The sequence below is a fragment of the Oncorhynchus mykiss genome, chromosome 6 (genome assembly GCF_013265735.2).
Source record: "Oncorhynchus mykiss isolate Arlee chromosome 6, USDA_OmykA_1.1, whole genome shotgun sequence".
Taxonomy (NCBI): Eukaryota; Metazoa; Chordata; class Actinopteri; order Salmoniformes; family Salmonidae; genus Oncorhynchus; species Oncorhynchus mykiss.
Genome location: NC_048570.1, coordinates 4,835,046 through 4,979,224, shown reverse-complemented (window position 1 = coordinate 4,979,224; position 144,179 = coordinate 4,835,046). Strand labels below are relative to the sequence as shown.

General features: G+C 45.1%; 1 protein-coding gene and 1 long non-coding RNA gene across 3 annotated transcripts; both read right to left on the bottom strand.

The window, feature by feature from the left end:
- Positions 1 to 43,775: 43,775 nt before the first annotated feature.
- Positions 43,776 to 136,350, bottom strand: bmp2k (BMP2 inducible kinase). Of its 2 annotated transcripts, none has more exons than XM_036979244.1 (16): positions 135,328 to 136,350; positions 105,457 to 105,575; positions 103,850 to 103,955; positions 103,064 to 103,206; positions 99,148 to 99,269; positions 97,106 to 97,187; positions 95,778 to 95,910; positions 75,124 to 75,227; positions 73,616 to 73,695; positions 73,226 to 73,452; positions 65,533 to 65,672; positions 56,036 to 56,170; positions 52,653 to 52,810; positions 52,208 to 52,377; positions 50,680 to 50,781; positions 43,776 to 47,033 (listed from the first exon to the last, which is right to left on the bottom strand). In XM_036979244.1, the coding sequence occupies exons 1-16, from the start codon at positions 135,467 to 135,469 to the stop codon at positions 45,487 to 45,489; spliced, it is 3,510 nt and encodes a 1,169-aa protein (XP_036835139.1). In that variant the 5' UTR covers positions 135,470 to 136,350; the 3' UTR covers positions 43,776 to 45,486. The 2 variants fall into 2 exon arrangements, with proteins under 2 accessions (XP_036835139.1, XP_036835140.1); XM_036979245.1 differs by having other exon boundaries at positions 52,208 to 52,374; positions 135,328 to 136,349.
- Positions 61,134 to 64,359, bottom strand: LOC118964809. Its single transcript, XR_005051987.1, has 3 exons — positions 64,279 to 64,359; positions 64,027 to 64,224; positions 61,134 to 61,197 (listed from the first exon to the last, which is right to left on the bottom strand). It is a non-coding gene; the product is annotated as an uncharacterized LOC118964809 (long non-coding RNA).
- Positions 136,351 to 144,179: the final 7,829 nt, after the last annotated feature.

The following is a 144,179-nucleotide window of genomic DNA, read 5'->3' as shown; positions in this document are numbered from 1 at the left end:
ATGTCTCTCCCAGGGCCTCCTCCTCTCGACTCCTTTATAATGTCTCTCCCAGGGCCTCCTCCTCTCTACTCCTTTATAATATCTCTCCCAGGGCCTCCTCTCTACTACTTTACAATGTCTCTCCCAGGGCCTCCTCTCTACTCCTTTACAATGTCTCTCCCAGGGCCTCCTCCTCTCTACTCCTTTATAATGTCTCTCCCAGGGCCTCCTCTCTACTCCTTTATAATGTCTCTCCCAGGGCCTCCTCTTTACTCCTTTATAATGTCTCTCCCAGGGCCTCCTCTCTACTCCTTTACAATGTCTCTCCCAGGGCCTCCTCCTCTCTACTCCTTTATAATGTCTCTCCCAGGGCCTCCTCCTCTCTACTCATTTATAATGTCTCTCGGAGGGCCACCTCCTCTCTACTCCTTTATAATGTCTCTCGGAGGGCCACCTCCTCTCTACTCCTTTATAATGTCTCTCCCAGGGCCTCCTCCTCTCCACTCCTTTATAATGTCTCTCCCAGGGCCTCCTCTCTACTCCTTTACAATGTCTCTCCCAGGGCCGCCTCCTCTCTACTCCTTTATAATGTCTCTCCCAGGGCCTCCTCCTCTCTACTCCTTTATAATGTCTCTCCCAGGGCCTCCTCTCTACTCCTTTACAATGTCTCTCCCAGGGCCTCCTCCTCTCTACTCCTTTATCTCTAAATGTCTCTACCAGTGCCACTCATTTACATAGAGCAGATAACCACACACACACACACACAGACACACACACACACATTTACATTTCAACAGATAACCCGGTAGGATAAAACATTTCCATTAGACAAAGGTGAAATGGATCAATTTCCTCTGCCAAGATAAATCTCACGTTTTACACCGACAGGGTCATTACGCCGGGGCACATTTCAGAAATAATGTATTTAAAAATCGGGCCGACAGCGGAGACTGTTTCCCCCACTCTCCAATTACCTTTAAAGAAAAGCTTATCCTGTGGACAATAAAGCACATTACGGCACAATATGAAACAGTCCATAAAGATCCTGGTGTTTGATGAGGGGTTTAGAGAAAGCTCAGCATATTTAGGAAGAGATGACACTATACTGTAGTTATCACTGACACCTCCCTCAGCACCTCATGCAAATCTCCCATTACATCCCAGTCCAGAGATTAACAGGCCTTCAAGGTGGTGGGATTGGCAGGCCTGCAAGGTGGTGGGATTGGCAGGCCTGCAAGGTGGTGGGATTAGCAGGCCTGCAAGGTGGTGGGATTGGCAGGCCTGCAAGGTGGTGGGATTAACAGTTCTCCAAAGTGGTGGGATTAACAGTTCTCCAAGGTGGTGGGATTAACAGACCTGCAAGGTGGTGGGATTAACAGTTCTCCAAGGTGGTGGGATTAACAGTTCTCCAAGGTGGTGGGATTAACAGTTCTCCAAGGTGGTGGGATTAACAGTTCTCCAAGGTGGTGGGATTAACAGTTCTCCAAGGTGGTGGGATTAACAGTTCTCCAAGGTGGTGGGATTAACAGTTCTCCAAGGTGGTGGGATTAACAGTTCTCCAAGGTGGTGGGATTAACAGTTCTCCAAGGTGGTGGGATTAACAGTTCTCCAAGGTGGTGGGATTAACAGTTCTCCAAGGTGGTGGGATTAACAGTTCTCCAAGGTGGTGGGATTAACAGTTCTCCAAGGTGGTGGGATTAACAGACCTGCAAGGTGGTGGGATTAACAGTTCTCCAAGGTGGTGGGATTAACAGTTCTCCAAAGTGGTGGGATTAACAGTTCTCCAAGGTGGTGGGATTAACAGACCTGCAAGGTGGTGGGATTAACAGTTCTCCAAGGTGGTGGGATTAACAGTTCTCCAAAGTGGTGGAATTAACAGTTCTCCGAGGTGGTGGGATTAACAGACCTGCAAGGTGGTGGGATTAACAGTTCTCCGAGGTGGTGGGATTAACAGACCTGCAAGGTGGTGGGATTAACAGATCTGCAAGGTGGTGGGATTAACAGACCTGCAAGGTGGTGGGATTAACAGACCTGCAAGGTGGTGGGATTAACAGTTCTCCAAGGTGGTGGGATTAACAGTTCTCCAAAGTGGTGGAATTAACAGTTCTCCGAGGTGGTGGGATTAACAGTTCTCCGAGGTGGTGGGATTAACAGACCTGCAAGGTGGTGGGATTAACAGATCTGCAAGGTGGTGGGATTAACAGACCTGCAAGGTGGTGGGATTAACAGACCTGCAAGGTGGTGGGATTAACAGGCCGCAAAGTGGTGGGATTAACAGGCCGCAAAGTGGTGGGATTAACAGGCCTCAAAGGTGGTTGGATTAACAGTTCTCCAAGGTGGTGGTGATAATAAATAAATAAATAATAATCGGAGCTCTTCCACCCCAATCCATGGCTCCCACATTGACCTTGAGTCTCCCCTTACAACTGCTTCCCTCTCTCCCTCCTTCCCTCCCTCCCTCCCTCCCTCCCTCCCTCCCTCCCTCCCTCCCTCCCTCCCTCCCTCCCTCTCTATTCTCTCCTCTTTTAGGTGGACCAAGAGCCCAGGGGCCTTATTCTCATCCCTCCCTCCCTCCTTCCCTCCCTCCCTCCTTCCCTCTCTCTTCTCTCCTCTTTTAGGTGGACCAAGAGCCCAGGGGCCTTATTCTCATCCCTCCCTCCCTCCCTCCCTCCTCTTTTAGGTGGACCAAGAGCCCAGGGGCCTTATTCTCATCCCTCCCTCCCCCCTTCCCTCTCTCTTCTCTCTTTTAGATTGACCAAGAGCCCAGGGGCCTTATTCTCATCCCTCCCTCCCTCCTTCCCTCTCTCTTCTCTCCTCTTTTAGGTGGACCAAGAGCCCAGGGGCCTTATTCTCATCCCTCCCTCCCTCCCTCCTTCCCTCTCTCTTCTCTCCTCTTTTAGGTGGACCAAGAGCCCAGGGGCCTTATTCTCATCCCTCCCTCTCTCTTCCCTCTCCTGTTAGTTGAACCAGGGTCCTCTCTGGTTCAATTGGGTCCTCTCTGAGCTGAGCGATGTGTTGACGTGTGGGGTGGCGAGAGGAGAGGTGAGGAGTGAGGCGTCGGAATTAGTGGCAATCCCGCAGACAGCTAGCTCGGGGACAAGGCATTCCTGGGGCGAAGGGTTATGGGCCACTTCCCTCCTTTCGCTCTGTCTCTGTCTGTCTCTCTCTCCCTCTTTCTTTCTTTCTCTCTCTCTCTCTCTCTCTCTCTCTCTTTCTCACTCTCTCTCTCTCTCTCTCTCTCTCTCTCTCTTTCTCACTCTCTCTCTCTCTCTCTCTCTCTCTCCCTCTCTCTCTCCCTCCCCCTCTCTCTCTCTCTCTCTCCCTCTCACTCGAACGCATCCCACCTTATGCGCACACACACACACACACACACACACACACACACACACATTTTTGTAACAACTAAGTGAGCTGTTATTTTCCCTGGCAGACAGACAGACAGACAGACAGACAGACAGACAGACAGACAGACAGACAGACAGACAGACAGACAGACAGACAGACAGACAGACAGACAGACAGACAGACAGACAGGCAGGCAGACAGACAGGCAGACAGACAGACAGACAGACAGACAGACAGACAGACAGACAGACAGACAGACAGACAGACAGACAGACAGACAGGCAGGCAGACAGACAGACAGACAGACAGACAGACAGACAGACAGACAGACAGACAGACAGACAGACAGACAGACAGACAGACAGACAGACAGACAGACAGACAGACAGCCATTGCGTTCATCAGATTGGGCAGGATCTTTATTTTAGTTCTGGAATGCATAACATATAATAATGATTTTCAAAACAGTATTCCCATCACTAAGTAGATTTTTTTTCACCCGTGAGAAAATCCACTTTGCATTAGGTTTACAGCTGAAACATTATCAATATGTAATTCCACCTCTGACTAACGGGTAACAAAATCCCAATCTGCTTTGTTAAAATATGGGTGTCTTCACAAGTTGAAATCCATCTATCTATTTTTCATAGTCAATCCAGTGGACCAGGGTCCCAGTCCTGTCAATCTCTTCATCACAACACGTATCATCGTGGCTTTGTAATGGACTCGCTGTTAAATTAATCATATGAGATAGAAACATCACTGTAGCAGGGCTTCACTTGACAAAAGAGATGTGGATCTCAACGTGACTATCCTGTGGTTTCATTTAAACTGATTTAAAAAAATAATAATTTTAAAAAAAGGATAATCAGTGGGGATTTCTAAAAATAAAAAAAGAAGAGGGATAATGGGGGTGGATCATTGCTTTCCTTTGAGAATGACACGTTATAGTACTCTAGTCCATCCAGAAGACAGTGGCGTGGTGACCGGTTTGTCACTGTGTTAGAACTGTAAAAAAAAAAAAGCGCCACCTAGTGGTCAATACACCCAACTGCGGCATGTGACCGGGGTTGTTTGTTAGATGTTCTCTGTAGAGACAGAGTGACACCTACAGGATGCTAGAACAACTGCAGCCTGACGCACGGCCAGGCGGCTGATGCAACTAGAAACTGGGAAGGATCTCACTAATATTATTACAATCGAGTGGTAAATCCAGAGTTTTTATTTTTATTATTAGTATTGTTATTATTATTATGATCTATCCTGATGCCTAGCCACTTTACCCTGCCTCCATGTCCATATCTACCTCAAATACCTTATTATTATCTATCCTGATGCCTAGTCACTTTACCCTGCCTTCATGTACATATCTACCTCAAATACCTTATTATTATCTATCCTGATGTCTAGTCACTTTACCCTGCCTTCATGAACATATCTACCTCAAATACCTTATTATTATCTATCCTGATATCTAGCCACTTTACCCTGCCTTCATGTACATATCTACCTCAACTAACCTGTACTACTGTTTATTATCTAAATGATAGTCACTTTAACCCCACCTACATGTACATATCTACCTCAACTAACCTGTACTACTGTTTATTATCTAAATCATAGTCACTTTAACCCCACCTACATGTACATATCTACCTCAACTAAGGGGCGGCAGGTAACATAAATGTTGCTGATTCAAATCCCCAAGGTGGAAAAAAATATATCTTCTGTGCTACCCTTGAGCAGTTAAGTCCCAACAACTTCTCCCCGGGTGCTGATAACGTCCGTTATGGCAGCCCCCCCCCCCCCCCCCCCCCCCCCCACATTTCAGTTGAATGCATTCGGTTGTATTAACTGACTAGGGTATCCCCGCTCCCTGTCTACACCGGTGGTATAAATACTATTTGACGGAGGTAGAAGTATAATAATTAACTGATGACAGAAGAAGGTCTACATCCGTGTTTGAAAATGTGTCGTATTCATTTATCTTTAACGAATATATTAAATGTATAGGAGAGGAGAGGTTGAGGTAGGAGAGTCTTGATTTGAGACCTGTGGATTTCTAGAAAGCAATAATGCAATTTGCATGAATAAAGCTGAGAACATCTTAATCCCATGGATTTAAGGTTATTGACCATCATTATTTTAATTAGTTATTAACTAAATATTAACCTTCAGGTTGACTATGGTATATATATGACGTGGATAAAACTCATAATTGTCTAATTTTTTTTTTCAAAAGCAAATAGTACTTCAGCCGTTTGGACAACAATAGTATGGTGCTTTTTAAAAATACGATTATGCTTTTCACCAGATTATATTATAGATTATATTATTTATCTTTAAAGTGAATTTATTATTGTTCTTTCAAACATATTTTTGATATCAGGGCATTTTAAAAAACAAAAACTGTTATTTTATGTAAATCTCATTTGAAAACACTGGAAAAATCTACTTTTCACGTTCATTCATTTTCCCCAAACAGATCAATATGTACATGCAGTATCATCTAAAATCAGTTTTATAGTAAAGTGCTTATTTTGGGTTTGTAAAATAGTAAAATAGTGTTTGCAGCAGAACAGAACCAGTCAGAAAATTGGACACATCTACTCATTCAAGGGTTTTTAAACAACAAGATTCTTCCAAGTCGCCACCCTTTCTTTGCTTTGATGGTAGCTTTGATGGTAGCCTTGATGGTAGCCTTGATGGTAGCTTTGATGGTAGCCTTGATGGTAGCTTTGATGGTAGCTTTGATGGTAGCTTTGATGGTAGCCTTGATGGTAGCTTTGATGGTAGCTTTGATGGTAGCTTTGATGGTAGCCTTGATGGTAGCTTTGATGGTAGCTTTGATGGTAGCCTTGATGGTAGCTTTGATGGTAGCCTTGATGGTAGCTTTGATGGTAGCCTTGATGGTAGCTTTGATGGTAGCCTTGATGGTAGCTTTGATGGTAGCCTTGATGGTAGCTTTGATGGTAGCCTTGATGGTAGCCTTGATGGTAGCTTTGATGGTAGCCTTGATGGTAGCCTTGATGGTAGCCTTGATGGTAGCCTTAATGGTAGCCTTGATGGTAGCCTTGATGGAGGTATATCACAATCTGCATCCATCATAATATTTTAAACTGTCCATAAAGCACTCAGGACGGCCCCCACTGATAGAGGGCCGTAGTAGGGTACTCCCATAGCGGGCATTAATATTAGAACGATAAATGCATTTAGAACCGTATGCTTTGCACACTCTTGGTAGCCTTGATGGTAGCCTTGATGGTAGCTTTGATGGTAGCCTTGATGGTAGCTTTGATGGTAGCCTTGATGGTAGCCTTGATGGTAGCCTTGATGGTAGCCTTGATGGTAGCCTTGATGGTAGCTTTGCACACTCTTGGCATTCTCCTTGTGGCAAAAAGCTTAGAATGGCTGTATTTTCCGTCAGCGACATGAGTGGGTATATCATTTGATGTCTTGAGGACACACACACACACACTGAGGTTTAGCCCTGTAGGCAGCAAAAGTGACACACACAACAATCCATTGTATGATTTTAGAGGATATTAGTGGTACAAAAGTCATCTGTGTTCTCAGATAGGAATTTATTCTGAAAAGCCATAGATATTTGTCAAAATAAAATGTATTCTCTTGGTTACTCTTTTCAGGAACTAGTAAACAAAGGAATTGTTTTGCCCTTTCTCTCTCTCTCTCTCTCTCTCTACTACCCTCTCTCTCTGTCTCTCTCTCTCTGTCTCTCTCTCTCTCTCTCTCTCTCTCTCTACTCCCCTCTCTCTCTCTCTACTCCCCTCTCTCTCTCTCTCTTCCTCTCTCATTCACTCTCTCTCTCTCTCTCTCTCTCTCTCTTCCTCTCTTCCTCTCTCGTTCACTCTCTCTCTTTCTGTATATCTCTCTCTTTCTCACTCTCTTTCTCACTCTCTCTCTGTCTCTCTCACTCTCTCTCTCTCTCACTTCATCCCAGCTTTGTGAGGAGAGAAAACACCTGTCCCTACTGTTTTTTGTAAAAGCAAGCAGTGGGTTAGAGCGAAAGAGCGAGACATCCTACTGCTGTGGAGAGAGAAGGAGAAGGAGAGAGAGAGAACCAGAGAGAGAGAAGACAGACCCGCCATGCCACATCAGACGGCTGCAGAGGCAGAGCTGCACTCAACAATAGGTACATTCAGCAGCGTCCAGACTGCTGATGTCACAAGTAACACTAACTCTTGCTAACGTAGAGACTACCATTATGTCTTATATTATCAGCATGTCTTATTATTGTACTTATCAGCCTGTTTATTATTGTACTTATCAGCCTGTTTATTATTGTACTTATCAGCCTGTTTATTATTGTACTTATCAGCCTGTTTATTATTGTACTTATCAGCCTGTTTATTATTGTACTTATCAGTGTGTTTATTATTGTACTCATCAGCCTGTTTATTATTGTACTTATCAGCCTGTTTATTATTGTACTTATCAGTGTGTCTTATTATTTTACTGTGGGCCAGTGATACTGCCTTGCCATGCTGTCCGGCAGTCTGGTTGGACGGGGAATGTTAGAATGTTAGATATACTGCCATGCTGTCCGGCAGTCTGGTTGGACGGGGCATGTTAGATATACTGCTCTGCAGCCTGGCAGTCTGGTTGGATGGGGCATGTTAGATATACTGCCATGCTGTCCGGCAGTCTGGTTGGATGGGGCATGTTAGATATACTGCCATGCAGTCTGGCAGTCTGGTTGGACGGGGCATGTTAGATATACTGCCCTGCAGCCTGGCAGTCTGGTTGGACGGGGCATGTTAGATATACTGCCATGCAGCCTGGCAGTATGGTTGGACGGGGCATGTTAGATATACTGCCATGCAGCCTGGCAGTCTGGTTGGATGGGGCATGTTAGATATACTGCCCTGCCATGCAGCCCTGGCAGTCTGGTTGGACAGGGCATGTTATATATACTGCCATGCAGCCAGGCTGTCTGGTTGGACAGGGCATGTTAGATATACTGCCCTGCAGCCTGGCAGTCTGGTTGTACGGGGCATGTTAGATATACTGCCATGCAGCCTGGCTGTCTGGTTGGATGGGGCATGTTAGATATACTGCCATGCAGCCTGGCTGTCTGGTTGGACGGGGCATGTTAGATATACTGCCCTGCAGCCTGGCAGTCTGGTTGTACGGGGCATGTTAGATATACTGCCATGCAGCCTGGCTGTCTGGTTGGACGGGGCATGTTAGATATACTGCCCTGCAGCCTGGCAGTCTGGTTGTACGGGGCATGTTAGATATACTGCCATGCAGCCTGGCAGTATGGTTGGACAGGGCATGTTAGATATACTGCCATGCAGCCTGGCAATCTGGTTGGACGGGGCATGTTAGATATACTGCCATGCAGCCTGGCAGTCTGGTTGGACGGGGCATGTTAGATATACTGCCATGCAGCCTGGCAGTCTGGTTGGATGGGGCATGTTAGATATACTGCCCTGCTATGCAGCCCTGGCAGTCTGGTTGGACAGGGCATGTTAGATATACTGCCATGCAGCCTGGCTGTCTGGTTGGACGGGGCATGTTAGATATACTGCCCTGCAGCCTGGCAGTCTGGTTGTACGGGGCATGTTAGATATACTGCCATGCAGCCTGGCTGTCTGGTTGGACGGGGCATGTTAGATATACTGCCCTGCAGCCTGGCAGTCTGGTTGTACGGGGCATGTTAGATATACTGCCATGCAGCCTGGCAGTCTGGTTGGATGGGGCATGTTAGATATACTGCCCTGCCATGCAGCCCTGGCAGTCTGGTTGGACAGGGCATGTTATATATACTGCCATGCAGCCAGGCTGTCTGGTTGGACAGGGCATGTTAGATATACTGCCATGCAGCCTGGCAGTCTGGTTGTACGGGGCATGTTAGATATACTGCCATGCAGCCTGGCAGTCTGGTTGGACGGGGCATGTTAGATATACTGCCATGCAGCCTGGCAGTCTGGTTGGACGGGGCATGTTAGATATACTGCCATGCAGCCTGGCAGTCTGATTGGATGGGGCATGTAAGATATACTGCCATGCAGCCTGGCAGTCTGGTTGGATGGGGCATGTTAGAAATTCTGCTATACATGTTAGTTACATGTTAGTTACATGTTAGTTACATGTTAGTTACATGTTAGTTACATGTTAGTTACATGTTAGTTACATGTTAGTTACATGTTAGTTACATTTTAGTTACATGTTAGTTACATGTTAGTTACATGTTAGTTACATGTTAGTCATACTGCCGTACAACGTTGGGCAGTAAGACAGGCTCCAGACTGGGGGCCTCCTCCTCTTGTAATTGGCCACAGCGAATGAGGGTCCAAAGTAGTGGGTGGGACTTGAGAGTAAAATAAAGGCCACACATCTGTCTCTAGACCTACTTCCCCTGTACACTGTAATATCTACGGGGCTTGTCCTTGCGTTGCGTTATTATCTTGGCATAGCACTTGACAGTTAGTGGAAGTGGAGACGCTGAGAGGTACATTAGCAGTGCTAATGAAGACACACTCCCACAAAGCAATGAACTGACTCGGTGTTAAAATACAATAGGTGTGAAAGAGGGAGGGAGGGGGGGGGGGGGGGGAGGCAGGGAAGACTACAATGTGTGATTCTACGCCTGAGGGGGTGCTACCGTACAGCAGAGGTGCAGCAGCTCACACCTGAAATGTCTACGGAGAATGAAGACATCTTGATGGAAATGTGTGTCGACTACAGCATGTTGACGCCCACTAATATCCAAGAAAGATCACAAACTCAGTGAACTCACACAACCACAAATTAAGTTAAAGAATGTCGCCTGTAAGGTCATGATTTCATTGTACATCATATCACATCATATTTCTTCATAGTTTAGATATTTTTTTAATATTTTATCGTAGGCTATAATAATAGTTGCATGCATCATCAATCAACATTTTGGCAATGACTAGATCATTGAATTCAGATAAAAACTGAATTATAGGTTCTCTTTTATTCTATTCTATAATAATTGAAAGCCATTTAATGAGAATAACAACTATTATCGGTTTTATCTTGTGGAAAGATAGGCTACCATGACCATGTTCTCTCAGCCTTATGTTCCCTCAGCTCTATGGTCTCTCAGCTCTATATTCTCTCAGCTCTATGTTCGCTCAGCTCTATGTTCCCTCAGCTCTATGTTCTCTTAGCTCTATGTTCTCTCAGCTCTATGTTCCCTCAGCTCTATGTTCTCTCAGGTCTATGTTCCCTCAGCTCTATGTTTTCTCAGCTCTATGTTCCCTCAGCTCTATGTTCCCTCAGCTCTATGTTCTCTCAGCTCTATGTTCCCTCAGCTCTATGTTCCCTCAGCTCTATGTTCCCTCAGCTCTATGTTCCTTCAGCTCTATGTTCCCTCAGCCCTATGTTCCCTCATCTCTATGTTCCCTCAGCCCTATATTCCCTCAGCTCTATATTCCCTCAGCCCTATATTCCCTCAACTCTATGTTCCCTCAGCCCTATGTTCCCTCAGCTCTATATTCCCTCAGCCCTATGTTCCCTCAGCTCTATATTCCCTCAGCTCTATAATCCCTCAGCCCTATATTCCCTCAGCTCTATATTCCCTCAGCCCTATATTCCCTCAGCTCTATGTTCCCTCAGCCCTATATTCCCTCAGCTCTATATTCCCTCAGCCCTATATTCCCTCAGCTCTATGTTCCCTCAGCCCTATATTCCCTCAGCTCTATCTTCTAAACCAGGGATCGGCAACACTAAATAGAACCCTGTTTGAGAGTCAGGAAATGGAAAAGAGGAGATTATAGACAAAAACTGGATTTTATGTGATGACAAATATTTAACATACCGTATATTTTTCACACCCTTTGATGTGCACAGGTCTTTTGGTGAGTTGATCCACTGTTGCATGAATGAATGAATGAATGAATAAGGACCATCAATAACAGACCAGACGCATGTTTATTGTTACACGTAATTGTTCAATAAATGTGATGGTCAGGCCATATATAATACAGTTAGGGCATTACCTCCAATGAACATTTCCTGTCCCTGTGACCTTGACCTTCTGCCAAGTACATATTCTTAAGAAATGTTTTGTCTGTCCAATTGGCATTGCTAATTTGTGCCAAATATGATTGAAATAGCTTCTGTAAATGGCGAAATTAATAACCACTTAATTCACTTGATCAACTCAGAAATGTGTTTTTCCGGTCACCAGTGATGAAATAGTTCAGTAGGTCCTAGGCCACATAATTGTACATATTTAAGCCAATCGTTATAAAAATGTATTGAGTAGATGTTGAGATAAACATTTAAGAAAACCCAGAAAATGCTATATTGGGGTGCTGGAATACTGACAAATGGTCAAAGTGATCTAACATATTCAGAAGATCCCGCATTTGTATTTATTATGGATAGACATTAGTTCCTGCCAAGCAGCTACTCTTCCTGGTGTTTATTATGGATGGACATTAGTTCCCTCCAAGCAGCTACTCTTCCTGGTGTTTATTATGGATGGACATTAGTTCCTGCCAAGCAGCTACTCTTCCTGGGGTTTATTAGTATTATATACAACACACAATCCAGGTGTACGTGTGTGTATAGTGTGTATGTTGTGTGTGTTTTGCATGTGTGTGTTTGTTTGTGCCTGTGTGTGTGACTCTTCACAGTCCCTGCTGTTCCATAAGGTGTATTTGTATCTGTTTTTTAAATCTGCTTCTACTGCTTGCATCAGTTACCTGATGTGGAATAGAGTTCCATGTAGTCATGGCTCTATGTAGTACTGTGTGCCTCCCATAGTCTGTTCTGGACTTGGGGACTGTGAAGAGACCTCTGGTGACATGTCTTGTGTGGTATGCATGGGGTGCCCGAGCTGTGTGCTAGTAGTTTAAACAGGTGCATTCAGCATGTCAACACTTCTTACAAAAGCAATATACTGATGAAGTCAACCTCTCCTCCACTTTGAGCCATGAGAGATTGACATGCATGTTATTGATGTTAGCTCTCTGTGCACATTTAAGGGCCAGCCGTGCTGCTCTGTTCTGGGCCAACTGTAATTTGCCTATGTCCCTCTTTGTGGCACTTGACCACACGACTGGACAGTAGTGTGCTTAGGGTCATTGTCCTGTTGAAAGGTACACTTTTCTTCCCCAGTCTGAGGTCCTGAGCGCTGTAGAGCAGCTATTCATCAAGGATCTCTCTGTTCTTTGCTCCGTTCATCTTTCCCCTCGGGCCAAAAGAGTTCAATCTTGGTTTCCATCAGAGCAGAGAATCTTGTTTGTCATGGTCTGAGAGTCCTTTAGGTGCCGTTTGGTAAACTCCAAGTGGGCTGTCATGTGCCTTTTACTGAGGAGTGGCTTCCGTCTGGCCACTCTACCATAAAGGCCTGATTGGTGGAGTGCTGCAGAGATGGTTGTCTTTCTGAAAGATTCTCCCAAAGATGGAACAATGAACCAGATATTTCACTGGATGTATAAATGTGAAGCATCCGGTTGGCGTTTTCCACTCACTACCAAATATGGTAGTGAGAGAAAGCCCAGTGACCGGCAGCGGGAGAGGACGGAGCTAGATGGATTTCGGCCGACATTTTGCAAATTTTCTCATCAAGAAAACATTTGATCTCCATACAGCTTTCTGTTTCCAAAACTATAATCTATAACAAACAGAGTGCACTAAGTTTGATAGACTTTGACTTACCTAATTGTTTATAGAGATGACTTTGTTTAGGACGAGTACACTAGATAGTGGGCGTTTTCCTAATGAGTGTCATGCATATTCACTAAGGCACAAATGGTCTTCATCCTCTTCTTGGCGCTAGCTAGCTGGCTTGTCTCAAGTAGATTTCTAGCTATCTAGCTTGTCTCAAGTAGATATCTAGCTAGCTAGCTTGTCTCAAGTAGATATCTAGCTAGCTAGCTTGTCTCAAGTAGATATCTAGCTGGCTAGCTTGTCAAAAGTAGATATCTAGCTGGCTAGCTTGTCTCAAGTAGATTTCTAGCTAGCTAGCTAATTCATAACTATTTTTTTTAAATGTACTTGGCTTAAATAGCTAGAAATTGAATAGAAATCTTTACAAGTTTTGCCGCTACTAGAACTCCTTCTGTGAAACAACCTTTTTTTCACTATAAGAAACCTACGTCATCAATAAATAACTGGTTTCCTGTAAAAAAAGATCTGTGATTTTGTTCAGGGGGAGAGGAAGCAAAATATATTTTTAAACAACAAATCATTAAAGCTAATTTCCCGCTTGATTATGAAATTGTTGAGCTGGAATGTCATGTGTTTGTCAAAGACACTGATAACTGCAATCATTACGAAGATACAAAGATGAGGCTATGTGCAGCAATCAGCTGCAATACTGTCCAGAGGAAGGGAGGAAAATCCTTGTTCCAGTTTCCGACAGACGTTGAAAGGTACAGTTGAAGTTGGAAATGTACATACACCTTAGCCAAATACATATACATTCAGTTTTTCACAATTCCTGACATTTAATCCTAGTCAAAATTCCCTGTCTTAGGTCAGTTAGGATCGCCACTTTATTATCAGAATGTGAAATGTCAGAATAAATAAGAGGAGAGAGAATGATTTATTTCAGATTTTATTTATTTCCTCACATTCCCAGTGAGTCAGAAGTTTACATGCACTCAACTAGTATTTGGTAGCAATGCCTTTAAACGATTTAACTTGGGTCAAACATTTTGGGTAGCCTTCCACAAGCTTCCCACAATAAGTTGGGTGAATTTTGGCCCATTCCTGCTGACAGAGCTGGTGTAACTGAGTCAGGTTTGTAGGCCTCCTTGCTTGCACTCGCTTTTTCAGTTCTGCCCACAAATGTTCTATAGGATTGGGGTCAGGGCTTTGTGATGGCCACTCCAATACCTTGACTTTGTTGTCCTTAAGCCATTTTGCCACAACTTTGGAAGTATGCTGGGGGTCATTGTCCATTTGAAAGACCCATTTGCGACCAAGCTTTAACTTCCTGACTGATGTCTTGGGATGTTGCTTCAATATATCTGCATAATTTTCCTCCCTCATGAAGCCATCTATTTTGTGATGTGCACCAGTCCCTCCTGCAGCAAAGCACCCCCACAACATGATGCTGCCACCCCCGTGCTTTACTGTTGGGATGGTGTACTTTGGCTTGCAAGCCTCCCCCTTTTTCCTCCAAACATAACGATGGTCATTATGGCCAAACAGTTCTATTTGTGTTTCATCAGACCAGAGGACATTTCTCCAAAAAGTACGATCTTTGTCACCATGTGCAGATGCTTATATGATAGATAGATAATTATATGATAATTATATGCATCATCAGAAAATAGAACAAAAAAAACCTCAAAAGGTTTGTACATTTATTAAATGCCTGTTAACATGCTGCAAAACATAGAACATATCAGAACCCATAAAAGTAGAACATTTGATCACAACCTGGAAGAACACATTACCCATGCATCCCCACAATAAGGGGCAGGGCAGCAGGGTAGCCTAGTGGTTAGAGCATTGGACTAGTAACCGAAAGGTTGCTGGATCGAATCTCCGAGCTGAGGTTGCTGGATCAAATCCCTGAGCTGACGAGGTAAAAAAAAATATGTCATTCTGCCCCTGAACAAGGCAGTTAACCCACTGTTCCTAGGCCATCATTGAAAATAAGAATTTGTTCTTAACTGACTTGCCTAGTTAAATAACGATGAAAAAAACAGAAAGACATACATCACGTGTAGCATTAGAGAATAACGCATATGTTGACTTCTAATAGACAGCATTAGGATTGCCTGCACCATTACATGGTGGTTTCATCACGTATCTATACTCTTTTATCATTTGTAGAACAAAACAAGATCCAATGTTGGAGGCCGTGTTCAAACTACAGTGATGGAGGTCGTGGAGTAACTACCTCCACATCTAAAGGACTTCTTCAAACCACAGTGTTGGAGGCCGTGGAGTCACTAGCTCCACATCTAAAGGACTTCTTCAAACCACATTGTTGGAGGCCGTGGAGTCACTAGCTCCACATCTAAAGGACTTCTTCAAACTATAGGAACTCCCGGTCCAAAATATGAGAACAGAAAAAAATGTGTCCCTAATGTCTGATGAAACGGCAATTAAAAACCATCTAGATTACAACTGCGAAAAGGGACGCTTAAATTTAACCATCAAGGGGGATGTTGGCTAATCAAGCAGTGGTTGTTATGGTTAGGAGTGTCACATCAAAGTGGAAACAGGAAATGATGTGACTGAGCTATCAGACGACTACATCACTATTTGTTTAACTTTCCTAAAATTCCACTCCATAAAAAGACACTTAATTCACCTACCCCTGCCTTGTTTACATTTCCCCACGCAGGCATATGGCTATTCCCTAGCTAAATTGGCAACGCCAGCCCAAGAGGCTGCTGATATTGCGGCTGAGGCAATAAAGAGACTAAAAAGCATAGGACTAACTAGGTAACAATGTCTATATACATGCAACAGTTCAGTTCCATCACTACTATATATTTGTAATTTACAGTAATGACTTTAAATGTGACAGGTCATCAATGTAATCACCCTGTAATATGAAAATCCTTGGAACAAGTCTAAATGCTGATGACGACACTGACGGAACGCACTGCATCACCGTTGACGACCACAGAATCCCCATCGTCTATGATGTTCCTCACTAGGAACACTAGGAACTTGCCTCACAGGATAATGAGAAGGGTGTACTTGAAAGGATGCACATAACTCTGCAATGTTGGGTTGTATTAGAGAGAGTCTCAGTCTTAAATCATTTTCCACACACAGTCTGTGCCTGTATTTAGTTGTCATGTTAGTGAGGGCCGAGAATCCACTCTCACATAGTACGTGGTTGCAAAGGGCATCAGTCTTAACAGCGTGATTTGCCAAGGCAAGAAACTCTGAGCGCAGCCCTATCCAAAAATCTGTCAGTGGCTTCTGATTAAATTCAATTTTCACAGACCGCTTGTTGCAATTTTGAGGCTCTCTTGTTCAGATAACGGTAAGTGGACTGGAGGCAGGGCATGAAAGGGATAACGAATCCAGTTGTTTGTGTCGTCCGTTTCGGGAAAGCACCTGTGTAAATTGCGCATCCAACTCACTCAGGTGCTTCACTATATCACATTTGACATTGCCCGTAAGCTTGAGTTCATTTGCGCACAAAAAAATCATACAATGATGGAATGACCTGTGTGTTGTCCTTGTTAAGGCAGACAGAGAAGAGCTCCAACATCTTATTCATAGCCTCAGTTTTGTCCCGCACATTGAATATAGTTGCAGAGTCCCTGTAATCCTAGATTCAGATCATTCAGGTGAGAAAAAATATCACCCAGATAGGCCAGTCGTGTGAGAAACTCGTCATCATGCAAGCGGTCAGACAAGTGAAAATTATGGTCAGTAAATATACATTTTTCTCTCAAGTAAAAAATGTGTAAATAATTTGCCTCTTGATAACCAGCGTACTTCTGTATGTTGTAAAAGCGTTACATGGTCGCTGCCCATATCATTGCATAATGCAGAAAATACACAAGAGTTCAGGGGCCTTGCTTTAACAAAGTTAACCATTTTCACTGTAGTGTCCAAAACGTCTTTCAAGCTGTCAGGCATTCCCTTGGCAGCAAGAGCCTCTTGGTGGATGCTGCAGTGACCGAAGAGCCTCTCGTGGATTCTGCAGTGGATGCTGCAGTGTACCCAAGTGAAGTCGGGAGCAAATGCTTGCACGCTGTGCCAGGCCTGTTGACTCATCCAGCTGTAACAGACATATACCAGGAGCTGTGCCAGGCCTGTTGACTCATCCAGCTGTAACAGATATATACCAGGAGCTGTGCCACGTCTGTTGACTCATCCAGCTGTAACAGACACATACCAGGAGCTGTGCCAGGCCTGTTGACTCATCCAGCTGTAACAGACATATACCAGGAGCTGTGCCAGGCCTGTTGACTCATCCAGCTGTAACAGACATATACCAGGAGCTGTGCCAGGCCTGTTGACTCATCCAGCTGTAACAGACACATACCAGGAGCTGTGCCAGGCCTGTTGACTCATCCAGCTGTAACAGACATATACCAGGAGCTGTGCCACGTCTGTTGACTCATCCAGCTGTAACAGACATATACCAGGAGCTGTGTCAGGCCTGTTGACTCATCCAGCTGTAACAGACACATACCAGGAGCTGTGCCAGGCCTGTTGACTCATCCAGCTGTAACAGACACATACCAGGAGCTGTACCAGGCCTGTTGACTCATCTAGCTGTAACAGACATATACCAGGAGCTGTGTCAGGCCTGTTGACTCATCCAGCTGTAACAGACATATACCAGGAGCTGTGCCAGGCCTGTTGACTCATCCAGCTGTAACAGACACATACCAGGAGCTGTGCCAGGCCTGTTGACTCATCCAGCTGTAACAGACACATACCAGGAGCTGTATCAGGCCATGTCTGGTGACTCATCCAGCTGTAACAGACATATACCAGGAGCTGTGCCAGGCCACGTCTGTTGACTCATCCAGTTGTAACAGACATATACCAGGAGCTGTGCCAGACCTGTTGACTCATCCAGCTGTAACAGACATATACCAGGAGCTGTGTCAGGCCTGTTGACTCATCCAGCTGTAACAGACACATACCAGGAGCTGTGCCAGGCCTGTTGACTCATCCAGCTGTAACAGATATATACCAGGAGCTGTGCCAGGCCTGTTGACTCATCCAGTTGTAACAGACATATACCAGGAGCTGTGCCAGGCCTGTTGACTCATCCAGCTGTAACAGACATATACCAGGAGCTGTGCCAGGCCTGTTGACTCATCCAGCTGTAACAGACACATACCAGGAGCTGTGCCAGGCCTGTTGACTCATCCAGCTGTAACAGACATATACCAGGAGCTGTGCCAGGCCTGTTGACTCATCCAGCTGTAACAGACATATACCAGGAGCTGTGCCAGGCCTGTTAACTCATCCAGCTGTAACAGACACATACCAGGAGCTGTGCCAGGCCTGTTGACTCATCCAGCTGTAACAGACACATAAAAGGAGCTGTGCCAGGCCTGTTGACATATCCAGCTGTAACAGACACATACCAGGAGCTGTGCCAGGCCTGTTGACTCATCCAGCTGTAACAGACACATAAAAGGAGCTGTGCCAGGCCTGTTGACATATCCAGCTGTAACAGACACATACCAGGAGCTGTGCCAGGCCTGTTGACTCATCCAGCTGTAACAGACATATACCAGGAGCTGTGCCAGGCCTGTTGACTCATCCAGCTGTAACAGACATATACCAGGAGCTGTGCCAGGCCTGTTGACTCATCCAGCTGTAACAGATATATACCAGGAGCTGTGCCACGTCTGTTGACTCATCCAGCTGTAACAGACACATACCAGGAGCTGTGCCAGGCCTGTTGACTCATCCAGCTGTAACAGACATATACCAGGAGCTGTGCCAGGCCTGTTGACTCATCCAGCTGTAACAGACACATACCAGGAGCTGTGCCAGGCCTGTTGACTCATCCAGCTGTAACAGACACATACCAGGAGCTGTGCCAGGCCTGTTGACTCATCCAGCTGTAACAGACATATACCAGGAGCTGTGCCACGTCTGTTGACTCATCCAGCTGTAACAGACATATACCAGGAGCTGTGTCAGGCCTGTTGACTCATCCAGCTGTAACATAAATATACCAGGAGCTGTGCCAGGCCTGTTGACTCATCCAGCTGTAACAGACACATACCAGGAGCTGTGCCAGGCCTGTTGACTCATCCAGCTGTAACAGACACATACCAGGAGCTGTGTCAGGCCTGTTGACTCATCCAGCTGTAACAGACACATACCAGGAGCTGTGCCAGGCCTGTTGACTCATCCAGCTGTAACAGACACATACCAGGAGCTGTACCAGGCCTGTTGACTCATCTAGCTGTAACAGACATATACCAGGAGCTGTGTCAGGCCTGTTGACTCATCCAGCTGTAACAGACATATACCAGGAGCTGTGCCAGGCCTGTTGACTCATCCAGCTGTAACAGACACATACCAGGAGCTGTGCCAGGCCTGTTGACTCATCCAGCTGTAACAGACACATACCAGGAGCTGTATCAGGCCATGTCTGGTGACTCATCCAGCTGTAACAGACATATACCAGGAGCTGTGCCAGGCCACGTCTGTTGACTCATCCAGTTGTAACAGACATATACCAGGAGCTGTGCCAGACCTGTTGACTCATCCAGCTGTAACAGACATATACCAGGAGCTGTGTCAGGCCTGTTGACTCATCCAGCTGTAACAGACACATACCAGGAGCTGTGCCAGGCCTGTTGACTCATCCAGCTGTAACAGATATATACCAGGAGCTGTGCCAGGCCTGTTGACTCATCCAGTTGTAACAGACATATACCAGGAGCTGTGCCAGGCCTGTTGACTCATCCAGCTGTAACAGACATATACCAGGAGCTGTGCCAGGCCTGTTGACTCATCCAGCTGTAACAGACACATACCAGGAGCTGTGCCAGGCCTGTTGACTCATCCAGCTGTAACAGACATATACCAGGAGCTGTGCCAGGCCTGTTGACTCATCCAGCTGTAACAGACACATAAAAGGAGCTGTGCCAGGCCTGTTGACATATCCAGCTGTAACAGACACATACCAGGAGCTGTGCCAGGCCTGTTGACTCATCCAGCTGTAACAGACATATACCAGGAGCTGTGCCAGGCCTGTTAACTCATCCAGCTGTAACAGACACATACCAGGAGCTGTGCCAGGCCTGTTGACTCATCCAGCTGTAACAGACACATAAAAGGAGCTGTGCCAGGCCTGTTGACATATCCAGCTGTAACAGACACATACCAGGAGCTGTGCCAGGCCTGTTAACTCATCCTGTCGCCGTCGGAACGTAACTATGATGTGGGAAACCGCGAACTGCTCGCCATCCGCTTAGCCCTAGGCGAATGGCGACAGTGGTTGGAGGGGGCGACCGTTCCTTTTGTCGTTTGGACTGACCATAGGAACCTTGAGTACATCCGTTCTGCCAAACGACTTAATGCGCGTCAGGCGCGCTGGGCGCTGTTTTTTGCTCGTTTCGAGTTCGTGATTTCTTATCGTCCGGGCTCTAAGAACACCAAGCCTGATGCTTTATCTCGTCTCTTCAGTTCTTCAGTAGCCTCCACTGACCCCGAGGGGATTCTCCCTGAGGGGCGTGTTGTCGGGTTGACTGTCTGGGGAATTGAGAGGCAGGTAAAGCAAGCACTCACTCACACTCCGTCGCCGCGCGCTTGTCCTAGGAACCTTCTTTTCGTTCCCGTTCCTACTCGTCTGGCCGTTCTTCAGTGGGCTCACTCTGCCAAGTTAGCCGGCCACCCTGGCGTTCGGGGTACGCTTGCTTCCATTCGCCAGCGTTTTTGGTGGCCCACCCGGGAGCATGACACGCGTCGTTTTGTGGCTGCTTGTTCGGTCTGCGCGCAGACTAAGTCCGGTAACTCCCCTCCTGCCGGCCGTCTCAGGCCGCTTCCCATTCCCTCTCGACCGTGGTCTCACATCGCCTTAGATTTTGTCACCGGACTGCCTTCGTCAGCGGGGAAGACTGTTATTCTTACGGTTGTCGATAGGTTCTCTAAGGCGGCTCATTTTATTCCCCTTGCTAAGCTTCCTTCTGCTAAAGAGACGGCACAAATCATCATCGAGAATGTTTTCAGAATTCATGGCCTTCCGTCAGACGTCGTTTCGGACAGAGGTCCGCAATTCACGTCTCAATTTTGGAGGGAGTTTTGCCGTTTGATTGGGGCTTCCGTCAGTCTCTCTTCCGGCTTTCACCCCCAGTCTAACGGTCAAGCAGAACGGGCCAATCAGACTATTGGTCGCATCTTACGCAGTCTTTCTTTTCGCAACCCTGCGTCTTGGTCAGAACAGCTCCCCTGGGCAGAATACGCCCACAACTCGCTTCCTTCGTCTGCGACCGGGCTATCTCCTTTTCAGAGTAGCCTCGGGTACCAGCCTCCGCTGTTCTCATCTCAGTTCGCCGAGTCCAGCGTCCCCTCCGCTCAGGCTTTTGTCCAACGTTGCGAGCGCACCTGGAAGAGGGTCAGGTCTGCACTTTGCCGTTATAGGGCGCAGACTGTGAGAGCTGCTAATAAGCGTAGAACTAAGAGTCCTAGATATTGTCGCGGTCAGAGAGTTTGGCTCTCCACTCAGAACCTTCCCCTTAAGACAGCTTCTCGCAAGTTGACCCCGCGGTTCATTGGTCCGTTCCGTATTTCTCTGATTATTAATCCTGTCGCAGTGCGACTTCTTCTTCCGCGATATCTTCGTCGCGTCCACCCGGTCTTCCATGTCTCCTGTGTTAAGCCCGTTCTTCGCGCCCCCGCTCGTCTTCCCCCCCCCCCCCATCCTTGTCGAGGGCGCACCTATCTACAGGGTCCGTAAGATTTTGGACATGCGTCCTCGGGGCCGTGGTCACCAGTACCTAGTGGATTGGGAGGGGTACGGTCCTGAGGAAAGGAGTTGGGTTCCCTCTCGGGACGTGCTGGACCGTTCGCTGATCGATGATTTCCTCCGTTGCCGCCAGGTTTCCTCCTCGAGTGCGCCAGGAGGCGCTCGGTGAGTGGGGGGGTACTGTCATGTATTGTCATGTATTGTCCTGTTCCTGTTCTTTCTCTTCACCCTGTCTCCCTCTGCTGGTCGTATTAGGTTACCTTTTCTTCCCCTCTTTCCCCCAGCTGTTCCTTGTCTTCTCTAACTACCTCGTTCACCCCTTTTCCCACCTGTTCCCTTTTTCCCTCTGATTAGGTCCCTATATCTCTCTCTGTTTCTGCTTCTGTCTTTGTCGGATTCTCGTTTGTGTTACTCATGCCTGAACCAGACTATCGTCGTGTTTGCTGCAACCTTGTCCTGTCCTGTCGGAATCTGCCTGTTCATGTAACCTTGTCCTGTCCTGTCGGAATCTGCCTGTCCATCTGAGCCTACGTGTGTTTCGTCATTAAAGAAACTCTGTTTTGTTAATTCGCTTTTGGGCCCTCATTCACGCACCTGACACTCGATCAAAAGCCTGCACACCAGGTGGCCTAGCTCTCCCATTGCAGAGTTGACCACGTGTTTTATACAGTAACAGTGCTGTCTATTTGACTTCAAGGCATTCTTCCACGGTGGTATTATTATTATTATGGTATTGACTCATTATACTAAGCTGGTATTGTTAGCGAATACAAAATGCTGAACACTTAAGGGTTTGTGATCTAGCTAATGACTAGCCCATTGGGTTAGACTAAACAAATGGCCATCTATAGCCTAGCCGCTACGCTACTACATCCATTAACCATCTATAGCCTAGCCACCATGCTACTACATCCATTAGCCATCTATAGCCTAGCCACTATGCTACTACATCCATTAGAATGCTAATTGCTAAAATAGCACATGTGCCTGATAATACGAGCCATGTGGATTTTGGTGAAAGAGCCAAAATACAACTTTTTGCCAATGTGGACTAATTTCTGGGGAGGAACATTAGCAGGAGTGTGGTATGTGCAGATCCCAACATTTGTATTAAATTGTATTACAAGTGGCATTAAAAAAGGTCTTAAAAAAATCTTAAATTCAACTTCATGGAACCTGCAGATACCCCAAACAGGCTACACAATAGGCCTTGTAACTATATTTGAGAAGTAACATTTAAGAATAGCGTAATTTTAACCGACAAAAACCAGCAGTGTGCGGCACACTGAAGATTCAGTCCAGCACCTTGGGCTCCTGTTTTTACCAAATCATGAGAGCAAACCACAACACAAGTCAGAGTTAGTTATCAAAGTCCATCTTTAATTATATGAGCTCTCAGACCAATTCAGTGTCTATCAATGAATTCTCTGAGAGACCCTTACACATTGCAACTGAGATCCTTTATAGCAGGTACACACATATCCAGACAGCATAGGCCAGAATTTATCGTTCAGCTTTGTCTCCTAAACTGTTATTTTCTCAAACTCGGAACCATAAACCAATCCTCCATATCAACAGGCATATATCAAATCCATCCTATCTTGACAAGATCACAGAGACACACTGACTGGCACACAGACATTGTGGAGCCAAGAGATACACGCTTGACCTCTCCCCTCTCTCCGGCCCAAACAACTTAGTCTTAACAGAGAACAGATACTGCAACCCCGCCACAGTATTATACAAAAATAACATTCTGATGAGAAGTAACTTACAAACATATGATGAATATAAAACATCTTACCTATGTTACCAACTAATTCTGATTATTCCCCAACACACTTCACCTGTCAAGCATTTAAAACCTGTCAATGTTTTAGCAACTAGAAAAACAAAGTAGGTTATCTTATTGTTTTCAAGTGGCATGTGTGACGAACCTCCCACTCTGTCTGCTGTATTCTGTCTTTGTTCTTGTTTCCTTATTAGGATGCCGGTGGGCGGAGTTGGGAGGGTCGTCAGCTTCATGGGAAACACCTTGGCCAGGTGTCTCCCAGGATAAATAGACCTCTTCCACATTCATGGTGGGAGACTCTCTCCATGCAGACACCTTTGTAGATTGTGGTGTTGTTCTTGGTGGCCTTTTGTTTGTTTGCTTTGGCACCTTTCAACACCCTGCATTATCACATCCATGCATACAAAACACTCACTTACACTACTGATTACTGATTACACACACCATTGTATATTTTCCTTAGTTGCTTTAGTTAATAAATATATATTTTGTTACGCCTTATCTCCACGTTGTCTCCCTTTTGTTACGGGCTTTGAGCCGGTTCGTGACACATGTCATATTGTCAAACTATGGTAAGCAAAACCCGATGTTGGCAAAGTTTGCATTCTGCTTATTTTTTTGGGGGGCGTCATCATTTTACTACTTGTTGTAGTAAGGAGGTCTAATAACAGTATCAAGTAGTGCCCATATGTACCGGTAAATAAGGATTTGGCTACAATTAGGCTCTTGTGCGTGTGGTGTCTGCCAAAAAAACTAAATCAGGCAGATACACTAGAACCGTTAAAGCAGTCATTTAAACTGCTCATTAAAATTTAAAAACAATATTACTCTGCCATTTAAAAAAAATAATAATAATGCACCCCCCCACCCTCCTCCTTCCTTGACTTGTCCTAAACAAGTCTATAAAGCACAGTGTCATTGTTAGAATCTTAATATCACAAACAGAACTGGAATTATAAGCAGTTTTAGGAGGGTGTGTAATTTTTGGTGAGTGGTTATCCAATCAAATCAATCAAATTTATTTTATATAGCCCTTCGTACATCAGCTGATATCTCAAAGTGCTGTACAGAAACCCAGCCTAAAACCCCAAACAGCAAGCAATGCAGGTGAAGAAGCACGGTGGCTAGGAAAAACTCCCTAGAAAGGCCAAAACCTAGGAAGAAACCTAGAGAGGAACCAGGCTATGTGGGGTGGCCAGTCCTCTTCTGGCTGTGCCGGGTGGAGATTATAACAAAACATGGTCAAGATGTTCAAATGTTCATAAATGACCAGCATGGTCGAATAATAATAAGGCAGAATAGTTGAAACTGGAGCAGCAGCACAGTCAGGTGGACTGGGGACAGCAAGGAGTCATCATGTCAGGTATTCCTGGGGCATGGTCCTAGGGCTCAGGTCCTCCGAGAGAGAGAAAGAAAGAGAGAATTAGAGAGAGCATATGTGGGATGGCCAGTCCTCTTCTGGCTGTGCCGGGTGGAGATTATAACAGAACATGGCCAAGATGTTCAAATGTTCATAAATGATCAGCATGGTCGAATAATAATAAGGCAGAACAGTTGAAACTGGAGCAGCAGCACAGCCAGGTGGACTGGGGACAGCAAGGAGTCATCATGTCAGGTAGTCCTGGGGCATGGTCCTAGGGCTCAGGTCCTCCTCAGGTCCTCCCCCCCCGTTGCCCCTCCTTCTTCTCCAGACAGTGATAATCATCCTGATAATTGCCTTTGAAACTGAACCTAAACTAGACCGAAACTACATCAAACAAAAAAATATACTTGCAACAATTTAAAAGATTTGATCGAGTTGCAGTTAATGTAAGGAAACCAGTCAATGTAAATACATTAATAAGGCCCTAATCTATGGATTTCACATGTGTGGGAGGGCGCAGCCAATCAGAGATTTCCCCCACAAAAGGGCTTTATTACAGTTGACATACTGTAATAAGACATACTGGTTACGCATGGTTACGCGTGGTTACACATGGTTACCCGTGGTAACGCGTGGTTACACGTGGTCTGCGGTTGTGAGGCCGGTTGGATGTACAGTACTGCCAAATTTTCGAAAATGACATTAACAGAAAATTCTCAGGCAACAACACTGGTGGACCTTCCTGCAGTCAGCATGCCAATTTGCACGCTCCCTCAAAACTTGAGACATCTGTGTCATTGTGTTGTGTGACAAAACTGCCAATTTTAGAGTGACCTTTTACTGTCCCCAGCACAAGGTGCACCTGTGTAATGATCATGTTGTTTAAACAGCTTCTTGATATGCCACACCTGTCAGGTGGATGGATTATCTTGGCATAGTAGAAATGCTCCTTAACAGGGATGTAAACACATGTATGTACATTTTAGAGAAATACGCTTTATGTGCTTATTTAAAGTATCTGTTGTGATTTTTTTTTTCAACTCATGAAACATGGGACCAACACTTTTACATGTTGCGTTTATATTTCTGTTCGGTGTAATTTCACACATAACAGATAAAAACCAATGAAGTAGAAGTATGATGAGTGAGGGGAAGTAAACAATGTATATTTATGTAATCACCAATTGTGAATGAAGAACAAGGCAGATCGTTCTATTGTATCGATCTATTCAAATTATAATATCAAAATAGTGTGTACCCTATATCAGTCCACCGAATCCAAGTAGTTTTATCAGTGTACTTCTGGCTTACTGGTAGTGCACAGTGAGAGCGTGCGTAATTTACAATGGCAAGAAACCCAAGACTAATGGATGCACGTGCTGCTACAACATCTGAATGAAAATGACTCCGATGGAAGAGGGAAGAAATGAATCATGACATCTCTGATGATTATTCTTCTGATTCTGATTCTGAGCCTCAGCTTTGAACGTCCTAAACGCACAAAAAAAAAAAAAAAAAGAAACGTGCGCAATGAGCAGCTGCTCGTGCCACCAACAACAGTGTTGGGGAGTTCCCGATGACATGTAATCCGTAAAATATAAGGGATTACAAAAAAAAAAAAAAACGGTAACTGTAATCCGTTACATTACCAGCAAAAATATTGTGTTCAGATTACAGATACTTTTGAAAAACTAGATGTTTACTTCAATGATTGCTTTTAAATTCAGAAAGGATGTTTGCGACTCTAAAAACGTTGACACTTCTCTGTTTTCTCAATGACATTGAAATCAGCATTGAAAAAAAAGGCCACTGTGATGACACACCAAATGTGTTTGCTGGATCGCGGCAAAAGAGCAGGAATATACTTTTTTTTTAGGCTACAGTCCAAGCTATGTTTTCCAATGGTGCGACTGCTGTCTGCATCAAAGATGATCCAATTTGAATAAACGCTTGGGAGGTAATGTACTGTGCATTGCGCATCTACATAGCGCATTGATGTGAATCACACTGCTGTCTCTCATCTAGCTATTTGCGCCTTACGGATTGTGGTTGTTGTGGATGGCTGTCCACAAATATAAATGTGTATTTGAACCCAATAATGGTTGAATTCAATAAGTTTAAACTGCGTATCAATCATTGTTTTTGAAACCAGTGGACAGCCAGTGAACAAAAAAAATGGCTCTTGCAAAAATTGCACAGTGCAGATCCCAGTCTATGGAACAACAGCTGTATAGTGCGGATCCCAGTCTATGGAACAACAGCTGCATAGTGCAGATCCCAGTCTATGGAACAACAGCTGTATAGTGTGGATCCCAGTCTATGGAACAACAGCTGTATAGTGTGGATCCCAGTCTATGGAACAACAGCTGCATAGTGCAGATCCCAGTCTATGGAACAACAGCTGTATAGTGTGGATCCCAGTCTATGGAACAACAGCTGCATAGTGCAGATCCCAGTCTATGGAATAACAGCTGCATAGTGCAGATCCCAGTCTATGGAACAACAGCTGCATAGTGCAGATCCCAGTCTATGGAACAACAGCTGCATAGTGCAGATCCCAGCCTATGGAACAACAGCTGCATAGTGCAGATCCCAGTCTATGGAACAACAGCTGCATAGTGCAGATCCCAGCCTATGGAACAACAGCTGCATAGTGCAGATCCCAGTCTATGGAACAACAGCTGCATAGTGCAGATCCCAGCCTATGGAACAACAGCTGCATAGTGCAGATCCCAGCCTATGGAACAACAGCTGCATAGTGCAGATCCCAGCCTATAGAATAAAAGTGGGGGTTTTATTGCTCAATCTAATTCATGCTGATAAAACAAATACATCCATAGACCTAATGGACACATGTTCAAACTCGCACACTTTTGATAGACTTAATAAACCAGGCAAGTCAATTAAGAACACATTCTCATTTACGTTGCCGGCCTACACCGGCCAAGCCCGGACGACGCCGGGCCAATTGTGCGCCGGCCTATGGGACTCCCAATCACGGCCGGTTGTGATACAGGCTGGATTCAACGCAGGGTGTCTGTAGTGTCTCTAATACTGAGATGCAGTGCCTTAGACCGCTGCGCCATTCGGGAGTCCATCCACAGAGGAAACAATAACAACACGCCTCTGTTTTGGTTTAAAAAAAAGCTGAGCTGAGGGATGGGCCAGAGCTATGGATGCAAGGATGTTGATCCATGATGTCAACATTATAGTTATAACCATGTTATGAGGCTATACAGGACTGACCATCCATGATATCAACATTATAGTTGTAACCATGTTATGAGGCTATACAGGACTGACCATCCATGATATCAACATGATAGTTATAACCATGTTATGAGGATATACAGGACTGACCATTCATGATATCAACATTATAGTTTTAACCATGTTACTAGGCTATACAGGACTGACCATCCATGATATCAACATTATAGTTATAACCATGTTATGAGGCTATACAGGACTGACCATCCATGATATCAACATTATAGTTATAACCATGTTATGAGGCTATACAGGACTGACCATTCATGATGTCAACATTATAGTTATAACCATGTTATGAGGCTATACAGGACTGACCATCCATGATATCAACATTATAGTTATAACCATGTTATGAGGCTATACAGGACTGAGCGTCCATGATATCAACATTATAGTTTTAACCATGTTATGAGGCTATACAGGACTGACCATCCATGATATCAACATTATAGTTTTAACCATGTTATGAGGCTATACAGGACTGACCATCCATGATATCAACATTATAGTTTTAACCATGTTATGAGGCTATACAGGACTGACCATCCATGATATCAACATTATAGTTTTAACCATGTTATGAGGCTATACAGGACTGACCATCCATGATATCAACATTATAGTTTTAACCATGTTATGAGGCTATACAGGACTGACCATCCATGATATCAACATTATAGTTTTAACCATGTTATGAGGCTATACAGGACTGACCATCCATGATATCAACATTATAGTTTTAACCATGTTATGAGGATATACAGGACTGACCATCCATGATATCAACATTATAGTTATAACCATGTTATGAGGCTATACAGGACTGACCATCCATGATATCAACATTATAGTTTTAACCATGTTATGAGGCTATACAGGGCTGACCATCCATGATATCAACATTATAGTTATAACCATGTTATGAGGCTGTACGGTGTTATGACAGTTGAACTAAACTCATGAGGGATTTATAAGTTATATTCATCAATAATAAATGGATATATATATATATATATACAGTGCCTTGCGAAAGTATTCGGCCCCCTTGAACTTTGTGACCTTTTGCCACATTTCAGGCTTCAAACATAAAGGTATAAAACTGTATTTTTTTGTGAAGAATCAACAACAAGTGGGACACAATCATGAAGTGGAACGACATTTATTGGATATTTCAAACTTTTTTAACAAAACAAAAACTGAAAAATTGGGCGTGCAAAATTATTCAGCCCCCTTAAGGTAATACTTTGTAGCGCCACCTTTTGCTGTGATTACAGCTGTAAGTCGCTTGGGGTATGTCTCTATCAGTTTTGCACATCGAGAGACTGAAATTTTTTCCCCATTCCTCCTTGCAAAACAGCTCGAGCTCAGTGTGGTTGGATGGAGAGCATTTGTGAACAGCAGTTTTCAGGTCTTTCCACAGATTCTCGATTGGATTCAGGTCTGGACTTTGACTTGGCCATTCTAAAACCTGGATATGTTTATTTTTTAACCATTCCATTGTAGATTTTGCTTTATGTTTTGGTTCATTGTCTTGTTGGAAGACAAATCTCCGTCCCAGTCTCAGGTCTTTTGCAGACCCCATCAGGTTTTCTTCCAGAATGATCCTGTATTTGGCTCCATCCATCTTCCCATCAATTTTAACCATCTTCCCTGTCCCTGCTGAAGAAAAGCAGGCCCAAACCATGATGCTGCCACCACCATGTTTGACAGTGGGGATGGTGTGTTCAGCTGTGTTGCTTTTAGGGTTAGGGTAACGTTTTGCATTATTGCCAAAAAGTTCAATTTTGGTTTCATCTGACCAGAGCACCTTCTTCCACATGTTTGGTGTGTCTCCCAGGTGGCTTGTGGCAAACTTTAAACAACACTTTTTATGGATATCTTTAAGAAATGGCTTTCTTCTTGCCACTCTTCCATAAAGACCAGATTTGTGCAATATACGACTGATTGTTGTCCCATGGACAGAGTCTCCCACCTCAGCTGTAGATCTATGCAGTTCATCCAGAGTGATCATGGGCCTCTTGGCTGCATCTCTGATCAGTCTTCTCCTTGTATGAGCTGAAAGTTTAGAGGGACGGCCAGGTCTTGGTAGATTTGCAGTGGTCTGATACTCCTTCCATTTCAATATTATCGCTTGCACAGTGCTCCTTGGGATGTTTAAAGCTTGGGAAATATTTTTGTATCCAAATCCGGCTTTAAACTTCTTCACAACAGTATCTCGGACCTGCCTGGTGCTTTCCTTGTTCTTCATGATGCTCTCTGCGCTTTTAACGGACCTCTGAGGCTATCACAGTGCAGGTGCCTTTTTACGGAGACTTGATTCCACACAGGTGGATTGTATTTATCATCATTAGTCATTTAGGTCAACATTTAGATCATTCAGAGATCCTCACTGAACTTCTGGAGAGAGTTTGCTGCACTGAAAGTAAAGGGGCTGAATAATTTTGCACGCCCAGTTTTTCAGTTTTTGATTTGTTAAAAAAGTTTGAATTATCCAATAAATGTCGTTCCACTTCATGATTGTGTCCCACTTGTTGTTGATTCTTCACAAAAAAATACAGTTTTATATCTTCATGTTTGAAGCCTGAAATGTGGCAAAAGGTCGCAAAGTTCAAGGGGGCCGAATACTTTCGCAAGGCACTGTATATATAAATTCAAACATGGATTCAGCAACTACAGATTGCCCCTTTAATAAAGATTGAATTACAAATAACACATGTAAATAGTTTAATATTATCAAGATATGAAAGTGTAAACAATAGACCTATAGCAAATGCGGCATATGGCATTCATTTATCACACGTAAATATCACTTTTCAGTAGGGCTCAAAGCAGCATTTATTTTTCAACTGGAATCAATGAGCCCAAATCATTCTCCATGACAACAAAATCATAAACAACAGATCACGGCTGGTTCTGGGGTCATGCTCAGGTCAAATAATTTGGCAAATTTTTCACTTCCATATTTCCAAGTCCTATTCTTGGGGGGATAACATTTAATGGAATGACTGGAATTAGGTTAGACTTTTGGTTTTTAAATGTAAAGATATAATAAATCATACGATTAAATTGTATGTAGTAGAAAACGATGGGTTAGAAGAAGCCTACATATCCAACCCATTAAGTAAAATGTAACATCCATATATGACCACCTATGTAAACATTAACATTGATTCATCCTGCAATAGATGTCGTTCAATTTGGTAACATACATTTTTTTGTCTTCTTCTAATGCCTCTTAATTAAGGGGAAAGTCATCTAAAAGTAACTGAATGTAATCAGATTACGTTACTGAGTTCGGGGGAAAATCCAAAAGTTACGTTACTGATTAAAACGTTGGACAGGTAACTAGTTAACGGTTTACATTTAGAAAGTAACCTACCCGACGCTGACCACCAAACCGAAACGATGAAACAGTAACGAGGAAGTGACGGCACAGTTTTTAGATAGAACAAGCCGGTGACAATAATACAGGCCGATTATCAAAATGTCTTCGCTGAGAGAGCAGGTCGTCAAGCAAAAACGGACTCGCCAGCTTCCGTTGTTATGTAACATGGACATGATCCAAATGATGACATTGTGTGAAGACGCACACCATGTGAGCACAAGCTGACATAATTATTATTATTTTTTTTTGTTGTTGACTGCAGTCATATCAATACTTATATATATATATATATTTTAATGCCGTTATTTATCAAGCACACTTGGTGCGTATAATGATGTTTAGGCTAATGATGTTTTAATTTTTTTTTACCGTGTGTTTTACTGGTTGGTATTTTTTTAATAAATATATATATAAGACAAAGCTGTTACTGTGTTCCAACACACATGCTTTCTCTGTCATAGTCGTAACAAAGGAACTCCCACGAATACAATTGATTGAACACTTAATTTACATTTTTTTTTGTACATATAGCCTACAGTAACAAACTAATTAAAACGCTATTGTTATTATTTAAAAATATATTTGTATTCTGTTAATCTAAGACCTTCATAAACAGACAAATTATAATTTTCTTTTGCGATAACATATACGAAATGTATGAATTCCACTGTTAGAATGATTGCTCATTAGCATGAAGGGGGATTGTAATAACAAATATAATTCAGAATTGTTTTTACATAATAACCGTATACAATTTCAGTAGCACAGACAGGTGTCACGTGCCATCATTTATTTTATTTTTAAATATATAATATACATACATACACACATTTGCAACTTTATCAATCAATTTGCTTGTTTATGGGTTGTTGTTGAGTGTATGTGTGTGTGTGTGTGTGTGTAAGGGTTGGATGTGTGTAGAGTCAGTGCAAACGGTCTCTAAGGGGAAGGTCTGTGCAGGGAGACAACCAGGTTAGCTGTTCAGCAGTCTGATGGCCTGGTGGTAGAAGCTGTCTTGGAGCCTATTGGTCCAAAACCTGACGCTCCGGGTACCAGATGGTAAGACAGTGAACAGCCCATGGGCTCGGTGAGGGCATGGCGCTCGTCCCTAATGATGTATTGGGCCGTCCGCATCACCCTCAGTAGAGCATTTGCGGTTGAACCAGGGAGGTCGGTCAAGATGCTCTCGATGGTGCAGCTGTAGAACTTCTTGAGGATCTTAGGGGCCCCATGCCAAATTTCTTCAGTTGCCTGATGTTGAAGCGGCGCCGTCCATGTCAGGTCCTCTATGATGTGCACGAAGAGGAACTTAAAAACTGTCTAGTAGGCTAAGCAAACTTCTACCCATGCAGACGTTATTTACCCTGCCATACTTAACATTGCATGAAATCACACTTTAGGGACAGCTTGACATGTGAAGGGTTTTGTGTGCGAGGTGTAGGAATGAATCTCTTCCTTCGGATCAGTTCTGTCTGAAATTTCCCAAGGACTCTAGGTTAATAGCGGAGACTGCTTTTTCTGTTCTGCAATTTTGACATGGATGGCCCATGGAGATAATTGAAATTCTCTTGATAAATTCATTATTCCTAGAAAAATAAATACGATGTGAGTTTCATTTCATTTGCTGCTCTGTTACTGAAGGAAAACAATTTGGACTTTGATGTTTTGCCCAAGCAAATCCGTCCGTTCCTTCCCTCTTTCCAGTTACCTCCCACTCACTCGTTTCTGTCCTGTGGGTGCTTTGCGGCGGTATGTCTGTCTCTCAGAATTTTTGGCGGTGGCACCAGTAAGCAGTTTCCCCCCCGCATATTGGAAGTGCTGGGTTATTGTGCCCCCAGAACGCAGCTGAAATCTGCTCCAGTCAGAACCAGATGGCTGCGTTCACAGAACGGTCCATCACTCCTGTTACCCACCATATGACATTCACACATAGGGGAGCCAGAACCATCTCCACTACTCCCCCATGCCTGCCAAGACTGGGGCGCCTCCACTTTGGGTGACTACTCAATCAGCCAAGTCCCCAAAGAGAAAAGGGCTTCAACAAGAAAAATAAAACAAAAATGTATTATTTTGAGTAGTATAAATCAAATACAATAGAAAGGCGAGTTTTGTGGAATGTAAAAAACTTTGCCAAATGTACAAGGTGTATATTCCAGAAAACCTAAATTATGCTCGTGTTTGTGTGGGCACATTTCTCGACGTGAAAATTAATTCACTGTGAAAACTGAAATTCCACCCAAATTGGCAAGCAAGTGTGTATCTGGATTTTGTTTGGTGCAGATGCCTTGAGAAAGTACACTTGTATTTTTAAGAAATCTTTTAATTTAATATATTTCTTAAAAAAACTTTTAAAAAAACTTTAAAAAAAAACAAGAGAGGGTGTTGGGTGGATTGGGATAAAGGGAAAAGATGTGTCTCTGTGACAATTAAGTCATCTTCTTCTACTTTTCCACAGTACTGGCGTCAGGTGTACTTTGTTTCAGTGCTAGCCGTGATCCTGGCAGTGTTCTTTACCCAGATCCACCCCACCCCTCACTAACTCAGTAAGCAGTGGCAGCAATTCCGCGTCATCTCCTGCAGCGTGGACAGCTATGGCCTCATCCCCACTGTACATTGGAACTGGCGCTTCAGAACGCGTTCAAGTCTGGGTAACTTTCGACCAAAATCCCTTTTTTTTTTTATCCCCCTTCCAGACATCCCAGTTGAAGGATAAATTAAATTAGGAGGGAATCCTCTAGTTGGAGTCCTCCGACGTGGGTTTATTTTTGGTCTACGTTAATAAAGCTTGAAGATACAGGCCCGGAAATGTAGACGGGAAGACTGAGGACAGGGATACAGCAATAAAAAGTGAAACGGGGAATCAAACCGCCGACTTCTGGGACACGTGTGTTCCGAGGGCGGCGGCAGTAACCAACCAGGTTTCTGGGAAAACCAGACATTCTTGGGAAAGTTACCGGTGGTTCATTGACCTAATTTAACGTGTGCTAGAGCTGGATTGTCTTATATTCCTCATGTTCTGGGGATGTATGCGATCGTTGCCTTAGCCTTTGTCCTGTACGTCTCTAAGGTTCCCGAGTGCTACTTCCCAGGTAAGCTGTTTGAGTTAACCCCTTTCTCAATAAAACATTTTTTTTTCCCCTTGAATTTCTTGCATCCCTCTCTCCTCACCTTCTTTAAATACATTTGGAGAAGGTGTGAGGGGACTTTTGGCAAGCGAGTAGACGGGATGCAAGGAAATCACAGAAAAACAAATTGAGATAGAGCCTAAAATTTCATTTCGGGTTCCCTCGTTGTCATGGTGATGAACCTGGTTTGGAGACCATACATTCTCGGTTTGTCTTTGTAAACCCATTCCCTATTACCATAAGTTCTGGTATTGCACACCTAGGACTGCCCAGTCCTGCACACCTAGGACTACCCAGTCCTGCACACCTAGGACTGTTCAGTATTGCACACCTAGGACTACCCAGTCCTGCACACCTAGGACTGTCCAGTATTGCACACCTAGACCTGCCCAGTCCTTTACACCTAGGACTGTCCAGCCCGGAACACCTAGGACTGCCCAGCCCGGAAGACCTAGGACTGTCCAGTATTGCACACCTAGGACTGCCCAGTATTGCACACGTAGGACTACCCAGTCCTGCACACCTAGGACTGTCCAGTATTGCACACCTAGGACTGCCCAGTCCAGGATACATGCATCACACCTAGGACTGACCAGCTCAGAATACCTGCAGCACACCTACGACTGTCCAGCCCGGAACACCTAGGACTGCCCAGCCCAGGATACCTGCGGAGCACCTTGGACTGTCCAGAATACCTGCAGCACACCTAGGACTGTCCAGCCCAGAATACCTGCAGCACACCTAGGACTGACCAGCCCAGAATACCTGCAGCACACCTAGGACTGACCAGCCCAGAATACCTGCAGCACACCTAGGACTGCCCAGCCCAGAATACCTGCGGAACACCTAGGACTGTCCAGAATACCTGCGGAACACCTAGGACTGCCCAGCCCAGGATACCTGCAGCACACCTACGACTGTCCAGCCCGGAACACCTAGGACTGCCCAGCCCAGAATACTTGCGGAACACCTAGGACTGTCCAGCCCGGAACACCTAGGACTACCCTGCCCAGTCCTTGACACCTAGGACTGCCCAGTCCTTGACACCTAGGACTGCCCAGTCCTGCACACCCAGGGCTGCCCAGCCCGGAACACCTAGGACTGTCCAGAATACCTGCGGAACACCTAGGACGGCCCAGTCTAGAACACCTAGGACTGCCCAGCCCGGAACACCTAGGACTGTCCAGAATACCTGCGGAACATCTAGGACGGCCCAGCCCGGAACACCTGCGGAGCACCTAGGACTGTCCAGAATACCTGCGGAACACCTGGGACTGTCCAGAATACCTGCAGCACACCTAGGACGGCCCATTCCAGAACACCTAGGGCTGCCCAGCCCAGAACACCTAGGACTGTCCAGAATACCTGCGGAACAGCTAGGACGGCCCAGCCCAGAACACCTAGGACTGTCCGGAATACCTGCGGAACACCTAGGACGGCCCAGCCTGGAACTCCTAAGACTGTCCGGAATACCTGCGGAACAGCTAGGACGGCCCAGCCCGGAACTCCTAGGACTGTCCGGAATACCTGTGGAACACCTAGGACAGCCAAGCCCGGAAGACCTAGGACTGCGCAGCCCTGCACATCTGCAGCACACCTAGGACTGTCCAGCCCTGCACGCCTGCAGCACACCTAGGACTGTCCAGCATTAAGACGTCCTTTCACTGGAACTAAGGGGCCTAGTACGAACCATGAAAAACAGCCCCAGACCATGATTCCTTCTCCACCAAATTGTACAGTTGGCACAACGCAAATGGGGCAGGTAGCGTTCTCCTGGCATCCGCCAAAACCAGATTCATCTGTCGGACTGCCAGATGGTGAAGCATTATTCATCACTCCAAAGAACGTGTTTACACTGCTCCAGAGTCCAATGGCGGTGAACTTTACACCACTCCAGCTGACGCTTGGCATTGCGCATGGTGATTTTAGGCTTGTGTGCGTTCGGCCACGGAAAGCTCCCAACAAACTTTTATTGTGCTGACATTGCTTCCAAAGGCAGTTTGGAACTTGGTAGTGAGTGTTGAAACCGAGGACAGAGTATACTTATGCGCGAGGCGCTTCAGCACTCGGCTGTCCTGCTCTGTGAGCTTGTGTGGCCTACCACTTCGCGGCTGAGCCGTTGTTGCTCCTAGACGTTTCCACTTCACAATAACATCAGTGCCACGTTGAAAGTCACTGAATTCTACTGCCAATGTTTGTTTATGGAGATTGCATGGCTGTGTGCTCGATTTTAAACACCGGCCAGCAACAGGTGTGACTGTTTCTGAAAGCATGTCCACATATTTTTGTATAGACAGTACCAGTCAAAAGTTTGGACACATACTCATTCAACAGTTTTTCTTAGTTTTTACTATTTTCTACATGGTAGAATAATAGAGAAGACATCAAAACTATGAAATACCATATGTAATCATGTAGTAACCAAAAAAATTGTTAAGCTAACCAAAATATATTTTATATTCTTCAAAGTCGCCACCCTTTTGCCTTGACAGCTTTACACAATCTTGACATTCTCTCAACCAGCTTCACCTGGAATGCTTTTCAGGTTCCCACATTTTCTGAGCACTTGTTGGCTGCTTTTCCTTCACTCTGTGGTCCAACTCATCCCAAACCATCTCAATTAAGGTGGAGCTCGGGTGATTGTGGAGGCCAGGTCATCTGATACAGCACTCCATCACTCTCCTTGGTCAAATAGCAACCAAGGGGTGTGTTGGGTCATTGTCCTGTTGAAAAACAAATGATAATCCTACTAAGAGCAAACCAGATGGGATGGCATATCGCCGCAGAATGCTGTGGTAGCCATGGTGGTTAAATGTGCCTTGAATATTATTATTTTTATTTTTTTTAAACAACTGAGTGTCAACAGCAAAGCACCCCCACACCATCACACCTCTTCCATGCTTCACGGTGGGAAACACACATGCCGAGATCATCCGTTCACCTACTCTGCATCTCACAAAAACACAACGGTTGGAACCAAAAAAAGCACACCTGTTAATTGAAATGTATTCCAGGTACCTACCTCATGAAGCTGGTTGAGAGAATGCCATGATTGTGCAAAGTTGTTATCAAAGCAAAGGGTGGCTACTTTGAAGAATCTCAAATATAAAATATGTTCATTTGTTTAACACTTTTTTTGGTTACTACATGATCCCATAGGTGTTATTTCATAGTTTTGACATCTTCACTATTTATTTTTTTTACAATGGAGACAGTAAAAGTAAAGAAATACCCTTGAATGGGAAGGTGTGTTCAAACTTATACACACACAAACACGAGACGTGTGGCAGGGTCTACAGTCAATCACAAAAAGAAAACCAGTCGCGGACATTGATGTCTTGCTTCCAGACAAATTAGACAACTTCTTTGCTCGCTGAGGACAATGCAGTGCCACTGACACCGCCCCCTACTAAAGCCTGTGGGCTCTCCTTCACCGTGGCCAACTTGAGTAAAACATTTAAACGTGTTAAACACTCACAGGGCTGCCGGCCCAGACGTGCATCCCTAGCCGTGTCCTCAGAGCATGCGCAGACCAGCTGGCTGGTGTGTTTATGGACATATTCAATCTCTCCCTATCCCAGTCTGCTGTCTCCTCATGCTTCAAGATGTCCAACATTGTTCCTGCTCCCAAGAAGGCAAAGGTGACTGAACTAAATGACTATCTCCCTGTAGCACTCACTTCTGTCATCATGAAGTGCTTTGAGAGACTAGTCAAGTATCATATCACCTGTTACCATAGACCCACTCGAATTTGCTAACCGCCCCAATAGGTCCACTGACGATACAATCTCAACCACACTGCACACTGCCCTAACCCATCTGGACAAGAGGAATACCTATGTGAGAATGCTGTTCATTGACTACAGCTCAGCATTTAATACCATAGTACCCTCCAAACTCGTTATTAAGCTCGAGACCCTGGGTCTCGACCCCGCCCTTTGTAACTGGGTCCTGGACATTTGACGGGCCGCCCCCAGGTGGTGAGGGTAGGTAACAACATCTCCACCCCGCTGATCCTCAACACTGGGGCCACACAAGGGTGCGTTCTCAGCCCTCTCCTGTACTCCCTGTTCACCCATGACTGCGTGGCCATGCACACTTCCAACTCAATCATCAAGTTTGCAGACGACACTACAGTGGTAGTGAGGGCCCACAGAGTATGGTGTCAGGAAAATAACCTCTTACTCAAACAAAACAATCCACATCGACAGGACAGTAGTGGAGAAGGTGGAAAGTTAAGATCCTCTGCGTACACATGACGGACAAACTGAAATGGTCCACCCACACAGTGTGGTGAAGAACGCGCAACAGCACCTCTTCAACCTCAGGAGGCTGAAGAAATTTGGCTTGTCACCGAAAACTTTTACAGATACACAATCGAGAGCATCCTGTCGGGCTGTAACACCACCTGGTACGGAAACTGCACCGCCCTCAACTGCAAGGCTCTCCAGAGGGTAGTGAGGTCTGCACAACTCATCACTGGGGGGCAAACTCCCTGGCCTCCAGGACACCTACAGAACCCGATGTCACAGGAAGAATCAAGGACAACAACCACCCGAGCTACTGCCTGTTCACCCGCTATCATCCAGAAGGCGAAGTCGGTACAGGTGCATCAAAGCTGGGACCGAGAGACTGAAAAACAGCTTCTATCTCAAGGCCATCAGACTGTTATAAACAGCTGTCACTAACATAGAGTGGCTGCTGCCAACATACTGACTCAAATTTTTGCTACTTTAATAAATGGATTTAATAACTATGCCACTTTGTTTACATACCCTACCCTTACCCCTACCCATACCCTTACTCATCTCATATGTATATACTGTTCTATACCATCTACTGCATCTTGCCTATGCCGTTCGGCCATCACTCATCCATATATTTATATGTACATATTCTTATTCATCCCTTACATTTTGTGTGTATAAGGTAGGTGTTCTGAATTTGTTAGATTACTTGTTAGATATTACTGCACTGTCGGAACTAGAAGCACAAGCATTTCTCTACACTCGCATTAACATCTGCAAACCATGTGTATGTGACCGAATAACATCTGCTAACCATGTGTATGTGACCGAATAACATCTGCTAACCATGTGTATGTGACCATTAACATCTGCTAACCATGTGACCAATAACATCTGCTAACCATGTGTATGTGACCGAATAACATCTGCTAACCATGTGTATGTGACCATTAACATCTGCTAACCATGTGACCAATAACATCTGCTAACCATGTGACCAATAACATCTGCTAACCATGTGACCAATAACATCCATGTGTATGTGACCATTAACATCTGCTAACCATGTGTATGTGACCATTAACATCTGCTAACCATGTGTATGTGACCATTAACATCTGCTAACCATGTGACCAATAACATCTGCTAACCATGTGACCAATAACATCTGCTAACCATGTGTATGTGACCGAATAACATCTGCTAACCATGTGTATGTGACCATTAACATCTGCTAACCATGTGACCAATAACATCTGCTAACCATGTGACCAATAACATCTGCTAACCATGTGACCAATAACATCTGCTAACCATGTGACCAATAACATCTGCTAACCATGTGTATGTGACCGAATAACATCTGCTAACCATGTGTGACCATTAACATCTGCTAACCATGTGTAGGTAACCATTAACATCTGCTAACCATGTGTATGTAACCATTAACATCTGCTAACCATGTGTATGTGACCATTAACATCTGCTAACCATGTGTATGTGACCATTAACATCTGCTAACCATGTGTATGTGACCATTAACATCTGCTAACCATGTGTATGTGACCATTAACATCTGCTAACCGTGTGTATGTGACCGAATAACATCTACTAACCGTGTGTATGTGACCAATAACATCTACTAACCATGTGTATGTGACCAATAACATCTACTAACCATGTGACCAGTAACATCTGCTAACCATGTGTTTGTGACAAATAAAATGTGATTTGATTCAACTTCAGAGCCTTCGGAAAGTATTACGACCCCTTGAAACTTTCTAAAATATATATTTTTTTAAATCCTCAATCTACACACAATACCCCATTATAACAAAGCAAAAACAGGTTTAGAGATGTTTGCCAATTTATTAAAAATAGGAAAAGGAGAAATACCATATTTACATAAGTATTCAGACCCTTCGCTATCAGACTCGAACTTGAGCTCAGGTGCATCCTGTTTCCATTGATAATCCATGAGATGTTACTACAATTTGATTGGACATGATTTGGGAAGGCACACACCTGTCTATATAAAGGTCCCACAGTTGACAGTGCATGTCAGAGCAAAAACCAAGTAATGAGGTTAAAGGAATTGTCCGTGGAGCTCCGAGACAGGATTCTCTCGAGGCACAGACTTGGGGAAGGGTAAAAAAAACAATTCCGCAGCATTGAAGGTACCGAAGAACACAGTGGCCTCCATAATTCTTAAATGTAAGAAGTTTGGAACTACCAAGATTCTACCTAGAGCTGGCAGCTAGGCAAAACTGAGCAATCCCCGGGAGGCCGGTCAGGGAGGTGACCAAGAACCCAATGGTCACTGACAGAGCTCCATACTTTCACTGTGGAGATGGGAGAACCTTCCAGAAGGACAACCATGTTTGCAGCACTCCACCAATTAGGCCTTTATGGTAGAGTGGTCAGACAGAAGCCACTCCTCAGTAAAAAGCACATGACAGCCCGCTTGGAGTTTCCCAAAAGGCACCAAGAGACGAAGACCGTGAGAAACAAGATTCTCTGGTCTGATGAAACCAAGATTGAACTCTTTGGCCTGAATGCCAATAATCACTTTTGGAGGAAACCTGGCACCAACCCTATGGTGTAGCATGGTGGTGGCGGAATCATGCTGTGGGGATGTTTATCAGCGGCTGGGACTGAGAGACTAGTCAGGTTTGAGGAAAAAAAATGAACAGAGCAAAATACAGAGATCCTTGATGAAAACCTGCTCCAGAGCACTCAGGACCTCAGACTGGGGCGAAGGTACACCTTCCAACAGGACAACGACCCTAAGCACTCAGGATCTCAGACTGGGGCGAAGGTTCACCTTCCAACAGGACAACGACCCTAAGCACTCAGCCAAAGGCTACGCAGTAAAGTCTCTGAATGCCCAGCCAGATCCAGGACTTGAACCCGATCGCACATCACGACTGTCTTGGTGTGTTCGGACCATGATAGTTTGTTGGTCATGTGGTGTGCGTCACCAAGGAACTTGAAGCTCTCGACCCGCTCCACTTCACCCCCGTCGTTGTGAATGGGGGTGTGTTAGGCCATCCTTTTCATGTAGTCCACGATCATCTCCTTTGTCTTGCTCATGTTGAGGTTGTTGTCCTAGCGCCACACTGCCAGGTCTCTGACCACCTCCCCATAGGCTGTCTAATCATTGGTAATCAGGCCTATCACCATTGTGTTGTCAGCAAACTTGTGTGGGAATACAGTCGTGGGGAAACACGGAGTACAGTAGGGGACTAAGCACGCAGGGGCCCCCGTGTTTAGGATCAGCGTGGCAGATGTGTTGTTACCTACCCTTACTACCTGGGGGCAACCCGTCAGGAAGTCCAGGATCCAGTTGCAGAGGGAGGTGTTTAGTCCTAGGGTCCTTAGCTTAATGATGAGCTTTGTGGGCACTATGTGATTGAACGCTGAGCTGTAGTCAATGAACAGCATTCTCACATAGGTGTTCCTTTTGTTCAGGTGTGAAAGGGCAGTGTGGAGTGTGATTGAGATTGCATCATCTGTGGATCTGTTGGGGTGGTCTAGGGTTTCTGGCATGACAGTGTTGATGACCAGCCTTTCAAAGCACTCCATGGCTATCAATGTGAGTGCTACTTGGCGGTAGTCATTTAGGAAGGTTACCTTTACTTTCTTGGGCACAGGTACTATGGTGGTCTGCTTGAAACATGTTGGTATTACAGAATCAGGCAGGGATAGGTTGAACATGTCAGTGAAGACACTTGCCAGATGGTCAGCACATGCTCGGAGTACACGTCCTGATAATCCGTATGGCCCTGCGACCTTGGGAATGTTGACCTGTTTAAAAGGTCTTGTTCACATCAGCTTACAGAGAGTGATCACACAGTTGTCCGGAACAGCTGGTGCTCTCATGCATGCTTCAGTGTTGCTTGCATCGAAGCGAGTATAAAAAGACATTTAGCTCATCTGGTAGGCTTGCGTTACTGGGCAGCTCACGGCTGGGTTTTCTTTTGTTGTCCGTAATTGTTTGCAAGCCCTGCCACATTTGATGAGCGTCAGAGCCAGTGTAGTAGGATACAATCTTAGTCCTGTATTGTCACTTTGCCTGTTTGATAGTTTGTCTGAGGGTATAGTATATCTCTTCATAAGCCTCCGGATTTGTGTCCCGCTCCTTGAAAGCGGCAGCTCTAGCCTTTAGCTTGGTGCGGATGTTGCCTGTAATCCATGGCTTCTGGTTGGGATATGTACGGTCACTGTGGGGGATGATGTCGGCGATGCACATACTCAATGCCATTGGATGAATCCCGGAACATATTCCAGTCTGTGCTAGCAACAGTCCTCTAGCATCGCATCTGTGTCATCTGACCACTTCCGGATCGCTGATATGTCCTGCTTAATTTTTTTTGTAAGCAGGAATCAGGATGAAATTATGGTCAGATATTACAAAATGGAGGGCGAGCTTTGTATGTGTCTCTGCGTGTGGAGTGAAGGTGGTCTAGAGTTTTAGCGCCCCTTGTATTTCCCTTTCTTCATGCGAATGAAGGGGATTTGGGCCTCGTCTGGGAGCAACATTATCTCCTTCCTGTCAGACTCATTAAAGAAAAAAAAAAAAAGAAAAAAAATTGTCCAGGTGGAGATGAGTAAATCGCTGGTCTGATGTCCAGAAGCTCTTTTCAGTCATGAGAGACAGTAGCATCAACATTATGTACAATTAATAAGTTAAAAACAATGCTAAAAACAAATAAAACACAAAATTGAACAATTGGTCAGGAGTAAAACCCCTCCGACGCCATTCTTTTTTTTTTTACATGTGGACTTTTATTGCTCATGAGTTATGAATAAAAAAAATCAATATAGCTAGCAGAGGGCTCAAAAAAAAAAGTGCTTTACATGACTTTTCCAAGGACGACAACGCACATTTAAATCAAACTTGTTTATTGCATTATTGGACAGCAGTATAGCATGATAAACACAAAACAAGATTAACCTTAAATAAAAATGAAACATAAACATGTTAAACCACAGGGTTCCATAGGCTAGGCGAATAAGGCAGCTACGAGCTTTTTTTCAGTCAAAGTTAATGTGCCAAAGGTTGGTACATATCGTCACTGTCTGAGAATCATCTCATCTCCTAAACAAACTTTTCAGGAAATTCAACAAAAAAAAAAAAAAATATATATATATATATATATATATATATATATATATATATTTTTTTTTTTTTATCCATATTTTTCTGCTTAATGAACATACAATTATGCAACTTCCATTTTGAATAGCTTCTTGATCCGAGTCATGAAATGTTCAGAGTAGATTGAGAGTTACTGCTTTCAATAGAATGAAAACAAATAATAATAATAATAATAATAATAATAATAATAATAATAGTGTTACGGGGTTATCAGACAGCGACATGTTTGTCCTTTCTGTAGCCTCAGATTCATAACTAGCCAATGGAAGAGTCGACGCTGAAAGTGCATTAATTTAAACAATTTGGACACATGACCTGATTCTAATTAGACTACAAGTAAATGGTAGTAGATTTGGCATGGTTTATGTTACCAAAGACAGAAGACTGTCTCAAGAGGTGGAAGTAGTCAGATATATTATATTCAATATCGCCATGTAGGAAAAATGGGTTGTGTTTTTCCCCTTATTCAAAAAATGATAATGATTTTTATTTTTTATTGTTTTGAGGTAAAAGATCACATTAAAACAGTACTTATTGACAAGTTCAAAGTCTGGAATTAAACCTAAAATGAAAAATCCTAAATAATAAAAAAAGAGTCATCTTTAAAAAGAAATTAAACAAACCCGAATCCCTTTCATTCTAGTGAATATATTGCAATGAAAAATCCCAACAAACTAAATTAGCTGTTATCTACTACTGTAAGTAGACTAAATGGAAAAAATTATATATATATATATATATAAAATACATAGAAATGAAAGGGTCTAAGAAGGGTGAAATGACAAAGTGATAAAGGCTCTGAAACGAATCACTCCGTTGACACAAAAGGCAATGTTAACCATTTGGCTAAGGAAATGGCTTCCGAGGTACTGTGCAGCAAGGCGGAGTCATGTTTATAAGGCTTTATGGTGCTAAATTAAATCTTATTGGTAGATCATGGAGGCCACAATCTTTACAAAAAAAAAAGTGTTGTTTTTGCAGCAACTCAAGTGATCTGAAAACTGAGCAATCTTGTTGTTTGTTTGACACAGTATGATCTTGAGTGAAACCAAAAATCGATCTCCATGTCTCAGACACGTATTGCGACGCAGCATAAAAGGCTTGTCAGCTAACAGGTACAGGCGAAGGAACTTCATACAGAACCTGAAATAAAATTCAGCCACAGGTTTATGTTGGTTTTGTTAATCCCAAAATCCAGGTATTCATGTATTAAAAAAATCATTTTGGGGGGGGGGGCATTGGAAAAACATTAGCGCAGTTGCCGATCGCGGTTAAATTTGGCTGGAAATAGAATCAACTACCACACCACCAAGCTAGTTGACATCCCTTGGAAGGGAATATCTCCCCGGGACTCCATAGGCTTGGTGTAACACAGCAGTGTGTGTGTGATTGAGAAAGACGAGAGTGTGTGTGGCGGGAAGACTAGCAAGACATTCACTGTTTGGAGGGGAACGGTGCAGCCCCGAAAGGATCCAGCTCTACTGGCTGTGACGGCTGTTGTTCAGGCCCAGGGTGCTCCACCAGTTCTGTGAAGGGTACCGCTCCAAAGTCATCCATGATGTTCCCATCCCCAAACGCATCATGGAGGGAGCTAGTCCGAGGCCTGCCATTGGCCGAACCCATGTCTGCCCTGCTGTCCCCCAGAAGACCTTGGTACTGGTTAAGTCGGCTGCCATCCTGAGGACCAAAGGGATTGGCTCCGAAGGGGTCGACCTCATGAGGAAGGCTAGGCAGGGAAGCCCCTTTGTCTTTGTCGGTGTCTGCTATCGTTACGCCGCAGACGCCGATGTTCTCCTTGGAGTCTGAGGTGCTGAGGAACTCGTTGGAGCTCTGGGAGTCCCTCCTGCCGACCTTCTTGTGCCGGCGGATGCGCTCGGGGGTTCGGAAGCTGGGCTTGTTGTTCTTGCGACCGCCAGTGGGCGTGCCGTGGTGGCGCTTGCCATTGCTGCCACCGCTGGTGCCACCAGAGAACTTCCTCTGACGTGAGGACAACTTCTGGAGGCTACGCTGCTTCAGCCTCTGCTGCTGGGGGCTGAGAGAATTCTCGAAGGCTGGACGGAAGATGTCCTCGGCACTCCTGGAGGTGGTTGGTGGCAGACCCGTGGGGCCGGGCTGGAAGGGAGAGAAGCCGAACGGGTCGATGCTTTCAGGGGACACCGGCGGAGTCCGACCCATAGAGAAGTCGCTGCTTCCAGTCTTGCCAGATTTGGAGAGGTTCCGGCTGAACGGAGCCTTAGTGAAGACGTCTAACTCGTCCACGGTCTGGCTGGGCTGGTTGACTATGGCCTCCTGGCTCACCTGTCTGAAGGGAGCCGCGGAGAAGATGTCTGCTGTTGGAGCTGCCGCTGGAGGAAAGAAGGGCACAGCACCAAACACATCCTCACCAAACACGTCCACAATGCCACCGACACAAGGGGATGCTCTAACAGCCACCACACCAGGTGACTCGGGAGGCGTAATCGTGATTAGTGTGTCTTCTGACTCCAATCTCGGACTTCCCTCATGGGTGGCAGTAGCCACGCCTCCTTTTAGCTTCCTAGTAAGTCCTTCCTTAACCTTCCTGGGTTCATAGTCTGAGTCGGAGCTGTGTTTGTCGTACTCTTCCTCAGCCTCTGAGTCCATCAGCAGAGGCCTATGTCCCAGCATCTCCGTTTCCTCCAAATCTTCCAGTTCGTTGAAGAACTCTCTGTGCTCGTTGTTCAGACCTTCGTCGTCCTCCGGGTCGTCTTCCTCCTCGCTGCTCTTAGGGGAAGGAGGATCTGACTCAAAGTCACTGTCTGATTCGTCACCACCTGGTTTGCGAGTCGTTTGTGAACCGCCAATAGGAGAGTTTCTCCTCCTACTTGGTTTGTGCTCCTTTGCCACCGGAGGTTGCAGCACTTCCTCAAGGGCTGGCTGGCCCACAGGAACAGGTACGGGGGCACCGACTGGGTTACTGAGCTCTTCAATAGGCTGATCAGTTATCACCACCACACTAGAACCTGTTGGATTGAAGCAGACAAGAGAATGTTGTTAAAAGTAAATTACCGGTACCAAGAAGCCTATACACCTATTCAATGTCAGTAAGCAAATATTGCAAAAGTAGTCATCACCCTTGGTGTTTTTCCTATTTTGTTGCATTACAACCTGTAATTGAAATTGATTTTTATTTGGATTTCATGTAATGGACAAACACAAAATAGTCCAAATTGGTGAAGTCCAAAAAAATGGTTTCAAGAAAAAAATTAAAATAAGTGAAAAGTGGTACGTATGTACAGTATGTATTCACCCCCTTCGCTATGAAGCCCCTAAATAAGATCTGGTGCCACCAATTACCTTCAGAAGTCACATAATTAGTTCAATAACGTCCACCGGTGTGCAATCTAAGTGTCACATGATCTCAGTATATACACACACACACACACACACCTGTTCTGAAAGGCCCCAGAGTCTGCAACACCACCAAGCAAGCGGCACCATGAAAACCAAGGAACTCTTCAAACAGGTCAGGGACAAAGTTGTGGAGAAGTACAGATCAGGGTTGGGTTATAAAAAATATCTGAAACTTTGAACATTCGACAGAGCACCATTAAATCCATTATTATTAAAAAATGGAAAGAATATGGCCCCACAACAAACCCGCCCACAAACTCACAGACCAGGCAAAGAGGGCATTAATCAGAGAGGCAACAAAGAGACACAAGATAACCCTGAAGGAGCTGTGTCGTGGAAATTTCCTCTATTTACCAAATCATGAGAGCAAACCACACACAAGTCAGAGTTAGTTATCACAAAGTCCATCTTTAATTATATGAGCTCTATCACAACCCTGTGACTCTCAGATCAATTCAGTGTCTATCAATGAATTCTCTGAGAGTCCCTCACACATTTCAACTGAGATCCTTTATAGCAAAAGACACATAGTGAGACAGCATAGGCATAATTTATCGTTCAGCTTTGTCTCCTAAACTATGTTATTTTCTCAAACTCGGAACCATAAACCAATCCTCCATATCAACAGGCATATATTAAATCCATCCTATCTTGACAAGATCACGGAGACACACTGACTGGCACACAGACATTGTGGAGCCAAGAGATACACGCTTGACCTCTCCCCTCTCTCCGGCCCAAGCAACTTAGTCTTGACAGAGAACAGATGACTGCAACCCCGCCACAGTATTATACAAAAATAACATTCTGATGAGAAGTAACTTACAAACATATGAGGAATATAAAACATCTTACCTATGTTACCAACCAATACTGATTATTCCCCAACAGCTGCAAAGCTCCACAGCATAAATTGGAGTATCTGCCCATAAGACCACATTAAGCCATAACACTCCACAGAGCTGGGCTTTACAGAAGAGTGGCCAGAAAAAAGCCACTGCACTGCTTCAAGAAAAAAATTTGCAAACACATTTGGTGAGAGACTCCCCAAACATTTGGAAAGTGGTACTCTGGTCAGATGAGACTAAAACAGAGCTTTTTGGCCATCAAGGAAAACACTGTCTGGCACAAACCCAACACCTCTCATCACCCCGAGAATACCATCCCCACATTGAAGCATGGTGGTGGCAGCATCATGCTGTGGGGATGTTTTTCATTGGCAGGGACTGGGAAACTGGTCGGAATTGAAGGAATGATGGCGCTAAATACAGGGAAATTATTGAGGGAAACCTGTTTCAGTCTTCCAGAGATTTAAGACTGGGACGGAGGTTCACCTTCCAGCAGGACAATGACCCTAAGCATACTGGTAAAGCAACACTCGAGTGGTTTAAGGGGACACATTTAAATGTCTTGGAATGGCCTAGTCAAAGCCCAGACCTCAATCCAATTGAGAATCTGTGGTATGACTTAAAGACTGCTGTACACCAGCAGAACCCATCCAACTTGAAGGAGCTGGAGAAGTTTTGCCTTGAAGAATGGGCAAAAATCCCAGTGGCTAGATGTGCGAAGCTTATAGAGACACACCCCAAGAGACTTGCAGCTGTAATTTGCTCTACAAAGTATTGACTTCGGGGGGTGGGGTGAATAGTTATACACACAAGATGTTTGTCTTATTTCTTGTTTTTTTTCACAATTAAAAATATTTTGCATCTTCAAAGTGTAAATTGTGTAAATCAAATGATACAATCCCAGAAAAAAATAAGTCAGGCAACAAAATAGAAATTGGGGATTGACTTTCGCAAGTCACTAAACTCATATTGTCTACGTTTTCTGTAACATTTTATTTGGTGCATGGATTTAAGATACATTTGGAAAAAATTGAATTATTCATAACAGTTTATTTCAATTGACTGAAATCCTTCCCAGAAGAGTGGAGGCTGTTATATCTAATTAAGTTTTTCCAAGGAGGAATGGGAAAAAAATTCAGTCTCTCGATGTGCAAAACTGATAGAGACATACCCCAAGCGACTTACAGCTGTAATCGCAGCAAAAGGTGGCGCTACAAAGTATTAACTTAAGGGGGCTGAATAATTTTGCACGCCCAATTTTTCAGTTTTTGATTTGTTAAAAAAGTTTGAAATATCCAATAAATGTCGTTCCACTTCATGATTGTGTCCCACTTGTTGTTGATTCTTCACAAAAAAAATACAGTTTTATATCTTTATGTTTGAAGCCTGAAATGTGGCAAAAGGTCGCAAAGTTCAAGGGGGCCGAATACTTTCGCAAGGCACTGTATATATAAATAAAAGTATACACAAAAGTATCTTAAATAACTAATCTAGATTGTTTGTTAGAATGACTCATAACCAATTCACATTTACAGAGCAGGAAGTGACTCCATAATAGATAGGGGTCTTTCCACTGCCACCAAACCAAATGTAGCTGTCCGTAGCTAATGAAGAGAAATACTCGCACGAGTTACGAGTTACATTCGCACGATAAAATTACCACTTACCATACTATTAGGAGAAACATCGTGTAACATTCTACCGATCATTTGTAAGAGATATTTTAGTTATACAATTCATTTTTGGGGGGGGGTTGGGCTGTAGCTAGAATACACCTCTGTAGTAAAAGTCCAACCACAAAATAATAAAACACATTTGAGGCAAATCTCCTTAATTAACAGGGCTTTTGAGACTGAAGGCCACTGAAAACTAAATCAACATGGCGAGTTTCAAATGAGTTTAATTAAGATAAATATAATTACAAAATGTCAACAACAACCAAATATATATATCAACGGTCACACATTTAGCAGTTCTCACTGCTAGTTTGTGACAACAAAAAAAAACATCACTACTTTTACCATCCTCTTCATCAACAAGATGTGTTACACACCAACTGTCCGGCTCTAACTTGCTAACAATTATATAATCCATCTGACCATTGAAATCCTCTGTTGTTGCAGCAAAAGACTGCAGTTACGCAACACGGCCTGTATTCACAAAGCATCTAAGACTAGGTTGTGCTGATCTAGGATCAGTTTTGCCTTTTAGATCATAATGAATAATCCTTTATTGTCGGGGGGGGAAGAGGTGTGTGAACCTGATCTTAGATCAGCACTGCTGCTCAGATTTCACAACCTCTTGGGTTTATTAGGGTTTTATGTGGGACAGAACAGTGTGGTTTGGACTACAGAAGAGAGGGTACCCCCATACTAAGGTGTTGGAGCAGGACAGGAAGGGGACTTGCCTGCACTAGACAGGAAGGGGGAGGAGCCAAACAAGTCTTCAGGGGTGATTGGCTGCAGCGGTCGGTCTGCCTCCTGGCTACTGGTTCTCTCCAGAGGTTTACCTGTTAAGACAGAGAGGGGAGAGAGAGGTGGCCGTTAGAGAGGGGAGAGAGAGGTGGCCGTTAGAGAGGGGAGAGAGAGGTGGCCGTTAGAGAGGGGAGAGAGAGGTGGCCGTTAGAGAGGGGAGAGAGAGGTGGCCGTTAGAGAGGGGAGAGAGAGGTGGCCGTTAGAGAGGGGAGAGAGAGGTGGCCGTTAGAGAGGGGAGAGAGAGGTGGCCGTTAGAGAGGGGAGAGAGAGGTGGCCGTTAGAGAGGGGAGAGAGAGGTGGCCGTTAGAGAGGGGAGAGAGAGGTGGCCGTTAGAGAGGGGAGAGAGAGGTGGCCGTTAGAGAGGGGAGAGAGAGGTGGCCGTTAGAGAGGGGAGAGAGAGGTGGCCGTTAGAGAGGGGAGAGAGAGGTGGCCGTTAGAGAGGGGAGCGAGAGGTGGCCGTTAGAGAGGGGAGCGAGAGGTGGCCGTTAGAGAGGGGAGCGAGAGGTGGCCGTTAGAGAGGGGAGCGAGAGGTGGCCGTTAGAGAGGGGAGCGAGAGGTGGCCGTTAGAGAGGGGAGCGAGAGGTGGCCGTTAGAGAGGGGAGCGAGAGGTGGCCGTTAGAGAGGGGAGCGAGAGGTGGCCGTTAGAGAGGGGAGCGAGAGGTGGCCGTTAGAGAGGGGAGCGAGAGGTGGCCGTTAGAGAGGGGAGAGAGAGGTGGCCGTTAGAGAGGGGAGAGAGAGGTGGCCGTTAGAGAGGGGAGAGAGAGGTGGCCGTTAGAGAGGGGAGAGAGAGGTGGCCGTTAGAGAGGGGAGAGAGAGGTGGCCGTTAGAGAGGGGAGAGAGAGGTGGCCGTTAGAGAGGGGAGAGAGAGGTGGCCGTTAGAGAGGGGAGAGAGAGGTGGCCGTTAGAGAGGGGAGAGAGAGGTGGCCGTTAGAGAGGGGAGAGAGAGGTGGCCGTTAGAGAGGGGAGAGAGAGGTGGCCGTTAGAGAGGGGAGAGAGAGGTGGCCGTTAGAGAGGGGAGAGAGAGGTGGCCGTTAGAGAGGGGAGAGAGAGGTGGCCGTTAGAGAGGGGAGAGAGAGGTGGCCGTTAGAGAGGGGAGAGAGAGGTGGCCGTTAGAGAGGGGAGAGAGAGGTGGCCGTTAGAGAGGGGAGAGAGAGGTGGCCGTTAGAGAGGGGAGAGAGAGGTGGCCGTTAGAGAGGGGAGAGAGAGGTGGCCGTTAGAGAGGGGAGAGAGAGGTGGCCGTTAGAGAGGGGAGAGAGAGGTGGCCGTTAGAGAGGGGAGAGAGAGGTGGCCGTTAGAGAGGGGAGAGAGAGGTGGCCGTTAGAGAGGGGAGAGAGAGGTGGCCGTTAGAGAGGGGAGAGAGAGGTGGCCGTTACTAGTTGAAGATCTATCTAAAAAAAAGCAGTGTCAGAGATGGAATAGTAGAGGTGGGGGGGGGGGGGAGGTAAAAGACGGGACACTTGCTTGCTCTGAGGAGGTCGAACTCTCGGTCCAGCAGCTCCTCCTCTGTCAGTTTGGAGAAGTTGTCCTCTCCGAAGGGGTTCCATCGGGACATGTCAGGAGGGTGGCTCTGGGGGGTGACCAGGCTCTGGGGAGGAGGGGTGGTCACCTTGAAGTCCACCAGAGGGCTTCTACTGGGGTACAAGGGGCAGGGAGAGGAGAGGAGAGGAGAGGAGAGGAAGAAAGAGAAAGAGAAAGAGAAAGAGAAAGAGAAAGAGAAAGAGAAAGAGAAAGAGAAAGAGAAAGAGAAAGAGAGAGAGAGAGAGAGAGAGAGAGAAAGAGCGCAAGGGAGGAGGGAGAGAGTGGGAGAGAGAGAGAGAATTACTTGTGGTGTCTGTTACTAACCGACACATTACATAGATATTGCAGTAAAAACCCAGTGGAGGTTAAGTAGGTCGAGGGATGTTACCTGGTGTTAGTGGCTGGAGGCTCCACGGGGGACATAGTCCCAGGCACAGGCCCAGCAAGGTTATAGGAGCCCGGAGGAAGCTGACACTCCAGAGGATAGGGCTGCTGGGTGGGGTGTTGATGCTGTTGCTGTGCAAAAGCCCGTTGGTACTGGTGCATCTGCCAGGGAGAAGGGAAGGCGGAAACTAACGGTGACAGACGATCATAGACACATTTCATTTGATCAATAGGAGTCTAAATCAAAATGGGAGAACTACCACTGGGAGGTATCAGCAGCAAAATGGTTTTTAGATACTATAATTAAAAAGTTGAAAAACTGCAAGTGATTGACCTGGAATATGCAATGTTGTTGTTGTGGAATGCAACGACACAGTTTTTAACAGGGCAGGGGGCCAAGATAGTAAACGGTTTCATGACATGTCCAAGATGCCCTTAAAAAAAAAAACAGCACAGAAACAAGACTCTCTGCCAAGCTTTCAAAACAGAAGTGTTACTTCATAGTAAACTTCACACCCCCCACAATCCTGTTGAGTTACCCTCTGTGGCCAAACACCAGCCCTCCACAAACATACTTGTTAAGACAGAGGTACTTTTAGCTTGTTTTCCACTCATCGGTTACCATCGGTTACCATCGGTTACCATCTGCTTCATTTCAGCAGGAATCTGCTCCGTCCACACAGTCAAGAGAGGGTGAACTCCACTGTGTGTGTGTGTGTGTGTGTGTGTGTGTGTCGCCGTGTTCAATGAAATTATACCAAGACCAGGCTGTGTTTGTCTGTTATACTGACCACTGAGTGTTTAAGAAACATTAGAAAATATGTTATTTATATATAAATGTTGGAGCATACTAACCTGACAGTTAAAATGTTACTTTTTATAAATATATATGTTATTTATATATAAATGTTGGAGCATACTAACCTGACAGTTAAAATGTTACTTTTTATAAATATATATGTTATTTATATATAAATGTTGGAGCATACTAACCCACGAGGGTGACTGAAAGATGAACGAGGTTCACACTCCAGTCCAGTCTTGCGTGATGTATCGTTGTGTTGTCTCTACCTTCGTGCCCTTGTTGCTGTTGTCTGTGGCCATTAATGGTTGTACCCTGTTTTGTGTTGCTACAATGTTGTTATGTTGTGTTGCTCCCATGCGGTGTCGTCTTAGGTCTCTATTTATGTAGTGTTGCTACCATGCTGTGTTGTTGTAGGTCTCTCTCTATGTAGTGTTGCTACCATGCTGTGTTGTTGTAGGTCTCTATGTAGTGTTAGTACCATGCTGTGTTGTTGTAGGTCTCTATGTAGTGTTGCTACCATGCTGTGTTGTTGTAGGTCTCTATGTAGTGTTAGTACCATGCTGTGTTGTTGTAGGTCTCTATGTAGTGTTGCTACCATGCTGTGTTGTTGTAGGTCTCTATGTAGTGTTGGTACCATGCTGTGTTGTTGTAGGTCTCTCTCTATGTAGTGTTGTTACCATGCTGTGTTGTTGTAGGTCTCTATGTAGTGTTGCTACCATGCTGTGTTGTTGTAGGTCTCCATGTAGTGTTGTTACCATGCTGTGTTGTTGTAGGTCTCTCTCTATGTAGTGTTGTTACCATGCTGTGTTGTTGTAGGTCTCTATGTAGTGTTGCTACCATGCTGTGTTGTTGTAGGTCTCTATGTAGTGTTGCTACCATGCTGTGTTGTTGTAGGTCTCTATGTAGTGTTGTTACCATGCTGTGTTGTTGTAGGTCTCTATGTAGTGTTGGTACCATGCTGTGTTGTTGTAGGTCTCTCTCTATGTAGTGTTGCTACCATGCTGTGTTGTTGTAGGTCTCTATGTAGTGTTGGTACCATGCTGTGTTGTTGTAGGTCTCTCTCTATGTAGTGTTAGTACCATGCTGTGTTGTTGTAGGTCTCTCTCTATGTAGTGTTGTTACCATGCTGTGTTGTTGTAGGTCTCTCTCTATGTAGTGTTGTTACCATGCTGTGTTGTTGTAGGTCTCTCTCTATGTAGTGTTGTTACCATGCTGTGTTGTTGTAGGTCTCTCTCTATGTAGTGTTAGTACCATGCTGTGTTGTTGTAGGTCTCTATGTATTGTTGCTACCATGCTGTGTTGTTGTAGGTCTCTCTCTATGTAGTGTTGGTACCATGCTGTGTTGTTGTAGGTCTCTCTCTATGTAGTGTTAGTACCATGCTGTGTTGTTGTAGGTCTCTTTCTATGTAGTGTTGTTACCATGCCTGTGTTGTTGTAGGTCTCTTTCTATGTAGTGTTGTTACCATGCTGTGTTGTTGTAGGTCTCTCTCTATGTAGTGTTGTTACCATGCTGTGTTGTTGTAGGTCTCTTTCTATGTAGTGTTGTTACCATGCTGTGTTGTTGTAGGTCTCTTTCTATGTAGTGTTGTTACCATGCTGTGTTGTTGTAGGTCTCTCTCTATGTAGTGTTGTTACCATGCTGTGTTGTTGTAGGTCTCTTTCTATGTAGTGTTGTTACCATGCTGTGTTGTTGTAGGTCTCTTTCTATGTAGTGTTGTTACCATGCTGTGTTGTTGTAGGTCTCTCTCTATGTAGTGTTGTTACCATGCTGTGTTGTTGTAGGTCTCTATGTAGTGTTGTTACCATGCTGTGTTGTTGTAGGTCTCTATGTATTGTTGCTACCATGCTGTGTTGTTGTAGGTCTCTCTCTATGTAGTGTTGTTACCATGCTGTGTTGTTGTAGGTCTCTCTCTATGTAGTGTTGTTACCATGCTGTGTTGTTGTAGGTCTCTATGTAGTGTTGTTACCATGCTGTGTTGTTGTAGGTCTCTCTCTATGTAGTGTTGGTACCATGCTGTGTTGTCGTATTATGTCTCTCTATGTTGTGTTGCTGCCATGCTGTGTTGTCGTCGTCGTAAATAAGAATTTGTTCTTAACTGGCTTGCCTAGTTAAATAAAAGTTGGTTGCCAATTGCCATTTAAAATCCACAGAAGAATGCCACGCGGTGTTGACAGAAAACTAACTGAACACTAAGTTCCCTCTTCAATCTGTGGATTTAATTGTCGGCAATAGAGATCAAAACGATTCTGTGACTACAAAAAACAGGTCAAAATACTGGAAAAGATCCACACACAACAAAAACAACACTAAGCACATTTCAGGTAAAATTACAACCACCCGATGTTTATCTCCCAGCAACAGCTAGCTAGCTAGCTAAAATGTCCATGAATGTTTGTTTTCGACCTGTCCCCAAATGAAAACGTGACCCGAAAACGTGACCTGCGTGTCACGAATGTGTCTGGTGGGGATTCGACCAACAACATGGAGGCAGTTCGATCAGCATTTGAAAGTTGAGAAGACCCACAAAAAGGCTGAATTTCCTTTATAAAAAGCCAAATTAGACAATGGACGTGGCTCTTACCATGGCTGCGTAGTGAGTCTGTTGTTGCTGATTCATGGGCTGCAACATCATCGGTTGTTGGAGCAGGGCCTGCTGCTGCTGCTGCTGTTGGAGTAGCTGTTGGAGCTGGATCGACTGCTGAAGGGCCTGCTGGTACTGTTGAAGGTACAGAGATAGATATAGATCTATCTAGAGAAATCTAAACTATATATATATATATCTATATCTATATCTATATCTATATCTATATCTATATCTATACATATATATATATCTATATATATATATATATATATATCTATATCTATCTATATATATATATATATATATATATCTTGTTAGATCATGTGGCTCTCTGTACAGTTCAGGACAACCCAGGGACAGCCCGTCACCTTGAAGGGCGGTGTTAGTAGTAGTGGGTGGAGCAGCTTTGACACCGATTTTGTGTTATGTTGCAAAACGTTTTTTGGGGGGTTTGTTGGCTGCTACAGTGTCATCGTGTGAGGGTGACTCAGTAGTACCTGAAGGTATTGGAGCTGCTGTGGATGGACAGGGTGACTCAGTAGTACCTGAGGGTATTGGAGTTGCTGTGGATGGACAGGGTGACTCAGTAGTACCTGAGGGTATTGGAGCTGCTGTGGATGGACAGGGTGACTCAGTAGTACCTGAAGGTATTGGAGCTGCTGTGGATGGACAGGGTGACTCAGTAGTACCTGAAGGTATTGGAGCTGCTGTGGATGGACAGGGTGACTCAGTAGTACCTGAGGGTATTGGAGCTGCTGTGGATGGACAGGGTGACTCAGTAGTACCTGAAGGTATTGGAGCTGCTGTGGATGGACAGGGTGACTCAGTAGTACCTGAAGGTATTGGAGCTGCTGTGGATGGACAGGGTGACTCAGTAGTACCTGAGGGTATTGGAGTTGCTGTGGATGGACAGGGTGACTCAGTAGTACCTGAAGGTATTGGAGCTGCTGTGGATGGACAGGGTGACTCAGTAGTACCTGAAGGTATTGGAGCTGCTGTGGATGGACAGGGTGACTCAGTAGTACCTGAAGGTATTGAAGCTGCTGTGGATGGACAGGGTGACTCAGTAGTACCTGAGGGTATTGGAGCTGCTGTGGATGGACAGGGTGACTCAGTAGTACCTGAAGGTATTGGAGCTGCTGTGGATGGACAGGGTGACTCGGTAGTACCTGAAGGTATTGGAGCTGCTGTGGATGGACAGGGTGACTCAGTAGTACCTGAAGGTATAGGAGCTGCTGTGGATGGACAGGGTGACTCAGTAGTACCTGAAGGTATTGGAGCTGCTGTGGATGGACAGGGTGACTCAGTAGTACCTGAGGGTATTGGAGCTGCTGTGGTTGGACAGGGTGACTCAGTAGTACCTGAGGGTATTGGAGCTGCTGTGGATGGACAGGGTGACTCAGTAGTACCTGAGGGTATTGGAGCTGCTGTGGATGGACAGGGTGACTCAGTAGTACCTGAGGGTATTGGAGCTGCTGTGGATGGACAGGGTGACTCAGTAGTACCTGAGGGTATAGGAGCTGCTGTGGATGGACAGGGTGACTCAGTAGTACCTGAAGGTATTGGAGCTGCTGTGGATGGACAGGGTGACTCAGTAGTACCTGAGGGTATTGGAGCTGCTGTGGATGGACAGGGTGACTCAGTAGTACCTGAAGGTATTGGAGCTGCTGTGGATGGACAGGGTGACTCAGTAGTACCTGAGGGTATTGGAGCTGCTGTTGATGGACAGGGTGACTCAGTAGTACCTGAGGGTATTGAAGCTGCTGTGGATGGACAGGGTGACTCAGTAGTACCTGAGGGTATTGGAGCTGCTGTGGATGGACAGGGTGACTCAGTAGTACCTGAAGGTATTGGAGCTGCTGTGGATGGACAGGGTGACTCAGTAGTACCTGAGGGTATAGGAGCTGCTACAGTGTCATGGTGTGAGGGTGACTCAGTAGTACCTGAAGGTATTGGAGCTGCTGTGGATGGACAGGGTGACTCAGTAGTACCTGAAGGTATTGGAGCTGCTGTGGATGGACAGGGTGACTCAGTAGTACCTGAAGGTATTGGAGCTGCTGTGGATGGACAGGGTGACTCAGTAGTACCTGAAGGTATTGGAGCTGCTGTGGATGGACAGGGTGACTCAGTAGTACCTGAAGGTATTGGAGCTGCTGTGGATGGACAGGGTGACTCAGTAGTACCTGAAGGTATTGGAGCTGCTGTGGATGGACAGGGTGACTCAGTAGTACCTGAGGGTATAGGAGCTGCTACAGTGTCATGGTGTGAGGGTGACTCAGTAGTACCTGAAGGTATTGGAGCTGCTGTGGATGGACAGGGTGACTCAGTAGTACCTGAGGGTATTGGAGCTGCTGTGGATGGACAGGGTGACTCAGTAGTACCTGAAGGTATTGGAGCTGCTGTGGATGGACAGGGTGACTCAGTAGTACCTGAGGGTATTGGAGCTGCTGTGGATGGACAGGGTGACTCAGTAGTACCTGAGGGTATTGGAGCTGCTGTGGATGGACAGGGTGACTCAGTAGTACCTGAAGGTATTGGAGCTGCTGTGGATGGACAGGGTGACTCAGTAGTACCTGAAAGTATTGGAGCTGCTGTGGATGGACAGGGTGACTCAGTAGTACCTGAAGGTATTGGAGCTGCTGTGGATGGACAGGGTGACTCAGTAGTACCTGAGGGTATAAGAGCTGCTACAGTGTCATGGTGTGAGGGTGACTCAGTAGTACCTGAAGGTATTGGAGCTGCTGTGGATGGACAGGGTGACTCAGTAGTACCTGAGGGTATAGGAGCTGCTACAGTGTCATGGTGTGAGGGTGACTCAGTAGTACCTGAAGGTATTGGAGCTGCTGTGGATGGACAGGGTGACTCAGTAGTACCTGAGGGTATAGGAGCTGCTACAGTGTCATGGTGTGAGGGTGACTCAGTAGTACCTGAAGGTATTGGAGCTGCTGTGGATGGACAGGGTGACTCAGTAGTACCTGAGGGTATTGGAGCTGCTGTGGATGGACAGGGTGACTCAGTAGTACCGGAGGGTATTGGAGCTGCTGTGGATGGACAGGGTGACTCAGTAGTACCTGAAGGTATTGGAGCTGCTGTGGATGGACAGGGTGACTCAGTAGTACCTGAGGGTATAGGAGCTGCTACAGTGTCATGGTGTGAGGGTGACTCAGTAGTACCTGAAGGTATTGGAGCTGCTGTGGATGGACAGGGTGACTCAGTAGTACCTGAAGGTATTGGAGCTGCTGTGGATGGACAGGGTGACTCAGTAGTACCTGAAAGTATTGGAGCTGCTGTGGATGGACAGGGTGACTCAGTAGTACCTGAAGGTATTGGAGCTGCTGTGGATGGACAGGGTGACTCAGTAGTACCTGAAGGTATTGGAGCTGCTGTGGATGGACAGGGTGACTCAGTAGTACCTGAAGGTATTGGAGCTGCTGTGGATGGACAGGGTGACTCAGTAGTACCTGAGGGTATAGGAGCTGCTACAGTGTCATCGTGTGAGGGTGACTCAGTAGTACCTGAGGGTATTGGAGCTGCTGTGGATGGACAGGGTGACTCAGTAGTACCTGAAGGTATTGGAGCTGCTGTGGATGGACAGGGTGACTCAGTAGTACCTGAAGGTATTGGAGCTGCTGTGGATGGACAGGGTGACTCAGTAGTACCTGAGGGTATTGGAGCTGCTGTGGATGGACAGGGTGACTCAGTAGTACCTGAGGGTATTGGAGCTGCTGTGGATGGACAGGGTGACTCAGTAGTACCTGAAGGTATTGGAGCTGCTGTGGATGGACAGGGTGACTCAGTAGTACCTGAGGGTATTGGAGCTGCTGTGGATGGACAGGGTGACTCAGTAGTACCTGAAGGTATTGGAGCTGCTGTGGATGGACAGGGTGACTCAGTAGTACCTGAGGGTATTGGAGCTGCTGTGGATGGACAGGGTGACTCAGTAGTACCTGAAGGTATTGGAGCTGCTGTGGATGGACAGGGTGACTCAGTAGTACCTGAGGGTATTGGAGCTGCTGTGGATGGACAGGGTGACTCAGTAGTACCTGAGGGTATTGGAGCTGCTGTGGATGGACAGGGTGACTCAATAGTACCTGAAGGTATTGGAGCTGCTGTGGATGGACAGGGTGACTCAGTAGTACCTGAGGGTATTGGAGCTGCTGTGGATGGACAGGGTGACTCAGTAGTACCTGAGGGTATTGGAGCTGCTGTGGATGGACAGGGTGACTCAGTAGTACCTGAAGGTATTGGAGCTGCTGTGGATGGACAGGGTGACTCAGTAGTACCTGAGGGTATAGGAGCTGCTGTGGATGGACAGGGTGACTCAGTAGTACCTGAAAGTATTGGAGCTGCTGTGGATGGACAGGGTGACTCAGTAGTACCTGAAGGTATTAGAGCTGCTGTGGATGGACAGGGTAACTCAGTAGTACCTGAGGGTATAGGAGCTGCTACAGTGTCATCGTGTGAGGGTGACTCAGTAGTACCTGAGGGTATTGGAGCTGCTGTGGATGGACAGGGTGACTCAGTAGTACCTGAAGGTATTGGAGCTGCTGTGGATGGACAGGGTGACTCAGTAGTACCTGAAGGTATTGGAGCTGCTGTGGATGGACAGGGTGACTCAGTAGTACCTGAAGGTATTGGAGCTGCTGTGGATGGACAGGGTGACTCAGTAGTACCTGAAGGTATTGGAGCTGCTGTGGATGGACAGGGTGACTCAGTAGTACCTGAAGGTATTGGAGCTGCTGTGGATGGACAGGGTGACTCAGTAGTACCTGAAGGTATTGGAGCTGCTGTGGATGGACAGGGTGACTCAGTAGTACCTGAGGGTATAGGAGCTGCTACAGTGTCATGGTGTGAGGGTGACTCAGTAGTACCTGAAGGTATTGGAGCTGCTGTGGATGGACAGGGTGACTCAGTAGTACCTGAAAGTATTGGAGCTGCTGTGGATGGACAGGGTGACTCAGTAGTACCTGAAGGTATTGGAGCTGCTGTGGATGGACAGGGTGACTCAGTAGTACCTGAGGGTATTGGAGCTGCTGTGGATGGACAGGGTGACTCAGTAGTACCTGAAGGTATTGGAGCTGCTGTGGATGGACAGGGTGACTCAGTAGTACCTGAAGGTATTGGAGCTGCTGTGGATGGACAGGGTGACTCAGTAGTACCTGAGGGTATTGGAGCTGCTGTGGATTGACAGGGTGACTCAGTACCTGAGGGTATAAGAGCTGCTGTGGATGGACAGGGTGACTCAGTAGTACCTGAGGGTATTGGAGCTGCTGTGGATGGACAGGGTGACTCAGTAGTACCTGAAGGTATTGGAGCTGCTGTGGATGGACAGGGTGACTCAGTAGTACCTGAAGGTATTGGAGCTGCTGTGGATGGACAGGGTGACTCAGTAGTACCTGAGGGTATAGGAGCTGCTGTGGATGGACAGGGTGACTCAGTAGTACCTGAAAGTATTGGAGCTGCTGTGGATGGACAGGGTGACTCAGTAGTACCTGAAGGTATTAGAGCTGCTGTGGATGGACAGGGTGACTCAGTAGTACCTGAGGGTATAGGAGCTGCTACAGTGTCATCGTGTGAGGGTGACTCAGTAGTACCTGAGGGTATTGGAGCTGCTGTGGATGGACAGGGTGACTCAGTAGTACCTGAAGGTATTGGAGCTGCTGTGGATGGACAGGGTGACTCAGTAGTACCTGAAGGTATTGGAGCTGCTGTGGATGGACAGGGTGACTCAGTAGTACCTGAAGGTATTGGAGCTGCTGTGGATGGACAGGGTGACTCAGTAGTACCTGAAGGTATTGGAGCTGCTGTGGATGGACAGGGTGACTCAGTAGTACCTGAAGGTATTGGAGCTGCTGTGGATGGACAGGGTGACTCAGTAGTACCTGAGGGTATAAGAGCTGCTACAGTGTCATGGTGTGAGGGTGACTCTGTAGTACCTGAAGGTATTGGAGCTGCTGTGGATGGACAGGGTGACTCAGTAGTACCTGAGGGTATAGGAGCTGCTACAGTGTCATGGTGTGAGGGTGACTTAGTAGTACCTGAAGGTATTGGAGCTGCTGTGGATGGACAGGGTGACTCAGTAGTACCTGAGGGTATTGGAGCTGCTGTGGATGGACAGGGTGACTCAGTAGTACCGGAGGGTATTGGAGCTGCTGTGGATGGACAGGGTGACTCAGTAGTACCTGAAGGTATTGGAGCTGCTGTGGATGGACAGGGTGACTCAGTAGTACCTGAGGGTATAGGAGCTGCTACAGTGTCATGGTGTGAGGGTGACTCAGTAGTACCTGAAGGTATTGGAGCTGCTGTGGATGGACAGGGTGACTAAGTAGTACCTGAAGGTATTGGAGCTGCTGTGGATGGACAGGGTGACTCAGTAGTACCTGAAGGTATTGGAGCTGCTGTGGATGGACAGGGTGACTCAGTAGTACCTGAAAGTATTGGAGCTGCTGTGGATGGACAGGGTGACTCAGTAGTACCTGAAGGTATTGGAGCTGCTGTGGATGGACAGGGTGACTCAGTAGTACCTGAAGGTATTGGAGCTGCTGTGGATGGACAGGGTGACTCAGTAGTACCTGAGGGTATAGGAGCTGCTACAGTGTCATCGTGTGAGGGTGACTCAGTAGTACCTGAAGGTATTGGAGCTGCTGTGGATGGACAGGGTGACTCAGTAGTACCTGAAGGTATTGGAGCTGCTGTGGATGGACAGGGTGACTCAGTAGTACCTGAAGGTATTGGAGCTGCTGTGGATGGACAGGGTGACTCAGTAGTACCTGAAGGTATTGGAGCTGCTGTGGATGGACAGGGTGACTCAGTAGTACCTGAAGGTATTGGAGCTGCTGTGGATGGACAGGGTGACTCAGTAGTACCTGAGGGTATAGGAGCTGCTACAGTGTCATGGTGTGAGGGTGACTCAGTAGTACCTGAAGGTATTGGAGCTGCTGTGGATGGACAGGGTGACTCAGTAGTACCTGAGGGTATTGGAGCTTCTGTGGATGGACAGGGTGACTCAGTAGTACCTGAAGGTACTGGAGCTGCTGTGGATGGACAGGGTGACTCAGTAGTACCTGAGGGTATAAGAGCTGCTACAGTGTCATGGTGTGAGGGTGACTCAGTAGTACCTGAAGGTATTGGAGCTGCTGTGGATGGACAGGGTGACTCAGTAGTACCTGAAGGTATTGGAGCTGCTGTGGATGGACAGGGTGACTCAGTAGTACCTGAAGGTATTGGAGCTGCTGTGGATGGACAGGGTGACTCAGTAGTACCTGAAGGTATTGGAGCTGCTGTGGATGGACAGGGTGACTCAGTAGTACCTGAGGGTATTGGAGCTGCTGTGGATGGACAGGGTGACTCAGTAGTACCTGAAGGTATTGGAGCTGCTGTGGATGGACAGGGTGACTCAGTAGTACCTGAAGGTATTGGAGCTGCTGTGGATGGACAGGGTGACTCAGTAGTACCTGAGGGTATTGGAGCTGCTGTGGATGGACAGGGTGACTCAGTAGTACCTGAAGGTATTGGAGCTGCTGTGGATGGACAGGGTGACTCAGTAGTACCTGAAGGTATTGGAGCTGCTGTGGATGGACAGGGTGACTCAGTAGTACCTGAAGGTATTGGAGCTGCTGTGGATGGACAGGGTGACTCAGTAGTACCTGAAGGTATTGGAGCTGCTGTGGATGGACAGGGTGACTCAGTAGTACCTGAAGGTATTGGAGCTGCTGTGGATGGACAGGGTGACTCAGTAGTACCTGAGGGTATTGGAGCTGCTGTGGATGGACAGGGTGACTCAGTAGTACCTGAAGGTATTGGAGCTGCTGTGGATGGACAGGGTGACTCAGTAGTACCTGAGGGTATTGGAGCTTCTGTGGATGGACAGGGTGACTCAGTAGTACCTGAAGGTACTGGAGCTGCTGTGGATGGACAGGGTGACTCAGTAGTACCTGAGGGTATAAGAGCTGCTACAGTGTCATGGTGTGAGGGTGACTCAGTAGTACCTGAAGGTATTGGAGCTGCTGTGGATGGACAGGGTGACTCAGTAGTACCTGAAGGTATTGGAGCTGCTGTGGATGGACAGGGTGACTCAGTAGTACCTGAGGGTATAAGAGCTGCTACAGTGTCATGGTGTGAGGGTGACTCAGTAGTACCTGAAGGTATTGGAGCTGCTGTGGATGGACAGGGTGACTCAGTAGTACCTGAGGGTATAGGAGCTGCTACAGTGTCATGGTGTGAGGGTGACTTAGTAGTACCTGAAGGTTTTGGAGCTGCTGTGGATGGACAGGGTGACTCAGTAGTACCTGAAGGTATTGGAGCTGCTGTGGATGGACAGGGTGACTCAGTAGTACCTGAAAGTATTGGAGCTGCTGTGGATGGACAGGGTGACTCAGTAGTACCTGAAGGTATTGGAGCTGCTGTGGATGGACAGGGTGACTCAGTAGTACCTGAAGGTATTGGAGCTGCTGTGGATGGACAGGGTGACTCAGTAGTACCTGAAGGTATTGGAGCTGCTGTGGATGGACAGGGTGACTCAGTAGTACCTGAGGGTATAGGAGCTGCTACAGTGTCATCGTGTGAGGGTGACTCAGTAGTACCTGAGGGTATTGGAGCTGCTGTGGATGGACAGGGTGACTCAGTAGTACCTGAAGGTATTGGAGCTGCTGTGGATGGACAGGGTGACTCAGTAGTACCTGAAGGTATTGGAGCTGCTGTGGATGGACAGGGTGACTCAGTAGTACCTGAAGGTATTGGAGCTGCTGTGGATGGACAGGGTGACTCAGTAGTACCTGAAGGTATTGGAGCTGCTGTGGATGGACAGGGTGACTCAGTAGTACCTGAAGGTATTGGAGCTGCTGTGGATGGACAGGGTGACTCAGTAGTACCTGAAGGTATTGGAGCTGCTGTGGATGGACAGGGTGACTCAGTAGTACCTGAAAGTATTGGAGCTGCTGTGGATGGACAGGGTGACTCAGTAGTACCTGAAGGTATTGGAGCTGCTGTGGATGGACAGGGTGACTCAGTAGTACCTGAGGGTATTGGAGCTGCTGTGGATGGACAGGGTGACTCAGTAGTACCTGAAGGTATTGGAGCTGCTGTGGATGGACAGGGTGACTCAGTAGTACCTGAAGGTATTGGAGCTGCTGTGGATGGACAGGGTGACTCAGTAGTACCTGAGGGTATTGGAGCTGCTGTGGATGGACAGGGTGACTCAGTAGTACCTGAAGGTATTGGAGCTGCTGTGGATGGACAGGGTGACTCAGTAGTACCTGAAGGTATTGGAGCTGCTGTGGATGGATAGGGTGACTCAGTAGTACCTGAAGGTATTGGAGCTGCTGTGGATGGACAGGGTGACTCAGTAGTACCTGAAGGTATTGGAGCTGCTGTGGATGGACAGGGTGACTCAGTAGTACCTGAAGGTATTGGAGCTGCTGTGGATGGACAGGGTGACTCAGTAGTACCTGAGGGTATTGGAGCTGCTGTGGATGGACAGGGTGACTCAGTAGTACCTGAAGGTATTGGAGCTGCTGTGGATGGACAGGGTGAAGTGGATCCTGTTGTTGCAGACGCAGGTCCCCAGGCTGCAGCTGCTGGAGGACCCTGTTGGCTGTCTGTGGCGCCACCGGCTGCCCACTCCCTGGGGTGGTCGCTATGATAAAAGCGCAGAGATATTTCATTGTTCATTTTGTAATAAAAATAAAAAAAAACAGAACATTTGTCTCCTTTTCTGACGACCTAGTATCGCAAAAAGCCGCCTGATGCCGGAAGCTTACAGTCATCGGTGCACAGATATTTTAAAGTAAATCAAATGTTCATTGGTCGAGTACACATATTTTCACGTTTCCGTAGGAGCAGCGAAATGCTTGTGTTTCTAGCTCCAACAGTAATACCTAGCTAAATTCTTGTTTCTCTAGCTCCAACAGTAATACCTAGCTAACTGCTTGTTTCTCTAGCTCCAACAGTAATACCTAGCTAACTGCTTGTGTTTCTAGCTCCAACAGTAATACCTAGCTAAATGCTTGTGTTTCTAGCTCCAACAGTAATACCTAGCTAACTGCTTGTGTTTCTAGCTCCAACAGTAATACCTAGCTAACTGCTTGTGTTTCTAGCTCTAACAGTAATACCTAGCTAAATGCTTGTGTTTCTAGCTCCAACAGTAATACCTAGCTAACTGCTTGTTTCTCTAGCTCCAACAGTAATACCTAGCTAACTGCTTGTGTTTCTAGCTCTAACAGTAATACCTAGCTAACTGCTTGTGTTTCTAGCTCTAACAGTAATACCTAGCTAAATGCTTGTGTTTCTAGCTCCAACAGTAATACCTAGCTAAATGCTTGTGTTTCTAGCTCCAACAGTAATACCTAGCTAACTGCTTGTGTTTCTAGCTCCAACAGTAATACCTAGCTAACTGCTTGTGTTTCTAGCTCTAACAGTAATACCTAGCTAAATGCTTGTGTTTCTAGCTCCAACAGTAATACCTAGCTAACTGCTTGTTTCTCTAGCTCCAACAGTAATACCTAGCTAACTGCTTGTGTTTCTAGCTCTAACAGTAATACCTAGCTAACTGCTTGTGTTTCTAGCTCTAACAGTAATACCTAGCTAAATGCTTGTGTTTCTAGCTCCAACTGTAATACCTAGCTAACTGCTTGTTTCTCTAGCTCCAACAGTAATACCTAGCTAACTGCTTGTGTTTCTAGCTCTAACAGTAATACCTAGCTAACTGCTTGTGTTTCTAGCTCTAACAGTAATACCTAGCTAACTGCTTGTGTCTCTAGCTCCAACAGTAATACCTAGCTAACTGCTTGTGTTTCTAGCTCTAACAGTAATACCTAGCTAACTGCTTGTGTTTCTAGCTCTAACAGTAATACCTAGCTAACTGCTTGTGTCTCTAGCTCCAACAGTAATACCTAGCTAACTGCTTGTTTCTCTAGCTCCAACAGTAATACCTAGCTAAATGCTTGTCTCTAGCTCCAACAGTAATACCTAGCTAACTACTTGTGTCTCTAGCTCCAACAGTAATACCTAGCTAACTACTTCATGTCTAGCTCCAACAGTAATACCTAGCTAAATGCTTGTGTTTCTAGCTCCAACAGTAATACCTAGCTAACTGCTTGTTTCTCTAGCTCCAACAGTAATACCTAGCTAACTGCTTGTTTCTCTAGCTCCAACAGTAATACCTAGCTAACTGCTTGATTCTCTAGCTCCAACAGTAATACCTAGCTAAATTCTTGTATTTCTAGCTCCAACAGTAATACCTGGCTAACTGCTTGTTTCTCTAGCTCCAACAGTAATACCTAGCTAACTGCTTGATTCTCTAGCTCCAACAGTAATACCTAGCTAACTGCTTGTGTTTCTAGCTCCAACAGTAATACCTAGCTAACTGCTTGTGTTTCTAGCTCTAACAGTAATACCTAGCTAACTGCTTGTGTCTCTAGCTCCAACAGTAATACCTAGCTAACTGCTTGTGTTTCTAGCTCTAACAGTAATACCTAGCTAACTGCTTGTGTTTCTAGCTCTAACAGTAATACCTAGCTAACTGCTTGTGTCTCTAGCTCCAACAGTAATACCTAGCTAACTGCTTGTTTCTCTAGCTCCAACAGTAATACCTAGCTAAATGCTTGTCTCTAGCTCCAACAGTAATACCTAGCTAACTACTTGTGTCTCTAGCTCCAACAGTAATACCTAGCTAACTACTTCATGTCTAGCTCCAACAGTAATACCTAGCTAAATGCTTGTGTTTCTAGCTCCAACAGTAATACCTAGCTAACTGCTTGTTTCTCTAGCTCCAACAGTAATACCTAGCTAACTGCTTGTTTCTCTAGCTCCAACAGTAATACCTAGCTAACTGCTTGATTCTCTAGCTCCAACAGTAATACCTAGCTAAATTCTTGTATTTCTAGCTCCAACAGTAATACCTGGCTAACTGCTTGTTTCTCTAGCTCCAACAGTAATACCTAGCTAACTGCTTGATTCTCTAGCTCCAACAGTAATACCTAGCTAACTGCTTGTGTTTCTAGCTCCAACAGTAATACCTAGCTAAATGCTTGTCTCTAGCTCCAACAGTAATACCTAGCTAACTACTTGTGTCTCTAGCTCCAACAGTAATACCTAGCTAACTACTTCATGTCTAGCTCCAACAGTAATACCTAGCTAAATGCTTGTGTTTCTAGCTCCAACAGTAATACCTAGCTAACTGCTTGTTTCTCTAGCTCCAACAGTAATACCTAGCTAACTGCTTGTTTCTCTAGCTCCAACAGTAATACCTAGCTAACTGCTTGATTCTCTAGCTCCAACAGTAATACCTAGCTAAATTCTTGTATTTCTAGCTCCAACAGTAATACCTGGCTAACTGCTTGTTTCTCTAGCTCCAACAGTAATACCTAGCTAACTGCTTGATTCTCTAGCTCCAACAGTAATACCTAGCTAAATGCTTGTGTCTCTAGCTCCCAACAGTAATACCTAGCTAAATGCTTGTGTCTCTAGCTCCAACAGTAATACCTAGCTAACTACTTGTGTCTCTAGCTCCAACAGTAATACCTAGCTAACTGCTTGTGTCTCTAGCTCCAACAGTAATACCTAGCTAACTGCTTGTGTTTCTAGCTCCAACAGTAATACCTAGCTAACTGCTTGTGTCTCTAGCTCCAACAGTAATACCTAGCTAACTGCTTGTGTTTCTAGCTCCAACAGTAATACCTAGCTAACTGCTTGTGTCTCTAGCTCCAACAGTAATACCTAGCTAACTGCTTGTGTCTCTAGCTCCAACAGTAATACCTAGCTAACTGCTTGTGTTTCTAGCTCCAACAGTAATACCTAGCTAACTGCTTGTGTCTCTAGCTCCAACAGTAATACCTAGCTACCTGCTTGTGTTTCTAGCTCCAACAGTAATACCTAGCTAACTGCTTGTGTTTCTAGCTCCAACAGTAATACCTAGCTAACTGCTTGTGTCTCTAGCTCTAACAGTGCAGTAGTAATAATATAGACATTATATTATATATAGTTATATAGGATGGTGTGTATAGACAGTATAGACAGTAGTTATATAGGATGGTGTGTATAGACAGTAGTTATATAGGATGGTGTGTATAGACAGTAGTTATATAGGATGGTGTGTATAGACAGTAGTTATATATAGGATGGTGTATATAGACAGTATAGACAGTAGTTATATAGGATGGTGTATATAGACAGTATAGACAGTAGTTATATAGGATGGTGTGTATAGACAGTAGTTATATAGGATGGTGTGTATAGACAGTAGTTATATAGGATGGTGTGTATAGACAGTAGTTATATAGGATGGTGTGTATAGACAGTAGTTATATAGGATGGTGTGTATAGACAGTAGTTATATAGGATGGTGTGTATAGACAATAGTTATATAGGATGGTGTGTATAGACAGTAGTTATATAGGATGGTGTGTATAGACAGTAGTTATATAGGATGGTGTCTATAGACAGTAGTTATAATAGGATGGTGTGTATAGACAGTATAGACAGTAGTTATATAGGATGATGTGTATAGACAGTAGTTATATAGGATGGTGTGTATAGACAGTAGTTATATAGGATGGTGTGTATAGACAGTATAGACAGTAGTTATATAGGATGGTGTGTATAGACAGTAGTTATATAGGATGGTGTGTATAGACAGTAGTTATATAGGATGGTGTATATAGACAGTATAGACAGTAGTTATATAGGATGGTGTGTATAGACAGTAGTTATATAGGATGGTGTGTATAGACAGTAGTTATATAGGATGGTGTGTATAGACAGTAGTTATATAGGATGGTGTGTATAGACAGTAGTTATATAGGATGGTGTGTATAGACAGTAGTTATATAGGATGGTGTATATAGACAGTATAGACAGTAGTTATATAGGATGGTGTGTATAGACAGTAGTTATATAGGATGGTGTGTATAGACAGTAGTTATATAGGATGGTGTGTATAGACAGTAGTTATATAGGATGGTGTGTATAGACAGTAGTTATATAGGATGGTGTGTATAGACAGTAGTTATAGAGGATGGTGTGTATAGACAGTAGTTATATACGATGGTGTGTATAGACAGTAGTTATATAGGATGGTGTGTATAGACAGTAGTTATATAGGAAGGTGTGTATAGACAGTAGTTATATAGGATGGTGTGTATAGACAGTATAGACAGTAGTTATATAGGATGATGTGTATAGACAGTAGTTATATAGGATGGTGTGTATAGACAGTAGTTATATAGGATGGTGTGTATAGACAGTATAGACAGTAGTTATATAGGATGGTGTGTATAGACAGTATAGACAGTAGTTGTAGAGGATGGTGTGTATAGACAGTAGTTATATAGGATGGTGTGTATAGACAGTAGTTATATAGGATAGTGTGTATAGACAGTAGTTATATAGGATGGTGTGTATAGACAGTATAGACAGTAGTTATATAGGATGATGTGTATAGACAGTAGTTATATAGGATGGTGTGTATAGACAGTAGTTATATAGGATGGTGTGTATAGACAGTAGTTATATAGGATGGTGTGTATAGACAGTAGTTAAATAGGATGGTGTGTATAGACAGTAGTTATATATAGGATGGGGTGTATAGACAGTAGTTATATAGGATGGTTTGTATAGACAGTAGTTATATATAGGATGGGGTGTATAGACAGTAGTTATATATAGGATGGGGTGTATAGACAGTAGTTATATATAGGATGGGGTGTATAGACAGTAGTTATATATAGGATGGGGTGTATAGACAGTAGTTATATAGGATGGTTTGTATAGACAGTAGTTATATATAGGATGGGGTGTATAGACAGTAGTTATATATAGGATGGGGTGTATAGACAGTAGTTATATATAGGATGGGGTGTATAGACAGTAGTTATATATAGGATGGGGTGTATAGACAGTAGTTATATATAGGATGGGGTGTATAGACAGTAGTTATATATAGGATGGGGTGTATAGACAGTAGTTTAACAGGATGGTTTGTATAGACAGTAGTTATATAGGATGGGGTGTATAGACAGTAGTTATATATAGGATGGGGTGTATAGACAGTAGTTATATATAGGATGGGGTGTATAGACAGTAGTTATATATAGGATGGGGTGTATAGACAGTAGTTATATATAGGATGGGGTGTATAGACAGTAGTTATATATAGGATGGGGTGTATAGACAGTAGTTATATATAGGATGGGGTGTATAGACAGTAGTTATATATAGGATGGGGTGTATAGACAGTAGTTATATATAGGATGGGGTGTATAGACAGTAGTTATATATAGGATGGTGTGTATAGACAGTAGTTATATATAGGATGGTGTGTATAGACAGTAGTTATATATAGGATGGGGTGTATAGACAGTAGTTATATATAGGATGGGGTGTATAGACAGTAGTTATATATAGGATGGGGTGTATAGACAGTAGTTATATATAGGATGGGGTGTATAGACAGTAGTTATATATAGGATGGGGTGTATAGACAGTAGTTATATATAGGATGGGGTGTATAGACAGTAGTTTAACAGGATGGTTTGTATAGACAGTAGTTATATAGGATGGGGTGTATAGACAGTAGTTATATATAGGATGGGGTGTATAGACAGTAGTTATATATAGGATGGGGTGTATAGACAGTAGTTATATATAGGATGGGGTGTATAGACAGTAGTTATATATAGGATGGGGTGTATAGACAGTAGTTATATATAGGATGGGGTGTATAGACAGTAGTTATATATAGGATGGGGTGTATAGACAGTAGTTATATATAGGATGGGGTGTATAGACAGTAGTTATATATAGGATGGGGTGTATAGACAGTAGTTATATATAGGATGGGGTGTATAGACAGTAGTTATATATAGGATGGGGTGTATAGACAGTAGTTATATATAGGATGGTGTGTATAGACAGTAGTTATATATAGGATGGTGTGTATAGACAGTAGTTATATATAGGATGGGGTGTATAGACAGTAGTTATATATAGGATGGGGTGTATAGACAGTAGTTATATATAGGATGGGGTGTATAGACAGTAGTTATATAGGATGGGGTGTATAGACAGTAGTTATATATAGGATGGGGTGTATAGACAGTAGTTAAATAGGATGGGGTGTATAGACAGTAGTTATATATAGGATGGGGTGTATAGACAGTAGTTATATATAGGATGGGGTGTATAGACAGTAGTTATATATAGGATGGTTTGTAAAGACAGTAGTTTAACAGGATGGTTTGTATAGACAGTAGTTATATATAGGATGGGGTGTATAGACAGTAGTTATAATAGGATGGTTTGTAAAGACAGTAGTTTAACAGGATGGTTTGTATAGTCAGTATGGATAGAAAAGGTGTGGACAGCAGTAGTTATATAGGATGAGCCTAGACTAATATACAGTATATACATATTAAGTATGTAAACATTAAAGTGACTAGTTTTAATGACTATGTACATAGGGCAGCCGTCTCCACAGGGTAGAGTACTGGGTGATAGCCGGCTAGTGGGGTGATAACCGTGACTAAGTTTCAGGGCAGGGTATTGGGAGGAGTCTGGCTAGTGGTGACTGTTTAACAGTCTGATGGCCTGGAGACAAAACAGCTTCTATCAGTCTCTCGGTCCCAGCTTTGATGCACCTGTACTGTCTCGGCCTGCTCGATGGTAGCGAGGTGAACAGGCCGTGGCTCGGATGATCTGAGAACCTTGATGATCTTCTTGGCCTTCCTGTGACATTTGTAGAAGATTGTGAGGGTCTTCGGGGACGAGGCACATTTCCTTCAGACTGGGATATGGAGAGATTGAATATGTCCGTAAACACCCCAGCTGAGCGTGCTCTGAGGACGCGGCTTGGGATGCCGTCTAGGCCGGCAAGGGTAAACACGCTTAAATGACTTACTCACGTCAGGCCACAGAGAACAAAAGCACTAAGTTCCTCAAAGCAGGAAAATAATGGTGTTTAGCTCGTGGGGGAAGTGTAAAGCTCGCGGGATCAGGAGGCTTTGCAAGGCTATTGTCCCCCCCCACAGTGAGATGCACAGTGTCAGCCAAGGTGCAGTGCCCATGGGGGGGGGGGGGGGGCACTTAGGGGTTCAGTGCCCATGGGGGGGGGCACTTAAGGGTTTCAGTGCCTTGCTCAAGGGCACAAAACGGCAGATAAAGAAAACAAACACATAGTCAAATGTGAAGGCTCACCTTTCTGCCCATTGCTGACAGGTACAGAAGGCTCAGTTGTAGGGGTGCCGATGGGCGTGGCAGCGACCGGGGTGCCGATGGGCGTGGCAGCGACCGGGGTGACGATGGGCGTGGCAGCGACCGGGGTGACGGCTGCTACAGGAATGGGTAGCACATAACTGTTTGTAGCTTTGGGTCTCTGTCTCGGAGTGATGGAAGTTGCCGTCGGGCCCACGGACTCTGTGATTCTGGACCAGAAGAACACGTTTAGGTTTGGGGAACTTAAAATGATCTCTTTCATATAACCTTGATTTTTTATATATTTTTTTACATTCTCCTTGATATTAAATCCCTTTTTGCTAGAGACCTGAGATTTACATTCCAGAATATCTATAACGCACGGTGACATACCTGGCTTTCGTCATACTCTTCCTGGCAGCGAATTGGCTGGCTGTGAGCGGCTCAGGAAGTGACGTGGGGAGAGGAGAGTTCTGTAGGAGACAACGTGATGTTACACAACCATCATCTCAACCTAACTAACTCAGGGTGCATTGTGGGGAGAGGAGAGTTCTGTAGGAGACAACGTGATGTTACACAACCATCATCTCAACCTAACTAACTCAGGGTGCATTGTGGGGAGAGGAGAGCTCTGTAGGAGACCATCGGCTGCCCATTCCCTGGGGTTGTCGCTATGAGAAAGCGTAGAGATACAATTTGATCAGGAATACAGTGTAGACATTGCTAATGTTGTAAATGACTATTGTAGCTGGAAAAGGCTGATTTGTTTTATGGAATATCTGTGTACTACTATGGAATACGCTGTGTACTACTCTCTTCACAGAACAGAGCAAACTGGCTCTAACCAGAATAGAAAGAGGAGTGGGAGGCCCCGGTGCACAACTGAGCAAGAGGACAAGTACATTAGAGTGTCTAGTTTGAGAAACAGACACCTCACAAATCCTTAACTTGCAGCTTCATTAAAATAGTACCCATAAATCACCAGTCTCAACTTCAACAGTGAAGAGGCGACCCCGGGATGCTGGCCTTCTAGGCAGAGTTGCAAAGAAAAAGCCACATCTCAGACTGGCCAATAAAAAGAAAAGATTAAGATGGGCAAAAGAACACAGACACTGGACAGAGGAAGATTGGAAAAAAGTGTTACAGGACAGACTAATGTATATTCTGAGGTGTTCAGATCACAAAGAAGAACATTCGTGAGATGCATAAAAAAATTAAAAGATGCTGGAGGAGTGAACCATCTGTGAAGCCTGGTGGAGGCAATGTGATGGTCTGGGGGGGCTTTGGTGGTGGTAAAGTGGGAGGTTTGTACAGGGTAAAAGAGATCTTGAACAAGGAAGGCTATCACTCCATTTTGTAACGCCATGCCGTACCCTGTGGACGGCGCTTAAATGGAGCCAATATCCTCCTACAACAGGGCAATGACCCAAAGCACAGCTCCAAACTATGTAATAATTATTTAAGGAAGAAGCAGTCAGCTGGTATACTGTCTATAATGGAGTGGCCAGCACAGTCACCGGATCTCAACCCTATTGAGCTGTTGTGGGAGCAGCTTGACCGTATGGTACGTAAGAAGTGCCCATCAAGCCAATCCAACTTGTGGGAGGTGCTTCAGGAAGCATGGGGTGAAATCTCTTCAGATTACCTCAACAACTTGACAACTAGAAAGCCAAAGGTCTGCAAGGCTGTAAGTGCTGCAAATGGAGGATTCGTTGAAGGAAAATTATTATTAAAAAAAAGAAGAATAACAATCATTATTTATAAACCTTGTCAACGTCTTGCTTGACTATATTTCCTATTCATTTTGTAACTAATTTCATGTATGTTTTCATAGAAAACAAGAATTTCTATTTGATCCCAAAGTTTTGAACATCTGTCACAATGAAAGAACAGCGACTTACAAGGAGATTTGGCACAGGACACTCCTTTCCAGCTAACTTGAAGGCAAAGTAGGAGACTTGATATATATCTGGTCTCTTCTCATGGTCAGGCTCAAGCATATATCCTGGAGGAGACATGGGAGAAGAGTGGACATATAGTTTACTATAGCCTGGAGTAGTGGGGACATATAGTTTACTATAACCTGGAGAAGAGGTGGGAGTAGAAGGGACATATAGTTTAATATAGCCTGGAGTAGAGGGGACATATAGTTTACTATAACCTGGAGAAGAGGTGGGAGTAGAAGGGACATATAGTTTACTATAGCCTGGAGAAGAGGGGACATATAGTTTAATATAGGTTGGAGAAGAGGGGACATATAGTTTACTATAGCCTGGAGTAGAGGGGACATATAGTTTACTATAGCCTGGAGTAGAGGGGACATATAGTTTACTATAGCCTGGAGAAGAGGGGACATATAGTTTACTATAGCCTGGAGTAGAGAGGACATATAGTTTACTATAGCCTGGAGTAGAGGGGACATATAGTTTACTATAACCTGGAGAAGAGGTGGGAGTAGAAGGGACATATAGTTTACTATAGCCTGGAGAAGAGGGGACATATAGTTTAATATAGCCTGGAGAAGAGGGGACATATAGTTTACTATAGCCTGGAGTAGAGGTGGGAGTAGAGGGGACATATAGTTTACTATAGCCTGGAGAAGAGGGGACATATAGTTTACTATAGCCTGGAGTAGAGAGGACATATAGTTTACTATAGCCTGGAGAAGAGGGGACATATAGTTTACTATAGCCTGGAGTAGAGGTGGGAGTAGAGGGGACATATAGTTTAATATAGCCTGGAGAAGAGGGGACATATAGTTTACTATAGCCTGGAGAAGAGGGGACATATAGTTTACTATAGCCTGGAGTAGAGGTGGGAGTAGAGGGGACATATAGTTTACTATAGCCTGGAGAAGAGGGGACATATAGTTTACTATAGCCTGGAGAAGAGGTGGGAGTAGAGGGGACATATAGTTTACTATAGCCTGGAGTAGAGGGGACATATAGTTTAATATAGCCTGGAGAAGAGGGGACATATAGTTTACTATAGCCTGGAGAAGAGGGGACATATAGTTTACTATAGCCTGGAGTAGAGGTGGGAGTAGAGGGGACATATAGTTTACTATAGCCTGGAGAAGAGGGGACATATAGTTTACTATAGCCTGGAGAAGAGGTGGGAGTAGAGGGGACATATAGTTTACTATAGCCTGGAGTAGAGGGGACATATAGTTTACTATAGCCTGGAGAAGAGGGGACATATAGTTTACTATAGCCTGGAGTAGAGAGGACATATAGTTTACTATAGCCTGGAGAAGAGGGGACATATAGTTTACTATAGCCTGGAGTAGAGGTGGGAGTAGAGGGGACATATAGTTTACTATAGCCTGGAGTAGAGGGGACATATAGTTTAATATAGCCTGGAGTAGAGGTGGGAGTAGAGGGGACATATAGTTTACTATAGCCTGGAGTAGAGGTGGGAGTAGAGGGGACATATAGTTTAATATAGCCTGGAGTAGAGGTGGGAGTAGAGGGGACATATAGTTTACTATAGCCTGGAGAAGAGGGGACATATAGTTTACTATAGCCTGGAGTAGAGAGGACATATAGTTTACTATAACCTGGAGAAGAGGGGACATATAGTTTACTATAACCTGGAGAAGAGGGGACATATAGTTTACTATAGCCTGGAGTAGAGAGGACATATAGTTTACTATAACCTGGAGAAGAGGGGACATATAGTTTACTATAGCCTGGAGTAGAGGGGACATATAGTTTACTATAGCCTGGAGAAGAGGGGACATATAGTTTACTATAGCCTGGAGTAGAGAGGACATATAGTTTACTATAGCCTGGAGTAGAGGGGACATATAGTTTACTATAGCCTGGAGTAGAGAGGACATATAGTTTACTATAACCTGGAGAAGAGGGGACATATAGTTTACTATAGCCTGGAGTAGAGAGGACATATAGTTTACTATAGCCTGGAGAAGAGGTGGGAGTAGAAGGGACATATAGTTTACTATAACCTGGAGAAGAGGGGACATATAGTTTACTATAGCCTGGAGTAGAGGTGGGAGTAGAGTGGACATATAGTTTACTATAGCCTGGAGTAGAGGGGACATATAGTTTACTATAGCCTGGAGTAGAGGGGACATATAGTTTACTATAGCCTGGAGTAGAGGGGACATATAGTTTACTATAGCCTGGAGTAGAGGGGACATATAGTTTACTATAGCCTGGAGTAGAGGGGACATATAGTTTACTATAGCCTGGAGTAGAGGGGACATATAGTTTACTATAGCCTGGAGTAGAGGGGACATATAGTTTACTATAGCCTGGAGTAGAGGGGACATATAGTTTACTATAGCCTGGAGTAGAGGGGACATATAGTTTACTATAGCCTGGAGTAGAGGGGACATATAGTTTACTATAGCCTGGAGTAGAGAGGACATATAGTTTACTATAGCCTGGAGAAGAGGGGACATATAGTTTACTATAGCCTGGAGTAGAGGGGACATATAGTTTACTATAGCCTGGAGTAGAGGGGACATATAGTTTACTATAGCCTGGAGTAGAGGTGGGAGTAGAGGGGACATATAGTTTAATATAGCCTGGAGAAGAGGGGACATATAGTTTAATATAGCCTGGAGTAGAGGGGACATATAGTTTACTATAGCCTGGAGTAGAGGGGACATATAGTTTACTATAGCCTGGAGTAGAGGGGACATATAGTTTACTATAGCCTGGAGTAGAGGGGACATATAGTTTACTATAGCCTGGAGTAGAGAGGACATATAGTTTACTATAGCCTGGAGAAGAGGGGACATATAGTTTACTATAGCCTGGAGTAGAGGGGACATATAGTTTACTATAGCCTGGAGTAGAGGGGACATATAGTTTACTATAGCCTGGAGTAGAGGTGGGAGTAGAGGGGACATATAGTTTAATATAGCCTGGAGAAGAGGGGACATATAGTTTAATATAGCCTGGAGTAGAGGGGACATATAGTTTACTATAGCCTGGAGTAGAGGGGACATATAGTTTACTATAGCCTGGAGTAGAGGTGGGAGTAGAGGGGACATATAGTTTACTATAGCCTGGAGTAGAGGGGACATATAGTTTACTATAGCCTGGAGTAGAGGGGACATATAGTTTACTATAGCCTGGAGTAGAGGTGGGAGTAGAGGGGACATATAGTTTAATATAGCCTGGAGAAGAGGGGACATATAGTTTAATATAGCCTGGAGTAGAGGGGACATATAGTTTACTATAGCCTGGAGTAGAGGGGACATATAGTTTACTATAGCCTGGAGTAGAGGTGGGAGTAGAGGGGACATATAGTTTACTATAGCCTGGAGAAGAGGGGACATATAGTTTACTATAGCCTGGAGTAGAGGGGACATATAGTTTACTATAGCCTGGAGTAGAGGGGACATATAGTTTACTATAGCCTGGAGTAGAGGTGGGAGTAGAGGGGACATATAGTTTACTATAGCCTGGAGAAGAGGGGACATATAGTTTACTATAGCCTGGAGAAGAGGTGGGAGTAGAGGGGACATATAGTTTACTATAGCCTGGAGTAGAGGGGACATATAGTTTAATATAGCCTGGATTAGAGGTGGGAGTAGAGGGGACATATAGTTTACTATAGCCTGGAGAAGAGGGGACATATAGTTTACTATAGCCTGGAGTAGAGAGGACATATAGTTTACTATAGCCTGGAGAAGAGGGGACATATAGTTTACTATAGCCTGGAGTAGAGGTGGGAGTAGAGGGGACATATAGTTTACTATAGCCTGGAGTAGAGGGGACATATAGTTTAATATAGCCTGGAGTAGAGGTGGGAGTAGAGGGGACATATAGTTTAATATAGCCTGGAGTAGAGGTGGGAGTAGAGGGGACATATAGTTTACTATAGCCTGGAGAAGAGGGGACATATAGTTTACTATAGCCTGGAGTAGAGAGGACATATAGTTTACTATAACCTGGAGAAGAGGGGACATATAGTTTACTATAGCCTGGAGTAGAGGGGACATATAGTTTACTATAACCTGGAGAAGAGGTGGGAGTAGAAGGGACATATAGTTTACTATAGCCTGGAGAAGAGGGGACATATAGTTTACTATAGCCTGGAGTAGAGAGGACATATAGTTTACTATAACCTGGAGAAGAGGGGACATATAGTTTACTATAGCCTGGAGTAGAGGGGACATATAGTTTACTATAGCCTGGAGTAGAGGGGACATATAGTTTACTATAGCCTGGAGTAGAGGTGGGAGTAGGGGGGACATATAGTTTAATATAGCCTGGAGAAGAGGGGACATATAGTTTACTATAGCCTGGAGTAGAGGGGACATATAGTTTACTATATCCTGGAGAAGAGGTGGGAGTAGAGGGGACATATAGTTTAATATAGCCTGGAGAAGAGGTGGGAGTAGAGGGGACATATAGTTTAATATAGCCTGGAGTAGAGGTGGGAGTAGAGGGGACATATAGTTTAATATAGCCTGGAGAAGAGGTGGGAGTAGAGGGGACACATAGTTTACTATATCCTGGAGAAGAGGTGGGAGTAGAGGGGACATATAGTTTAATATAGACTGGAGAAGAGGGGACATATAGTTTACTATAGCCTGGAGAAGAGGGGACATATAGTTTACTATAGCCTGGAGTAGAGGTGGGAGTAGAGGGGACATATAGTTTACTATAGCCTGGAGTAGAGGTGGGAGTAGAGGGGACATATAGTTTACTATAGCCTGGAGAAGAGGGGACATATAGTTTACTATAGCCTGGAGTAGAGAGGACATATAGTTTACTATAGCCTGGAGAAGAGGGGACATATAGTTTAATATAGCCTGGAGCAGAGGGGACATATAGTTTACTATAGCCTGGAGTAGAGGGGACATATAGTTTACTATAGCCTGGAGAAGAGGGGACATATAGTTTACTATAGCCTGGAGTAGAGAGGACATATAGTTTACTATAGCCTGGAGTAGAGGGGACATATAGTTTACTATAGCCTGGAGTAGAGAGGACATATAGTTTACTATAACCTGGAGAAGAGGGGACATATAGTTTACTATAGCCTGGAGTAGAGAGGACATATAGTTTACTATAGCCTGGAGAAGAGGTGGGAGTAGAAGGGACATATAGTTTACTATAACCTGGAGAAGAGGGGACATATAGTTTACTATAGCCTGGAGTAGAGGTGGGAGTAGAGTGGACATATAGTTTACTATAGCCTGGAGTAGAGGGGACATATAGTTTACTATAGCCTGGAGTAGAGGTGGGAGTAGAGGGGACATATAGTTTACTATAGCCTGGAGTAGAGGGGACATATAGTTTACTATAGCCTGGAGTAGAGGTGGGAGTAGAGGGGACATATAGTTTACTATAGCCTGGAGTAGAGGGGACATATAGTTTACTATAGCCTGGAGTAGAGGGGACATATAGTTTACTATAGCCTGGAGTAGAGGGGACATATAGTTTACTATAGCCTGGAGTAGAGGGGACATATAGTTTACTATAGCCTGGAGTAGAGGGGACATATAGTTTACTATAGCCTGGAGTAGAGGGGACATATAGTTTACTATAGCCTGGAGTAGAGGTGGGAGTAGAGGGGACATATAGTTTAATATAGCCTGGAGAAGAGGGGACATATAGTTTAATATAGCCTGGAGTAGAGGGGACATATAGTTTACTATAGCCTGGAGTAGAGGGGACATATAGTTTACTATAGCCTGGAGTAGAGGGGACATATAGTTTACTATAGCCTGGAGTAGAGGGGACATATAGTTTACTATAGCCTGGAGTAGAGAGGACATATAGTTTACTATAGCCTGGAGAAGAGGGGACATATAGTTTACTATAGCCTGGAGTAGAGGGGACATATAGTTTACTATAGCCTGGAGTAGAGGGGACATATAGTTTACTATAGCCTGGAGTAGAGGTGGGAGTAGAGGGGACATATAGTTTAATATAGCCTGGAGAAGAGGGGACATATAGTTTAATATAGCCTGGAGTAGAGGGGACATATAGTTTACTATAGCCTGGAGTAGAGGGGACATATAGTTTACTATAGCCTGGAGTAGAGGTGGGAGTAGAGGGGACATATAGTTTACTATAGCCTGGAGTAGAGGGGACATATAGTTTACTATAGCCTGGAGTAGAGGGGACATATAGTTTACTATAGCCTGGAGTAGAGGTGGGAGTAGAGGGGACATATAGTTTAATATAGCCTGGAGAAGAGGGGACATCTAGTTTAATATAGCCTGGAGTAGAGGGGACATATAGTTTACTATAGCCTGGAGTAGAGGGGACATATAGTTTACTATAGCCTGGAGTAGAGGTGGGAGTAGAGGGGACATATAGTTTACTATAGCCTGGAGAAGAGGGGACATATAGTTTACTATAGCCTGGAGTAGAGGGGACATATAGTTTACTATAGCCTGGAGTAGAGGGGACATATAGTTTACTATAGCCTGGAGTAGAGGTGGGAGTAGAGGGGACATATAGTTTACTATAGCCTGGAGAAGAGGGGACATATAGTTTACTATAGCCTGGAGAAGAGGTGGGAGTAGAGGGGACATATAGTTTACTATAGCCTGGAGTAGAGGGGACATATAGTTTAATATAGCCTGGAGTAGAGGTGGGAGTAGAGGGGACATATAGTTTACTATAGCCTGGAGAAGAGGGGACATATAGTTTACTATAGCCTGGAGTAGAGAGGACATATAGTTTACTATAGCCTGGAGAAGAGGGGACATATAGTTTACTATAGCCTGGAGTAGAGGTGGGAGTAGAGGGGACATATAGTTTACTATAGCCTGGAGTAGAGGGGACATATAGTTTAATATAGCCTGGAGTAGAGGTGGGAGTAGAGGGGACATATAGTTTAATATAGCCTGGAGTAGAGGTGGGAGTAGAGGGGACATATAGTTTACTATAGCCTGGAGAAGAGGGGACATATAGTTTACTATAGCCTGGAGTAGAGAGGACATATAGTTTACTATAACCTGGAGAAGAGGGGACATATAGTTTACTATAGCCTGGAGTAGAGGGGACATATAGTTTACTATAACCTGGAGAAGAGGTGGGAGTAGAAGGGACATATAGTTTACTATAGCCTGGAGAAGAGGGGACATATAGTTTAATATAGCCTGGAGAAGAGGGGACATATAGTTTACTATAGCCTGGAGTAGAGGTGGGAGTAGAGGGGACATATAGTTTACTATAGCCTGGAGAAGAGGGGACATATAGTTTACTATAGCCTGGAGTAGAGAGGACATATAGTTTACTATAGCCTGGAGAAGAGGGGACATATAGTTTACTATAGCCTGGAGTAGAGGGGACATATAGTTTACTATAGCCTGGAGTAGAGGTGGGAGTAGGGGGGACATATAGTTTAATATAGCCTGGAGAAGAGGGGACATATAGTTTACTATAGCCTGGAGTAGAGGGGACATATAGTTTACTATATCCTGGAGAAGAGGTGGGAGTAGAGGGGACATATAGTTTAATATAGCCTGGAGAAGAGGTGGGAGTAGAGGGGACATATAGTTTAATATAGCCTGGAGTAGAGGTGGGAGTAGAGGGGACATATAGTTTAATATAGCCTGGAGAAGAGGTGGGAGTAGAGGGGACACATAGTTTACTATATCCTGGAGAAGAGGTGGGAGTAGAGGGGACATATAGTTTAATATAGACTGGAGAAGAGGGGACATATAGTTTACTATAGCCTGGAGTAGAGGTGGGAGTAGAGGGGACATATAGTTTACTATAGCCTGGAGTAGAGGTGGGAGTAGAGGGGACATATAGTTTACTATAGCCTGGAGAAGAGGGGACATATAGTTTACTATAGCCTGGAGTAGAGAGGACATATAGTTTACTATAGCCTGGAGAAGAGGGGACATATAGTGTAATATAGCCTGGAGCAGAGGGGACATATAGTTTACTATAGCCTGGAGTAGAGGGGACATATAGTTTACTATAGCCTGGAGAAGAGGGGACATATAGTTTACTATAGCCTGGAGTAGAGAGGACATATAGTTTACTATAGCCTGGAGAAAAGGGGACATATAGTTTACTATAGCCTGGAGTAGAGGGGACATATAGTTTACTATAGCCTGGAGTAGAGAGGACATATAGTTTACTATAGCCTGGAGTAGAGAGGACATATAGTTTACTATAACCTGGAGAAGAGGGGACATATAGTTTACTATAGCCTGGAGTAGAGAGGACATATAGTTTACTATAACCTGGAGAAGAGGGGACATATAGTTTACTATAGCCTGGAGTAGAGAGGACATATAGTTTACTATAGCCTGGAGAAGAGGTGGGAGTAGAAGGGACATATAGTTTACTATAACCTGGAGAAGAGGGGACATATAGTTTACTATAGCCTGGAGTAGAGAGGACATATAGTTTAATATAGCCTGGAGTAGAGGGGACATATAGTTTACTATAGCCTGGAGTAGAGGTGGGAGTAGAGTGGACATATAGTTTACTATAGCCTGGAGTAGAGGGGACATATAGTTTACTATAGCCTGGAGTAGAGGTGGGAGTAGAGGGGACATATAGTTTACTATAGCCTGGAGTAGAGGGGACATATAGTTTACTATAGCCTGGAGTAGAGGTGGGAGTAGAGGGGACATATAGTTTACTATAGCCTGGAGTAGAGGGGACATATAGTTTACTATAGCCTGGAGTAGAGGGGACATATAGTTTACTATAGCCTGGAGTAGAGGGGACATATAGTTTACTATAGCCTGGAGTAGAGGGGACATATAGTTTACTATAGCCTGGAGAAGAGGGGACATATAGTTTACTATAGCCTGGAGTAGAGGGGACATATAGTTTACTATAGCCTGGAGTAGAGGGGACATATAGTTTACTATAGCCTGGAGTAGAGGTGGGAGTAGAGGGGACATATAGTTTAATATAGCCTGGAGAAGAGGGGACATATAGTTTACTATAGCCTGGAGTAGAGGGGACATATAGTTTACTATAGCCTGGAGTAGAGGGGACATATAGTTTACTATAGCCTGGAGTAGAGGTGGGAGTAGAGGGGACATATAGTTTAAAATAGCCTGGAGAAGAGGGGACATATAGTTTACTATAGCCTGGAGTAGAGGGGACATATAGTTTACTATAGCCTGGAGTAGAGGTGGGAGTAGAGGGGACATATAGTTTAATATAGCCTGGAGAAGAGGGGACATATAGTTTACTATAGCCTGGAGTAGAGGGGACATATAGTTTACTATAGCCTGGAGTAGAGGGGACATATAGTTTACTATAGCCTGGAGTAGAGGGAACATATAGTTTACTATAGCCTGGAGTAGAGGGAACATATAGTTTACTATAGCCTGGAGAAGAGGTGGGAGAAGAGGGGACATATAGTTTAATATAGCCTGGAGAAGAGGTGGGAGAAGAGGGGACATATAGTTTACTATAGCCTGGAGAAGAGGGGACATATAGTTTACTATAGCCTGGAGTAGAGGGGACATATAGTTTAATATAGCCTGGAGAAGAGGGGACATATAGTTTACTATAGCCTGGAGTAGAGGGGACATATAGTTTACTATAGCCTGGAGAAGAGGGGACATATAGTTTAATATAGCCTGGAGAAGAGGGGACATATAGTTTACTATAGCCTGGAGTAGAGGTGGGAGTAGAGGGGACATATAGTTTACTATAGCCTGGAGAAGAGGGGACATATAGTTTACTATAGCCTGGAGTAGAGGGGACATATAGTTTACTATAGCCTGGAGAAGAGGGGACATATAGTTTACTATATCCTGGAGAAGAGGTGGGAGTAGAGGGGACATATAGTTTACTATAGCCTGGAGTAGAGGTGGGAGTAGAGGGGACATATAGTTTACTATAGCCTGGAGTAGAGGGGACATATAGTTTAATATAGCCTGGAGTAGAGGTGGGAGTAGAGGGGACATATAGTTTACTATAGCCTGGAGTATAGAGGACATATAGTTTACTATATCCTGGAGAAGAGGAGACATATAGTTTAATATAGCCTGGAGTAGAGGGGACATATAGTTTACTATAACCTGGAGAAGAGGGGACATATAGTTTACTATAGCCTGGAGTAGAGGGGACATATAGTTTAATATAGCCTGGAGAAGAGGGGACATATAGTTTACTATAGCCTGGAGTAGAGGGGACATATAGTTTACTATAGCCTGGAGTAGAGGGGACATATAGTTTACTATAGCCTGGAGAAGAGGGGACATATAGTTTACTATAGCCTGGAGTAGAGGGGACATATAGTTTACTATAGCCTGGAGTAGAGGGGACATATAGTTTACTATAGCCTGGAGAAGAGGGGACATATAGTTTACTATAGCCTGGAGTAGAGAGGACATATAGTTTACTATAACCTGGAGAAGAGGGGACATATAGTTTACTATAGCCTGGAGAAGAGGGGACATATAGTTTACTATAACCTGGAGAAGAGGTGGGAGTAGAAGGGACATATAGTTTACTATAGCCTGGAGAAGAGGGGACATATAGTTTAATATAGCCTGGAGAAGAGGGGACATATAGTTTACTATAGCCTGGAGTAGAGGGGACATATAGTTTACTATAGCCTGGAGTAGAGGGGACATATAGTTTACTATAGCCTGGAGTAGAGGTGGGAGTAGAGGGGACATATAGTTTAATATAGCCTGGAGAAGAGGTGGGAGAAGAGGGGACATATAGTTTACTATAGCCTGGAGTAGAGGTGGGAGAAGAGGGGACATATAGTTTACTATAGCCTGGAGTAGAGGTGGGAGTAGAGGGGACATATAGTTTACTATAGCCTGGAGTAGAGGTGGGAGTAGAGGGGACATATAGTTTACTATAGCCTGGAGAAGAGGGGACATATAGTTTACTATAACCTGGAGTAGAGGTGGGAGTAGAGGGGACATATAGTTTACTATAGCCTGGAGAAGAGGGGACATATAGTTTACTATAACCTGGAGTAGAGAGGACATATAGTTTACTATAACCTGGAGAAGAGGGGACATATAGTTTACTATAGCCTGGAGTAGAGAGGACATATAGTTTACTATAGCCTGGAGTAGAGGGGACATATAGTTTACTATAGCCTGGAGTAGAGGGGACATATAGTTTACTATAGCCTGGAGTAGAGAGGACATATAGTTTACTATAGCCTGGAGAAGAGGGGACATATAGTTTAATATCGCCTGGAGTAGAGGGGACATATAGTTTACTATGGCCTGGAGTAGAGGGGACATATAGTTTACTATAGCCTGGAGTAGAGAGGACATATAGTTTACTATAACCTGGAGAAGAGGGGACATATAGTTTACTATAACCTGGAGAAGAGGTGGGAGTAGAAGGGACATAGTTTACTATAGCCTGGAGAAGAGGGGACATATAGTTTAATATAGGTTGGAGAAGAGGGGACATATAGTTTACTATAGCCTGGAGTAGAGGGGACATATAGTTTACTATAGCCTGGAGTAAAGGGGACATATAGTTTACTATAGCCTGGAGTAGAGTGGACATATAGTTTACTATAGCCTGGAGTAGAGGGGACATATAGTTTACTATAGCCTGGAGTAGAGGTGGGAGTAGAGGGGACATATAGTTTACTATAGCCTGGAGTAGAGGGGACATATAGTTTACTATAGCCTGGAGTAGAGGTGGGAGTAGAGGGGACATATAGTTTACTATAGCCTGGAGTAGAGGGGACATATAGTTTACTATAGCCTGGAGTAAAGGGGACATGTAGTTTACTATAGCCTGGAGTAGAGGGGACATATAGTTTACTATAGCCTGGAGAAGAGGGGACATATAGTTTACTATAGCCTGGAGTAGAGAGGACATATAGTTTACTATAGCCTGGAGAAGAGGGGACATATAGTTTACTATAGCCTGGAGTAGAGGGGACAAATAGTTTACTATAGCCTGGAGTAGAGGGGACATATAGTTTACTATAGCCTGGAGTAGAGGGGACATATAGTTTACTATAGCCTGGAGTAGAGGGGACATATAGTTTACTATAGCCTGGAGTAGAGGGGACATATAGTTTACTATAGCCTGGAGAAGAGGGGACATATAGTTTACTATAGCCTGGAGTAGAGGGGACATATAGTTTACTATAGCCTGGAGTAGAGGTGGGAGTAGAGGGGACATATAGTTTAATATAGCCTGGAGAAGAGGGGACATATAGTTTACTATAGCCTGGAGAAGAGGTGGGAGAAGAGGGGACATATAGTTTAATATAGCCTGGAGAAGAGGTGGGAGAAGAGGGGACATATAGTTTACTATAGCCTGGAGTAGAGGGGACATATAGTTTACTATAGCCTGGAGAAGAGGTGGGAGAAGAGGGGACATATAGTTTAATATAGCCTGGAGAAGAGGTGGGAGAAGAGGGGACATATAGTTTACTATAGCCTGGAGTAGAGGTGGGAGTAGAGGGGACATATAGTTTACTATAGCCTGGAGAAGAGGGGACATATAGTTTACTATAGCCTGGAGTAGAGGGGACATATAGTTTAATATAGCCTGGAGAAGAGGGGACATATAGTTTACTATAGCCTGGAGTAGAGGGGACATATAGTTTACTATAGCCTGGAGAAGAGGGGACATATAGTTTAATATAGCCTGGAGAAGAGGGGACATATAGTTTACTATAGCCTGGAGTAGAGGGGACATATAGTTTACTATAGCCTGGAGAAGAGGGGACATATAGTTTACTATAGCCTGGAGTAGAGGTGGGAGTAGAGGGGACATATAGTTTACTATAGCCTGGAGTAGAGGTGGGAGTAGAGGGGACATATAGTTTACTATAGCCTGGAGAAGAGGTGGGAGTAGAGGGGACATATAGTTTACTATAGCCTGGAGAAGAGGGGACATATAGTTTACTATAGCCTGGAGTAGAGGGGACATATAGTTTAATATAGCCTGGAGAAGAGGGGACATATAGTTTACTATAGCCTGGAGTAGAGGGGACATATAGTTTACTATATCCTGGAGTAGAGAGGACATATAGTTTACTATAACCTGGAGAAGAGGGGACATATAGTTTAATATAACCTGGAGAAGAGGGGACATATAGTTTAATATAGCCTGGAGAAGAGAGGACATATAGTTTACTATAGCCTGGAGAAGAGGGGACATATAGTTTACTATAGCCTGGAGAAGAGAGGACATATAGTTTACTATAGCCTGGAGTAGAGGGGACATATAGTTTACTATAGCCTGGAGAAGAGGGGACATATAGTTTACTATAGCCTGGAGAAGAGGGGACATATAGTTTACTATAGCCTGGAGTAGAGGGGACATATAGTTTACTATAGCCTGGAGAAGAGGGGACATATAGTTTACTATAGCCTGGAGTAGAGGTGGGAGTAGAGGGGACATATAGTTTACTATAGCCTGGAGTAGAGGGGACATATAGTTTACTATAGCCTGGAGTAGAGGGGACATATAGTTTAATATAGCCTGGAGTAGAGGGGACATATAGTTTACTATAGCCTGGAGAAGAGGGGACATATAGTTTACTATAGCCTGGAGTAGAGGGGACATATAGTTTACTATAGCCTGGAGTAGAGGGGACATATAGTTTACTATAGCCTGGAGTAGAGGGGACATATAGTTTACTATAGCCTGGAGAAGAGGGGACATATAGTTTACTATAGCCTGGAGAAGAGGGGACATATAGTTTACTATAGCCTGGAGTAGAGGGGACATATAGTTTACTATAGCCTGGAGAAGAGGGGACATATAGTTTACTATAGCCTGGAGAAGAGGGGACATATAGTTTACTATAGCCTGGAGTAGAGGTGGGAGTAGAGGGGACATATAGTTTACTATAGCCTGGAGTAGAGGGGACATATAGTTTACTATAGCCTGGAGAAGAGGGGACATATAGTTTACTATAGCCTGGAGAAGAGGGGACATATAGTTTACTATAGCCTGGAGAAGAGGGGACATATTGTTTACTATAGCCTGGAGTAGAGGTGGGAGTAGAGGGGACATATAGTTTACTATAGCCTGGAGTAGAGGGGACATATAGTTTACTATATCCTGGAGAAGAGGGGACATATAGTTTAATATAGCCTGGAGTAGAGGGGACATATAGTTTAATATAGCCTGGAGAAGAGGGGACATATAGTTTACTATAGCCTGGAGTAGAGGTGGGAGAAGAGGGGACATATAGTTTACTATAGCCTGGAGTAGAGGTGGGAGTAGAGGGGACATATAGTTTACTATAGCCTGGAGTAGAGGTGGGAGTAGAGGGGACATATAGTTTACTATAGCCTGGAGAAGAGGGGACATATAGTTTACTATAACCTGGAGTAGAGAGGACATATAGTTTACTATAACCTGGAGAAGAGGGGACATATAGTTTACTATAGCCTGGAGTAGAGAGGACATATAGTTTACTATAGCCTGGAGTAGAGGGGACATATAGTTTACTATAGCCTGGAGTAGAGGGGACATATAGTTTACTATAGCCTGGAGTAGAGAGGACATATAGTTTACTATAGCCTGGAGAAGAGGGGACATATAGTTTAATATCGCCTGGAGTAGAGGGGACATATAGTTTACTATGGCCTGGAGTAGAGGGGACATATAGTTTACTATAGCCTGGAGTAGAGAGGACATATAGTTTACTATAACCTGGAGAAGAGGGGACATATAGTTTACTATAACCTGGAGAAGAGGTGGGAGTAGAAGGGACATAGTTTACTATAGCCTGGAGAAGAGGGGACATATAGTTTAATATAGGTTGGAGAAGAGGGGACATATAGTTTACTATAGCCTGGAGTAGAGGGGACATATAGTTTACTATAGCCTGGAGTAAAGGGGACATATAGTTTACTATAGCCTGGAGTAGAGTGGACATATAGTTTACTATAGCCTGGAGTAGAGGGGACATATAGTTTACTATAGCCTGGAGTAGAGGTGGGAGTAGAGGGGACATATAGTTTACTATAGCCTGGAGTAGAGGGGACATATAGTTTACTATAGCCTGGAGTAGAGGTGGGAGTAGAGGGGACATATAGTTTACTATAGCCTGGAGTAGAGGGGACATATAGTTTACTATAGCCTGGAGTAAAGGGGACATGTAGTTTACTATAGCCTGGAGTAGAGGGGACATATAGTTTACTATAGCCTGGAGAAGAGGGGACATATAGTTTACTATAGCCTGGAGTAGAGAGGACATATAGTTTACTATAGCCTGGAGAAGAGGGGACATATAGTTTACTATAGCCTGGAGTAGAGGGGACAAATAGTTTACTATAGCCTGGAGTAGAGGGGACATATAGTTTACTATAGCCTGGAGTAGAGGGGACATATAGTTTACTATAGCCTGGAGTAGAGGGGACATATAGTTTACTATAGCCTGGAGTAGAGGGGACATATAGTTTACTATAGCCTGGAGAAGAGGGGACATATAGTTTACTATAGCCTGGAGTAGAGGGGACATATAGTTTACTATAGCCTGGAGTAGAGGTGGGAGTAGAGGGGACATATAGTTTAATATAGCCTGGAGAAGAGGGGACATATAGTTTACTATAGCCTGGAGTAGAGGTGGGAGAAGAGGGGACATATAGTTTAATATAGCCTGGAGAAGAGGTGGGAGAAGAGGGGACATATAGTTTACTATAGCCTGGAGTAGAGGGGACATATAGTTTACTATAGCCTGGAGAAGAGGTGGGAGAAGAGGGGACATATAGTTTAATATAGCCTGGAGAAGAGGTGGGAGAAGAGGGGACATATAGTTTACTATAGCCTGGAGTAGAGGTGGGAGTAGAGGGGACATATAGTTTACTATAGCCTGGAGAAGAGGGGACATATAGTTTACTATAGCCTGGAGTAGAGGGGACATATAGTTTAATATAGCCTGGAGAAGAGGGGACATATAGTTTACTATAGCCTGGAGTAGAGGGGACATATAGTTTACTATAGCCTGGAGAAGAGGGGACATATAGTTTAATATAGCCTGGAGAAGAGGGGACATATAGTTTACTATAGCCTGGAGTAGAGGGGACATATAGTTTACTATAGCCTGGAGAAGAGGGGACATATAGTTTACTATAGCCTGGAGTAGAGGTGGGAGTAGAGGGGACATATAGTTTACTATAGCCTGGAGTAGAGGTGGGAGTAGAGGGGACATATAGTTTACTATAGCCTGGAGAAGAGGGGACATATAGTTTACTATAGCCTGGAGTAGAGGGGACATATAGTTTAATATAGCCTGGAGAAGAGGGGACATATAGTTTACTATAGCCTGGAGTAGAGGGGACATATAGTTTACTATATCCTGGAGTAGAGAGGACATATAGTTTACTATAACCTGGAGAAGAGGGGACATATAGTTTAATATAACCTGGAGAAGAGGGGACATATAGTTTAATATAGCCTGGAGAAGAGAGGACATATAGTTTACTATAGCCTGGAGAAGAGGGGACATATAGTTTACTATAGCCTGGAGAAGAGAGGACATATAGTTTACTATAGCCTGGAGTAGAGAGGACATATAGTTTACTATAGCCTGGAGTAGAGGGGACATATAGTTTACTATAGCCTGGAGAAGAGGGGACATATAGTTTACTATAGCCTGGAGAAGAGGGGACATATAGTTTACTATAGCCTGGAGTAGAGGGGACATATAGTTTACTATAGCCTGGAGTAGAGGGGACATATAGTTTACTATAGCCTGGAGTAGAGGGGACATATAGTTTAATATAGCCTGGAGAAGAGGGGACATATAGTTTACTATAGCCTGGAGTAGAGGGGACATATAGTTTACTATAGCCTGGAGAAGAGGGGACATATAGTTTACTATAGCCTGGAGTAGAGGGGACATATAGTTTACTATAGCCTGGAGAAGAGGGGACATATAGTTTACTATAGCCTGGAGAAGAGGGGACATATAGTTTACTATAGCCTGGAGTAGAGGGGACATATAGTTTACTATAGCCTGGAGAAGAGGGGACATATAGTTTACTATAGCCTGGAGAAGAGGGGACATATAGTTTACTATAGCCTGGAGTAGAGGTGGGAGTAGAGGGGACATATAGTTTACTATAGCCTGGAGTAGAGGGGACATATAGTTTACTATAGCCTGGAGAAGAGGGGACATATAGTTTACTATAGCCTGGAGAAGAGGGGACATATAGTTTACTATAGCCTGGAGAAGAGGGGACATATTGTTTACTATAGCCTGGAGTAGAGGTGGGAGTAGAGGGGACATATAGTTTACTATAGCCTGGAGTAGAGGGGACATATAGTTTACTATATCCTGGAGAAGAGGGGACATATAGTTTAATATAGCCTGGAGTAGAGGGGACATATAGTTTAATATAGCCTGGAGAAGAGGGGACATATAGTTTACTATAGCCTGGAGAAGAGGGGACATATAGTTTACTATAGCCTGGAGTAGAGGGGACATATAGTTTACTATAGCCTGGAGAAGAGGGGACATATAGTTTACTATAGCCTGGAGTAGAGGGGACATATAGTTTAATATAGCCTGGAGAAGAGGGGACATATAGTTTACTATAGCCTGGAGTAGAGGGGACATATAGTTTACTATAGCCTGGAGAAGAGGGGACATATAGTTTAATATAGCCTGGAGAAGAGGGGACATATAGTTTACTATAGCCTGGAGTAGAGGGGACATATAGTTTACTATAGCCTGGAGAAGAGGGGACATATAGTTTACTATAGCCTGGAGTAGAGGTGGGAGTAGAGGGGACATATAGTTTACTATAGCCTGGAGTAGAGGTGGGAGTAGAGGGGACATATAGTTTACTATAGCCTGGAGAAGAGGTGGGAGTAGAGGGGACATATAGTTTACTATAGCCTGGAGAAGAGGGGACATATAGTTTACTATAGCCTGGAGTAGAGGGGACATATAGTTTACTATAGCCTGGAGAAGAGGGGACATACAGTTTACTATAGCCTGGAGTAGAGGGGACATATAGTTTACTATAGCCTGGAGAAGAGGGGACATATAGTTTACTATAGCCTGGAGAAGAGGGGACATATAGTTTACTATAGCCTGGAGAAGAGGGGACATATAGTTTACTATAGCCTGGAGTAGAGGGGACATATAGTTTACTATAGCCTGGAGAAGAGGGGACATATAGTTTACTATAGCCTGGAGAAGAGGGGACATATAGTTTACTATAGCCTGGAGTAGAGGTGGGAGTAGAGGGGACATATAGTTTACTATAGCCTGGAGTAGAGGGGACATATAGTTTACTATAGCCTGGAGAAGAGGGGACATATAGTTTACTATAGCCTGGAGAAGAGGGGACATATAGTTTACTATAGCCTGGAGTAGAGGTGGGAGTAGAGGGGACATATAGTTTACTATAGCCTGGAGAAGAGGGGACATATAGTTTACTATAGCCTGGAGTAGAGTGGACATATAGTTTACTATAGCCTGGAGAAGAGGGGACATATTGTTTACTATAGCCTGGAGTAGAGGTGGGAGTAGAGGGGACATATAGTTTACTATAGCCTGGAGTAGAGGGGACATATAGTTTACTATATCCTGGAGAAGAGGGGACATATAGTTTAATATAGCCTGGAGTAGAGGGGACATATAGTTTAATATAGCCTGGAGAAGAGGGGACATATAGTTTACTATAGCCTGGAGAAGAGGGGACATATAGTTTACTATAGCCTGGAGTAGAGGGGACATATAGTTTACTATAGCCTGGAGAAGAGGGGACATATAGTTTACTATAGCCTGGAGAAGAGGGGACATATAGTTTACTATAGCCTGGAGTAGAGGGGACACATAGTTTACTATATCCTGGAGAAGAGGGGACATATAGTTTAATATAGCCTGGAGTAGAGGGGACATATAGTTTAATATAGCCTGGAGAAGAGGGGACATATAGTTTACTATAGCCTGGAGAAGAGGGGACATATAGTTTACTATAGCCTGGAGTAGAGGTGGGAGTAGAGGGGACATATAGTTTAATATAACCTGGAGAAGAGGGGACATATAGTTTACTATAGCCTGGAGAAGAGGGGACATATAGTTTACTATAGCCTGGAGAAGAGGGGACATATAGTTTAATATAGCCTGGAGAAGAGGGGACATATAGTTTACTATAGCCTGGAGTAGAGGTGGGAGTAGAGGGGACATATAGTTTACTATAGCCTGGAGAAGAGGGGACATATAGTTTACTATAGCCTGGAGAAGAGGGGACATATAGTTTACTATAACCTGGAGTAGAGGTGGGAGTAGAGGGGACATATAGTTTACTATATCCTGGAGAAGAGGTGGGAGTAGAGGGGACATATAGTTTAATATAGCCTGGAGAAGAGGTGGGAGTAGAGGGGACATATAGTTTACTATAGCCTGGAGAAGAGGTGGGAGTAGAGGGGACATATAGTTTAATATAGCCTGGAGAAGAGGGGACATATAGTTTACTATAGCCTGGAGAAGAGGTGGGAGTAGAGGGGACATATAGTTTAATATAGCCTGGAGAAGAGGGGACATATAGTTTACTATAGCCTGGAGAAGAGGGGACATATAGTTTACTATAGCCTGGAGAAGAGGGGACATATAGTTTACTATAGCCTGGAGTAGAGGGGACATATAGTTTAATATAGCCTGGAGAAGAGGGGACATATAGTTTAATATAGCCTGGAGTAGAGGGGACATATAGTTTACTATAGCCTGGAGAAGAGGGGACATATAGTTAAATATAGCCTGGAGTAGAGGGGACATATAGTTTACTATAGCCTGGAGAAGAGGGGACATATAGTTTACTATAGCCTGGAGTAGAGGTGGGAGTAGAGGGGACATATAGTTTACTATAGCCTGGAGAAGAGGGGACATATAGTTTACTATAGCCTGGAGTAGAGGGGACATATAGTTTACTATAGCCTGGAGAAGAGGGGACATATAGTTTACTATAGCCTGGAGAAGAGGGGACATATAGTTTACTATAGCCTGGAGTAGAGGGGACATATAGTTTACTATAGCCTGGAGAAGAGGGGACATATAGTTTACTATAGCCTGGAGAAGAGGGGACATATAGTTAAATATAGCCTGGAGTAGAGGGGACATATAGTTTACTATAGCCTGGAGAAGAGGGGACATATAGTTTACTATAGCCTGGAGTAGAGGTGGGAGTAGAGGGGACATATAGTTTACTATAGCCTGGAGAAGAGGGGACATATAGTTTACTATAGCCTGGAGTAGAGGTGGGAGTAGAGGGGACATATAGTTTACTATAGCCTGGAGAAGAGGGGACATATAGTTTAATATAGCCTGGAGTAGAGTTGGGAGAAGGCATGTACATTTTTACATTGGTTACAGAGTGAACCGTAAAGGGTTTGAAATAGATCACTACCTCTGTACGATCCAACATCCCCAAACGGTAAAACACAGTTCGCCACAAGGTGGAGCTATTGACTTATATTTGTACTGGAGGACTAACAGTGGGTGTGTGAAGAATGAACGACAGTCTGATTGGGCAAATGAATCGGACAGTTACGTGTTTACACATCAGAAACATTCACGTGACAATGGTCAATGTGGTTGAATTATTATACTGATTGACAGCTTTGTGGGTTGGTGTGTTGCTGAGGAACAAGGCAGATGGACTTACTGATTAAGCAGTGCAGCTTGAAGGAGAATTTGGAATTGTCGGGAACGACAAAGGTTCCCTCACATATGGCGACTTGACTCTCCCCGAACGGGAGCGAGAAGAAACACAGCTTGTACAACAAGCAACCAAGAGCCTGAAACAGAAGAAACACAGCTTGTACAACAAGCAACCAAGAGCCTGAAACAGAAGAAACACAGCTTGTACAACAACCAACCAAGAGGCTGAAACAAAAGAAACACAGCTTGTACAACAACCAACCAAGAGCCTGAAACAGAAGAAACACAGCTTGTACAACAACCAACCAACCAAGAGGCTGAAACAAAAGAAACACAGCTTGTACAACAACCAACCAAGAGGCTGAAACAAAAGAAACACAGCTTGTACAACAACCAACCAAGAGCCTGAAACAGAAGAAACACAGCTTGTACAACAACCAACCAACCAAGGGCCTGAAACAGAGAAACACAGCTTGTACAACAACCAACCAAGAGGCTGAAACAGAGAAACACAGCTTGTACAACAACCAACCAAGAGGCTGAAACACAGCTTGTTCAACAACCAACCAAGAGACTGAAACAGAGAAACACAGCTTGTACAACAACCAACCAAGGGCCTGAAACACAGAAACACAGCTTGTTCAACAACCAACCAAGAGACTGAAACAGAGAAACACAGCTTGTACAACAATCAACCAAGAGGCTGAAACACAGAAACACAGCTTGTACAACAACCAACCAACCAAGGGCCTGAAACACAGAAAAACAGCTTGTTCAACAACCAACCAAGAGGCTGAAACAGAATAAACACAGCTTGTACAACAAGCAACCAACCAAGAGGCTGAAACACAGAAACACAGCTTGTTCAACAACCAACCAAGGGCCTGAAACACAGAAACACAGCTTGTTCAACAACCAACCAAGAGCCTGAAACAGAAGAAACACAGCTTGTACAACAACCAAGAGTAAGGTGACCATTTTGACAAACTAAGTCTTAAAAACAGTATATTTCTAATCTTCTCCTTGTAGTGAAGTGCTAACATGGAATATGAGTTAAAATGCGGGAGTCTAAAATGTCTCTGGTTGAAAAGTTCAATGAGAAATTAATGATGAGGGACATTTAAAGTTTCATAAAACTGTTCCATGTGATCGCCAGAAAAACTTTGTTCAAAAAGCAGCCACGCGCTCACGGTCAGCCACGCACGCCCCCCCCCAGGTTTCCGTACCCCCCCCCCCAGGTTTCCATACACCCCCCCAGGTTTCCGTACACCCCCCCCAGGTTTCTGTACACCCCCCCCAGGTTTCTGTACACCCCCACAGCTCTAAACTCACCCATATATCAGCCTTGGTGGTAATGGCCTTCCCTGCGTACACGTTGATCATCTCTGGAGCTCGATAAGACAGGGTCGTGTACCTACACACAGGAAGTGGTCAGGGTCAAAGGTTATTTATACAGTTATGGTATGTATGTATGTAAGAGTGGTAATGCACTACTGCTGAGAAGGATGGCACCCTGCGTAGTGCACTACTGCTGAGAAGGATGGCACCCTGCGTAGTGCACTACTGCTGAGAAGGATGGCACCCTGCGCAGTGTACTACTGCTGAGAAGGATGGCACCCTGCGTAGGCCACTACTGCTGAGAAGGATGGCACCCTGCGTAGTGCACTACTGCTGAGAAGGATGGCACCCTGCGCAGTGTACTACTGCTGAGAAGGATGGCACCCTGCGTAGGCCACTACTGCTGAGAAGGATGGCACCCTGCGTAGTGCACTACTGCTGAGAAGGATGGCACCCTGTGTAGTGCACTACTGCTGAGAAGGATGGCACCCTACGCAGTGCACTACTGCTGAGAAGGATGGCACCCTGCGTAGTGCACTACTGCTGAGAAGAATGGCACCCTGCGTAGTGCACTACTGCTGATAAGAATGGCACCCTGCGTAGTGCACTACTGCTGAGAAGGATGGCACCCTGCGCAGTGCACTACTGCTGAGAAGGATGGCACCCTACGTAGGCCACTACTGCTGAGAAGGATGGCACCCTGCGTAGTGCACTACTGCTGAGAAGGATGGCACCCTGCGTAGTGCACTACTGCTGAGAATTAGTCCCTATTGTAAGAGTGACCGGCCAAGTGGATTGATGGAACAGAGTGGTGTCCTCCACTGAGTATATCTAAGCATTAAGGCACCTCTGGGGAGGGGGGGGGGGGGATTGTTGTATATGACCAATATACCTGTTCTTATACACGACGCATCGCAGAGTGCCCGGATACAGCTTGTCGCCGTGGTGTATCGGCCATATATCACAACCCCCCCCAGAGGTTGCCTTAATGCTGTTATAAACTGGTTACCAACGTAATTAGAGCAGTAAAAACACATGTTTTGTCATACGGTCTGATATACCACGGCTGTCAGCCAATCAGCATTCAGAGCTCGACCCATCCAGTTTATAAAAAGACAAAAGATTAACTTGTTGGTCCAACAGCCACTGTGGCAGGTAGGTATATAAAATCTACCAGCCACTCAGAATGATTTTATTACCAGACCAAATATTTTGTTGCCACTAAAATTACACCAACAAAATGAATGAGTATGTTTTCTAAAACAAATGTATTACTAGCAAGAAGTAAATGTGGTTTTTATATTGTTTAATTACATTTTTTTCGTGTCTAGAATATTTTTAAACAAAAACAACACACATTGTCACCTGCCCCTTTAAGGGCGGGAGGTTACCGTGGTAACACTGTGCGACTGTGAGATTGAGAGTCTGAATAGCGGCAGTGGCGTCTTCTCTTCACTAGCGGTTGAAAACTCAAACATTGAAGAAAATCAACCTGGCTTGTGAACAAAAACAACATAAATAGACCAAGAAACGACGAGCACAAAGCCTCACTTCAGTAGACTTTCCTTTCCAGTAAATTAGACCAACTTGTATGGCTGTGTACAGCGCTTCTAAACAACAACAACTAATCTTTCACTCAGCTCTTCACGTGCTCACAGCCCCCCCCCCCCCCCAACCAGGCAGGAAGGTGTTCTTAATGTTTTGTCCAGTCCTAACTGGAACAAAAAGCAAATAGGAGGGGATCTGTGGGACAGTTCACATGACGTGAAATGGGGTGCGCTCTAGCAACGCAGGCACATGGAAGACAATCACCTGGGTTCACCCCCCCCACACACACACACACCTCCCCCCTCCACCGCACTCACGTCACCCCCCCCCCCCCCCCCCCTCCACGTCACCTCACCCCCCCCACCGCCCTCACGTCACCTCACCCCCCCCCCCCCCCCACGTCACCTCACCCCACCCACACACACACACACACACACACCTAATCCCCCCCCCACACACACACACACACCTCACCCCCCCACACTCACTTCCTGATTTCGTCCTCCACAGCGGTCACTCCGTCTTTATGTGGAAGCAGCACTTTGAGAGAAGCACTTCCAAAATCACACAGAACATAACTCCCATTATCACTCAGGAGGATGTTCTCTACCTGGAACAGAGAAAGGAGAGAGACAGAAGGAGGGGAGAGAGGAGAGAGACAGAGAGAGGAGAGAGACAGAGAGAGGAGACAGAGATGGAAGAGAAGAGACAGAGATGGAAGAGAGAGAGAGAGAGGAGAGAGAGAGAGAGGGGAGAGACAGAGAGAGAGGGGAGAGAGAGAGAGAGATGGGAGAGACACAGAGAGAGAGGGGAGAGAGACAACGAGGGGAGAGAGGGGAGAGGGAGGGGAGAGAGAGGGGAGAGGGAGGGGAGACAGAGGAGGGAGGGGAGACAGAGGGAAGAGAGAGGAGAGACATAAATATTATTGTCAGCATGACTGAAGCTTTAAGCTCTAGGATATAACATTGTCCTGGTGAAGTAGCTGCATTTCCCCAGAGGGACACGCTGACCAATAGAGAACTAGTTTATTCACCAGTAGTAGACAGACTGGCCAATAGAGAACTAGTTTATTCACCAGTAGTGGACAGACTGACCAATAGAGAACTAGTTTATTCACCAGTAGTGGACAGACTGGCCAATAGAGAACTAGTTTATTCACCAGTAGTGGACAGACTGACCAATAGAGAACTAGTTTATTCACCAGTAGTGGACAGACTGGCCAATAGAGAACTAGTTTATTCACCAGTAGTGGACAGACTGGCCAATAGAGAACTAGTTTATTCACCAGTAGTGGACAGGCTGGCCAATAGAGAACTAGTTTATTCACCAGTAGTGGACAGACTGACCAATAGAGAACTAGTTTATTCACCAGTAGTGGACAGACTGGCCAATAGAGAACTAGTTTATTCACCAGTAGTGGACAGACTGGCCAATAGAGAACTAGTTTATTCACCAGTAGTGGACAGACTGGCCAGTAAAACACCAGTTTATTCACCAGTAGTGGACAGACTGACCAATAGAGAACTAGTTTATTCACCAGTAGTGGACAGACTGGCCAATAGAGAACTAGTTTATTCACCAGTAGTGGACAGACTGACCAATAGAGAACTAGTTTATTCACCAGTAGTAGACAGACTGGCCAATAGAGAACTAGTTTATTCACCAGTAGTGGACAGACTGGCCAATAGAGAACTAGTTTATTCACCAGTAGTGGACAGACTGACCAATAGAGAACTAGTTTATTCACCAGTAGTGGACAGGCTGACCAATAGAGAACTAGTTTATTCACCAGTAGTGGACAGACTGGCCAATAGAGAACTAGTTTATTCACCAGTAGTGGACAGACTGGCCAATAGAGAACTAGTTTATTCACCAGTAGTGGACAGACTGGCCAATAGAGAACTAGTTTATTCACCAGTAGTGGACAGACTGGCCAGTAGAGAACTAGTTTATTCACCAGTAGTGGACAGACTGGCCAATAGAGAACTAGTTTATTCACCAGTAGTGGACAGGCTGGCCAATAGAGAACTAGTTTATTCACCAGTAGTGGACAGACTGGCCAATAGAGAACTAGTTTATTCACCAGTAGTGGACAGGCTGGCCAATAGAGAACTAGTTTATTCACCAGTAGTGGACAGACTGACCAATAGAGAACTAGTTTATTCACCAGTAGTGGACAGGCTGGCCAATAGAGAACTAGTTTATTCACCAGTAGTGGACAGACTGACCAATAGAGAACTAGTTTATTCACCAGTAGTAGACAGACTGACCAATAGAGAACTAGTTTATTCACCAGAGGGACAGACTGGCCAATAGAGAACTAGTTTATTCACCAGTAGTGGACAGGCTGGCCAATAGAGAACTAGTTTATTCACCGGCCGTGGACAGTCCTTGTTATGTTGACACTTTATTTTCGCTCACAGCAGACATATGCCAAGACTGAAGGGACGTGAGAGATGTCTGGGGTCCGCTCACCAACCAAGAATTCACAAAATGGGATCAACACCAAATTGAGACTCTGCATGTAGAATAATGCACAAATATCCTCAGTGTACAACGTAGAACACCAAATAATGCATGCAGAGCAGAATTAGGCCGATACCCACTAATTATCAAAATCCAGAAAAGAGCTGTTAAATTCTACAACCACCTGAAAGGAAACGATTCCCAAACCTTCCATAACAAAGCCATCACCTACAGAGAGATGAACCTGGAGAAGAGTCCCCTTAGCAAGCTGTTCCTGGGGCTCTGTTCACAAACACAAACACACCCTACAGAGCCCCAGGACAACAGCACAATTAGACCCAACCAAATCATGAGAAAACAAAAAGATAATTACTTGACACATTGGAAAGAATTAACAAAAAAAACAGAGCAAACTAGAATGCTATTTGGCCCTAAACAGAGAGTACACAGTGGCAGAATACCTGACCACTGTGACTGACCCAAAATTAAGGAAAGCTTTGACTATGTACAGACTCAGTGAGCATAGCCTTGCTATTGAGAAAGGCTGCTGTAGCCCGTCTTCTCTTGAGAGCCAGGTCTGTCTATGTGCTCACTGCCCACAAAAGGAGGTGGAAACTGAGCTGCACTTCCTAACCTCCTGCCCAAATGTATGACCATATTAGAGAGACACATATTTCCCTCAGATTACACAGATCCACAAATAATTATTTTTTTAAATGCAAATATCACAGCAGCTAGAGTTGTGACCTTTTGCCACAAGGAAAGGGCAACCAGTGAAGAACAAACACCATTGTAAATACAACCCATATTTATGTTATTTATTTTCCCTTTTGTACTATTAGTTTCTCTATTTCACTTGATTTTAGGAGAGACAGGGAGAGACAGACGACAGAGACAGGGAGAGACAGACGACAGAGACAGACGACAGAGACAGACGACAGACGACAGACGACAGACGACAGACGACAGACGACAGACGACAGACGACAGACGACAGACGACAGACGACAGACGACAGACGACAGACGACAGACGACAGACGACTTGCTTTTAGGAGACACAGCTCAGAGTAGATGACAGGACAAGGCATTTTGCAGTGTCCTTCTGGGATTCAATAACCCAACAGTCTGGTGTCAGTCTGGTGTCAGTCTGGTGTCAGTCTGGTGTCAGTCTGGTGTCAGTCTCCAGGGTGACAACAGTAGGAAAGGGGTGAAGGAGAGCAAGAGGGATGACAGTAGGAAAGGGGTGAAGGAGTAAGAGGGATGACAGTAGGAAAGGGGTGAAGGAGTAAGAGGGATGACAGTAGGAAAGGGGTGAAGGAGTAAGAGGGATGACAGTAGGAAAGGGGTGAAGGAGTAAGAGGGATGACAGTAGGAAAGGGGTGAAGGAGTAAGAGGGATGACAGTAGGAAAGGGGTGAAGGAGTAAGAGGGATGACAGTAGGAAAGGGGTGAAGGAGTAAGAGGGATGAGAGTAGGAAAGAGGTGAAGGAGTAAGAGGGATGAGAGTAGGAAAGAGGTGAAGGAGTAAGAGGGATGAGAGTAGGAAAGAGGTGAAGGAGAGAAAGAGGGATGAGAGTAGGAAAGAGGTGAAGGAGAGAAAGAGGGATGAGAGTAGGAAAGGGGTAAAGGAGAGAGAGGGATGACAGTAGGAAAGGGGTGAAGGAGTAAGAGGGATGACAGTAGGAAAGGGGTGAAGGAGTAAGAGGGATGAGAGTAGGAAAGGGGTGAAGGAGGAATAGGGATGAGAGTAGGAAAGGGGTGAAGGAGGAATAGGGATGAGAGTAGGAAAGGGGTGAAGGAGGAATAGGGATGAGAGTAGGAAAGGGGTGAAGGAGGAATAGGGATGAGAGTAGGAAAGGGGTGGAGGGGGAATAGGGATGAGAGTAGGAAAGAGGTGACGGATGAGGACAGGAGGAAGAGATGGGTAATTCCCTTACCTTCAGGTCCCTGTGTATGACAGGGGTTCTACACTGATGCAGCCTGGCCACAGCCTCACAGGTATCAGTGAAGATGGTCAACACCTCCGGCTCCGTAAACCCTATATGGAGACGCTGGTTCATCTGCTTCACTACCTGACCAGCTGGGGGGAGGAGGGAGAGAGGGAACGAGGAGAAAGAGAGAGGAGGGAGAGCGAACGGGAGAGAGGGAATGAGGAGAGAGAGGAGGGAGAGAGGGAACGAGGAGAAAGAGAGAGGAGGGAGAGCGAACGGGAGAGAGGGAATGAGGAGAGAGAGGAGGGAGAGAGGGAACGAGGAGAAAGAGAGAGGAGGGCGAGCGAACGGGAGAGAGGGAATGAGGAGAGAGAGGAGGGAGAGAGGGAACGAGGAGAAAGAGAGAGGAGGGCGAGCGAACGGGAGAGAGGGAATGAGGAGAGAGAGCGAACGGGAGAGAGGGAATGAGGAGAGGGAGGAGGGCGAGTGAACGGGAGAGAGGGAATGAGGAGAGGGAGGAGGGCGAGTGAACGGGAGAGAGGGAATGAGGAGAGGGAGAGAGGGAATGAGGAGAGGGAGGAGGGCGAGTGAACGGGAATGAGGCGAGAGTGAACGGGAGAGAGGGTGAGGGACAAAGAGAGATTGTGTTTAAGTTAATTCTACTTTATTGGGTCAATATAAAAATCACAGGTCTGCTTGTTCAAATGTTGCACCCGTCTCATGCTCAATAAAACAATAATGACCGGTCCCATTGTATTAAAAAAATCACAGGGGGAAACCTATAACACCTACCTTTACAGTACTCCATGAGAATGAGCACCTCCCACACACTGTCCCCTACTGAGTTGATGGTAGAGTCCAGGTAGTTCACTATGTTCCTATGACCAGACAGCTCCTTCTGCAGAGGAGAAGAGCACAGACAGGGTGGACACTCATGAGAGGTCTATGGTCCTTATAGGAGCCAAGAGCTTAAATAGTTTATGAGGTGATTTACAAGATGTAATGTTGGATTTGTTTCATTAAATAATTAGTAATGACTTGGGGGAAAAAATGAATGGCAATCTGTGTTTAAAAATCGGCAGTAAGAAACTGCTAGCTAACAGGCAGCTAGGACAGGCCGGAGAACCGCTAGCTAACAGGCAGCTAGGACAGGCCGGAGAACTGCTAGCTAACAGGCAGCTAAGACAGGCCGGAGAACCGCTAGCTAACAGGCAGCCAGACAGCCGGAGAACTGCTAGCTAACAGGCAGCTAGGACAGGCCGGAGAACCGCTAGCTAACAGGCAGCCAGACAGCCGGAGAACTGCTAGCTAACAGGCAGCTAGGACAGGCCGGAGAACCGCTAGCTAACAGGCAGCCAGACAGCCGGAGAACTGCTAGCTAACAGGCAGCTAGGACAGGCCGGAGAACCGCTAGCTAACAGGCAGCCAGACAGCCGGAGAACTGCTAGCTAACAGGCAGCTAAAACAGCCGACAACTGCTAGATAACTGGCAAGCACAAAAACAGTCATCCACTTTGAAAGCACAGAACCCTAGAAAGAGGCTGATCGTCACCTAGTGGCGCAAGTAAGAACTGACAGAAAAGCACAGTCAAAAGAGGAGAATAATTGTTGTCGAGGGAGTTTTTCCCCCTTTCTTTCAATTAGAAGCATGTCTATAATAAGCGACTGTTGTGTTCAGGGATTTAAACAACAAAAAACACCAGTCTACTAATTGAAGTTTTACGGTAAGTTTTACGGTAAGTTTTACAGTAAGTTTTACAGTAAGTTTTACAGTAAGTTTTACAGTAAGTTTTACAGTAAGTCATAACTCAGTGCTGCGTCTGACGTGCCGGGCTTTTGTTTCTTTATGTAGTTACTCTTTATTAGTCAGAGACACGTCACCTCGACAGCCCTGTCTCTCCAGTGTGTGTGTGTGTGTGTGTGTGTGTGTCTCTCCAGTGTTAAAGTCAGCACAGAGAAAGACACGCCACATAAAATAACTCTGTTCAGTTACAGACGGGTCAGAAGTTCAGGGTAAAACAACATCTGGTCAATGTTCAACAACTTTCTTCTTAGAGGTTGATACAGTTTACTGGAGGCATAGAAACCAGACAAGGAATCAAGACGCAAACACACACACACACAACACACACACAGGAGACACACACACACACACAACACACACACCACACACACAGGAGACACACACACACACACACAACACACACACCACACACACAGGAGACACACACACCACACACACACACAGGAGACGCAAACACACACACAGGAGACACACACACACAGGAGACGCAAACACACACACACACACAGGAGACACACACACACACACAGGAGACACACACACACACACACACAGGAGACACACACACACACACACAGGAGACACACACACACACCATAATAGTGATCTCTCTCTTGTAGATGTTGAGGTCAGGGACGTTGTTGACGTACATCCTCTTGAGAGCGCAGCGCATGCCACTGTGTGTCCGGGCCAGGAACACCACAGAGAACCCACCTGGCGAGGAGGAGAACAGAGTGGTTAGCACCTCACACACACACAGAGATAACACTGCCTTCAGCTAGTATTCAGACCCCTTGGCTTATTCCACATTGTTGTTGTGTTACAGCCAAATTGATTAAAATATACAATTGCGTAAATTATATATTTCGGTATTTCAATGTCAATAAATTTGCAAGGTTTTAAAAAAACAACAACAACATGTTGACACTTTATTAAGGGATATTGTGTGTAGGTGAGAATAAATATATTTTTAAATACAATTTTGAATTCAAGCTACAACATAAGTCGAGGGGTGTGAATACATTGAACATACATTGCATTTGTGCTTGTGTTGTAGGTTAATGTCCTGCTGAACGGTGAACTTGTCTCCTAGTGTGTTGGAGAGCAGACAGACCAGGTTTAAAATCAGCTTCTCCATATGACACCTGTCAGGTGATTATCTTATTATTATCATCATCATCTTGGCAAAGGATAAATTCTCACCAACAAGGATATAAACAAATCTGTGCACCAAATTGTTTTTGTTTTTTTAAAGAAATAAGCTTTTTTGTGAGTACGAAACATTTCTGGGATCTTTTAATTTCAGCTCATGAAACATGAAACCAACACTTTACACGTTGAGTTAATACGGCGTAAGTCGCTTATGCCTGGAAACAGCCCTGCACATTATCAAGTGGAGATGTGATCATGTAGCCCTTATCATCATCACGTAGTCTACAGCTGGTGTCACTAGTGTGTGTTTCTCTCTCATTAGGGGACCGAGCGGGTGGCTTCAAAGACAACAAAGCAGCGCCCCCACAATGGCGTCCTTGTTGCCTAACACAAACACACTGCTCCCCGAGGTAGAGTCCTGCATCAAGGTAGAGTCCCACGGTTCTCTGTGTTTGACCCAACATTTTTATTTTTTTTTTTATATATATATATATAAGCCCGGCGGGTGGAATGAAAACAGTCTTTCAAGTCGCTGTTCAGAACAATTATTTTGCAGGTTGGAAACAGTTTAAATCAAGACACACTCGTTTATTTTTACCCAGGAGTTGTGTTGTGAATTCCTCTGTGAGCGGAGAGGCGGGCAGACAGACAGACAGCCGGGCAGGCAGACAGATGGGCAGACGGGCAGACAGACAGACACAGACGGGCAGACAGACGGGCAGACAGACAGACAGACGGGCAGACACACAGCGAGAGTGGATCAGGGAACTGTCCACCTATTCGTGTGGTGCTGAAAGCATCCTTAACATGTTTGTCCAAGAGCACAGTTCCTATTCCAGGGTAGTAATCAGTAACCTAAACGAACGGAGGTCACAGCTCGATCTTTCGGTAAAAACATTTTAGATGTAAAACTCATTTGGTGTCGTGTTTCTGGCTGGTCAAGTGGAATGTCTAAACACATCGACTCTGGTTCTATTAAGGCATACTTTATTTTCTTCTGTTATATAAAACATAATTTTATTCGGTTATATCACATCATCATATATCACATCATGATTTATTTCATATTCCATCCGGATTTATTTTATTACATTACAAAATAAGTGTCTCGACAGTGATAAGGGCTCGGGAAATAAGTCTCGTTTGCTAATTTACAAAAACAAGGCTTGTGTCATTGCCGGTTACTGCCTTTGTAAAGATGTGTGTTCCACGATATAATACAACCAGTTGATATCAACACAATGTAATTCATAGAGGAGAGAGAGAGGGGACTGACCGCAGTAGGAGTCAAGTCCATGTGGGCTAACAGTAGCCTACATTCTAGATCGATCAACGTCCTGTCAACTCTACAGGGGGCTGTGACAGGACAGCGGAGCACGATTCTCTCACCGCACAGTCTGCTAAGGAGAAATTAGCACTGATAATAATAATAATGTGTGTACACGAGAAAAGCAGTGATAAGCTATTAAGATAAGGAAGGCCCATGTCCCATGCTGCGTCTGGTCTACGCCCCCCCTTCTCCCGATCCTCAGTAGCAGTTAGTCTGTACCAGAGCCACATTAGACACACCTCACCTCACATAACATCTGGATAGGCTAACGAACAACAGAACAGATTAAACCCATCACCATGACAAATTAGTAGGTCAGGGGTCAAAGAAAGGAGGAAGGGTCAACCCTACTAAAATGATGAGTTAGTGAAATTAAATTGAGAAGGTTAGGGATGGGCATTGACATTCTTTTTTTTATGTTTGAGTATGCCTGATTTATTATTTATGTAGAGGAAGGCCCCAACTGGGGAAAAAAAAATGTTATAACCTAGGCTAGAGGTCGACCTTTAACCTAGGCTAACCAATCCCAAATGGCAGTTCGCATAAGAGCCTTAGCGAGAAAATAGATGGGAATCAATTATTCCAAAACTGCAGCTCGTTGTTGGAACTCATGATTTTCCTACTTCAACCAGTCCATTTTTATTTTTAAATTTATCCAACTGTCGTTATTTGGCATAGAATGAAGCTTCTGTAGCCTGTCAGATATGTGTTTATTTCCATAGGCCTAACATGAGCTTGTGTGCTCACTCAGCACGTGTGTGTGTGTGTGTGTGTGTGTGTGTGTGTGTGTGTAGGGAGCGGTCAGAATGGGAATTTAGGGAGGATAGGTTACAACGACTAAGAGCCAACAGGTAAGACTGCTCTGTTTTGTTCTGAATGGAGTCGTTCGTTACTGTGTAGGAGGAGAAAGCACGTGCAGAGTCAAATGAGTTTTTCCCCGGTTTGATGCAGTCAAGACCCGTTTCTATGTAATTAATTTGAGCTTTAGCAGCTATTCGTCGACTAGAGCACGAGTCAGCTTGGTTGTTTGTGGTCTCTCATCTCTCGCTCCTCCCTGCCAGAACATCACCACTCTGCCTCGTGCTCCAGCAGCTCTGGTTAAAAAAGTAGCTTACCAAATGGTCTTTGCTGATGTTTTTTTGGCTCGGATTTGGGTCCGACCAGGACTATACAGAACGGGTCTAGTTGTTCTCCTCGGGTCTGTCCGGATGGGAAACTTCTTCTCCATTACTCATAACGATTCATATATTTATAACAACCTAAAACGGAGCCAACTCGCTAGCGAGAGTCATTACCATCAGTGGTAGGAAACTGTGTTCGGATTGTACTGGAACTGCAATAAAAACTGTAAAAAAAACAGCCTTGAACTCAAGTTGTGCCAAGTGAGTGAACTCAAACTAATGAGATATCAAGCAGGAAGGGAGAAAGAGAGGAGGCAAGCAGCAAGAGAGACAGACAGAGACAAGTGGCTTTAGAGAGAGAGAGAAAAGAAGGGCCCTCCCAGTCGCTCTCCCCAGAGCCTGCGTCTCTGCCTGACTACTTGACAGAGACCATATGGTTCAGGATCTCACTAAATCAGTCTAAATCCTTTTGTGCACACACACACACACCAACCACAGAAGTGCAGTGGCTATAGAGTCCATTATTCTCCCAGAGTGCCTCAGGAGAGATGGTTTGTTAGGGGGATTTTTGCCCTGCAGACAGAGAGAAGAAAGAACAGGGCAAGGTCGGAAGGAGCCTCTCCGTACAGGAGATTGATGTTGTGGTCAGGACCAACAAGGCCGTGAGCCCCTCACACAGACAGGCATGAGCCCCCTCACACAGACAGGCATGAGCCCCCTCACACAGACAGGCATGAGCCCCCACACACAGACAGGCATGAGCCCCCCTCACACAGACAGACATGAGCCCCCCTCACACAGACAGACATGAGCCCCCTCACACACAGACATGAGCCCCCTCACACAGACAGACATGAGCCCCCTCACACAGACAGGCACGAGCCCCCTCACACAGACAGGCACGAGCCCCCTCACACAGACAGGCACGAGCCCCCTCACACAGACAGACACGAGCCCCCTCACACAGACAGACACGAGCCCCCTCACACAGACAGACACGAGCCCCCTCACACAGACAGACACGAGCCCCCTCACACAGACAGACACGAGCCCCCTCACACAGACAGACACGAGCCCCCTCACACAGACAGGCACGAGCCCCCTCACACAGACAGGCACGAGCCCCCTCACACAGACAGGCACGAGCCCCCTCACACAGACAGGCACGAGCCCCCTCACACAGACAGGCACGAGCCCCCTCACACAGATAGATAAAGGTGTGCGCATGCTTCCCATTTCGGGAACAGTTTGTGTGTGTGTATATGTGTGTGTGTGTATATATGTGTGTGTGTGTGTGTGTGTGTGTGTGTGTGTGTGTGTGTGTGTGTGTGTGTGTGTGTGTGTGTATATGTGTGTGTGTGTGTGTGTGTGTGTGTTGAAATGTGTAAGTCAGTAGAACCTTTGTCAATGATTGGTCAACAGTAGGGATTCTTCAACGAAGCGTTTGTTGTGCGTGAAAAGGAATTTGTGTTGAATGACATTCTGTGCCCATCCGTCCACTCTAATGGAACATCCACAAACAAACAAACAACCTCCAGTCTCTATGTAGAACTCCAGGGTAGAGGTGTGTGGTTTTGGTAACTCCATAAGGGATGGCAGGGTAGCCTAGTGGTTAGAGTGTAGAGGAGGCAGGGTAGCCTAGTGGTTAGAGTGTAGGGTAGCCTAGTGGTTAGAGTGTAGAGGAGGCAGGGTAGCCTAGTGGTTAGAGTGTAGAGGAGGCAGGGTAGCCTAGTGGTTAGAGTGTAGAGGCGGCAGGGTAGCCTAGTGGTTAGAGTGTAGGGGCGGCAGGGTAGCCTAGTGGTTAGAGTGTAGAGGTGGCAGGGTAGCCTAGTGGTTAGAGTGTAGAGGAGGCAGGGTAGCCTAGTGGTTAGAGTGTAGAGGCGGCAGGGTAGCCTAGTGGTTAGAGTGTAGAGGTGGCAGGGTAGCCTAGTGGTTAGAGTGTAGAGGTGGCAGGGTAGCCTAGTGGTTAGAGTGTAGAGGTGGCAGGGTAGCCTAGTGGTTAGAGTGTAGAGGCGGCAGGGTAGCCTAGTGGTTAGAGTGTAGAGGTGGCAGGGTAGCCTAGTGGTTAGAGTGTAGAGGTGGCAGGGTAGCCTAGTGGTTAGAGTGTAGAGGTGGCAGGGTAGCCTAGTGGTTAGAGTGTAGAGGAGGCAGGTAGCCTAGTGGTTAGAGTGTAGAGGAGGCAGGGTAGCCTAGTGGTTAGAGTGTAGAGGAGGCAGGGTAGCCTAGTGGTTAGAGTGTAGAGGAGGCAGGGTAGCCTAGTGGTTAGAGTGTAGAGGTGGCAGGTAGCCTAGTGGTTAGTGTAGAGGAGGCAGGGTAGCCTAGTGGTTAGAGTGTAGAGGTGGCAGGGTAGCCTAGTGGTTAGAGTGTAGAGGTGGCAGGGTAGCCTAGTGGTTAGAGTGTAGAGGTGGCAGGGTAGCCTAGTGGTTAGAGTGTAGAGGCGGCAGGGTAGCCTAGTGGTTAGAGTGTAGAGGTGGCAGGGTAGCCTAGTGGTTAGAGTGTAGAGGAGGCAGGGTAGCCTAGTGGTTAGAGTGTAGGGTAGCCTAGTGGTTAGAGTGTAGAGGAGGCAGGGTAGCCTAGTGGTTAGAGTGTAGAGGAGGCAGGGTAGCCTAGTGGTTAGAGTGTAGAGGCGGCAGGGTAGCCTAGTGGTTAGAGTGTAGGGGCGGCAGGGTAGCCTAGTGGTTAGAGTGTAGAGGTGGCAGGGTAGCCTAGTGGTTAGAGTGTAGAGGAGGCAGGGTAGCCTAGTGGTTAGAGTGTAGGGTAGCCTAGTGGTTAGAGTGTAGAGGAGGCAGGGTAGCCTAGTGGTTAGAGTGTAGAGGAGGCAGGGTAGCCTAGTGGTTAGAGTGTAGGGTAGCCTAGTGGTTAGAGTGTAGAGGAGGCAGGGTAGCCTAGTGGTTAGAGTGTAGAGGCGGCAGGGTAGCCTAGTGGTTAGAGTGTAGAGGCGGCAGGGTAGCCTAGTGGTTAGAGTGTAGGGGCGGCAGGGTAGCCTAGTGGTTAGAGTGTAGAGGTGGCAGGGTAGCCTAGTGGTTAGAGTGTAGAGGAGGCAGGGTAGCCTAGTGGTTAGAGTGTAGGGTAGCCTAGTGGTTAGAGTGTAGAGGAGGCAGGGTAGCCTAGTGGTTAGAGTGTAGAGGAGGCAGGGTAGCCTAGTGGTTAGAGTGTAGAGGCGGCAGGGTAGCCTAGTGGTTAGAGTGTAGGGGCGGCAGGGTAGCCTAGTGGTTAGAGTGTAGAGGTGGCAGGGTAGCCTAGTGGTTAGAGTGTAGAGGAGGCAGGGTAGCCTAGTGGTTAGAGTGTAGAGGCGGCAGGGTAGCCTAGTGGTTAGAGTGTAGAGGTGGCAGGGTAGCCTAGTGGTTAGAGTGTAGAGGTGGCAGGGTAGCCTAGTGGTTAGAGTGTAGAGGTGGCAGGGTAGCCTAGTGGTTAGAGTGTAGAGGAGGCAGGGTAGCCTAGTGGTTAGAGTGTAGAGGTGGCAGGTAGCCTAGTGGTTAGTGTAGAGGAGGCAGGGTAGCCTAGTGGTTAGAGTGTAGAGGCGGCAGGGTAGCCTAGTGATTAGAGTGTAGAGGCGGCAGGGTAGCCTAGTGATTAGAGTGTGGAGGCGGCAGGTAGCCTAGTGGTTAGAGTGTAGAGGTGGCATGGTAGCCTAGTGGTTAGAGCGTAGAGGAGGCAGGGTAGCCTAGTGGTTAGAGTGTAGAGGCGGCAGGGTAGCCTAGTGGTTAGAGTGTAGATGCGGCAGGGTAGACTAGCGCTTAGAGCATTGGACTAGTAACCGGAAAGGTTGCAAGATCGAATCCCCCGAGCTGACAAGGTACTAAAAATGTGTCGTTCTGCCCCCTGAACAAAGCAGTTAACCCACTGTTCCTAGGCCGCCGTTGTAAATAAGAATTTGTTCACTTGAATGAAACATATTTTCTTCAATTCTAGATACATTAATCCAGCAAAAAGGTTTTGGTTAGTCGGTAGTAGCCAGCTTTTCGACCCCAGACGAAAGATAAAATTGCCGCCGGCCAATTGTCCGGGAGAAGAAGAAGACAAAAATCCCATTGAGAAAATAATTTGAGCCTATTTGTTGATTAAAATACCAGTCCATGTAGACGGAGCTCTGCTACAGCTCCTCGTGTGCTTTTATCAGCCCAATCAATGTAACAATTCAAAATTGTGTTTTTAATAAAAATAAAAGTTTCGATAGCTAGTTTTAAAAAGATTCTCCCAGAGCTACAACATGATGATGTTGGAGAACTACTGCGCAGATAGATGGTTGTGGGAAATAGAGCACAGCTTGCTTTTGGCCTGTAGTCGATAGATTCCGCACCAGGAGAGTAGATCGGACCCCTTGACGGAACACGGAGCACACTAACAATCACACTCTGGAACTTTCCAGGCGTTCTGGAATCCACGGAAGCACTGTGATGAGGAATATCATCACCTCTGACAACACAGGTAGGGTAATCCTGATGCCTCCACTGTATAACAGCTTTATATATATATATATATATATATATATATATATATATAATCATTTTACATTTTTTTTATAAATAATACAATCTGTCCAATTAGCTAGATTGCCCATTTGTTACAAGAACGTCAAAAACGTGATACAGAGCCTAAATCGCTGAACACAATGTGGCCTCAGTTTGTGGATTTGGAAAAAAGAGACACTAGCCTCTTGCTTTAAAAGCAACCGTCTAGGATTGGCTTTTATCAGCAAAACAAAATGGAAGCCCCCCCCCCCCCCTCTTCTTTTGGTACACAGCTAAATATACTGGCCTCCATTATAACCTCAGCCTGCTCCTCTTCAGCTGTGAACCTTGGCTAAATATACTGGCCTCCATTATAACCTCAGCCTGCTCCTCTTCAGCTGTGAACCTTGGCTAAATATACTGGCCTCCATTATAACCTCAGCCTGCTCCTCTTCAGCTGTGAACCTTGGCTAAATATACTGGCCTCCATTATAACCTCAGCCTGCTCCTCTTCAGCTGTGAACCTTGGCTAAATATACTGGCCTCCATTATAACCTCAGCCTGCTCCTCTTCAGCTGTGAACCTTGGCTAAATATACTGGCCTCCATTATAACCTCAGCCTGCTCCTCTTCAGCTGTGAACCTTGGCTAAATATACTGGCCTCCATTATAACCTCAGCCTGCTCCTCTTCAGCTGTGAACCTTGGCTAAATATACTGGCCTCCATTATAACCTCAGCCTGCTCCTCTTCAGCTGTGAACCTTGGCTAAATATACTGGCCTCCATTATAACCTCAGCCTGCTCCTCTTCAGCTGTGAACCTTGGCTAAATATACTGGCCTCCATTATAACCTCAGCCTGCTCCTCTTCAGCTGTGAACCTTGGCTAAATATACTGGGCTCCATTATAACCTCAGCCTGCTCCTCTTCAGCTGTGAACCTTGGCTAAATATACTGGCCTCCATTATAACCTCAGCCTGCTCCTCTTCAGCTGTGAACCTTGGCTAAATATACTGGCCTCCATTATAACCTCAGCCTGCTCCTCTTCAGCTGTGAACCTTGGCTAAATATACTGGCCTCCATTATAACCTCAGCCTGCTCCTCTTCAGCTGTGAACCTTGGCTAAATATACTGGCCTCCATTATAACCTCAGCCTGCTCCTCTTCAGCTGTGAACCTTGGCTAAATATACTGGCCTCCATTATAACCTCAGCCTGCTCCTCTTCAGCTGTGAACCTTGGCTAAATATACTGGCCTCCATTATAACCTCAGCCTGCTCCTCTTCAGCTGTGAACCTTGGCTAAATATACTGGCCTCCATTATAACCTCAGCCTGCTCCTCTTCAGCTGTGAACCTTGGCTAAATATACTGGCCTCCATTATAATCTCAGCCTGCTCCTCTTCAGCTGTGAACCTTGGCTAAATATACTGGCCTCCATTATAACCTCAGCCTGCTCCTCTTCAGCTGTGAACCTTGATTGAAAACAAGTAAATGGCATCCATGCTTTTTTTTAAATAAAATTCTATTTGACCATAGGAGCCTGACAGATCTCTAGAACCAACGTCACATGACTTTCACTATTTCCATAGCTGAGAGGCGTGGGTGGAAACCCCATGGTACTAAAAATAGAGCTGTGCTGTAAAAGCAGATTCACCCATTTTTCTGAATGGCTGTAATAAAAAAGCAAAACACTAGTCTAGACATGCATTTATTTCAGAGTTTCTCCCCCCCCCCCCCCCCCCCAAAACCTTTCCTCAACCTCCACTCATTTGGTGGTGTACTCCAATACAAGCATACGTGATTCAATTGGTCAATTAATCATCAAGCCCATCTGTAGTTAATAATCAGCAGCACTGGCTTAAGAGTACATCAAATCAGTTGATGTAGCTGGCCGGACACACACAAACCCTCACTGATTCTCACTTTAGCCCCCCCCCCCAAAATGTTATAAATCAGTACTATTACACTAGCCTACAACTACCACTGTGGTTTTAACCCCCCTCTTCCCTACGTGACTGTAAAAACAGGGGAGAGAGAGACAGAGCGAGAGAGCGACCGAGCGACAGAGACACAGAGAGAGACCACTGTGGTTTTAACCCCCCTCTTCCCTACGTGACTGTAGAGAGAGACAGAGAGAGAGAGAGAGACAGAGAGACAGCGAGAGAGAGACAGAGAGACAGCGAGAGAGGTTATAGGTCAGATATTTATAAGCCTAAAGAGAGGTGGCGGTGCCTCTCTACCTAAAGACCCTGTATGGGGCTCTGGAATGGCACTGAGATTAAAATAGAAGGTTCCATGCAGAGAGAGGAAAGAAGGGAGAGAATAAATCAGCTAAACTAAAGAATTCAATCCCCAGGTCCCGGTGTAAACTAAAACGTTCAAAATGGGGCCGTAGTCGTCATCCCCTTTAAAAAAAATAAAAAATAAAAAACACCAGAGTGAAAGTAGACTAAAACTTATCATCCATCTCACAAAACTACGTTTACAAAACTACGACTATCATATCTGTACAGCGTCTGTCCTTTTAAAACAGAACAAACAAGTCCTACAAGAACAGAGAGGTACAAGGTGAACTCCTAAAATCACGATGCTGGGGGAGGGCGGGGGGCGGGGGAGGGGGGGTCACTAAGTTGCCAACTCATCATTGCGTTACTAAAACAGATGTGTAGAAGTAGGTGCTCGTTGATACTGAAGGTTACAGAGCCGACAGAAAGTATTGACACCTTCACTTATTCCGTCCTTGTGTTACAGCCGGAAATAAAAATGAATTCAATATATTATTCTTTCCATCTACACACACACACACACACACACACACAGTGGCATTCAGAAAGTATTCAGACCCCTTCACTTTTTCCACATTAGAAGAAGGCTGTAACAAAATGGATGAAATAGTCCCCCCCCCCATCTACACACCATACCCCATAATGACAAAGCAAAAACAGATTTAGACATTTTTAGAAAATATATTACAAAATCTCACATTTACATAAGTATTCAGACCATTTATTCAGTACTTTGGCAGCGATTACAGCCTCAAGTATTCTTGGGTAATGACGCTACAAGCTTGGCACACCTGTATTTTTCGAAGTTTCTCCCATTCTTCTCTGCAGATCTTCTAAAGCTCTGTGAGGTTGGATGGGGAGCATCGCTGCACAGCTACTTTCCGGTCTCTCCAGAAATGTTCGATCGGGTTCAAATTCGGGCTCTGGTAAGGTCACTCGAGGACATTCAGAGACTTGTCCCGAAGCCACTCCTGTGTTGTCTTGGCTGTGTGCTTAGGGTCATTGTTCTGTTGGAAGTTGAATCTTTCCCCCAGTCTTGAGGTCCTTAGCAGGTTTTTATCAAGGACCTCTGTACTTTACTCCACCATAGAGATGGTGCCAGGTTTCCTCCAGACGTGACACTTGGCATTCAGGCCAGAGAGTTCAAGCTTGGTTTCATCAGACCAGAGAATCTTGTTTCTCATGGTCTGAGAGTCCTTTAGGTGCCTTTTGGCAAACTCCAAGTGGGCTGTCGTGTGCCTTTTACTGAGGAGTGGCTTCCATCAGACCAGACTATCACAAAAGGCCTGATTGGTGGAGTATTGCAGAGATGGTTGTCCTTCTGGAAGGTTCTCCAATGGTCGCTATGAGCTCTGTCAATGGAAACAGGATGCACCGGAGCTAAATTTCAATTCTCATAGCAAAGTCTGAAAACAGGCTATTCTTTTCTTAATCTAATATTGTCTTTATATATACACATATACTAAATAATATGCTAAATAATATTTGTGTGAAATTTGTTTTGGTTTAGAATGGACCCATTATCATGCACCTGTCTCAGAACAGGGGCAGCGGGGAAAAATACATGTCATCTATGCCCTTAAATAGTGAATGGAGGACGCTTTTCTCCTGGTTCATTTTCATGCCAGCCAGGTAGGCTACACTCCTGTTGTAAAGGGAAGCAATGTGTTTAATATTAGGAAAGTTGAGAAATAAATATAATAGGCCTAGCCTATAGAAAGCTAAAAAATAAAAAATAAATAAAAATAAATAATTTTAAAAAAATCTGTTTTTGCTTTGTCATTATAGTGTGTAGATTGATAAATGACTTATTATTATTTGTATCCATTTTAGAATAAGGCTGTAACGTAACAAAATGTGGGAAAAGTCAAGGGGTCTGAATACACTGTATATCATAATGACAAAAAAAAAAACATGTTTAGACATTTTAGCAAATGTATTGAAAATGAGATACGGAAAACTAATTTACATGGGTGTGAATTACGAGTCAATACCTTGTCGATGCATCTCTGGCAGCTGAGCCTTCTGGGTAAGTCTCTTGAGCTTTCCATAACAGGAATGTACAACATTAACCCATTATTATATTCAAAATTATTCAAGCTCTGTTGAATTGGTTGTTGATCATTACTAAACAACCATTTAGGCGTTGCCATAGATTTTCAAGTAGATTTAAGTCAAAACTGTAACTCGACCACTCAAGACCATTCACTGTCTTCTTGGTAAGCAACTCCGGTGTGGATTTGGACTTGTGTTTTAGTTGATATAATATATTAAAATCGTGTATTATTTTTCAACCGCTCTGGTGAACATTCCTGCAGTCAGCATGACAATTACACTCTCCCGCAAAACTTGAGACATCTGTGCCATTTTGTTGCGTGCGACAACTGCACATTTGAGTGTTCTCTTGTCCCCAGCACAAGGTGCACCTGTGTAATTATCATGCTGTTTAAAAATCAGCTTCTTGATATGCCACATGCCAGGTGGATGGCTTATTCTTGGCAAAGGAGAACTGCTCACAAACAGGGATTTAAACAAATTTGTGAGAAACAAGCTTTCTGTGTATATGGAACATTTCTGGGATCTTTTATTTCAGCTCATTAAACAACATGGGACCAACACTATATATGTTGCGTTCATATATGCGCTCAGTATATTTCATAGTACACACACGCTGCCGTTTTAAGCAGCGTCTTCTCCAAATCAGCCCGTTTCCATCTTCTGTAGAACATGGGGAGAGAAGAGTTGTGATCCTAACAGACACCGTCTTTTTGGTTAAACGCCTACTAGACTAGACTTTGCGTGTTTAGTATACCAAGGCACAGGGCCCAGTACAGGATGTTAGAAAAGCAGGGAAACGGTGACGTACTTCTCCTGACAGATGATTTACTGGTGACAAGGCTTTTAGAAGGGAAGAAAACGGAGTGACAACATCCATCCTGAGGGAGGGAGGGATGTAGCGAGGGAGGGAGGGAGAGAAGGACAAATGGAGGGAGGGAGAGAAGGACAAAGGGAGAGAGGGAAAGAAGGACAAAGGGAGAGAAGGACAAAGGGAGAGAAGGAGAGAAGGACAAAGGGAGAGAAGGAGATAAGGACAAAAGGAAGGGAAGGAGAGAAGGACAAAGGGAGAGGAGGGAAGGAGAAAGGGAGGGAAGGAGAGAAGGACAAAGGGAGGGAAGGAGAGAAGGAGAAAGGGAGGGAAGGAGAAAGGGAGGGAAGGAGAGAAGGGAGGGAAGGACAAAGGGAGGGAAGGACAAAGGGAGGGAAAGACAAAGGGAGGGAAAGACAAAGGGAGGGAAGGAGAGAAGGAGAAAGGGAGGGAAGGAGAGAAGGAGAAAGGGAGGGAAGGAGAAAGGGAGGGAAGGAGAAAGGGAGGGAAGGAGAAAGGGAGGGAAGGAGAAAGGGAGGGAAGGAGAGAAGGGAGGGAAGGAGAGAAGGGAGGGAAGGAGAGAAGGGAGGGAAGGACAAAGGGAGGGAAAGACAAAGGGAGGGAAGGAGAGAAGGAGAAAGGGAGGGAAGGAGAAAGGGAGGGAAGGAGAAAGGGAGGGAAGGAGAGAAGGAGGGAAGGACAAAGGGAGGGAAGGAGAGAAGGACAAAGGGAGGGAAGGAGAGAAGGAGAAAGGGAGGGAAGGAGAGAAGGAGAAAGGGAGGGAAGGAGAGAAGGAGGGAAGGAGGGAAGGAGAAAGGGAGGGAAAGACAAAGGGAGGGAAGGAGAGAAGGAGAAAGGGAGGGAAGGAGAAAGGGAGGGAAGGAGAAAGGGAGGGAAGGAGAAAGGGAGGGAAGGAGAAAGGGAGGGAAGGAGAAAGGGAGGGAAGGAGAAAGGGAGGGAAGGAGAAAGGGAGGGAAGGACAAAGGGAGGGAAGGACAAAGGGAGGGAAGGACAAAGGGAGGGAAGGAGAGAAGGACAAAGGGAGGGAAGGAGAGAAGGAGAAAGGGAGGGAAGGAGAGAAGGAGGGAAGGAGAAAGGGAGGGAAGGAGAAAGGGAGGGAAGGAGAAAGGGAGGGAAAGACAAAGGGAGGGAAAGACAAAGGGAGGGAAGGAGAGAAGGAGAAAGGGAGGGAAGGAGAAAGGGAGGGAAGGAGAAAGGGAGGGAAGGAGAAAGGGAGGGAAGGAGAGAAGGAGGGAAGGACAAAGGGAGAGAAGGAGAGAAGGAGGGATGTCGTCTCATTACGCCCTCGTCTCTTTTGAACAGCCTCCAAATGACAGCAGAAGGTTTTGATGTAAATATTTTGGGGGAAATAAAGCACTGCTGTACGTGACCAGTTGTGTGTTTAAGTCCACTTCCCTCAGAACGAGTCGTTCAGAGAGGAACTTTCATGTATACGGCTCCTTCAGGGACAAAACACGAGCAGATGTTATGAAAGCCCTCGATACATTTTTTTGCTGATAATAATAAATTGGCAGGTTAAATCTGGCATCTGTGTGCACTGACGGTGCCCCAAAAACACGCAAGGGAAGGAGACGGGACTCATAGGCCTGATGAGAAAGAGAGAGGATATTCCCCAATGTGTTACATTTCATTGCATCATTCGTCAGGAAGCACTTGTGACTAAACTAAAAAAAACGACTTAAAGAACGCGATGCAGTAAATCATGCTTAACATTATTGCGAGGGCACTAAATCACCGGTAATTCCACGAGTTTCTTGAGGAATACCAGACAGAATAAGGCGACTTGATATTTCACAAATGAGGCGAGATGGCTGTTTTGGAAAGATTTCTCGCTCCTCCCTCAAATCCGTGAATTTGTTGCAAGCCAGGGGAGAGAGTAGAGCCAGAGCCGGCTGAGCCACAGCCAGGGGAGAGAGTAGAGCCAGAGCCGGCTGAGCCACAGCCAGGGGAGAGAGTAGAGCCAGAGCCGGCTGAGCCACAGCCAAGGGAGAGAGTAGAGCCAGAGCCGGCTGAGCCACAGCCAGGGGAGAGAGTAGAGCCAGAGCCGGCTGAGCTACAGCCAGGGGAGAGAGTAGAGCCAGAGCCGGCTGAGCCACAGCCAGGGGAGAGAGTAGAGCCAGAGCCGGCTGAGCCACAGCCAGGGGAGAGAGTAGAGCCAGAGCCGGCTGAGCCACAGCCAGGGGAGAGAGTAGAGCCAGAGCCGGCTGAGCCACAGCCAGGGGAGAGAGTAGAGCCAGAGCCGGCTGAGCCACAGCCAGGGGAGAGAGTAGAGCCAGAGCCGGCTGAGCCACAGCCAGGGGAGAGAGTAGAGCCAGAGCCGGCTGAGCCACAGCCAGGGGAGAGAGTAGAGCCAGAGCCGGCTGAGCCACAGCCAGGGGAGAGAGTAGAGCCAGAGCCGGCTGAGCCACAGCCAGGGGAGAGAGTAGAGCCAGAGCCGGAGGATCCACAGCCAGGGGAGAGAGTAGAGCCAGAGCCGGAGGATCCACAGCCAGGGGAGAGAGTAGAGCCAGAGCCGGCTGAGCCACAGCCAGGGGAGAGAGTAGAGCCAGAGCCGGCTGAGCCACAGCCAGGGGAGAGAGTAGAGCCAGAGCCGGCTGAGCCACAGCCAGGGGAGAGAGTAGAGCCAGAGCCGGCTGAGCCACAGCCAGGGGAGAGAGTAGAGCCAGAGCCGGAGGATCCACAGTGGATATTAAAAGCTGGCTCTTTAACTGACATCACCTGCCACCTGAACACGGTGAATCTCCAGCTCCAAGGGAAAGATAAAACTCCAGACAAACCTGCTAGGTGTGGTCCCAGCACTTCAAAATAAAAAAGTCACCACACTGTGCATACCTGACAGGTTGTTCATTTCCCCAAAAACTCAGAGCAGTCACCACATCCAACCCAGACATACTAAAAGGATATCATTACTCAACTTCATTGAGAACCCCCCCTCTTTTCATGTGCCAGTGTCATCACAGTCCTCTGTCCTGACCGTGCTGGAAATAGAGAGTGATGAGATACAGGCAAACTGCAAGGTGAACTAAGATCAGGTGTTACCCATTTCTGCCTCGTGTCAGACAGTATCCACTTCTGAAACAGTGTGTACAAAAAAAGTGAAATATGTCATCACTTATTCCTGTGAAGCAAAATTTTTCGACAATTGAACATTGTGAAACAAAAGAACAGCAACAGACTGACCAATGAAGACCTGTATTGCCTCACAAGGATAGCAACAGACTGACCAATGAAGACCTGTATTGCCTCATAAGGAACAGCAACAGACTGACCAATGAAGACCTGTATTGCCTCACAAGGATAGCAACAGACTGACCAATGAAGACCTGTATTGCCTCACAAGGATAGCAACAGACTGACCAATGAAGACCTGTATTGCCTCACAAGGATAGCAACAGACTGACCAATGAAGACCTGTATTGCCTCACAAGGATAGCAACAGACTGACCAATGAAGACCTGTATTGCCTCACAAGGAACAGCAACAGACTGACCAATGAAGACCTGTATTGCCTCACAAGGATAGCAACAGACTGACCAATGAAGACCTGTATTGCCTCATAAGGAACAGCAACAGACTGACCAATGAAGACCTGTATTGCCTCACAAGGATAGCAACAGACTGACCAATAAAGACCTGTATTGCCTCACAAGGAACAGCAACAGACTGACCAATGAAGACCTGTATTGCCTCACAAGGATAGCAACAGACTGACCAATGAAGACCTGTATTGCCTCACAAGGAACAGCAACAGACTGACCAATGAAGACCTGTATTGCCTCACAAGGAACAGCAACAGACTGACCAATGAAGACCTGTATTGCCTCACAAGGAACAGCAACAGACTGACCAATGAAGACCTGTATTGCCTCACAAGGAACAGCAACAGACTGACCAATGAAGACCTGTATTGCCTCACAAGGAACAGCAACAGACTGACCAATGAAGACCTGTATTGCCTCACAAGGAACAGCAACAGACTGACCAATGAAGACCTGTATTGCCTCACAAGGAACAGCAACAGACTGACCAATGAAGACCTGTATTGCCTCACAAGGAACAGCAACAGACTGACCAATGAAGACCTGTATTGCCTCACAAGGATATCAACAGACTAGAAGTCGAGAATGAATTCAGTCAAGTAGCAGAGGGGACATTCTCTCATCCTACTACTGAGTTAACCCTTAATATGGGTCGTATACATGTGATGTAGCCTGTGTGTGTGATATTATATATAATAACACACACACACACACACACACACACACATATTTGTAATGTGCTGTACATCAAATCAATTGCATACGTTCTATTGCTCTGAATTTCCTCTCGGTTGATAATATTGGAAGAAAAGTAACGAATGAAAAGATCTGAGGCCCTCTGAAAGACCGTCTCAAACCAAAGTGACCCCTTACAACAACAAAACATATGGAGTAACACTGCTATATAGCCTAGTGCTTCTGGTCTAAAGTAGTGCACTATATAGGGATTAGGGTGCTATTTGGGATGTCCCCTATCTGTTCACATTCAAGGTCATTGGAACAATGTGGCCATAAAAAAAATAAAAAAAATTAACAAATTGGATTCATGATGTCTGTTCGCAGCATGACTTCCCTCTTCCGCAAACATTTAAAATCAACTACGGCCAAACGGAGCGCAACATGTATTACCCTGAAGCTGGTGCAGGAGGCCGTTGCTATGGCCACCGTAGGTGCACATGGCACATTCACCCTGCTGTATTCAACGAGTCAAATATAAAACCTCAGCCTATTAGTTAATGTGTATTGAGTGAAACGGAACCCGTTACCACGGAACCCCGGAACCCCGGAACCCCCCCCCCCCCCCCCTTCTTTAATAACATGTGTCGAGATATATTGAATGTTGCATGAGTAGCCTACTCATATATTTTTGCATGTCAATCAAGGTAAATCAGGGATTTTTCTGCCATTGTAATTCTCAGGCGGGGCGCCTAAACCCTGTCAGTGAACACAAACTTTGCAAAAAAATAATTTAGATTTAAAGGGAGTAGCTGAAGGATAACCTAAATACATCTTGTTCTCATTTTCAGTTGATAACTTGTGACACGTGACCTGGCCCCGAGTCACGTGACCTGGCCCCGAGTCACGTGACCTGGCCCCGAGTCACGTGACCTGGCCCCGAGTCACGTGACCTGGCCCCGAGTCACGTGACCTGGTCCCGAGTCACGTGACCTGGTCCCGAGTCACGTGACCTGGTCCCGAGTCACGTGACCTGGTCCCGAGTCACATGACCTGGTCCCGAGTCACATGACCTGGTCCCGAGTCACATGACCTGGTCCCACCTCTGCAGATAGGTCTGCAAAGGGTTGGAAAAGTTCAGGTAAATTTAAATAATTTCCCAATGGGAAGTTAAGCAAAATTAGAGGGCTTAAATTCATTAAAAAAATGTTAGCTTATAAACAGTAAACCTTTTTTTGTGGGATACACACAAGGCAATTCTACATCTTGTAGGAAATATTTTTGGTTAATCTATCCCCAATTCAATCGCATTGCAACCCACAGTGCATTCTTCCATCACATGTGCAGCTGATTCTCAAGATCTTGCAGCACTAATGAGATGCTATTGAGCCCACACTACTACACTGTCTGAGCCAAGGACTACATGCTTTCTGGTAAGTTTTGATACTGGGTAGGGGTGAATATATTTTATACGACATACATCATTTTTGTTAACTAGTCAATAGTAGCCTACAGCAAAGTGTGTTTAAATCGATTCTAACTTGTTAACCATTTCTGCTAGTTAGTCGTTGCTACCATGGGGGTTTTAGCTGGCTTGAGCCTGGCTATTGAATATTAATTCACCTGTTTCCATACAGGTTTAATTTTAAAACATTTAACTCCTTTTGCAAGATATCTAACTGCTTAACTATTTATCTGTACATGCACTTGGGATTTTTCTCCCCCCCCATTCATTTTGTTCTAATCTTTACAGGTAAATGCCACAGGCACCATCTGATGTGAGGAGACATTTCACTGCAGCTAATGTAGAAGGAAAAAGCTGTGTACACTTGCAAATACTGTGCAAAATCACGTGTGAAGAATGCAACAACAACAAAAAAATAGCCGAATCATCTGGCCAAGTGCATAAACTTCCCTTAGCGCTCACAACAAGCAACCTGACAAAAGTCCCTCTAGTCGAGGTGAAAATGATGAATCAGGCACTTTATCGATAGCAACAGCTCATGGTCCTTCTGGAATCAGAAGTTTCTTTTGACTCGGGAATGTAGTCAGAGAAATGCTGATTAGTGTCTTGCTCGAGCCGTGTACGCAATTGGTACACCTCTGATGATCACAGCAATGTGTATTGGAAGAGTTCTGAATGTTTTTCTCCCAGCATACACCCCTCCAACCAGACATGCTTTATCTACTCATTTGCTGGATGCAGAGTTCAAGTGAAGGTCAATCAAATCATAGAGAAAGCAGACTGTATTGCAATCATCTCTGATGGGGGGGGGTCGAATGTTCGTGGGCAAGGAATAATTAACTACATCTCCACCCCTCAACCAGTATTTTACAAGAGCACAGACAAGGGACAGACAGACACACCGGTCTCTACACTGCAGATGAGCTGAAGGCAGTCATCAATGACCTTGGACCACAGAAGGTATTTGCACTGGTGACAGACAATGCTGCGAACATGACGGCTGATTGGTCTAAAGTGGAGGAGTCCTAACCACACATCACACCCATTGGCTGTGCTGCTCATGCATTGAATCTGCTCCTCAAGGACATCATGGCACTGAAAACAATGGATAGAATCTACAAGAGAGCCAAGGGAATGGTTAGGTAGGTGTATGGTCATCACATTATAGCAGCCATCTACCTCACCAAGGAAAGTGAGAAGAATAAGAGCACCACATTGAAGCTGCCTAGCAACACCCGTTGGGGTGGTGTTGTCATCTTGTTTGACAGTCTCCTGGAGGGGAAGGAGTCTCTCCAAGAAATGGCCATATCACAGTCTGCCGATATGGACAGCCCAAATCAAGAGGATCCTCCTGGATGATGTATTTTGGGAGAGAGTGGTAAAGCAGCCTGAAACCTATAGCAGTAGCCATTGCACGGATTGAGGGAGACAGTGCCATCCTGTCTGATGTTCAGACTCTGCTTGCAGATGTAAGAGAAGAAATCCGTACTGCCCTGCCCAATTCACTGTTGCTCCAAGCAGAGGAAACTGCAGTTCTGAAATACATAATGCATGAAGACTTCTGCCTGAAGCCCATACACCCCGCAGCGTACATGTTGGACCCCAAGCATACTGGCAAGAGCATCCTGTCTGGTGCAGAGATCAACAAGGCCTATGGTGTCATCACTACCGTATCTCGCCACCTTGTCCTGGATGAGGGCAAGGTTCTTGGCAGTCTGGCGAAGTACACTTCCAAGTAAGTGCTTTCGGGAACACACACACACACCTTGTTTGGGAACACACACACACCAAAGCACGCAACAGGCTGACCAATACAGGGGTTGAAACATTGGTGGCCATCCAGGCAAATTTGAGGCTTTTTGAGCCTGACAACGAGCCATCCTCAACCAGGTTGGAAAGTGACAGTGAAGATGAGGCCTCAGAGTCTGATGTTCAAGAGATGGACATTGAGGAGGTCCAGGGAGAAGACATGGAAGCCTGAGAGGAAGACAACCAAAGCTTTAGTTTCTAGACTACCCTTTTACAGATGTATGTTGAAAATGTTTTTGGGAGATGTGATGGATCATTGGGGATCATTCAATATTCCCTTTTGTTGTTCAGTGAAATCATCCCATGTGAAGAGTCAACTCATTTAAGTTCAATTCGTAACTAAACTTTTTTTTTTTGGAAGGATTTAAATCTAGTTTTGATAAAAGGTAAAAGTTGTTTGTCTCCATATGATATGGTAAATATATCCTATGCAAAAAAATAATCTACATTTAAATGCTATTAATATTCATTTACATATTTTTCCATTAATTCAAAACAGAAATGCTCCACTTCTGAATATTCCCCAAAATGTGCAACCCTAGTTACAGCCTTTGGTTTTCCCATTTAAAATGTCAAGGTTTGACATTAGGCACACCGATTAGTGTCACCTCGTTAGTCAGTGTGTGTTATTTAAGAGCGACTGGCCCCGGTGTTATTTAAGAGCGACTGGCCCAGGGCTCCAGTTGTCTTGAGAGATGTGGAGATCTAACGACTCAGGTTATTAAAACGTTAATTCTGTGTAGTTTGTTACTACTGCCATTCTAACCAGCTTCAATTAATCCACAACGGCTCCCTTTTCATCTTCCAAAGCACCATCCCACCACTTGGCTCAATGCCAACCCTAACACCCTAACACTGGATGGATAATGAGATGATTCATAAATGGCACCCTATAGGGGCCAATAGGGCTCTGGTCAAAAGTAAGGCACTATGTAGGGAATAGAGTGGCATTTGGGACGCAAGCAATGAGTTGAGTTAGAAGCTAAATAAATTTGGAACAAAGAAGCGATGAGAGACAGAGATGCATCGTACCAGCAGCATTCTTTACAGGGTGCTAGAGTAGGACAAGGAGACACAATCCACCCATTCATTACCGTTTACAGAACGCTAATGTCTTCTGAAAGTATTCACACCTCAACCCCCCACCCCCAAAAAAATGTTATGTTACAAGCCTGAAGACAATATCACACAAGGTCAAGTGCAATTATTTGTTTAGAAATGTTTACAAAATGTAAAAAGCTGGAATGTCTTGACTCAAGTATTCAACCTCTTTGTTATGGCAAGTCAGAATAGGTTCAGGAGTAAAAATGTGCTGAACATGTCACATAATAAGTTGCATGGATTGTGTGCCGTTATTTTTTAAATGACTACATCTCTGTAAAGGTCCCTCAGTCGAGGAGTGAATTTCAAAACATAGATTCAAACGACAAAAGACCAGGGAGGTTTTCCCCCCCAATGCCTCGACAAAAGACCAGGGAGGTTTTCCCCCCCAATGCCTCGACAAAAGACCAGGGAGGTTTTCCCCTCCCAATGCCTCGACAAAAGACCAGGGAGGTTCCCCCCCCCCCCCCAATGCCTCGACAAAAGACCAGGGAGGTTTCCTCCCCAATGCCTCAACAAAAGACCAGGGAGGTTTTCCCCCCCCAATGCCTCGACAAAAGACCAGGGAGGTTTTCCCAAGAAAGGGCACTGATTGGTAGATGGAATAAAAAATAAAGCAGACTGAATATCTCTTAGAGCATGGTGAAGTTATTAGGTGAAAACTGAGGATGGATCAACATTGTAGTTACTCCACAGTACTAACCTAAATGACAGAGTGAAAAGGGAACCTGTACAGAAAAGATTTGTTCCAAAAAAAGATGCATCCTGTTCACAATAAAAAAAAAGGCACTAAAGTAATATTGCAAAACAAAGTAGCGAAGACATTAACCTTTTGTCTGGAGCAAATCCAACATCACTGAGTACCACTCTTCATATTTTCAATCTTAGTGGTGGTGGCTGCATCATGCTATGGGTATACTTGTCGTCGGCAAAGACTAGGGAGTTTAGGATAGAAGAAAAAGGAAGAGCTAAGCGCAGGCAAAAATCGTAGAGAAACTTGGTACAGTCCGCTTTCCACCAGATACTAGGACACAAATCTACCTTTCAGCAGGACAATAACCTAAAACGCAAGGCAAAATATACACTGTTGCTTACCAAGACGACATTGAATATTCCTGAGTGGCCTGGTTCAGTGGACTTAAATCAGCTTAAAAATCTAAATGGCAAGATTTGAGAATGGCTGTCTAGCAAAATGTTCAACAACCAACTTGACACGGCTTGAAGAATTTAAAACTGAATGTGCAAATATTGTACAATCCAGGTGTGTAACGCTTTTTGAGACTTAACAAAAAAAGACTTACAGCTTTAAATAACTGCCAAAGGTGATTCTAATATCTATTAACTCACGGGGTTGAATACTTAATAATATTTAATAATACTTAATTATGTTTTACTTTCCATTACTGTGTGTAGATTAAATTGTCATTTTTTTTTCAAACAATATCATTTTAATCCCACTTTGTAACAAAATGTGGAAAAAGTCAAGTGTGTGAATCCTTCCTGAAGACACTGTACATACTAGTTAGTGCCCTACATTAGAACAGAGCGCTACGGGCCCCGGTCAACGGTAGTACACTAAATAGGGGGTATGGTGCATTTGGGACGCACAACAGACCTCATTACACTAAACACTGCAGGTGAGGTGGAACTAACATAGGTGATAGTGACAACAAGAAATGCCTGGGTCTTGTTGTTGACTGGTGGGGGGTGGGGGGGGGGGGGGGGGGGGGGGTGCTGTTTGACAAGCACACACCAGGAGTTGCCATTAGCCGGGCGAAAAAAAATTCAGCTGATAAAATGTGCCCCAAAAAAAAACAGTCAGAAAATAACGTTTTAGCCTAGTTGTTACTGGAAATAGCAGTCGATTGAAATACATTTTAAAATCAGTCATGCTTATCGGTCTATAGCCTTGTTAATGTTATGTTTTAAAATGTTAAATTGCATAATTGTGTAGAATTAAGACACAGATTGGACAGAAAATCTGTCAAACAGTACTAGAGCTGCAGCTCCTCAATATAACGTGCAACAACAAGAGGAGTTTCAGGCTATTTCCTCGAACGGTGTCGAGACGACAAGAGGAGGAAGTACAAAAGTCAAGAAAAAAGTGCCAGCCGAGCGATCGGTTGAGGAAGAGAGATAGTAGGCCAATGGTGACTAGCTCACAGATGACTTCCTGTCGCTAAAATCTGCTTATCAACTCTGAGGTCACCGTCTCAGAACAGAGGCACTGGTGAGACATAGACGAGTTCCTGTTCATCGCTAGATACCACTCTGCTGTGTGTTGCGCACTCCTTCAGTAGATCACAACCACTGGCATACAATGACTTAGTGTTAAAAACAGCATGTTTTCCGGCACACGTTAAATGTCAAGGCAAATCAACACAGACCCTATATTGGCAAACTGGCAAGAGGATAGAGAAAACGTTTAAGGTTAGGCAACTCACACTACTTCCACCTATAGACTAGAAAATATTCTGTTTGAGGCTTCGAGGGGAAACTCATGCTTTTCATGGAACAGCTGCTGCTGACTAATGGCAGGAGGAAACAGAGTAGTGGGGGTTTGGAGAGGGAGGGAGGACAAAGAGGGGGTCTGAGAATTATTCATTGAGTTAGTTCTGGACACAGAGAGCCAAGTCACACCAGCAACGACCCGCTAACAGACGCCGCCAGGCTGCTAGAGGGACGGCAGGGTTAGAGGCACAGAGAGCCAAGTCACACCAGCAACGGCCCGCTAACAGACGCCACCAGGCCATATGAGGACAACCAGGGAGAGGAAAGAGGGGCCGTATTGGGACAACCAGGAGGGGCCGTATGGGGACAACCAGGGAGAGAGGGGCCGTATGGGGACAACCAGGGAGAGGAGAGAGGGGCCGTATGGGGACAACCAGGAGGGGCCGTATGGGGACAACCAGAGAGAGGAGAGAGGGGCCGTATTGGGACAACCAGGAGGGGCCGTATGGGGACAACCAGGGAGAGGAAAGAGGGGCCGTATGGGGACAACCAGGAGAGAGGGGCCGTATGGGGACAACCAGGGAGAGGAGAGAGGGGCCGTATGGGGACAACCAGGAGGGGCCGTATGGGGACAACCAGGAGAGAGGGGCCGTATAGGGACAACCAGGAGAGAGGGGCCGTATGGGGACAACCAGGGAGCGGAGAGAGGGGCCGTATGGGGACAACCAGGAGGGGCCGTATGGGGACAACCAGGGAGAGGAGAGAGGGGCCGTATGGGGACAACCAGGAGGGGCCGTATGGGGACAACCAGGGAGAGGAGAGAGGGGCCGTATGGGGACAACCAGGAGGGGCCGTATGGGGACAACCAGGGAGAGGAAAGAGGGGCCGTATGGGGACAACCAGGGAGAGGAGCCGTATGGGGACAACCAGGGAGAGGAGCCGTATGGGGACAACCAGGGACAGGAGAGAGGGACCGTATGGGGACAACCAGGAGAGAGGGCAGCCGGATAGGACCACCAATTGCCAACAACTAGATTAAATAATTATTCAAAATACAAAAATGTCACTAAGACTTAATGATATTTTTGTTTAAAATGACCAAACTAAATAAAACCAAATTTAAAAACACTGGTGTGTTAGTGATACGTGAGGATTATCTAACCAGTATTTCGCAATGAAAAAAACAAATGTGCATGAAAACGAGTCGCCTCTCGTTAAACGACAACCAAGACTTTATTCAAGAGTCCCCTAATGTTGACCAATTACCGGCAGAGGGGTGTAGACATCAGCTTGCCTCGAGAAAACGGTGTGCCCAGAACAGCCGTGGAAAAAAAGAAAAACTCACCGCAGCAGACAAATGAACACACACACACACACACACACACACACACACCTCACTGTAGACAGGCAGCTGTTTGTTTTTAAAATGATAAGTGGTAGAACAGGTTAGGTGGTTCGTCAGTGACTTGTTGCTAGGTGAGAGCAGAACACCCTGTAAGGCTCAGGAAGCAGTCTTATTGGCTAGATGTTGACTCAACCACATTTGGCCTAGTTAGTATTAGTGAGCTATTGACTGGTAAATTTATTTATTTTTTTGCAGGACTTGTGCCCCTTTCCATGTTTACAGTCAACTAAAAAGTCACTCCGAAGGTCTCTGGGCTCTCGTTTTCCGTGGCCGACGCGAGTAAGAGATTTAAGCGTTTTAGCCCTCTTCAGAGCACACACAGACCAGCTGGCCGGAGTGTTTACGGACATATTCAATCTCTCCCTATCCTAGTCTCCTCCTGCCATCACGCCGCCCTATCCCAGTCGCCCTATCCCAGTCTCCTCCTGCCATCGCGCCGCCCTATCCCAGTCGCCCTATCCCAGTCTCCTCCTGCCATCACGCCGCCCTATCCCAGTCTCTCTATCCCAGTCTCCTCCTGCCATCGCGCCGCCCTATCCCAGTCTCCCTGTCCCAGTCTCCCTGTCCCAGTCTCCTCCTGCCATCGAGCCGCTCTATCCCAGCCGCCCTATCCCAGTCTCTTCCTGCCATCGCGCCACCCTATCCCAGTCTCCCTATCCCAGTCTCCTCCTGCCATCGCGCCTCCCTGTCCCAGTCTCCCTGTCCCAGTCTCCCTGTCCCAGTCTCCTCCTGCCATCGAGCCGCCCTATCCCAGCCGCCCTATCCCAGTCTCCTACTGCCATCGAGCCGCCCTATCCCAGCCGCCCTATCCCAGTCTCCTCCTGCCATCGCGCCGCCCTATCCCAGTCGCCCTATCCCAGTCTCCTCCTGCCATCACGCCGCCCTATCCCAGTCTCCCTATCCCAGTCTCCTCCTGCCATCGCGCCACCCTATCCCAGTCTCCCTGTCCCAGTCTCCCTGTCATCGAGCCGCTCTATCCCAGCCGCCCTATCCCAGTCTCCTCCTGCCATCACGCCGCCCTATCCCAGTCTCCCTATCCCAGTCTCCTCCTACCATCGCGCCGCCCTATCCCAGTCTCCCTGTCCCAGTCTCCCTGTCCCAGTCTCCCTGTCCCAGTCTCCTCCTGCCATCGAGCCGCTCTATCCCAGTCTCCCTATCCCAGTCTCCTCCTGCCATCGCGCCTCCCTGTCCCAGTCTCCCTGTCCCAGTCTCCCTGTCCCAGTCTCCCTATCCCAGTCTCCCTATCCCAGTCTCCTCCTGCCATCGAGCCGCCCTATCCCAGCCGCCCTATCCCAGTCTCCTACTGCCATCGAGCCGCCCTATCCCAGCCGCCCTATCCCAGTCTCTTCCTGCCATCGCGCCACCCTATCCCAGTCTCCCTATCCCAGTCTCCCTATCCTAGTCTCCTCCTGCCATCGAGCCGCCCTATCCCAGCCGCCCTATCCCAGTCTCCTCCTGCCATCGAGCTGCCCTATCCCAGCCGCCCTATCCCAGTCTCCTCCTGCCATCGAGCTGCCCTATCCCAGCCGCCCTATCCCAGTCTCTTCCTGCCATCGCGCCACCATATCCCAGTCGCCCTATCCCAGTCTCCTCCTGCCATCGAGCCGCCCTATCCCAGTCTCTTCCTGCCATCGCGCCACCCTATCCCAGTCTCCCTATCCCAGTCTCCCTATCCCAGTCTCCTCCTGCCATCGAGCCGCCCTATCCCAGTCGCCCTATCCCAGTCTCCTCCTGCCATCGCGCCGCCCTATCCCAGCTGGACTAGAGGAACACACACAGTACCAGTTCAAAGTTTGGACACCTACTCATTCAAGGGTTTTCCAATTTTCTACATTGTAGAATAGTGAAACTATGAAATAACACCTATGGAAACATATAACGCCCACGCTCAAAAAAAAAAGTTAAATCAAAATATATTTTATATTTTAAATTCTTCAAAGTATCCTTTTACTTTGATGACAGCTTTGCACACTTGGCCCCTCTCTCAACCAGCTCCACCTGGAATGCTTTGACAACAGTCTTGAAGGAGTTCCCACATATGCGGAGCACGTGTTGGCTGCTTTTCCTTCACTCCGCAGTCCAACTCATCCCAAACCATCTCAATTGGGTTGATGTCAGGTGATTGTGGAGCCCAGGTCATCTGATGCAGCACTCCATCACTCTCCGTCTTTGTCAAATAGCCCTTACACAGCCTGGAGGTGTGTTGGGTCATTGTCCTGTTGAAAAACAAGTGATAGTCCCATTAAGCCCAAACCAGATGGGATCGCTGCAGAATGCTGTGGTAGCCATACCGGTTAAGTGTGCCTTGAATTCTAAATAAATCACAGTGTCACCAGCAAAGCACCCCCACACCTCCTCCTCCTCCATGCTTCACGATGGGAAACATGTGGAGATCATCCGTTCACCTACTCTGTGTCTCAAAGACACGGAGGTTGGAACCAAAAATAGCCAAATTAGGACTCCACACCAAGAGAACAGATTACAACCGGTCTAGTGTCCACTGCTTGTGTTTTTTGGCCCAATAAAGTAACGTCTTATCGGTGTCCTTTCGTAGTTTCTTTACAGCAATTCGACCATGAAGGCCTGATTCACAGTATCCTCTGAACAGTGGATGTTGAGATGTGTCTGTTACTTGAAGCCTCTTTGGCATCGATTACAGCCTCAAATCTTCTTGGGTATGACGCTACAAGCTTGGCACACCTGTATTTGGGGAGTTTCTCCCATTCTACTCTGCAGATCCTCTCAAGCTCTGTCAGGTTGGATGGGGAGCATCGCTGCACAGCTATTTTCAGGTCTCTCCAGAGATGTTCGATAAGGTTTCAAGTCCAGGCCCTGGCTGGGCCATTCAAGGACATTCAGAGACCTGTCCCAAAGCCACTCCTGCATTGTCTTGGCTGGCTCACCCCAGCTTGAGGTCCCGAGCAAGTTTTCATTAAGGATCTCTGTCCTTAGCTCCGTTAATCTTTTCCTCGATCCCGACTAGTCTCCCAGTCCCAGCAGCTGAAAAACAGCTCCACAGCATGATGCTCATGTGTTGCTGCCATGCTGTTGTCGTAGGTCTCTCTTTATGTAGGGTTGTGTTGTTGCCATGCTGTTGTCGTAGGTCTCTCTATGTAGTGTTGTGTTGCTGCCATGCTGTTGTCTTAGGTCTCTCTTTATGTAGGGTTGTGTTGCTGCCATGCTGTTGTCGTAGGTCTCTCTTTATGTAGGGTTGTGTTGCTGCCATGCTGTTGTCGTAGGTCTCTCTTTATGTAGGGTTGTGTTGCTGCCATGCTGTTGCCGTAGGTCTCTCTTTATGTAGGGTTGTGTTGCTGCCATGCTGTTGTCGTAGGTCTCTCTTTATGTAGGGTTGTGTTGCTGCCATGCTGTTGTCTTAGGTCTATATGTAGGGTTGTGTTGCTGCCATGCTGTTGTCGTAGGTCTCTCTTTATGTAGGGTTGTGTTGCTGCCATGCTGTTGTCGTAGGTCTCTCTTTATGTAGGGTTGTGTTGCTGCCATGCTGTTGTCTTAGGTCTATATGTAGGGTTGTGTTGCTGCCATGCTGTTGTCTTAGGTCTCTCTTTATGTAGGGTTGTGTTGCTGCCATGCTGTTGTCGTAGGTCTCTATTTATGTAGGGTTGTCTTGATGTCTTTTGTCCTATATATTTTTTTTAATTTAAAAATGTATTTGTATTTTTCATCCCCTGTCCCCGCAGGTTGCCTTTTTGGTCGTCATTGTAAATACGAATTTGTTCAATTGACTTGCCTAGTTCAATACAAATATCAAAAACAGCGGTGACTCATCATTAAATAAATAAACCACAAATGCTGCCACCAGAGGAACTCTAGAGCTCTGTCAGATTGAACATCGGGTTCTTCGTCACCTCCCTGACCCTTCTGGAAGGTTCTCCCTTCTCCACAGAGGAACTCTGGAGCTCTGTCAGAGTGACCATCAGGTTCTTCGCCACCTCCCTGACCAAGGCCCTTCTCCCCCGATTGCTCAGTTTGGCCGGGCAGCCAGCTCTAGGAAGAGTCTTGGTGGTTCTAAACTTCTTCCACTTAAGAATGATGGAGGCCACTGTGTTCTTGGGGACCTTGAATGCTAAAGAAATGTTTTGGTACCCTTCCCCAGATCTGTGCACTCGACACAATCCTGTCTCGGAGCTCTACGGACAATTCCTTCAACCTCATGGCTTGTTTTTCTGCTCTGACATCCACTGTCAACTATGGGACCTTTATATAGACAGGTGTGTGCCTTTCCAAATCATGTCCAATCAATTACATTTACCACAGGTGTACTTCAATCAAGTTTAAGAAACATCTCAAGGGTGACCAATGGAAACAGGATGCACCTGAGCTCAATTTCAAGTCTCATAGCTTAGAGTCTGAATACTGATGAAAATAAAAAAAAGTTTATAATTGTTTGCGAATTAGTTTTTGCTTTGTCATTATGTGTAGATTGGTAAGGAAAACATTTTATTTAATCCATTATAGAATAAAGCTGTAATGTAACAAAATGTGGAAAAAGTCAAGGGATCTGAATGCTTACCAAATGCACTGTATTTGGGTCAAGGCCATCCTATTCAACTATTCCTCTACATACACTATTCTTTGTGTGTGTGTGTGTGTGTGTTAATATTTCTAAATGCCATTCTTTGACTTAAGATCCGTGTATTGTTAGATATTACTGCACTATTGGAGTTAGAAACACAAGCATTTCGTAAACACCCGCAATAACATCTGCTAAATATGTGTATGCCATAAATACATTGTACTTTACGTGCAATAGCCTAACGTTATATAAAAGGAGAGATACACACCTTCTGCGATGAGTTCTTCCACCGTGACTTGATACCGGCCCACGGCGAACACTTTCCCGAAGCAGTTACTAACGACTCCAGAGCCCGACCCGGACCCCCCTCCCGGACCGCCGCTCTCCGACATACGGGAGAACTTCTTCATTCTGTGCTGTCGAGACCGACCTACAAATACACTCCTTTGGTTCAACTTACGGTCGACAGTAGTCAACTTTAATGTAGGATTCCTGTCCCCACCTATCTACTTATGCCAAATGTTCCTCCTATCTTGCGTACTCTCTGAAATGACTTGACTTGCACTTTAATGTCATGACACAGCAAGGCGAGGAAATGTTGCTCCACTCGACCGACTGGTCAGCTGTTCAGTTAGATATCTGGCTAAGAACCTCTGCTTCCGAGTTGACAACTAAATGAGCTCCGCAGTTTAGTCCTATTGACGTTAAAGCGACATAATGTGACAGTAGATGCACGGCTGTGAGCTAGATCCAATGTAACATCAGCCAGCTATAGTGTGTGGCTATTCAGGCACTCATACAGGCGTCGCTGCACCAAAACAGTCTGTGCTAGGTAGACGCTTCAACAACGAGCGCTAGAAGATACGTTAAAGCACAAAGGAGCATATAGCAAGATATCGGTGTTGTGAACACGGTAGGCGACTGGCTACAAGATGTCCTACTGCTCCTTTGTCAAACGATTGTGTTTATCGAAGAAACCCTTGCCTTCAGCCCGCTACTTGTCTAGGGGTACTTCCCCGCTAGGCTTTGATGGTTGGCTAACTGTCTTCACTTGCGTCTATCAAGATAAACTAGCTACGACCACATGTGACCACCGTGCAATCGCACCGAATCTCCGCAAGGACCGTTCATTAACTATCGCGTGCAAATTCCGGTGGTTCGATTTATTTTAACATGTCTTCGGCCTCGTGTCTTGTTGATACCAGCCAGGCGCAGACTCGGTAAACTTCGACCTCCTTCTTGACTCTCAGAAGCACAAATAAGTGGGTGGGTTGGTTTGTTGTGGTCCAATCAGACAGTTGACAACCTAACCCTGCTCTGTCCGTCCCCTCCTATTGTTATGATTGGTTTGTTGTGGTCCAATCAGACAGTTGACAACCTAACCCTGCTCTGTCCGTCCTCTCCTATTGTTATGATTGGTTTGTTGTGGTCCAATCAGACAGTTGACAACCTAACCCTGCTCTGTCCGTCCCCTCCTATTGTTATGATTGGTTTGTTGTGGTCCAATCAGACAGTTGACAACCTAACCCTGCTCTGTCCGTCCTCTCCTATTGTTATGATTGGTTTGTTATGGTCCAATCAGACAGTTGACAACCTAACCCTGCTCTGTCCGTCCCCTCCTATTGTTATGATTGGTTTGTTGTGGTCCAATCAGACAGTTGACAACCTAACCCTGCTCTGTCCGTCCTTTCCTATTGTTATGATTGGTTTGTTGTGGTCCAATCAGACAGTTGACAACCTAACCCTGCTCTGTCCGTCCTCTCCTATTGTTATGATTGGTTTGTTGTGGTCCAATCAGACAGTTGACAACCTAACCCTGCTCTGTCCGTCCCCTCCTATTGTTATGATTGGTTTGTTGTGGTCCAATCAGACAGTTGACAACCTAACCCTGCTCTGTCCGTCCCCTCCTATTGTTATGATTGGTTTGTTGTGGTCCAATCAGACAGTTGACAACCTAACCCTGCTCTGTCCGTCCCCTCCTATTGTTATGATTGGTTTGTTGTGGTCCAATCAGACAGTTGACAACCTAACCCTGCTCTGTCCGTCCCCTCCTATTGTTATGATTGGTTTGTTGTGGTCCAATCAGACAGTTGACAACCTAACCCTGCTCTGTCCGTCCCCTCCTATTGTTATGATTGGTTTGTTGTGGTCCAATCAGACAGTTGACAACCTAACCCTGCTCTGTCCGTCCCCTCCTATTGTTATGATTGGTAGACAGTGCTCTTCTCTGACGGGAGAGCGTCAATGACAGTCTGTACAACGGTTGTCGCTAGTTACCACAGTCACAAAGTAAGAATGGGCTATATTGCAAAAAATCATGAAAACAATAATGTGCCTTTTGGTTTAAATGTAAGGTTAGGATAATGTATAAGGTCATCAGTGTGGCCAGTTATCAGTGTGGTTAAGGTTAGGGTTAAGTTTAAAATCAGATTTTAAGACGATACATGGAAGAAATAGGCGAGGTTTAGCCATAATTATGACTTTGTGTTTGTGGTAACTAGTGAGGACCTTTGCACCGTCTGACTGTTCCCTATGTTAGGTTGTGGTGAGAACCACAACAAACAGATTCAACAGAAGCGAGAGTGATTTATATGTGATTGTTAATATTTCTAATCAAGTAGATAGAGTGATCCTCATTGAGAAAATGTAGATATTTTCAGTATGTTCTGGTAGGCTATTCATTTGAAACATACCTTTTTCATCTTATTTAAAATAAAATAAAATGTTGTCTTAGATTGATTCCTTTCATTTAGGGGCAATTTCATGGACACTGATTTTCTCAGACGTGATTTAAAATAGTCTAGATTTTAAAAGTCTAGATTTTTTTTTAAAGTCTGATTTCCAGAACGATGATTAGAGTTAATCTAGATCTTGAAGGCATAAATAAACCTGGTCAGAGGCAGGAGTTAACTTCAGATGAATGGATGTCGGCTATGGAGGGAAATTAATTACCGGGAAATTAATTACCGGGACTATTTCGACGATGATCAAAAAACACCTCTAAGGCCAGACAGGAGACAAACCCACTGAATGATTTTGATCAAATCAATTTCTGTGACCGTTTCCGTATGTACAAAGAAAATGCATCTGATATTATTTGTTTACTTGAGCCAAGGCTTTCATCTGACTCTCTTCGGGGGGAAAGGGCCCATCCCTCCCAGTACTGTTCCCATTGAGGTTTTAAGCATCTGGAACATTCCATTGTCATTCACAGTGGGGCAAAAAAGTAGAAATCTTGCTTGTTTGTAGGTGACCAAATACTTATTTTCCATTATAATTTGCAAATAAATTCATTAAAAATCCTACAATGTGATATTCTGGATTTTTTTTCTCATTTTGTCTGTCATAGTTGAAGTGTACCTATGATGAAAATTACAGGCCTCTCTCATCTTTTTAAGTGGGAGAACTTGCACAATTGGTGGCTGACTAAATACTTTTTTGCCCCACTGTATGTGGTGTTCGTATGCAGAATAGTCCACAATGCTATATTTTTTAAATATTTTTAACCTTTATTTAACTAGGCAAGTCAGTTAAAAACAAATTCTTATATACGATGATCAAATCAAATCATATTTACTTATATAGCCCTTCGTACAGTGCCTTGCGAAAGTATTCGGCCCCCTTGAACTTTGCGACCTTTTGCCACATTTCAGGCTTCAAACATAAAGATATAAAACTGTATTTTTTTGTGAAGAATCAACAACAAGTGGGACACAATCATGAAGTGGAACGACATTTATTGGATATTTCAAACTTTTTTAATAAATCAAAAACTGAAAAATTGGGCGTGCAAAATTATTCAGCCCCTTTACTTTCAGTGCAGCAAACTCTCTCCAGAAGTTCAGTGAGGATCTCTGAATGATCCAATGTTGACCTAAATGACTAATGATGATAAATACAATCCACCTGTGTGTAATCAAGTCTCCGTATAAATGCACCTGCACTGTGATAGTCTCAGAGGTCTGTTAAAAGCGCAGAGAGCATCATGAAGAACAAGGAACACACCAGGCAGGTCCGAGATACTGTTGTGAAGAAGTTTAAAGCCGGATTTGGATACAAAAATATTTCCCAAGCTTTAAACATCCCAAGGAGCACTGTGCAAGCGATAATATTGAAATGGAAGGAGTATCAGACCACTGCAAATCTACCAAGACCTGGCCGTCCCTCTAAACTTTCAGCTCATACAAGGAGAAGACTGATCAGAGATGCAGCCAAGAGGCCCATGATCACTCTGGATGAACTGCAGAGATCTACAGCTGAGGTGGGAGACTCTGTCCATAGGACAACAATCAGTCGTATATTGCACAAATCTGGCCTTTATGGAAGAGTGGCAAGAAAGCCATTTCTTAAAGATATCCATAAAAAGTGTTGTTTAAAGTTTGCCACAAGCCACCTGGGAGACACACCAAGCATGTGGAAGAAGGTGCTCTGGTCAGATGAAACCAAAATTGAACTTTTTGGCAACAATGCAAAACGTTATGTTTGGCGTAAAAGCAACACAGCTGAACACACTATCCCCACTGTCAAACATGGTGGTGGCAGCATCATGGTTTGGGCCTGCTTTTCTTCAGCAGGGACAGGGAAGATGGTTAAAATTGATGGGAAGATGGATGGAGCCAAATACAGGACCATTCTGGAAGAAAACCTGATGGAGTCTGCAAAAGACCTGAGACTGGGACGGAGATTTGTCTTCCAACAAGACAATGATCCAAAACATAAAGCAAAATATACAATGGAATGGTTCAAAAATAAACATATCCAGGTGTTAGAATGGCCAAGTCAAAGTCCAGACCTGAATCCAATCGAGAATCTGTGGAAAGAACTGAAAACTGCTGTTCACAAATGCTCTCCATCCAACCTCACTGAGCTCGAGCTGTTTTGCAAGGAGAAATGGGAAAAAATGTCAGTCTCTCGATGTGCAAAACTGATAGAGACATACCCCAAGCGACTTACAGCTGTATTCGCAGCAAAAGGTGTCCCTACAAAGTATTAACTTAAGGGGGCTGAATAATTTTGCACGCCCAATTTTTCAGTTTTTGATTTGTTAAAAAAGTTTGAAATATCCAATAAATGTCGTTCCACTTCATGATTGTGTCCCACTTGTTGTTGATTCTTCACAAAAAAATACAGTTTTATATCTTTATGTTTGAAGCCTGAAATGTGGAAAAAGGTCGCAAAGTTCAAGGGGGCCGAATACTTTCGCAAGGCACTGTACATCAGCTGATATCTCAAAGTGCTGTACAGAAACCCAGCCTAAAACCCCAAACAGCAAGCAATGCAGGTGTAGAAGCACGGTGGCTAGGAAAAACTCCCTAGAAAGGCCAAAACCTAGGAAGAAACCTAGAGAGGAACCAGGCTATGTGGGGTGGCCAGTCTTCTTCTGGCTGTGCCGGGTGGAGATTATAACAGAACATGGCCAAGATGTTCAAATGTTCATAAATGACCAGCATGGTCGAATAATAATAATAAGGCAGAACAGTTGAAACTGGAGCAGCAGCACGGCCAGGTGGACTGGGGACAGCAAGTAGTCATCAAGGTTCCACTATGTTGTCCTCCTACAGGCTGAGCATACAAAGAGGAGTTTCTAACGTGCAAAACAATGTTGGAGAACTGCAAAATTGTCAGTACACACACTTTGTACATGTAGTAAAAAAACAAGTTAAGTTTCCTGTACTCCTTAACATCTGCTGTAGAGGGACACAATGGGAATATGACATTCATCTATACAGCCAATGACTGCAGAGAAGTTCCCATTGATCATAGAAGTCTCCACATTGTAGTTGGCTTGCTGCAGCAGTAGAGAGTTCATAAAATATTTTGTTTATTATGGGAGTGCAAGAGATTGACTGACAACATTACTTATTCCTTGCAGTCCAGGGATGACACATGTTGAATGAATTTGTCCTACCAAATGAGGATTGGATAGGTCCCCCATCTGACCTGTCCGTATGGTCATCATAGGAGGGGGGGGGGGGTATCTTCCAGGAGTCGCTGACCATCAAGGATCTCGGTCAACAAGTCCCCCAGCTCATCTGTCTCTGGTCTGACCCGTTTTGAAACGTTCCCTAAAGAGCAACAGCATTTGTCTTCTTTACGTAGATGTACATGTTTTTCCACAGGACCTTAGAAACACAAGACCAATATAGAAATTAAATGAGTAATTATGATATCGTTTCTGTTATATTTCTGTCACATAAATGCATTTAGGCCCCACTGTGTTGTGTTACATTTAGGCCCCACTGTGTTGTGTTACATTTAGGCCCCACTGTGTTGTGATACATTTAGGCACCACTGTGTTGTGTTACATTTAGGCCCCACTGTGTTGTGTTACATTTAGGCCCCACTGTGTTGTGTTACATTTAGGCCCCACTGTGTTGTGTTACATTTAGGCCCCACTGTGTTGTGATACATTTAGGCCCCACTGTGTTGTGTTGTGTGTTACATTTAGGCCCCACTGTGTTGTGTTACATTTAGGCCCCACTGTGTTGTGTTGTGTGTTACATTTAGGCCCCACTGTGTTGTGTTACATTTAGGCCCCACTGTGTTGTGTTACATTTAGGCCCCACTGTGTTGTGATACATTTAGGCCCCACTGTGTTGTGTTGTGTGTTACATTTAGGCCCCACTGTGTTGTGTTACATTTAGGCCCCACTGTGTTGTGTTACATTTAGGCCCCACTGTGTTGTGTTGTGTGTTACATTTAGGCCCCACTGTGTTGTGTTACATTTAGGCCCCACTGTGTTGTGTTACATTTAGGCCCGACTGTGTTGTGTTACATTTAGGCCCCACTGTGTTGTGTTACATTTAGGCCCCACTGTGTTGTGTTGTGTGTTACATTTAGGCCCCACTGTGTTGTGATACATTTAGGCCCCACTGTGTTGTGTTACATTTAGGCCCCACTGTGTTGTGATACATTTAGGCCCCACTGTGTTGTGTTACATTTAGGCCCCACTGTGTTGTGATACATTTAGGCCCCACTGTGTTGTGTTACATTTAGGCCCCACTGTGTTGTGATACATTTAGGCCCCACTGTGTTGTGTTACATTTAGGCCCCACTGTGTTGTGATACATTTAGGCCCCACTGTGTTGTGTTACATTTAGGCCCCACTGTGTTGTGTTACATTTAGGCCTCACTGTGTTGTGTTACATTTAGGCCCCACTGTGTTGTGTTACATTTAGGCCTCACTGTGTTGTGTTACATTTAGGCCTCACTGTGTTGTGTGTTACATTTAGACCTCACTGTGTTGTGTTACATTTAGACCTCACTGTGTTGTGTTACACAAGAACACTAACATTCTAAAGTAACTCTGATTTGTAAAAGTGGGCCAACAATAAATCCAGTAACTCACCTGAAGTTGTTGTAGCTTCCTTTTGTTGACTTTTTCATTTGAGGTTGAATTCATTCCAGACGGCAGTACAGGAATACATTTTTCTTGTTGTCTGAAGGTGCAAAATACTGTTCATTCTAGATAATTGTCTGGTTTGACACAATTCGCTTCAAGAGTTGTTTTCTTCCCCTTAATAAAATTTAAGGGGAATACTTTCAGTTTTTCCTTTTACCTCAGTCCATTGTTTGGGGCGGCAGGGTAGCCTAGTGGTTAGAGCGTTGGACTAGTAACCAGAAGGTTGCGAGTTCAAACCCCCGAGCTGACAAATCTGTTTGTATTCAAATCTGTCGTTCTGCCCCTGAACAGGCAGTTAACCCACTAGGCCGTCATTGAAAATAAGAATTTGTTCTTAACTGACTTGCCTAAATAAAGGTAAAATAAAAATAAAATGGTTTAGGTGACTTTCTCCAATTCCACACAATCCTTATGTATTGGTCCTGGTTTTTTAAGCATCCTCAGGTCAACACCAAATGCACATCATTTATATAATATAATCAGGCTTCCAAAGATTTACTGGCTAGTCCTTATTTACCTTAGTCTGGGACTCCCTAGTCTAGAACAAATTCATCTTGAAGTTAAGCAACATCTCAGAGTTAGACTATTGTTTCTTTAAAATCTGGATGAATTTAAGTAGAATTCGCCTAGCCCTGACTTAAATTATACTCGGTCTGTAAAAACCACCCCTATAATGTCATTTTATACGATTGTGTTGTTTGTATTCAGTACAATTGCACGGACAACAGAACAAACTGGTTTTCAAATTGGCCTAGTTTCCTGATGACGGACCAAGTCACATGAGAACGGGAGTACTTGTTCTCAGGAAGTGACCTGGCGTGGCATCTCATTGGGCTACAATGGGTTACTTATGTTCACTGTAGTGTCTTTTTTACAATGACTGAATGACACAACATCAGTGGCTGTGAAGAACTACAGTAGCCACTTCTTCTTCTTCACACTAGGCCTACTTACAGACCCACGTAACAAGTTATTGATGCTATTCCGTTCTGAAGTTGCAGCACGGTTTAGACGGTGACCTGTTTGAAAGGTTTATGGTTTTATTGATCAAACTCCGCTGATATTCCCCGTCACTGGGTAGTTTACACCCTACAGTAACTGTAGTGACGAAGACGCAGGCACATGGCAGAGAAATACATTACATAGTAGGGAAAATTAACCCAAAAATACAGACACCGACCGTACGGACCACTTATCAACACCGACCGTACAGACCACTTATCAACACAGACCATACAGACCACTTATCAACACAGACCACTTATCAACACAGACCATAAGGACCACTTATCAACACCGACCATAAGGTCCACTTATCAACACAGACCACTTATCAACACAGACAACTTATCAACACAGACAGTACAGACCACTTATCAACACCGACCATAAGGACCACTTATCAACACAGACCACTTATCAACACCGACCACTTATCAACACAGACCATAAGGACCACTTATCAACACCGACCATAAGGTCCACTTATCAACACAGACCACTTATCAACACAGACAACTTATCAACACAGACCGTACAGACCACTTATCAACACCGACCATAAGGACCACTTATCAACACAGACCACTTATCAACACAGACCACTTATCAACAGAGACCACTTATCAACAGAGACCATAAGGACCACTTATCAACACAGACCGTAAAGACCACTCATCAACACAGACCACTTATCAACACAGACCGTACAGACAACT

Bases quoted from the DNA above. Each gene is read 5' to 3' on its own strand.
- bmp2k (XM_036979244.1), bottom strand. From the start codon at position 135,469: ATGAAGAAGTTCTCCCGTATGTCGGAGAGCGGCGGTCCGGGAGGGGGG. The intron at 65,673-73,225 runs GTGAGCCTTCAC...CTTTTATCATAG, and splicing joins TGTCAGCAATGGGCAGAAAG to CGACCACCCCAGGGAGTGGG. The intron at 56,171-65,532 runs GTACTACTGAGT...TACCTTCAACAG, and splicing joins AGCAGCTCCAATACCTTCAG to TACCAGCAGGCCCTTCAGCA.